Below are 136,454 nucleotides of genomic sequence, written 5' to 3' on the forward strand. Positions count from 1 at the left end.
AATTTAAGGGAACAGCTCCAGAGAGATGGGGAAATAGAAAGTCTGCTACATGATAGCTGCAGGCAGGGGGCAAAGAAGGGGTGAGTGAAGCAGAGAAGAGAAAGGGGTTCATGCTCCCTGAAACCACCAATGAACCCACCTCCTCTGTTCTGCATTTAAGAGGAAAGGTGGTGGCAAGAATGGAATCCCAGGTGGGTTGAGGGGACAGATGAAAGCAGAAGGGATGATGTCCAGTGTGGCCATTGCTGCCTTGTTCTGTTTCCACTCATCAGAGAAGTCCCAGATGCTCCCCCAGAAGGTACCCCAGGGATGAATAGAGAGACTGAGAAGGGCCGTAAGTAATGCAAGATAGAGCTCCCCCATCGAAATTCAAGGTCACTAATGTGCTGCCCCCTTTCTTCATGCTGCCTCAGGCTCAAGATTCCCATGATGAAGCCCTATGGTCCACACAACCCCACCCTGAGGCCCCCTCACCCTGACTCCATCTTTTCAGCACAGACGTGGAAGGAAGCATCTGTGACTCACAGACCCCAGGATCCCCACCGGAGCTGAGACAGCTTCAAGAGCCACCCACGGCCCACCTTAAGGTCTCAGTAGGGCCAACACTGAGGGCAGCTGCAGGTTAGTCCACAGCCCTGCCACATACCCCACCAGAGGGACCCCTCATCCCAGTCAGCAGACACAACTTCTCTGTCCCGCCATGCCTGTTCTTCATACTTGAGACGGGAGAAAAGACAGTTGAACACATGCTTTTCTTCCTCTAAATATGCTAATATTTACCCATTATTTATTTAAGTATCACTTCCTTGTCATCTAGTCCTCTCACACTCAAGCCCCATGACTGTACCTGACCCCATCTCCTTCTATATCTGGACATTTAACACGTTAATGATAAAAACTTACTATAAATATCAAAACCAAAATTTATACTCAGTTGCTGAAGTAAGACCAGGATCTGCTCAGTCACTTAGAATTGATGCTCTACTCTCTCTGGGCCCAGAGTCATCATTCCTTACCCAGTTGTGGAGTCCACACCATCACCAGAAACCACCAGCTAGACACCGAGAACACAGGACGTGCTTCCTGAGGTCCAGTCATCCCTCCCACAGGGTGACACAGGGATGCGTTTAGTGAACCAGGTGCACATGGTCTCAACTTGGGATGGAGATCTCACAGGTAAGATGCTGTTGGCAGCTCCAGACCCTTTATAGAAAGGGATGGGCTATAAGGAGCAGCAAACTCAGGGCTGGCAGCCTGTCCCCACAGCACCCTGTACCCCAGAGCTGGGGGTGCAGGGTCAACATGGACCAACTCACCCTCGGATGAAGCTACATCTTTCTGACACATAAAGAAATCTCAGTATCCAATCTCATCAAAGATTTGAAGGAGGAAAGTTTTAGGGAGGACACTAACCCAGCTGTCTCCACAATGAACATGAGAGAGTGCAGTACAGGGTCAGGAAAACAGGCTCGGGAGCCAGACTGCCTGGTTTTGACTCACAGTTTAGCCACATGCCAAGTGCAGGCCTTGAACAGGGGATTCTTACACTCTCTGATTAGTAAAAGGAGGGTGATGATCCCACCAAGACGACTGATTTTGGTGAGGATTAGGTGAGTTGGCATTAGCATGTGATATTACAACACTAGTTAACAGTAGTACATGTGCCGATGCTGATGTGCTCAGTCGTGGCCAATGCCTTGCGAACCCATGCCAGGTTCCTCTGTCCATGGAACTTTCCAGGCAACAGCAGTAGTGCATAGTAGTAGTAGTATGTACTACTGTTAACTTGCTTTCCTGATGGCTCAGATGATAAAGAATCTGCCTGCAATGCAGGAGATCTGAGTTCGATCCCTGGGTCAGGAAGATCTCTGGAGAAGGAAATGACAACCCACTTTGGTATTCTTTCCTGGGAAATCCCATGGACAGAGGAGCCTGGAGGGGCTACAGTCCATAGAGTCACAATGAGTTGGTCACAGCTGAGTAGCTAACACACATACTTACACATGTAGTAGTAGTAGAGAAGCAGTGTTAGGGCATCTCCCACCATCTCATCCCAGGAATCCCAGGGCTCTAGAACAGGAATTCAATTCTGTGACCTGGAGCCTTGACTGAGGCTGTCAGAACTCTCCCAGGAACCACATGCTGCGATGGTCATTGGTGCCAATCAGAGTTGTGAGTCTTCCACACATCACTCCTTCTCTCTGTGCCCCATGTAACTGCTCAAGAACCTCCACCTTACCATTGGTGAGCTTTTGTGAATTAAGTTGTTTACTTAATCATTTTACCTTATAAACTCGAATATACTTTTTGTAAAACATTTTGTTTTAAACATTTTGTGTCTAATTCACCTCCATATCCCCAGTGCTTGGCTAACTAAAAATCGTAATGATGTCTCTTGTATACCTGAATGAATGAATGTCAGCCTGGTATTTTACACAAATCATTTCAATCAAAAAGAAATCTTTTGAGAAATAATTTAATTTGTTGTGAGGATGTAACAGCACAATGCAAGCTGCATCATTTGTTTTAATGATATTTCAATACTGTTAAATGGTATGAGCTATATATGGTTCACTTCAACACCTTTCTGCAATGAATGCAGTAAATTTCAATAACTAGAAACAACCTAGCCCCAGCACAAGAGCAGTGCTGAGACAGCCAGTTCTAAACATGTATAAATGCTGCAAATTTCTTTGTATATCTGAAGATAAAGAAGACAAACCACAGAACACTGACAGGTGAAGACCATGAAGCCTCCTGTTCTGGTCTTAATCAGATATGGCCAAGTGGTCAGGATGTAAGTATTTATCATTTGGCATATTTTCAATTCAAACCACACACAACTGTAACAGGAAGAAATTTTGTTATAAAAAAATTTAAACATCTTCTATGTTGAATTAGAAGTACAGAAGTAAAGAGCAGAAAGAATCTTGTTCTTTGACTTAGGCTAACTATTTGTCCTTATGGATTGTGAAGCAATACAACATGTAGCATTATTATCCCCAAATCACCATGAGAAAATGGTGGTCAGAGGTTCAGTAATCTCTTTGCTAGGAAAGTTAATAATTAAACCTGCTTGCTTGAGGAAAATTTCCTCAGGACCAATCAGACAGACTAAAATACAAAATATTTTTAAATTAAAAAAGAGGTATACAACTCTAAAGGAAAAATTTAACTGAGTTGTTAAACCAAAGCATTGGAGACCCCTTCACCATCTGCGTTCCTTGCATGGATGGGACCAAGGTTAGTAAAGACTACTTTACCAAAGACCACTTCATCACAAGAGCATGAAGGAAAGAGCAAGGTCATGAGCTGGCTGAGGTCCAGCCCATCATCTCTGTTCAGCCCGTTACAGTCTATAACCAGAAACATCGAACAGAGCATGGCACTGAATTGGCCTCATTCACTCCTCCATAGTGCAACACCAGATACCCAGAGACAAGAGCAGATCAAAGCTAAGAAATCAAAGACAAGCAGATTCTAAGTGGAGAGCATGCAGACAAAGGGTATTCCCTGCTGCTGTGGGAAAGAAGCCCTCCCACCCCAGGCACCACCTGTGGGAGGAGAGACAAGAAGATGCCTCCTGAAAGAGAGGAAAACCAGTCTCAGCAGGGAGCTTGAACTAGAAATGACAAGACAGTTATTACCATGAACCCTAGCTAAGTTGAGGGATAAATTTTAAATGGAAATTTCAGTCCACACAAACATCCCTTGCTAGTGCACAAGATGAAATCGGTGATAAAAATAGAGAATATTACATTTATGTATATTTCAGTTTTAGAGGACACACTTTTAAGCCCATTACAGAAAGAAAATTCGTAAATCTTTTCTTGTTTTTAAAAGTACAGAGTTGTCACCTCTGTGAACTCTTTTTATTTCCTCCAGCTCAAAATTACTGCTGTGTTTATTTAATCTGTAAAACCTTGCTCACTGTCTCTAAAGTGGGGGCTTCTTGAGAGGAAGTATTGTGTCTTACTCTTCAATATCTCTTTAAAGTCAAGTAAAGACACATAGAGACAGCTTAACAAATAGTGGATAAAGAAAGAAATGAATGAATAAACAAATGCTGAAATCACCCTGCAGTTAGTGATACTGAGTGGGGAGGGTGGTGGGGACAGGGGAGACACGAATCTGACTACTCCCACTCAGCACAGACAGAAGTGGAGTAAGGAGCCAGGGACACACCAGACGAAGGAACCAGATACAGAAGGCCTTCTTCAAATCCCATTCTGGGGACGGTCTAATGACATTTAATTTCTGCACAAAATTGTACCTCAGAAACTTCACCAAGGCAAGAAAAAAAAAAAAAACTGACAGCATTGCTACCAAGGACGTGGCATCAATAGTAATATTCATCAAATAGCTGTTTTTCTGTCTCCCAGTGACTCATTCTGGCCAATGAAACGTGGGTGTTGTGACCTGTGTCACTTCTGAGTAGAGGCATGAAAACCCCATGCGACTCTCTGGTTTCTCTCTTTCCTGCCCCAGAAGCTGCGTGTTCCACTTGGTACATGTGTAAGCTAGTGGAGCCTCACTGACCACAGCACGTTTGCAGGTTGGTAATGAATGTGTGTATGCATGTGTGTGTTCCTTCTGAGATTTGGGAGTCAGTTGTTCCAGCATCAGAACAGAGCCTATTCTGAAGATGTGAAAGGAAGACAAAATCTGCCACATGAAGCAGGTACTTTTCTGGATCTCCTCTTCCTTCTGTGTCTTCATCCCAAGCTGCTCCCTCAGGTCTCAACTTGATTCCTCTTTGGGGCTTGGTTGATTCCTAGTCACCATCACTGATTGACCAACAACTGGATCCAAACTTCTGTTTAAGAGCATCCACACCTGGTGCAGCTCCTCCTTCCTTTACATCAGTTTGTGCTGACAGTTGTGCTTCCATTTCCCCATTTTTGTCTCTGAGCATCTTGACCTTCATCCTTAAACAGCTCTCCTTTGCTCTGAGTTAGTCAGTTCATCATCTTTGATCTTATTTTTACATTCTACCAATCCTGTACTAATGAAAAAGCAGCATGTACTTTCCAAACCTCTTCTGTTTCTTCTTGATTTCCAGAACAAATCTGATTCCTGGATTTAGTTCTCCATGTAGTTGATTAAATTCTTCACCTTTGGGTAAGAAATGATTTTGCTGAATTTTTTTTTCCCCTCAACTGAAGCAAATGGCACATTCAAAACCTATCTCCTTGTGACCATGTAACCGAAAGGTATGTGTGAGGGATCCGGCTGCTAACCGCTCAAAAGCCAGTATACAGGCCAGGTTGGTGGAAAGGAAAGTTTGTTTTATTTCAGATGCCAGCAACTGGTGAGGAGGGTGGTGGAAATCTGTACAAGGGCCGACTCCGCCCACCCCATGACAAGAAGAGGGTGAGAGCTTCTATAGACAGAGCCGGGGTGGGGGGAGGTTATATGCAGAAACAGCACAGTCATCTCTAACAGTCATCTTCAAATTGGTCATCAGTGGTCTGATTAGCATCATCTTGGTGGTTTTCAGTTCAGTTCAGTCGCTCAGTCGAGTCCAACTCTTTGCGACCCCATGGCCTGCAGCACACCAGGCTTCCCTGTCCATCACCAACTCCTGGAACTTGCTCAAACTCATGTCCATTGAGTCGGTGATGCCATCCAAAACATCCACTAAGTTGTTTTAGGTACAGTTGATCTTTAGTGCCTGGGTGTACTTGTTCCCATGTCTTTGTGGTCAGTTCTCAGAATTGTGGATGCTCAAGTCCTGGGTACAGTGTGGTCATCATGTAGTTCACTGCTCCACCTGGTGTTTTGTATCTATAAGACAGCTCACAGGACACGGCTCAGAATATCATCTATAACCCTTGAGAAAAAACTAAATATCCTTACTGTGCTTAATGACTACATTATTATTATTTAATCTCCTCTGACTGTTTTCCTTTGTATCCACGTTTCTCACTTCTCCAATTAAACGTATTCTTTGACTAAAGTTTTCCACAGGCAAAAGGCAGGCAGAAGACACGGTGAGGGGGCAAGGATCATAGTCCTCTCTGCTTCAACTGCAGCCCTAGGGCCTCCCTCAGGACTTGGAAGGGGCTGGTGCAAGGAGAAGCTCTGAAGAACACATTTCATTAACTTCATGATTAACCCACCTCTGCTCAGAGCTGATGTAATTACCAACTGCAGAGCTATTGAGTTCTTGTGGGTGGTGATTCTTAAACCACTGCAACCTAAGGTTAGCACCTCTGGGGTGGCATCAGAGCTCAAAGCCTGAGTGATTGCTCAGACTCAAAGTCTATGAACTGAGGCTCTATTGCACATGGAGCTTTGGTGCAGCTGAGTCCTGCCCGCAGACCAGCCTCAGAACACTGGAAATACAGCAAAATGTGTTCCTCCTTTAACATCAAAGACTCTGTGAACAGATCTCTTTTCCTTGTCATCAAATGCTTCCCAATCTGGGCATGCTAACCAAGGCTCCTGCAGTCTGCAGGCCTTGTCTGAGGCCTTGCCAAGGCCCAGGGTTGGAGTGAGGCCTGTGCCTGTGTATAAGCTCTATATTCCCCCTCTCTATAACTTCACAGATGCTCAGCTAATATTTATTGAATGGCTGAATGGCACTGTACTAAATATTGAAGATAAATTGTCTTAAATATAAATAAATGTTTCTGAGAACATCATTTAGCTAATATTTTTCTTTTAAAGGCAAATGTTTATGGCAATTAGCAAGGCAAAATTTCATTTTCAAAAACAAGCAGCTATCACCAACAAATATGTCACAACAAATACTGCAAATCTCTATCTCTAAGGATACACAAGACAAACCACAAAGTACCTACATGTGGCTTCTTAATAAGTCTTAATCAAACCCAACTGAGGAGACAGGATATTCATATGATTTATCATTGGCAGTTTTTTCATTAAAACCACACAGCAATATCACAGGAAGAAAATTTGCAATTAAAAAAGTACAGCTGCACCATCGATATGACATAAGGAAGGAGATGAGGTGCCAAAAGATTTCTTTGGCTTAAAATAACAGACAGCTTAATTAGTGTTTCACTTTTCAAAGGACAGTCCTCTTCGGCTGATCTTGAAAGATGATGTGGAGACCAGGACAACTCAACTGTTCTGCACAACAGTTAGAACTGTGAACTGATACATTTGGATAATGTTGCTCTTTGAGTCCCTTCTTGTTACTTTTTGTGAATCTACTGTAGGTTTTTACATTTTTGTTGCCACATGGCTCACATAAAACATGGCTCACATAAAACATCTTAGTGGGACAACAGTAAATACTACACTGATAACAAATTAATTCCAATGACATGCAAAAGCTCTACCTTTTTATCCCCTTCTATGCATTTTGTTTTGGATGTCACAATTTACCTCTCTCTATATTGTGTATCCACTAACAAAATATTTTTCTCTATAGCTATTTTAATACTTTCCTTAGACTAAAGCTAACTGACTAGCACACTACCATATTACAGTGTCAGAGGATGCTGAATTGGATTCAGTATTTACATTTACAAGTCTGTTGCATATTTTCACTTCTTTCATATAACAATTAGCATCCTTCATTTAGCTTGAGGAACTCCCCTCAGCAATCTTGTAAGACAAGCCTAATGAATTCCCTCAACTGTTGTTTGTTTGGGAAAGTCTTTATATCGTCTTCATTTATGAAAAACAACCTTCCTGAGAAAAGTATTCATGGTTGGTAGGCTTTTTTTTTCTCCTAAAGTTTGAATATATCATCCTTTCTCTCCTGGACAGTCAGGTTTCTACTTAAAAGTCCACTGATATTTTTAAGGGAATTTCTTTTTGGTGAGCATTTACTTTTATCTTGCTGCTTATAAAATTCTCTCTTCTTCTTGATTACAAGCAATGTGTCTTGGGGATGATCATTTTGAATGAACTCTGAGGAGTGACCTATTAGCTACATGAACTTGGATGTCTAAATCTCATCAGATTTGGGACTTATCTGGTATTATTTCTTTAAGTATAATCTGTGTCCCTTTCTCCCTCTCTTCTCCTTCTGGGACTCCAATAATGTGCAGGTTGTTTCTGTGAAAGTTACCCCATAGTTCACACAGGTTCTTTCACTCTTTTTCATTCCTCTTTTTCTTTGTCCCCTGGCTGGGTAATCTCAATGGTCCTGCATTCTAAGTTACAGAGTCTTCTGCTGTTGTTGATGCTCTAGGTAGCATCAACAATTTTTCATTTTGTTGCATTCCATTCATTGTAGTCTTAAGCAATTGATCTAACCAGTCCATCCTAAAGGAATTCAGTCCTGAATATTCATTGGAAGGACTTATGCTGAAGTTGAAACGCCAATATTTTGACAACCTGATGGGAAGAACTGACTCATTAGGAAAGACCCTAATGCTGGGAAAGATTTGGGGCAGGAGGAAAAAGGAATGACAGGAGATGAAACAATTGGATGATGGCATCACCGACTCAATGATCATGAGTTTGGGCAAGCTCTAGGAGTTGGTGATGGAGAGGGAAGCCTGGCGTGCTGCGGTCCATGGGGTCACAAAGAGTCAGACACGACTGAACCACTGAACTGAACTGAATCTTAAGCAACTGAATCTCTGTTTGGTTCATTTTTCTGTTTTGTTCCTTCTGTTATTCTCTTTGCCTCACTGCAAAGCTTGAGGGACCTCAGTTCCCCTACTGGGATTGAATCCAGACAACAGCATCAAATCCTAACCACTAAATCATCAGCAAACTCCCTGTTTATTTCCTTTTTTTATGATTTCCATCTCTGTTAAAAAAAAATCTGAATTTATTCTGTGAAGTAACACCCTAGCTCAACAATTACTGAGCCCTAGCTCAATAATTACTGAGCCTGAGCTCTAGGACCCGCAAATCACAAATAAGAGGCGATGCTGCAACCCCTGAAGCCTGGGTGCCTAGAACCTGTTCACAATAAGAGAAGCCCGCACATAGAGAAACCTGCTGCCCACAAAGAAGAGTAGTGCCTGCTTGCTGCATTTGGAGAAAGCCCATGTGCAGCAACAAAGACTCATGCAATCAAAAATTAAAATCAATAATAATGATGATGAGAAATTTTTTTTAATCTTATTTTCTTCTTATATTGTCTTCCTGAATTTAATTGTTTATCTGTGTTTTCTTGGAGTTCACTGAGCTTCTTCATGTGTGTGTGCCTTATTTCATCATATGTCATCTATTTCATCACTTCCCAAGTGAATATCCATGTGAGCTGCTCTGGAAGAAGCCCTGGGCATCTTCCCATCCCCAAGCACAGCCTAGAACTATGAAGACTGCAAGCATGAGTGTAGGTTGGAGCCCTAGAAACCATCCAGAGTCATCAACCAAGTAACTGGGTGGGTCCAGCTCACAATCAGGCCAGCACTCTCAGGTTTTATATTAGTTCAGCAGCTTCTCCACATGTCCACAATGGAATTGGCCAGGGGTGGGGGTGGGGGGCAGAGAGGGTTGCAGGGGTAGTGCTGTGTAAACATAATCTTTACTTTGTCACTTCTTCATGCCAGCTCTCTCTACACTGAGGAGTCACAGCAGGATCACAATTACATTTTCAATTCAGTTCAGTTCAGTCACTCAGTCGTGTCCCACTCTTTGTGACCCCATGAATCACAACACGCCAGGCCTCCCTGTCCATCACCAACTCCCGGAGTTCACCCAAACTCATGTCCATCAAGTCGGTGATGTCATCCAGCCATCTCATCCTCTGTCGTCCCCTTCTCCTCCTGCCCCCAATCATTCCCAGTATCAGGGTCTTTTCCAATGAGTCAACACTTCCCATGAGGTGGCCAAAATACTGGAGTTTCAGCTTCAGCATCAGTCCTTCCAATGAACACCCAGTACTGATCTCCTTTACAATGGACTGGTTGGATCTCCTTGCAGTCCAAGGGACTCTCAAGAGTCTTCTCCAACACCACAGTTAAAAACCACAGCCTTGACTAAATGGACCTTTGTTGCAAAGTAATGTCTCTGCTTTTGAATATGCTGTCTAGGTTTGTCATAACTTTTCTTCCAAGGAGTAAGCATCTTTTAATTTCATGGCTGCAATCACCATCAGTAGTGATTTTGGAGCCCCCAAAAAATAAAGTCTGACACTGTATAAGCAATATGGAAACAATCTTGAAACATCTGAAAAATAGATGTTTCCAAAGAAGCCCCTTGGTCTGAAATTCTTCCTCTAAGAGATCAGTCATGTCAGATGCTTCCATCCATATCTCTGAAACATAAATAGCCAAATGTTCTTGATCTTTCTATCTACATCTATTCTTCTGGATATCCTCTGCCTAGGTCTCCATTTTCTTGCCTTCTTGTCCAATCTGAATACAGGGTGTGGGTGAGCACCAATTTGCCTTCCATCAACTTGAAGACATATATGAACTGATATAATTCACTTAGAAGGAGAGATCCTTGGAGAGACAAGAAATAGCAGCATCCTAAAGAAATGGTAGGAAGAGATGGAAAAGAAAGAATGGATTTATAAGGATTGGATAATCAGATAGACATAGGAGATGAGCAAAGAGGTGTCTGTATCCACTAAAGGAATAAATGAGAGATGAAAAAGGAAGAGGTAGTTATGTTCAGTTAGAGTTTTAATTGGCCTGTGAATATTGAGGCAGGATAAGGAAAGCTATATCCATTCTCTCCCACCAGCCAACCTTCCACTTTGAAACTCATACACAGTCTGGTGTCCAAGAACAAGTTACAAACTGGTGATGTGACATCTCAGAGGTGTTTATAATTATTTGCTTTGTTTTGGTTTGTTTTGTTTTCCCATGAGTTCATCTTGTTAGGAAGGAGTGTGTGAATATAGACCAAGTTTACATCCTTAATAGTGACCTGGAGCACTTGAGAGCATGCCCTCATTAGCCTTTAAGACAAGTGAGAAAGCAGGTCAGCTCACTCATCTTTCATTTCCTTTGAGAAAGATGGCATTTGAGGGCCAATCCTCTAAAAGCGTTTGACATGGAGCTTGATAAATTAACAGCACAGCAAAAAGTTAATTTTTAAGAATATTTCATTTTGAGCAATTTTCATATGACACAATTCCAGGTCAGCACTACTCTATTGAAATACAGGCAATTAGAATATCTGAGGCTTCATCTCATATTTAATACAGCATCACAGAAAGTCACTGGGGATGTTCCCAGGGCACTGAGTTCAACATCATCGTACCCAGCATCCCCTTTCTTCCCCTGGAGCAGCCAGAAGCTCTCTTCTCCTTCCCCAGGATCAGCTACCTCTCTGGAGAAGTTCAGACAAGAGCCTGAAATAGAAAAGAGAAGTTTGATTAGAACTGAGACACGAGGATGGGACAGAACCCTCTGGTGGAAGGGAGTCAAGCAAGTGCTTATGACAAAGCATCCCTGGGACCCAGGTGTGGGGAGGGAGGCTCAGGCTATTTCACATGAGTTCCAGTGAGGATGGATCTCAGCTGTCCTCTCAGATCCAGTGCATGTGGTCTCCTGGGCCTCAGTGCATGGGGAAATCCTGCATAACAGGAGACCCATACTCAGGAGCTCTGGGAGACCTGCTTCCAGGCAATACAATACCAAGGAGATGCCCAGCAATGGTAAGAATCATAAAAGGGAATTTAAATGTTCTCCTTTCACAGGTGATAGATGCAAATTCACAATTAGAGGGAGACTGGAAACAGGAAAAATCTGAATTCCTCACTCACAACCCAAGTCTGCTCTTAGTTGACTTGACTCCTGTTCCCAAATGTCCACAAATAGTATCACAGGTGTACCCACAGATATCTCCTCCCCGGAAACTACACAGGCCCTCAGATGGAGAAACACTCTTTTCTAGAGAATGAGGGTCTTCTTGCAGCTACTGAAATATCAGTTTATTGTGATACACTCAGTCAAAGGCTTTGGCATAGTTAATAAAGCAGAAATAGATGTTTCTCTGGAACTCTCTCGCTTTTTCAATGATCCAGCGAATTTTGGCAATTTGATCTCTGGTTCCTTTGCCTTTTCTAAATCCAGCTTGAACATTGAGAATTTCATGGTTCATGCCTTGTTGAAGCCTGGCTTAGAGAATTTTGAGCATTACTTTGCTAGAGTGTGAGAAGAGTGCAACTGTGCGGTAGTTTGAACATTCTTTGGCATCGCCTTTCTTTGGGATTGGAATGAAAACTGACCTTTTCCAGTCCTATGGCTTGGAAAGATATTATTAAAACTGCTAAGTTTTCCAAATTTGCTGGCATATTGAGTGCAGCACTTTCACAGCATCATCTTTTAGGATTTGAAAGAACTCAACTAGTATTCCATCACCTCCACTAGCTTTGTTCATAGTGATGCTTCCTAAGGTCCACTTGACTTCACATCCCAAAATATCTGGCTCTAGGTGAGTGATCACACCATCTGATTATCTTGGTCATGAAGATTTTTTTCTATAGTTTTGTGTGTTCTTGCCACCTCTTCTTAATATCTTCTGCTTCTGTTAGGTCCATAATATTTCTGTCCTTTATTGTACCCATCTTTGCATGAAATATTCCCTTGGTATCTGTAATTTTCTTGACCAGATCTCTAGTCTTTCCCATTCCATTGTTTTCCTCTGTTTCTTTGCACTGATCAGTGAGGAAGGCTTTCTTATCTCTCCTTGCTAATCTTTGGAACTCTGTATTCAAATGGATATATCTTTCCTTTTCTCCTTTGGTTTCACTTTTTGTCTTTTCTCAGCTATTTGTAAGGCCTCCTCAGACAACCATTTTGCCTTTTTGCATTTCTTTTTCTTGAGGATGGTCTTGATCCCTGCCTCCTGTACAATGTCACAAACCTCCGACCATAATTCATCAGGCACTCTGCCTGTCAGACGTAATCCCCTGAATCTATTTGTCACTTCCACTGTATAATCATAAGGAATTTGATTTAGGTCATACCTGAATGGCCTAGTGGGTTTCTCTACCTTCTTCAATTTAAGTCTGAATTTGGCAATAAGGACTTCATGATCTGAGCCACAGTCAGCTCCCAGTCTTGTTTTTGCTGATAGTATAGAGCATCTCCATCTTTGGCTGCAAAGAATATAATTAATCTGATTTCAGTACTGACCATCTGATGATGTCCACGTGTAGAGTTTTCTCTTGTGTTGTTGGAAGAGGGTGTTTGTTATGACCAGTGTGTTCTCTTGGCAAAACTCTATTAGCTTTTGCCTTGCCTCATTTTGTACTCCAGGGCCAAATTTGGCTGTTACTCCAGGTATCTCTTGACTTCCTACTTTTGCATTCCAGTCCCTTATAATCAAAAGGACCTCTTTTTTAGATGATAGTTCTAAAAGGTCATGTAGGTCTTCATAGAATGGCAACTTCAGCTTCTTCAGCATTACTGATTCAGCATAGACCTGGATTACTGTGATACTGAATGGTTTGCCTTCATGTATGTGACCGTGCAAAGATATTATTAAAACACTTGTTCTACCTTTGAATTTGGTTTAGTTCAGTTCAGTCACTCAGTCATGCCTGACTCTCTGTGACCCCATGAACTGCAGCACACCAGGGTTCCCTGTCTATCACCAACTCCCAGAGCTTGCTCAGACTCATATCCATCGAGTTGGTGATACCATCCAACCACCTCATCCTCTGTCATCACCTTCTCCTCCTACCTTCAATCTTTCCCAGCATCAGGGTCTTTTCTAAGGAGTCAGTTCTTCACATCAGGTGGCCAAGGTATTGGAGCTTCTACTTCAGCTCCATCCTACCAATGAATATTCAAGATTGATTTCCTTTAATATGACTGGGTTGATCTCCTTGCCATCCAAGGGTCGCTAAAGAGTCTTCTCCAGCACTACAGTTCAAAAGCATCAATTCTTCATTCTTTTAAATATGTTCAATTAATCGATAAGTTTCTCTTTCGGCCATGACATAATGCTTGTGGGATCTTAGTTCCTTGACCAGGGTTGAACCTAGGCCCTAGCAGTGAAAGTGCAGAATCCTAACCTCTGGACCACCAGGAGATTCTGTAATCTATAAACCTTTATGCAATATATCACATACAAAGTGATAAGTTTATGTCACATTATGGAGACATAAATGCCAAAAGCAGAGTGATTCCTCACTCCTTGCAAGGAGTCTGACAGCATTAAATATGGCATATGGTCAAGATGATGGTATCAAATGTATAAGATTACCTATATTTTGAATCTCTAGGGAGGCTGGGCATTGAGGAGCACAAATTCACCCTTATCATATAGAAAGATTGCAGGAGATGAACTGACCCCACTCACCTGTCTGAGAGGACCTCACCCCATCCTCCTTCTCTGGGGGTACTTCCTCCTCATTTCCCTGAAAGGGAGAAGGAGTTCCAGGCACTGGTACTTCTTCAGCATCATCGTAATTTTCAGCAGGGACATCAGTCCTCTGATCTGGGGGTTCCAAGAGCAGACATGGGAGTGTATAAAACCACAAAGTGGGTTGGTCTGGGGAATACCTAAGATACCTTATGACCCAGAGTTTCTGAGTTTCTGAATAGAGGCACCAGTCACTCCTTGTTTCAAAAGACTTTTTTCTCTAAGATCCATGTTTCATTTTGATGTGTCCATAAGCCAAAACATGATTTTACATATCTTAATATTTTCTGGTGGAAACTACATATCTCAAAGCAACTCTTCCACCACTGAGCATTGCTAAAGTACTTTGAAAAATTGTGCTTTACAGATGTTAATTTTTAAAACATTGTGTGCCTGTGGTGATTCTGGACACAGAGAGACCAGTCCCGACGTGACACATCACAGAACAGCCAGAAAAGGAGAAGGACGAACCCCATCTGGACACAAGGGATGCCTCTGGTCCATCAAAGGAAAACCATTCCCCTTAAATCTCCTCTCTATAAGGGAAACTCTCCTCCCCAGAGCCTAGCCGAGGCAGGTCCACCTCTATTTCCTGGACTGGATCTGTAGTCACTGTTGTCCTCACCATCCCTGGTGTAATACGGCAGTTTAGTCAGTGAGAAATCTGACGGGAAGCCTCAAGTGGAGACAAACATCACACAACACACAGCATGACCCTCCCCACACCCACGGGACCTGTGTTAAGGCTGAGAAGGGACAGGCCTGGATTCTGCAGTGTAGACAGAGGCTGGGAGGTCACGGGGCTCTGAGAGGCCATCCTGCCTCTTTGGAGGAGCCGTCTCTGTGAGCCTGGGGCACACATGAGGTCTGCAGATGCTGAGAAGATGTGCACAGCTAGTGGGTGGTGACAACCAGAGATCCCAGGAGGACAGACAGAGACACTCACCTGGGCTGCCCAGACCTTCCTTCTGGGTCAGAAGGTAATCGAGCTCCTCATACACAGCTTCAGCAAGAGCATCTCCATAGCTAGATAAGGCTGAGAGACCCCCCAGCAGGTCAGAGAAGCTTCCCCAGATACCCCGATCCAGCCAGCCCACCTTCATCTCCCTGGTGCTCACATGGGGGCTGCCAGGACCTCAGCATCGTCTCCTACCCCATGCACCATGTTAGCACCTTCTCCCTCATCTGACCCTGATTACAGCTCAGGGCCAACTCTGTCTGGTCTCACAGGAGAGGCCATGACTTATGAGAGTTCACACCCCAGTCCTAAGAACCTCTGTCTATTCAGCCCTTAGAGCTCAGCACGGAGCACATGGAGTCTGCAACTCAGAACAGTACCTGGCCCAGGTTCCCCTCCTCACATCTGCTCCATCTCCTGCCTCCACACACTCTCCCTGGTCCCCAGTTCCCCCTGCAGCCCACCTCTGCGCTCTGCTCTCCATCTGAGCAGCTGAGTCACCAGGATGACGAGGACCAGGAAGAGAAGGGCCCCCAGGATAAGGCAGAGGATCCCAGGCAGGGAGAAGATGCCAGGGAGAGAATTTGAGGTTGTTCTGGTCCCTAAGGAGAACAGGGAAAAGGGCTGGAGATAGTCTTGGGCACAGAGAAATCTCCTGTGTCAGCATTTTCAGGAGCTCTGGACAATGGCGTCTCAGCCTCATACAATGTCAGGGCTCCCCTGGGTCTTGTCCTGAGACAAGTCAACTCCACTCTGGCCAGTGTGGCCCCGAGGCAGAGATTGGGATTGTCAGGAAGCTGCCCTGCCGAGACAGTCTCTGAGGACCCAGCTCATCCCTTCCCTTGGGCTTCAGGAGACAGAGCATCAAACAGTCCAGGGACCTGCACCTCTCTGATGAGGAGCAACACTCAAGGGCAGGTGGGAGATCCTTAGATTCTACAACATGGAAACCAGACTTTTTGGACCCCGGGCATGAGAACATTAGACCCTGGACATCAAGGCAGGGGATTTCCCCAGTGTAATGCCCTGGCTCCTCCCCAACAGCCATGGCTCCTCAGACTCTTTCCTCTTCTGAGTTGTCAGAGGGCCCACAGAATAGGTCCCCAGTATCTGAGTATTCTCTACTGCCCGTGGATGGATCACAGTACCTGCTGTAGTCATGGGCAATGTTGTCGTTACACCTAAAGAGAAAAACAGTAGTGTGGGGAAGAAGAATTGGCCAGAACGCAGGGCAAACCATTTTTCCCTCCTGAGCCTGAAATCACCCCTCTCAGTCTCCACAGCATCAGTGTCCAGTCCTCCCAGCTCCCTCATCCTAGATCAGAGCCCCAGCACCCGGGATGTCTGAACACACACTCCCCACCACGCCCGGCCCAGCCCACTGCCCCTGCACTGCCCCCAGCTCACCCAGGGTGGACCCCGAGCCCCTCACTCACCAGAGCACCTCATACCAGCATCCTCCTCGTGCTTGCAGTCGCTCTGCCCCCAGGGCTCCGCAGCACAGTCCCACAGGGAGGACTCCCGGCCCCCACACCGCACCTCATCCAGCCAGATGCTCCCATTTCCAGGGCCAAATGCTGCAGATCTCAGGGCTTCCAGGGCCTGGCCACAGCCCAGCTGCTGACACACCACCTCAGCCTCTGCCAGGCTCCAGGAGTCATCGCACACGGTGCCCCAGGAGCCACTGTGCCACACCTCCACCCGCCCTGAGCACTTGCTGTGTCCTCCTCTGAGCCGGAGCTTCTCTGTCTGAAAAGGCAGCAGCCCCTCCTGTGACTCCCCTGGTGAGAGGAAGGACCCCCTGGGAGCCACACGCAATGGGGCGGGGCCAGCGTACCTGTGCAGGGGGCAGCAGTTGGACAGCTCTTGGGTCTTCTTCCTGCAAACAAAAGGGAAATAGTGGATCAGAAATAGCTGAGGGTGTTCCTGTCTCCACATAAGATTATCTAAGACCCACGGCTCAGTGCAAATGACATGTGAAAACAGGCTCATTATCTCCTGGACTGAAACATTCACTGCATCTGATCACCAGCTGAAATATCTTTAAATATTTACTTGTTTATCAGTCTTCACACCCCACAGCAAATATAAACACAGACATCTACGAATGTACACACTCCCCTCTGAATGAAAGTTCCATTAGAAGAAGGACCTTATATATCTTATATGTGCCATGTTTCTGCTATTAGGACAGTACCTGCACATTGTATGCACTCATTCAACAAATATCTATGGAAAACCATTTTGAAATACCTAGAGAGGGGCTTGATAAATATTTATTATATGAATGAATAGACAAATAAAATTCAGTGAAATAAAATTTCTTTTTTAAAATTCATACTAATCAGTGAAATAGTAAACCAAATATAAATTAATGGTAACAGTCTATGATAATAGTTCATATTAAAAATAATCAGTCCAGAAGCACAGAGTCAATTTATATTCAAAATCTCATGTACATAATTTTAATGGAAAATTATTAGATAGATTATAAACTACTCTTACCTATTATTCAGTGTGACAAGTGGGCAAGTGAAGACTACTGTTGTAAAAGGAAACTCTCTTTTCTGAATTTATTTTTAATTGGAAGATAATTGCTCCACAATGTAGTGTTGGTTATGTGTGTGTGTGTGTGTGTGTTAGTCACTCAGTCATGTCCAACTCTTTGTGACCCTATGGACTGCAGCCCACCAGGCTCCTCTGTCCATAGGATTTTCCAGACAAACATACTGGAGTGGATTGCTATTTACTTCTCCACTGGATCCTCCCTACCCAGGGAATAAGCCAGGTCTCCCACACTGCAGGCAGTTTCTTTGGGCTCATAGTGTTGGTTAGGAATCTCTTAAAAAGGAAGTATACAGGAAAAACTTAGTAGAATTCTGAAAAGATAAATGGACACATATATGTACACACTGAGTAAGCCAGAAATTCTTGTCAGAGTTAAAAAAAAAGCCTACTGAGAACAATTTGTATTGAGAAGATGCAGAAACAATAAACAAAAGACTGAAAATATACATAAAAGAATTGAAGCTGAGAGAAATAAATATAAATTCAAAAACACAGAAGGGTAAATAGTACCTGTCATAAACTATCAATATTTATATATTCTTTCCAGATCATCCTATCAAAACTCCTACCCACTCTATGCAGAGAACCTCTGAGAAAATGATGGCAGGACCTCTATGAGCGGGTTGCTCATTTTCATGGTCAAAGACTTTACCACCTCTCAATTCACAAGGTTTAATTGTAGGGAAAATATCATCAATAAAAGGTCTCATAGTTTAATGCCTCTTTGGCCTTCAAGTGAAAAAGACAAAGAGATGAGCAAAAAGAGGCAAGGAAGGGAGTGAGCCTCTGCTTTTGAAGAATCTGATCTCACATTCTCTTAGCTATGGGTTTCAGGCAACATCCAGCATACCCTTCAAGGTGCACCTGAATGGGGTGTGTGTGTTTGTGTGTGTGGAGGGGGAGGGAAGGAGAGAGAGAAACAGAGAGAGAAATGTTGAAGGAATAAGGCGCTATGGTTTGACTATTTGTTGCCCTCACCAACATTTATTTATTTCATTCAAAATTTATTGCTGAAATCTCAATTTCCAATGTAACAGTATTTAGTGGTGGAACCTTCTCAAACTCTTCCATAAACAGAAGAAAAGAACACTTCCAAATTCATTTTATGAAGTCAACATTAGTCTGATACCAAAGCCACATAAGGACACCATGAGAAAAGAAAATTATGGGCTAATACTCTGATAAGTACAGGTGCAAAAATTGTCACAAAATATTAGAAAACTGAATTTGACGATACACTAAAAGAATCATATACCATGATGAAGTGATATTTGTTCCAAGGATACAGGATAGTTCAACATTCACAAATTAATCAATGTGATACACCAAATAAACAAAATGAAGGTAAAAATCATATCCTCAAAGGATTCAGAAAAAGTGTTTGACAAATTCAACATCCACTTACAGTAAACTCTTTTATAAAATAGGTATAGAAAAAGATTGCATCTCAACATAATTAAGGCCATATGAAAAGTACACAGCTAACATCATACTTGACTGTAAAAAAACAAAAGCTTTTCCTCTGAAATCAGACACAAGACAAAAATGTCTACTCTCACCACTTTTATTCAACTTAGTTTTGGTAGTCCTATCCAGATCCATCAGGAAATAAAAAGAAACTCAAGATATCCAAATCTGAAAGGAAGAGGCAAAACTGACACTATATGCAGATTGAAAAGTGAAAGTGTTAGACTCAGCCGTGTCTGACTCTTCACAACCCCAAGGACTGCAGCCTGACAGGCTCCTCTGTCCATTGGGATTCTCCAGGCAAGAATACTGGAGTGGGTTGCCATTCCTTCCTCCAGGGGATCTTCCCGACCCAGGGACTGAACCCGGGTCTCTTGCATTGCAGACAGATTCTTTACCATCAGAGTCATGAGAAAAGAAATCCCCTTACATGATATTACATGTAGAAAACACTAAAGACTTCAGCAAAAATATGAGAACTAATACACTCAATAAAGTTGTAGAAGAAAAATTTGTATACAAAAATCATATGCATTTTTTTACAGTAACAACAAACTGCTATAAGAGAAACTGAGAAAACAATTCTATTTACATTTGCATGAAAATAATAAAATATCTAGGAATAAATTTAACCAAGGAGGTGAAAGACATGTACACTGAAAACTATAAACACATTGATGAAAGATACTTAAAATGACTCAAATAAATGGAAAGATATTCTGTGCTCATGGATTGGAAGATATAATATTATTAATATACCCATACTACCCAAAGCAATCTACAGATTCACTGCAATCCTTATCAAAATGTCAATGGAAATTTTCACAGATACTGAAGAAACAATCCTAAAATTTGCATGGAACCACAAAAGACGTCCAATACCAAAGCAATCTTGAGAAAGAATAACAAAGCTGGAGGTGTCGTGCTTCTTGATTTCAAACTATATTACAAAGCTATATTAATCAAAACAGTATGTCGATGGTATAAAAATGAACACAGAGATCAATGGAATAGAATAGAAAGTCCATAAATAAACCCACATTTCTATGGTCAATTAATTTTTGACAAAGAAGCCAAAAATATACACTGGGAAAAGGACAGTTTTTTCAGTAAATGGCATTGGGAACCATGGACAGCCACATGCAAAAAATGAAACTGGACCATTATCTTACATCATTCACAAAAATTAACTCAAAATAGATTAAAGACTTGATCACAAGTCCTGAAGCCATAAAATTTCTACAAGAAAAAACAGAAAATAAAATCCTTTACACCAGTCTTTGTGATGACTTTTTGGATCTGACACCAAAAGCAAAGGGAACAAGAGTAAAAACAAGCAGTTGTGATGACATAAGGCTAAAAAGCTTCTGCCCAATTAAGGAAACCATCAACAAAGTGAAAAATCAACCTGTGTAATTGGGGAAAATATTTGCATATTATATTTATGGTAAGGATTATTATCCAAAATACACAAGGAACTCTTCCAACTCAGTAGCAAAAAACAGTCTGATTTTTTAAAAATGGGCAGAGAACCTGAATAGACATTTTTTTAAAGAATACACACAACTTGCCAATAGGTACATGAAAACATGCTCAACACTATTAATCATCAGAAAATACAAATCAAAACCACAATGAGATATGACCTCATATCCTCTAGAAAGGCTTTTATCAAAAAGAAGAAATAACAGGAGTTGAGGAGAATGTGAAGAGACAGGAAAGCTTTTGCACAGTTAGAGGGAATGTAAGTTGATGCAGCCCCTATAGAAACAGTATTGAGGTGCATCAAAAATTAAAAATAGAACTGCCATATGATTTAGGAATTTCACTTTGGGGTATTTATCTGAAGAAAACAAAAACACTAACTTGAAAACCCAATGTTCATTGCAGCAACATATGTTCAGTTGCTAGGTTGTGTCTGACTCTTTGCAACCCCATGGACTGCAGCATGCCAGGCTCCTCTGTCCTTCACTAACTCCCAAAGTTTGCTCAAATTCATGTCCACTGAACTGGTGATGCTATCTAACTATCTCATCCTCTGTGGCCCCCTTCTTCTTTTGCCTTCAATCTTTCCCAGCATCGGGGTCTTTTCCAATGAGTCAGCTCTTCTCATCACATGGCCAAAGTATTGGAGCTTCAGCTTCAGCATCAGTCCTTCCAATGACTATTCAGGGTTGATTTCCTTTAGGATGGATTGGTTTTATCCCCTTGCTGCCCAAAGGATTCTCAATTCAATTGTGGCATCCAAGCACCACAATTCAAAAAAATCAACTCTTTTTAGCTTCTTCTATAAGCCGGTTCTCACGTCTAGATTTGACTGCTGGAAAAAATATAGCTTTGACCATATGGACCTTTGCCAGCAAAGTGATGTCTCTGCTTTTTAATACTCTGTCTAGCTTTGTCACAGAGGAGCAAGCCTCTTTTAATCTCATGGCTACAGTCACCATCAGCAGTGATTTGGGAGTCCAAGGAAAGAAAATCTGTCACTGTTTCCACTTTCTCCCCTTTTATTTGCCATGAAGTGCTGATGATCTTAGTTTTTAGAAGGTTTTTAGAATGTTTTTAGCTGTAAGCCAGCATTTTCACTCTCCTCTTTCACCCTCAATGAGAGGCTCTTTAGTTCCTCTTCGCTTTCTGCCATTAGAGTGGTATCATCTGTGTATCTGAGGTTGCTGATATTTCTCACAGCAATCTTGATTCCAGCTTGTGATTCATCCAGCCTGGCATTTCCTATGATGTTCTCTGCATACAAGTTAAATAAACAGGCTGACAATATACAGCCTTGATGAACTCTTTTCTCAATTTGGAACCAGTCGGTTGTTTCATGTCCAGTTCCAACTGCTGCTTTTTGATCTGCATACAGGTTTCTCAGGAGGCAGGTAAGGTGCTCTGGTATTCTCATCTCTTTAAGAATTTCCCACAGTTCATTGTGATCCACATGGTCAAAGGCTTTATGTAGTCAATGAAGCAGATGTTTTTCTGGAATTCTCTGGCTTACTTTATGATCCAACAAATGTTGGCAATTTGATCTCTGGTTTCTCTGCCTTTTCTAAACCCAGCTTGTACATCTCGGAAGTTCTCAGTTCACTTACTGCTGAAGTCTAGCTTGAAAGACTTTGAATATAACCTTGCTAGCATGTGAAATGAGCACAATTGTGAGGTAGTTTGACCATTCATTGGCATTGCCCTTCTTTGAGATTGAAATGAAAACTGACCTTCTCCAGTCCTGTGGCCACTGATGAAACTTCCAAATTTGCTGACATATTGACTGCAGCACTTTAACAGTATTACCTTTTAGTATTTTATAGCAATATATATGAGTCAAACAATGTAAGTCTTCACTGATGAATGGATAAAGAAAATGTAGTATAAACTTATACTAAGTCGCTTGAGTCGTGTCCAACTCTGTGTAACCCCATAGATGGCAGCCCACCAGGCTCCTCCATCCCTGGGATTCTCCAGGCAAGAATACTGGAGTGGATTGCCATTTCCTTCTCCAATGCATGAAAGTGAAGAGTGAAAGGGAAGTCGCTCAGTCATGTCCGACTCTTTGCGACCCCATGGACTGCAGCCCACCAGGGTCCTCCATCCATGGGACTTTCCAGGCAAGAGTACTGGAGTGGGGTGCCATCACCTTCTCCAAATATAGACTTATATCCACCCATAAAAAAGAAGAACATCTTGCCAGTTTCAACAACATGGATGGACCTCGAGGGCATTATGCTAAGTGAAACAAATCAGAGAAAGAAAAATACCATATAATCTCATTTATATGTTCATATTAAAACAAAAAGCAAGTTCAGAGATGTTGAGTAGTTGGTGGCTGCCAGAGGTGGGGGATTTGGTGTGAGCAAAGGTAATCAAAAGGTATAAATTTGAATTATAAAATTAATAGGTGAAGAGATATAACATACAGCATGGTGACTATAGTGAATACTGTATTGTCTATTTGAAAGATGGCAAGAAAATACATCTTAAACATTCTCATCATGAAGGAAAATTTTTAACTATATATATGGATCTATATATATGGACCCATATATATAGATATAACTAGACTTACTGTAGTGATCATTTATCAATACACACAAACATATAAGCATTATGTTGAACACAGCAAAAAATATAATGTTGTATCAATTAAAAAATTTTAATAAAGCAAGTTTGGAACATGTAGATTAAATAAGCTCCATCCAAGCTTCATTTTAAACCCATTACTTAGATTTTAAAATATCAAATCTCACTAACAACATCCTAAAGAGTTGGGAAAGACACAGAAACAGACATAAGTCACCTGCACACGAGATGTAGGCTTCCTCCTTTGGAGAGCATGAACTGTATTTCCATGGGCCAGAAGGACACTGCCAGAGAGAGGTATCAGTTTTCCGACACTGAATTAAATCTACCCACCGTGGTCTAGAACCTTCCCTGAGACCAACAGAGGTGTTGAGACTTCCACTGTCCCCACAGCCAAGCTGACTGCAGATCATGGACACAGTGATGTCTTTCATGGGGCTGCAGCAGACACTGCCCCAGGTCCCGTTGTAGAAAACTTCCAGGCACCCAGCACACTGCTGGTCCTCGCTGACCATCCTGAGGGCCAGGAACTCTAAGGTTGAAAGAGAGGAGACAGGACACAGTGAGCACCCCACTCAGTGCTCTGGGTTTTCCTCTCTCCCCAAAAATGTGAACACTCATCTCTGACCCAGCTGAGGAAGCAAATCCATTAGATGACCAGAGTGAAACTTGTTTCCTTTTCACCTGACTTTGTCCATTTGTGTCTGTCTTTCTAAATATTTCTAACACCATGATGTAGCAGATATGAACTGAGAGAAAGACCAACCTGGACACCTGCAGGGAGAGGGAGCTGACTCCTGCTTCCTGACAAAACATCTAAAAGAGTATATGAAAGGGGTGTGATGTGGACAGTGTGGAGGCAGATAGAATAATGGATCTGTGACTGTTTCCTTATCTGGCAAAGGGAACTTTACAGATGTGATTAAGCTAAGGACCTTGAGATTACCCTGAAATATGATGGATTAACCACCTGCTGCTGCTAAGTCACTTCAGTCGTGTCTGACTCTGTGCAACCACATAGACAGCAGCCCACCAGGCTCCTCCATCCCTGGGATTCTCCAGGCAAGAATACTGGAATAGGTTGCCATTTCCTTCTCCAGTGCATGAAAGTGAAGTCACTCAGTCGTGTCTGACTCCTAGGGACCCCATGCACTGCAGCCTACCAGGCTCCTCCATCCATGGGATTTTCCAGGCAAGAGTACTGGAGTGGGTTGCCATTGCCTTCTCTCACCTGAGCACAGTCTAATCACAATCTTAGACTCACTATTCTTTAGAGTGGAATACTTTTCCTCGTTCTGGTTAGAGGGAGATGTGAATATGTATAACAGTTAGAGAGGTGGAGCGTTGCTGGTCTGATGATGAACAGAAGGGGGTAATGACCGAAGGCAGGCAGGCAGTTTTTAGAAGCTTGAAAAGACAAGAAACAGATTCTTCCCCAGAGGCTCAGAGGTGATGTGACCCTACTGAAACCTTGATCCCCCTCCTGTGAGATTCCTGCTGGACATCTAAGCTACAGAAGTGTAAGGAAGTACATGTGTTCTTTTAAACCATTAACTATGTGATAATTTGTTACAAAACAAAAAAACTAGACCTTGGCTTTAAGACTTCTCTACCATATGTACCAGAAGAGTGAGCCCTGATTTCAAGGAAAACAGAAAAGGCTCTGCCAGCAAACACTACTGAGGAGAAAGGACCAGAATCTCAGCTGCTGCAGGAGGCAGTGAAAGCACCTCCTCTTCACGTCTGCTGCAAAGACAGGCTCCATGGGAGGAAGCCTCCTTCTCTGGTCCTTTCAGCATCTCTCCCTCAGGGTTCAGACCCCCGTCCTCCTGGGCCCTCCCCTCCCCTAGCCTGTGGACAGTGTGGAGTGCTGACCTGAGCAGATGACCCCAGCATCCTCCTTGTGTCTGCAGTCGTGCCGCCCCCACCCCCGGGAAGGGCACCTCCACACATGGGACTCCTTTCCTGTGCAGTTCAGGTCGTCCAGCCAGATTGGCCCTGATCCTGCCCTGAAGTGAGCAGACCCCGTGGCATTGAGGGCTTCTCCACAGCCCAGCTGCCTGCACACCACGTGGGCATCGTCCAGGTCCCAGTAGTCATCACAGATGGTGCCCCAGGAGCCCTGGTCAAGGATCTCCACTCTCCCGGCACAGGGACCGCCCCCATCCACCAGGCGGAGCTGTCTACTGTCTGACGAGAGAGAAATGGAACAATGAGGCATTGACCTGGGGAATGAATAGGGTCTTCTGTCCTGTGGAACTCTCACCTGAGCAGTAGGGGGCGCTCTCCTCTGAGGCTGCAGACCCTGCTTGTTCAGACACAGAGTTATTGCACTGGGGCAGCATCTGGGTGTGGTTTCCTGAAAAAAGAGCGATGATTAGAGGGTTGGGAGGGTTGAAGAGCAGGAAACTCAGTTAAGCAAAATAATTTTTAGGAGGGGAGGGGAGTTTGGGGGGAAATGGATACATGTATATGTATGGCTGAGTCCCTGCCTGTTCACCTGAAACGGTAACAACATTGTTAATCGGCTAAACCCAATACAAAGTAAAAAATTCAAAATAAAATAATAATAATAATAATAATGACCTAGTGATGGAGCTGAGATGAAAGCTGTAACATACCAGTAAAGTTACCATAATCTTAGTGTTCCCTTTCTCTATGAACAGCCCTGGTCCTGACAATGCCACGATTCCTGTTTTAAGCCAAGCTTTGCCCTAAGAATGAGTTAAATAAGTTGCTCTATCCTTAATCTACCCCTAAATAGAGTAAGCAAAACAAAATCCTTTCTGAAGGATTTGTACAATTTTTTATCTACAATGTTTGTGATTTTAAAAACACTTATATAAAAGAGATCTCATGGAAAACAAGAGGAAAAAAAAAAAAAAAACATTAAAAAAATTTCCCAGGGTATTTGGCTCTTAGAGTTACCTGACGGAGAGTTTATTTTATTTATTTTTATTGATTTTTATTTGAGCATAATTGCTTTACAATATTGTGGTAGCTTCTGCTCTACAGCAAATTCAATACGTTATATATACATGTAAGGGTTTCCTAGGTGACTCAGTGGTAAAAAAAACCTGCCTGCCCAATAGGAGACTGGGGTTCCATCCCTGGTTGGGAAGATCCTCTGGGGAAAGAAATGGCAGCCCACTTCAGTATTCTTGCCTGGGAAATCCTATGGACAAAGGAGTGTCTCAGGCTACAGTCCATGGTCACAAAAGAGTCAGATGCAACTCAGCGACCAAACAACAATGACATATATATATATATCCCCTCTTTCTTGGATTTACTTCCTATTTACATCACCACAGAGCACTGAGTAGAATTCCCTGTGCTATACAATACATTATTATTTATCTATTTTATGTGTTCAGTTCAGTAGCTCAGTAGTGTCTGACTCTTTGTGACCGCATGCATCACAGCACACCAGGCCTCCCTGTCTATCACCAACTCCCAGAGTCCACCCAAACCCACGTCCATCGAGTCGATGATGCCATCCAACCATCTCATCCTCTGTCATCCCCTTCTCCTTCTGCCCTCAATCTTTCCCAGCATCAGTGTCTTTACCAATGAGTCAGCTCTTCGCATCAGGAGGCCAAAGTATTGGAGCTTCAGCTTCAACATCAGTCCTTCCAGTGAACACCCAAGACTGATTTCCTTTAGGATGGACTGGTTGGATCTCTTTGCAGTCCAAGGGACTCTCTAGCATCTTCTCCAACACCACAGTTCAAAAGCATCAATTCTTTGGTGCTCAGCTTTCTTTATAGTCCAATTCTCACATCCATACATGATCACTGGAAAAACCATAGCCTTGACTAGATAGATCTTTGTTGGCAAAATTTATGTGTGTGTGCATGCTAAGTCACTTCAGTCTGACTCTGTGACACTATGGATTGTAGCCCATCAGGCTCCATATCTACGGGATTCTCCAGGCAATATCTATTTTATACTTAGTATTAATAGTGTAGGTCTTCTGAGTCTGGTGGCTGAGGCAGTAAAGAATCCGCCTGCAATGCAAGAGATCCTTGGGTTGGGAAGATCCCCTGGAAGAGGGTATGGCAACCCACTCCACAGTTCTTTCCTGGAGAATCCCCATGGACAGAGGAGCCTGGAGGGCTACAGTCACGGGGTTGCAAAGAGTCGGATATGACTAAGTGCACAGCACAGCACATCAATAGTGTCTATATGTCATATACATCAATCTCAATGTCCCAATTCATCCCACTCTTCATTTCCCCTCTTAGTATCCATATGATGTTCTCTAGGTTAGTGTCTCTATTTCTGCTTTGCAGTAAGTTCATCTCTACCATTTTTCTAGATTTCACATGTAAGTGATGTTATACAGTATTTGTTTTTCTCTTTCTGATTTACTTCATTCTACTTAACAATCTTATTTCAAATCCTAAAAGATGATGCTGTGAAAGTGCTGCACTCAATATGCAAGCAAATTTGGAAAACTCAGCAGTGGCCACAGGACTGGAAAAGGTCACTTTTCATTCCAATCCCAAAGAAAGACAATGCCAAAGAATGCTCAACTACCACACAATTTCACTCATCTCACTAGCAAAGTAATGCTCAAAATTCTCCAAGCCATGCTTCAACACGCGAACCATGAACTTCCAGATGTTCAAGCTGGTTTTAGAAAAGGCAGAGGAACCAGAGATCAAATTGCCAACATCCGCTGGATCATTGAAAACGCAAGAGAGTTCCAGAAAAACATCTACTTCTGCTTTATTGGCTGTGCCAAAGCCTTTGACTGTGTGCATTACAATAAACTGTGGAAAATTCTAAAAGAGATGGGAATACCAGACCACCTGACCTGCCTCTTGAGAAATCTGTATGCAGGTCAGGAAGCAACAGTTAGAACTGGACATGGAACAACAGACTGGCTCCAAACAGGAAAAGGAGTATGTCAAGGCTGTATATTGTCACCCTGCTTATTTAACTTAGATGCAGAGTACGTTATGAGAAACGCTGGGCTGGATGAAGCACAAGCTGGAATCAAGATTGTTGGGAGAAATATCAGTAACCTCAGATATGGAGATGACACCACCCTTATGGCAGAAAGTGAAGAGGAACTAAAGAGCCTCTTTGTGAAAGTGAAAGAGGAGAGTTAAAAAAGTTGGCTTAAAGCTCAACATTCACACACACACAAAAAAGATCATGGCATCCAGTTCCATCACTTCATGGGAAATAGATGGGGAAACAGTGGAAACAGTGGCTGACTTTATTTTTTTGAGCTCCAAAATTGCTGTAGATGGTGACTGCAGTCATGAAATTAAAAGATGCTTACTCCTTGGAAGAAAAGTTATGACCAACCTAGACAGCATATTAAAAAGCAGAGACATTACTTTCACAACAAAGGTCTATCTAGTCAAGGCTATGGTTTTTCCAATAGTCATGTATGGATATGAGAGTTGGACTATAAAGAAAGCTGAGCACCAAAGAATCGATGCTTTTGAACTGTGGTGTTGGAGAAGACTCTTGAGAGTCCCTTGCACTGCAAGGATATCCAACCAGTCCATCCTAAAGGAAATTAGTCCTGAATGTTCATTGGAAGGACTGATGCTGAAGGTGAATCTCCATACTTTGGCCACCTGATGATGTGAAGCACTGACTTATTTGAAAAGACCCTTATGCTGGGAAAGATTGAAGGTGAGAGGAGAAGGGGATGACAGAGGATGAGATGGTTGGATGGCGTCACCAACTCAGTGAACATGAGTTTGAGTAATCTCTGGGAGTTGGTGATGGACAGGGAGCCCTCTTGTGCTACAGTCAATGGGGTCACAAAGAGTTGGACATGATGAGTGACTGAACTGAACTAAACCAAACATAACAATCTCTAGGTCTATCCATGTCTCTGAAAATTTCACAACTTTATTCTTTTATGGCTGAGTAATATTCCATTTTATATATGTACAACATCTTCTCTATCCATTCCTCCTGTGAGGGACATTTAGGTTCCTTCTGTGTCCTGGCTGTTGTAAATAGTGCTGCAGTGAACATTAGGATGAATGTGTCTTTTTGAATGATGATTCTCTCCAGGTATGTGCCCAGGAGTGGGATTGCTGAGTCATATGATAATTCTATTTTTAGTTTTTTGAGGAAGCTCCAGACTGTTCTCCATAGTAGTTGTGCCAATTTACATACCCATATGTAGGAGGATTCCCTTTTCTGCACATTCTCTCCAACATTTATTGTTTGTAGATTTTTTTAATGATAGACATTCTGACTGGTGTGAAGTAATACCTGACTGCAGTTTTGCATCTCTCTAGTAATTAGTGATATTGAACATCTTTTCATGTACTTGTTAGCCATCTGTATGTCTGGAGAAATGTCTGTTTAGGTCTTTTTCCCATTTTTCAATTGGGTTGTTTGGTTTGTTGATATTGAGTTGTTTGTGCATTTTGAAGATCGGTCACTTGTTAGTTGTTTCATTTTAGTTGCAAATATTTTCTCCCATTCTGACAGTTGTCTTTTTGTTCTGTTTATGGTTTCCTTTGCTATACAAAACCTTTTAAGTTTAATCGGGTCCTATTTGTTTATTTTTGTTTTTATTTTCTTCACTCTAGAAGGTTGGTCAAAAAAGATCTTGTTGCAATTTATGTCAAAGAATCTTCTGCCTATGTTTTCCTCTAAGAGTTTTATAGTCTGACAGAGAATTTAAATAGCCATGATTAAAGTCCTCAAAGAATTAATTAATAAGATGTGTGTCTTGGCAGAGAAATGATAACAAAAACAAATGAAAATTCTACAGCTGAAAAAGTTAACAGCTGAAATTAAGAACTAGAGAATGAGTCTATCAGCACATTAGATCAATATAAAGTAGAAATAGTAAAATGGAAGATGAGAGGATAAATATTCCTCTATATAGAAAAGCTAGTTACATGGTAAGTGCCTGGTTAACCATACTGTATAACAAAGTTTCCCTCCAAACTTAGTAGTTGAAGGAATTTTTTTTTTTTTAATTTTGATCATAATTTCCTGGTCAGTAATTTAGGAAAGACTCAACTTGGCAGTTCTATCTTTGGGGTCTCTCATGTGGTTGCACTTAGATGTTATCTGGGGCTGATATCTCTAAAGGTTTGATTGAACTGTGGTTATGTAAGGAAATTCCCTGAAGTTTTTTGTTGTTGTTGTTGGGGAGGGGGAGGGATAAAGGAGCATCCTGTCTGCAACTTAATCCAGAAAGATTTTACATACTCAGGTGGAAAATGGGGCAGGAGAGGGACAAAGGAGGAGAGATAGGGAAAGCTAAAACAAGACAGAGAAAGAGAGAGAAAACTAGAGTGAGAGAGAGAGGGAGAGAAAAGAAAGAAAAAAAGAAGGATTAAAGCAAAATACTAACCTAACATTTGGGGAATCCAGATAAAGTTCAGAGAGAATTCACTCCTAGAACCTTCACTAAAGGAAATACTAGTAACATCAAACCTATAAAATGCCTAGGAGAAAACCTAGGTAAAGATGTGCAAAACATCTGAGAGTAATTCAAGACCAAACTGAATGAAGGGATATATTTTGCCAATGATTTGGGAAACTCAATGTTGTCAAAATAAATCATTCTCAAATTTATATACAGATTAAAGCTAACCTCAATAAAATTCCCTGATGCTTTTGTGTGTGTGAAACATGACAAGATGATTCAAAATTTATGTTGTTGTTCAGTCACTCAGTCATGTCTGACTCTTTGCAACCCCATGGACTGCAGCACGCCAGGCTTCCCTATCCATCACCAACTCCCAGCATTTACCCAAACTCATGTCCATTGAGTCAGTGATGCCATCCAACTATCTCATCTTCTGTTGTCCCCTTCTTCTCCTGCCTTCAATCTTTCCAAGCATCAGGGTCTTTTCAAATGACTCAGCTCTTCACATAAGGTGGCAGAGTATCGGAGCTTCAGCTCAAAAATGTATACAAAATACAAAAACCAAGAATGACCAAGGCAGTTAGGAAGAACAGCAACAACATAACTTCTTTAAATTAAAGTTACCCAGACTTACTCTGTGTTTTTAGTCACTCAGTCATTTCCGATTCTTTGTGACCCAGTGGACTATAGCCCAACAAGCTCCTCTCTCCATGGGGACTCTCCAGGCAAGAATACTGGAGTGGGTTGCCATGCACTTCTCCAGGGGATCTTCCCAACCCAGGGATCAAACCCAGGTCTCCCACAGAATCTGCAGACAGATTCTTTACAATCTGAGCAACCAGGGAAGGTTCAAGATTTACTATAAAATTACAATAATTAAGAAAATGTGGTACAGCTGAAGGATAGACAAATGACACAGTGGAATAGAATAGAAAGTCTAAAAGAAGTGTTTAGACACATGTGCCCTTTTGTTTATCACAAAGGTGGCACTGCACTAGGGAATAGTCTTTCCAGGAGAAGATTTTCAGTCAACTGGATGCCCATATGAAAACATGACACTTGACCCTTATCCTACACAGTTATCAATCCTAGAAGCACTGTATGACTACATGCAAAAGAAAAGTAATTACACTTCTGTGAGATACTCTCAGAAAGCATTTCTGTGATTTTGGAGTAGACAAAGTTCTTTCTAGAAGGATATAAGGAGCTCTATGAACTGGAACAAGGGACTGGTTCAAAACTGAGACAGGAGTACGCCAAGCCTGTATATTGTCACCCTGATTATTTAACTTTTATGCAGAGCATGTCATGCGAAATGCCGGGATGGATGAAGCACAAGCTGGAGTCAAGATTGCTGGGAAACATATCAATAACCTCAGATATGCAGATGACACCACCCTTATGGCAGAAAGTGAAGAGGAACTAAAGAGCCTCTTGATGAAGGTGAAAGAGGTGAGTGAAAATGTTGGCTTAAAACTCAACGTTCAGAAAAGGAAGATCATGGCATCTGGTCCCATCACTTCATGGCAAATAGATGGGGAAACAATGAAAACAGTGACAGACTTTATTTTCTTGGACTCTAAAATCACTGCAAATGGTGACTGCAGCCATGAAATTAAAAGATGCTTGCTCCTTGGAAGAAAAGCTATGACAAACCTAGACAGCATATTAAACAACAGAGATGTTACTTTGCCAACAAAGGTCCAACAAAGCTATAGTTTTTCCAGTAGTCATGTATGGATGTGAGAGCTGGACCATAAAGAAAGCTGAGCACTGAAGAATTGATGCTTTTGAACTGTGGTGTTGGAGAAGACTTTTGAGAGTCCCTTGGACTTCAAGGATATTAAACCAGTCAATCCTAAAGGAAATCAGTGCTGAATATCCATTGGAAGGACTGATGCTGAGGTTGAAGCTCTAATACTTTGGCCACATGATGGGAAGAACTGACTCATTGGAAAAGACCCTGATGCTGAAAAATACTGAAGGCAGGAGAAGGAGATGACAGAGGATGACATGATTGGGTGGTATCACCAACTCAATTGATATGAGCTTGAGCAAGCTGCGGGAGATGATGAAGGACAGGGAAGTTTGAAGTGCTGCAGTCCATGGGATTGCAAAGAGTCGGATATGACTGAGTGACTGAACTGAACTGACTGACTGAAGGAGCACTAATGTACAGTAAAAAAGGTGAATGAACTAACTTAAGATTAGTAACTTGGCTCACTGAAGTACACCATACCATTAAGAAAATTAAAATATAAGACAGAATTAAACACACAAAAAAACATAATAAATATTTATTCCAAAAGTCATCATCATGGTAACTTGCATCACTGTATTTGTAATAGTCAAAACTTGGCAACAAACTCAAATTTCTGCCACTAGTTGAATGGATCAATGCATGGTCATGTGATCATTCAAAGGAATACTCTATAGTAATAAAATTGAATACAATGTTGCCATAAACAACATCATGAGTGAGAAATTAGACATGAAAGAAAACATTCTGTGTGGTTATACATAAAGTTTAAAAACTGACAAAATATTCTATGGCAGTACAAGTCTTAGGTAAGCAGTCTTCCCTGGAGAGGAGGAGGACACAGCCATTGGGAGGCAATAGTGATTCTGTGGTGCTGTGAATGTTCTCTTTGTAGATCTGGGTTGGAGAACATGATCTAGGTATACACTTATTGTTTGTACTTTGTTCTCTATTATTACTCTTAAATAATAATGTTTCAAAAAATATTCATCTAAGCATTTCTTTCCCGACATAGCACTTCTTAGCATTTCTTAGCACTTCTTTCCCCTGAAAAAATGAGTGAACAATGAGAAGGTTATGGAGCAGGACCTTATGGAGCCTTCTCAGGACAGACCACCCTCATGTCCTGCACCTGCTTCTGTCTGTAGAAAAGCCTTAGCCAAAGAATAAATTTAATCACATAAATGAAAATTTTTCAGAAACAAAGCAAAACAGTCAAATAGGATAAAATAATAATAGTTTAGCCCTAAACAAAGTCAAGGATATTTAGTTCCTCCTCATGGGCTATAGCTAACATTCTGAGCCATATCCTTTGAGCTGTTTTGCAGATGCTGAAATCCCTACCAGGTGGTAGAAGTAAATTACATGATGACCAGAATAGTGGGGTGCCATTTCCTTCTCCAGGGGATCTTCCCAACCCAGGGATCAAACCCGAGTCTCTTGCATTGTAAGCAGATTCTTTACCATCTGAGTCAACAGGGAAGCCCTTCTTCATCTTACACAATTGAAGAATTGGCCTCAAGGAAATGGGAACAAACCAACACTAGAACTGATGATTAACTGCAATTCAAACAATACAGGTGGCACTGATCAGACCTATTTCAAGATGACTGTTGGAGCTAGCTGTGCTATTCTGCAGGTAACTGTCCCCTACCTCCACCTGTGCAATCCTGAAATTCTCATTTAAAAACTCTTGTCCCTGATCATCAAGGAGGAGCTGGTTCTTTGGTACATTAGTCCTCTGTCTCCCCAGAACTGCTGGTTTTCTCAATAAAGCTGTCTTTAATTTTACCCCATGCTAATCTCTCAGGATTGGATTCTTGAGTAATGAGCAGTTGAAACCTGAGTTCAATAATTTCAATATAGAATATCTTCCTTTCTAAACCTGTTTTCCCTTACTTTCTGCTCTGGGGACATTTCACCCCAGGAGCATCCTAAGTATAGTAGCCCTTCCCTGTCTTACCTGAGCAGATCACAGAGGCTGTGTTGCCACGAGAACAGTCAGGAACACCCAGGGCAGTCACAGGGCATTTCCATAGGAAAGACTCAGCCCCTGAGCAGTGAAATCAGGCTTTCCAGAGTTGATCACTTCCTTCTGCTCCATTTGGGGTGGAGATGGCGACTCCACAGCCAAACTGACGACAGACAACGTTGGCATTGGCCAGACTCCAGTGGGAGGCACAGAGAGCTCTCCAATGTCCAGAAATATTCATCTCCACCTGCCCCTCACACTGAGAGGTGCCATTTTTCATGAGCCGGACTTCTGTGTACACTGATAGAAAAAGACAGGATTTCAGTAAAATCTGATTTCTTTTTTATCTTGAACTGAGTGTACACAGAGGTTAAGTCCTGATGTGCATCTCACCTGAACAGACAACCTGAGCAGCTCCACTGTGGTGACATGTGCCCCCTGGACAGGGCACTCTGGGGCAGGACCAGAGCTCAGGCTCCTCCCCCTCACACCTGAACTCTTCAGCCCAGACCCAGCGATCTGACTCTCTGAATGGCACATGTCCCAGGACAGACACAGCCTTGCCACATCCCAGCTCTGCACAGATGACCTGGGCAGTGGGGAGTGTGAAGTTTCCATCAGACACTGGGGTCCAGGCTTCTCCAGAATGCACTTCTACTCGCCCTGAGCAGGGTCCAACCCCTCCAGCCAGATGCACAAATCCTAAGAGAAATAAAGAACAACAAACGCAGTGAGTGTTCATGAACCTGGCTTGACAATTGGAAACAACATTCACAGGCATGAGATGGTGTGAAAGCTTTTCTTTCCAACAGTAGAATAAGAGGGGATAAGAAGAGATAATTTGACTGTCATTGTCAAACTGCATTTTCATGAGCAAGTTTCTGAAGAGATATCCAGAAGGATTGAAGAATCAGTTTGGAATGGCTGAATCCCGAGAATATATATTGGTTAGGAACGTTAATTCCTATCTGGGGCATGGAAACTACAGTGCCCAAAGAAACTGCACAGTGGTAGTCATTCAAACGTGGGTGCAGAGCTGAAGTGAGAGTGAAAAAGGTCCATGGGGTTCAAGAGCTTAGAGGCCTAAGAGCCAGAGAAGTTTAGAAGTTTAGAGGACCATCCTGAGATTTCTGGGGCTAAACTTCTGGCCAGTTTTCTCTCAGAGCCAATATTCAAGTCACTGAGGACAGGGAATATCACACAGGCTGGATCTGAGTTCAGGTATTATAATCTAATTGTGAAAGAAGTTGTCCACAGGCAAGTTTAGAAATGACAAAAGCTCAGAGAGTCATAGGAGAGGGAGGGAATGGTCCTAGCCATCTTTCTTAAAAACCTAGGATTTATCAAGACACCTGGGAGAAAGTGAGGTCTCAGTGGGATTATGCAAGACAATTGAGTTAGTTGATTACTTCATACTAGACATGAGATTCTCAGCAAATGTGAAAGAATAATGATATTTTAATGTATTCTAACCTTATCTATATGCTAACTGCATATGCCTTTCCTACTTGGATTTCTGAGATAAGAAGCCAGCAAGCTATAAAAAAGGAGAATGAGAGGAAGAGAGCAGACAGCAAACAACCCATGTATGTTTTCAGTTCAGTTCAGTCCAGTCCCTCAGTCGTGTCCAACTCTTTGTGACCCCATGAATCCCAGCACACCAGGCCTCCCTGTCCATCACCAACTCCCTGAGTTCACCCAAACTCGTGTGCATCGAGTCAGTGATGCCATCCAGCCATCTCATCCTCTGTCGTCCCCTTCTCCTCCTGCCCCCAATCCCTCCCAGCATCAGGGTCTTTTCCAATGTGTCAACTCTTTGCATGAGGTGGCCAACGTATTGGAGTTTCAGCCTCAGCACCAGTCCTTCCAATGAACACCCAGGACTGGTGTTTCCAAGGGACTCACAAGAGTCTTCTCCAGCACCACAGTTCAAACGCATCAATTTTTCAGCGCTCAGCTTTCTTCACAGTCCAACTCTTACATCCATACATGACCACTGGAAAAACCATAGCCTTGACTAGGCTGACCTTTGTTGACAAAGTAATATCTCTGCTTTTTAATATGCTATCTAGGTTGGTTATTAGGTTGCTGTCTAGGAAGGTTACTTTCCCTCCAAGGAGTAAGTGTCTTTTAATATATACTTTAGAGATTTCTAAACTGCAAAAGCCTCAATAGGAATGAAACATAGAAAGATTTGGGGGGGAAAAGACTCATTCAACGAGATTTTAACACTTTTTATCCCCTGTGCTCCTCCCATTTGCCACCTAACCCTGCTACGCTTTCCCATTTTTTCCCAATGCAGAAAAGAAAAAAAAAAAAAAACCAAGCTTAAGAGCTACAAATAAATGGAAAGGAGATTCCAAAAGGAAATAACTCCTGTAGGGAGTGAGGTGGAGTGAGTGGCAGGTTAAACAGGGAGTGGATGACATATGAGAGAGAGACCAAAGAAAAGACTGATGATAATGATGTCATCCTTCAGAGCCCATATTTTGGACAGAGAAAAGGTAATCCAATAGGGGAAAACCTGCACATCATAAAGAACAACTTTTAAAATAATTTTCCTGGTTTCTGAGTGTGCTCATAATTATTTATGTACATGGTGGAATTTGTTCTGGTGAAGGACTCTGATTGCATAAGTTTGTGAACTTTGAAGTCTCAAAAAGAATGATGTAACAGAATAAAAATCTACTATAGAGAGCAGGTGGAGAAGGCAATGGCAACCCACTCCAGTGTTCTTGCCTGGAGAATCCCAGGGACGGCGGAGCCTGGTGAGGTCGCACAGAGTCAGAGATGACTGAAGTGACTTAGCAGCAGCAGCAGCAGCATAGAGAGCAGGAGAGAACAGAAAAGGCACTGCAGAAATTAAAGAACTGAAGGATTAGCTTGACCACTCATACAAGATAGCATATTCAAAAGCAGAGACATAACTTTGCCAACAAAGGTCCATCTAGTCAAGGCTATGGTTTTCCAGTAGTCGTGTATGGATGTGAGAGAAGGACTATGAAGAAAGCTGAGCACTGAAGAATTGATGCTTTTGAACTGTGGTGTTGGAGAAGACACTTGAGAGTCCCTTGGACTGCAAGGAGAACCAACCAGTCCATTTTAAAGGAGATCAGCCCTGGATGTTCTTTGGAAGGAATGATGCTAAAGCTGAAACTCCAGTACTTTGGCCACCTCATGTGAAGAGTTGACTCATTGGAAAAGACTCTGATGCTGGGAGGGATTGGGGGCAGGAGGAGAAGGGGATGACAGAGGATGAGATGGCTGGATGGCATCACCGGCTCGATGGACGTGAGTTTGAGTGAATTCCGGGAGTTGGTGATGCACAGGGAGGCCTGGCGTGCTGCAATTCATGGGGTCGCAAAGAGTCGGACACGACTGAGCGACTGAACTGAACTGAACTGATGTGAATGAGTAAAGATATTAAATATAATTAAGATATATCCTTGTCTGGTCTCTTACTGTGTAGACATCTTGTGTCCTTAGGCACACATAGCATCTTCCACACCACACCTGGACTTTCAGTGCTGCTCAGAGAACCTCACAGTTGCCTTCATCAGCTCCCATTGCCATTCCCCTTACTTCCAGCTACTATAAAACCTGTTCCACCTTCTTCAAAAATTACATTTGTCCTCTTGCTCCTAATAAGCCCCCAAACACAAGTTTCTTATATCACTGAAATCATCAAATATAAACTATATAATCTCTTATCATAAAACACAGAAATTCATGTTTTATTACCTCCACCTTTGACTTGCCAGTGCATGGCTAAGTGTTCCTCCAAAGTTTGCATTTATACAGATATCTTAAAGGAAAAATTGGGGAAAGAGACTTTTCTAGTAACAATGAAAGAATATAAGACTCAGAGCATTTCATTCACAGTTCTCTAGTTCTACCATCAAATAAATATGAACATTTACATCTTAATTTGCAAAGGAAACTTGAAATCTGCCACAAACCCATAAGAATCTCTGATTTGTTAGTACTCCACTTCCAACAATCCACTACTGAGGCTGAAATTTCTCTTCCATACCTGACTCCTAAGATTAAGCAGAAGAAACTCCAAGAGTTCAATTTTGATTAAGATAATGAAAAGACAAGCTATTCTAATCTTATCTCTACTAAATCACCACCACTTAACTTCGCATCATTAAAACATGTCTGAAAATACAGAAAAGACAGACCAAGGGGAGGGAACTAGTGACAAAAAGAGAAACAGAAGGAACCTGGAACCATTCATAAAAATGTGAGAGCCTAAGTTAGAGCAATGGTAGTCAGAGAGTACAAACCACAAGCAGTGTTTAAATATCAGAGCATTCTCCAATTCTTTACTTTTAAGTGTATCTTAACTGGAATTAATATCACGACATCAATCTTCTTAGGATGATAACATTCAGAGTTCTAATTTCACAGAAAGTTCAAACATCACACACTCCATTTTCATTCAGATGCTGATTTATCAAAATATGGTAGAGACACCTGTAGTGTTTCCACAAATTTATCTGCAGTTAGAACCATGATTAGGACATTGTGACAATGACAAAGGTTACTTGAGATGCCAGAAAACAGGTTTGCTTAAAGCAAAAGTTTCTAACTAAAATTTAAAAGCACCTTGAAAATAATTTTTTTTAATAAGAATAATAAAGAGAATGGAAGAAAACATTTTGAAGAGATGAATAGATTTATGACATAGTGCTGTAAAGGTTTCACAAATGCATACTTATCAAGCAGTTTTGTACGTCAGTCATACCTTAATAAAGTACTTTTTAAAAAGGAAAAGAATTGTTTTCTTAAGGGCTTCAACTAGAATCATCAAAGATCTGCTGAAGGTGAGATTAGAAAAGATCACTTTTCCAATGATCTTCCTCAACATAAACACCCAAGAGCTGATTGGCTGTGGCTGCTAAGGACCTACTGCAGATGTCCTCAGAGCTCTCTTGTCCCATGATCACATCAGACAGAGTGATTCTTGCCTAAGACCAACTCCCTACTTCAGGGAACTCTTCCTCCAGTCCAGCTGCTCTGATGGGACTAATATCCTGGACATCCAATCCACAATTATGATAACAACTAGAAGCCTCTCTGTCAAATACTGTGACCACCCACCCACACCCTAGTTTCACTGCTGTCTTTACTGCATCCACCTTGGCACAGGTCAAACACATAGACAGCACTGAGCACTTCTTAGGAGTCACTTCAGGTCCTCTTAGCTTCACTGCCTCTTATACGTGATGCACTTTAGCTGCTGTGTTGTAAACTTCAAGCCTGCATTTTCCTGCTCCCTCAACATTCCTGCAAATGTGATGTGAGCTCTCCACTCGGTTGATCAGGTGCACCAGTGTGATGAGATTGTTTTCTGCCACAAGTTCCACTTTGGCTTCCTCTGACTGTGACCTAGAGATATTTAAATGCACCAGTGAAATCCCTTCACACCTTTTCCTTGTGTAACTGCACCCTGACCCCCGGTATGGTCACTTGTCCACAGGTCTTCACGTGCCCTTTTGGGTCACCATTGCTTGATTGAGCCTATTCTATTGTCACATCCTCCACATACCAACATGGAGGAGTGTGTGACTCTGACATTTAGACCCTGTGAGTATGATAAACCTTGTTGCCCACAACTCTTCTATGACCCTTCCACCCACCATGTAGCCACACCCTAGTGACCATTACATCAAAGAAAACAGAACAATTACCATGATGAGACTACGTCACAGAAGTCAAACCCAGAAGCTGTATCTGTATGAAACTTTTGACCTCACCTCTCTGCCTCCTGTGACACATCACAAAGATCCTTCACCCAAGTATGCTCTAAAGGCTGTATCCATCATCTCAAGTCATTCCGGTAATAAGACAGAGGCTTTTCCTGCTAGAGATCCCCACACAGACCAGACAGGACTTACCTGAGCAGACTACTCCAGCATCGTCGTCGTGGGAATAGCTATCATTACGGTAGTCTTTAATATTAGAATGTTCACAGTCACTGACAGTTGACTCTGTCCCTTCACATGAAGTATACAAAAGCCAAATGGGGCCAAGTCCTGGCCCAAAATAAGCCTTTCCAGGAAAACCAATGGCAGCTCCACACCCCAGCTGTCTGCACACTACAGATGCATCCTCCATGATCAAGTTGTAATCATTCACTGTGCCCCATTCTCCTTGGTGCTTCACTTCCACTCTGCCCTCACAACGGTGGGCTCCATCCTTCAACCTCAGCTCCAGAGCTGCAAGAGAGACACGGACACAGGACACAGGAGAGATTTTAGGAGACCATGTAGTGGTGTATATTTAAAATATAAGCTCTCTGAGGAGTAAAAGAGTGCATGGGATATAGTATTTCCTGACCTCTGTGGTATAAACATTCCCACCATGGCTAACTCTAAGCTCCCAATGTGCCATCACTGAACCTGGAGCTGGAAGGGACCCACCAGGTGTTTCTCATGAGCCTGTAGAACCAGCTCCAGGGACACCACCGAGGACAGGCCTTCAGGGACTCTGGATGCTGCCCCCCCTGTAGATGTGCCCAGGGCTACTAGGGCCCAGCTTCCCCATCAGTTACAGCTTGTGGCCCCAGATCCAGGGAGGAATTGTCCCTCTCCTTCCCTGTCCATAGGGAGCATCTCATCCAGCTCAGGAACTGAGGGCTGAGGTAACAGGCTCTGAAATGTCCTGGCTATTCCTGCCACCTGGTGTTCATGTCCTTGTGTAATCCACACTCGAATGTACCTAGTAACACACATCTAACAAGTGGAATTTGACAAAAGTGATCAAATCTCACTTTAGCGATTAAGTTTTAAGATGACTCTGGTTTCTGCATTAAAAAGTAGTTCATTTGTAGGAACATTATAGATGGAGACATTACTAGTGTTCAGCAACATTTAAAATTCTCTTTTTATGAGCATGTGGAAATAGTAATACTTCCTTGCCTACTTGAAGTTAAGCATAACCATGTGATCTGGCTCATTCAACAAAGTGGCAGAACGATTGATGTCACTTCCACGTAGAAACATCTAAGAGCCAGTATATTTTTCTACCACAGCGAATACTGCAGCCTTGTATCACAGTGGGAACATAATACAATGGTGGAGAATCCAACAACCTGAGTGCTTGAAGAATTATGATAGCAGAAGTCCTGCCAAAGTGAACAGAACATGTTATGTAAGGATACATTTTGTTTTTTTACTGCACCATACCTAGCTTACTTTTACTAAAATGGAAAATAACAGCAGGAAATTTACAGAAAGAAAAATACTAAGATAAAGACTAGGTATATAAAATTGAGAAACATCTATACTAACATCTAAAACCCCAAGAACAAAGAGATGTCAGGGTAGAGTACACTGAAGCCTTAGATTTACTGAAAGAAAAAAATAAAATTGCCAATCTAAAATTCTACACTCAAAACCATTCTCTCAAAGAATAAAGACCTCAAATGTGCCATTACCAAGATGCTGATGTAGGAGACAGCAGCCTCCATCCTATTAAAAAAGACCAAACTTAGACAGTGATCAGTAACAAAAACAGCTCCAGAAGATCTGAGTACCCTAAGAAGTTTGACCACGCCAAGATACTATCATTTTGGAGGCATCATTACATTCTCCTTAGATTGACTCAGTGTCAAGGGTGCCAGGAGAGTTCCTCTCACCAGGAGGGTAAGAGCAGGCTGAGTAACCAGTGTCCCTAGCCTTTGGGGGCACCATATGAAAGTCCTGCTTCAGGTTCACTTCATGCAGACCTGCAAAGCTGAGCCAGTCTTATAGAGATGGCTAGGCATAAGAAAGAAGAGCAAAGGATCAATAGCAACCACATGGCAGGAGAAATCACAGTTCACAGTAACCTGCTCTGCAGACAAATGCAGCAGATTTTGCCCCTGAAAGAATTAATAACAGCACAGATGATGGTTTCCAGTAGTCATGAATGGATGTGAGAGTTGGACAGTAAATAAGGCTGAGCCCTGAAGAATCCATGCTTCCAAACTGTGGTGCTTGAGAAGACTCTTGAGAGTTCTTTGGACAGCAAGGAGATCAAACCACTCAATCCTAAAGGAAATCAACCCTAAATATTTATTGAAAAGACTGATGCTGGAGCTGAAGCTCTAATACTTTGGCCACCTGATGCAAAGAGCTGACTCATTAGAAAAGACCCTGATGCTGGGAAAGACTGAAGGACAAGGAGAAGAGCAGCACAGGATCAGATGTTAGATAGCATCACCAACTCAATGGACATGAGTTTGAGCAATGAGCCATTGTTGGCCTTGGCTTTTGCTGCCTTCCTAGGCCTTCCCACAACCTGAGCACCTGCAACCATCAACTCTCCCACAAAGGCACCTGCAACAGGCCCCCAAAGCCAAATGTGTGCACACCATTGGCTCTGGCCACCACCACCGCTGGTCATGACCCTAGGCTCTGGAACGCGAGGCACTGCTGAGAACACTAACTATCATTCCAGTGACAGCAGATCCCCTGCAACACTTGCCAAACACCACACAGTTGTCAATGCTGTGGACATCAGCAGCCTGAGCCAAACAGCCTCATGCCCTCCCGGACCCAGTACCACCTTATGCCTCTGCACTTGGCACCCTGCAGTACATTCCAGTGTGCCACTATCCAGAAGTGAAAGGCTTCCTCTACTGAAATCAGGACATAGAGTCTGGCAGAGGTGACAGCTTTTTTAAATGTGCAGACATCTACAAGAAAATAAGACACCAAAGGAATACAGTAAACCTCTTGTAACCAGCTCAAATTAATGGAGATCCAAGAATTGCCTGACAAAGAATTCAAAATAATACTTCAAAAGATGCTCAGAGAGTTACAAAAGAATTCAAATATTTATTGATAACAGGAAAATAATACAAATAAAATAAGAGCAATAAAGACATATACTTTTTTTAAAAAAAGAACTAACCAGATATTTTGAAGCTGAATAATAAATGAATGGTCTTTCCAGGTGATGCTAGTGGTAAAGAACCCATCTGCCAATGCAGGAGATGTAAGAGACTCATGTTCGATCCCTGGGTCTGGAAGATCCCCTGAAGGAGTACATAGCAACCCACTCCAGTAATCTTGCCTGGTGAATCCCATGGACAGAGGACCCTTGTGGGCTACAGTCCATGGGGTCACAAAGAGTCACACATGACGGACGTGATTTAGCATGAACACAATACAATGAGTAAACTGAAGAATTCCAACAAACTTGACCAAGGAAAAGAAAAAGAAAAAAAAAAAAAGAACCAATAAGTTAGAAGAAAGATCAGTTGAAAGTATCCAAAGAGAGGAACAAAAAGAGAATGAAAAGAATATAGAAAGCAGTGGAAACTATGCACACCATAAAGAGAAACAATGCATTGAATGGAGTCACAGGAGAAGTGAAGGAGAAAAGAAATAATGGCTGAGGACTTCCCTGGTGGTGAAGTGGATAAGAATACGCCTGCCAATGCAGGGGACATGAGTTCAATCCCTGGTCCAGGAAGACTCCACATGCCGCAGAGCAGCTAAGCCAGCATGCCACAGCTGCCGAAACCTGTGCACCTATATCCTGTGCTCTGCACCAAGAGAAGCCACCACAATGAGAAGTCTGTGCACTGCAGCGAGGAGCAGCCCCTGCTTACCGCAGCTAGAGAAAGCCCGCATGCAGCCAGGAGACCTAGCAAAGAAAGAAAGAAAGAAAGACTGAGAATTTCCCAAACCTGGGGGAAAATCTGGAAAGATGATGCTGTGAAAGTGCTGCACTCAATATGCCAGCAAATTTGGAAAACTCAGCAGTGGCCACAGGACTGGAAAAGGTCAGTTTTCATTCCAATCCCAAAGAAAGGCAATGTCAAAGAATGCTCCAGAAGCTAATAAGTAACCGCAAAATTTCAATTCAAAACAACCTTCTCCAAGACACACAGAGTAAACTGTCCAAAAGCAAAGACAAAGAGAGAATTCTAAGTCTAAAGAGAAGAAAAAAATTCTGTCACCCAAGAGGACTCCCATAAGGAGATCAGCATATTTGTCCAAAGAAACCTTGCAGACCATGAAGAAGGATTGGTAACGTACTCCACTCTCACTCAGGGGAAAGCAGCTCCCAGGGGGAGACAGGAGAGGGCACGGGAGAAAGTGCTCCCTACAGAGTCACAGCAGATCCTGGGAGGGGAAAGGACCATCCCAGGTCTGCAGCACATCAGGAAATGAGTCACAGGGACCGGGGCAGGGACTTGGGAACTTAGACACCTGAGGCTATGCATCAACTGATCTCTACAGACAAGCGATCCCCTCTCCTGGATGCAGGCTTCTCTGCTCCCTAATGACACCTGGTGGGAACAGGCGAGGCCAGCAGACAGAGCCTCTCACAGAGCCCAGTGCTGGGCAGACACGTCAACAAGCAGAGGGGAGCCTGAGGGATGGGAGCCAGAGAGAGGCAGGCAGGTGCACGATTATCTCTGATCCAGTTACAAGGAGTGGCAGTGACACCCAGCCCTGTGGACACCCTGTGTGCTTCACAGGCCAATGGACTTAGTCCATGCTCAGCAGCCCTGTTCCTCTCATGCAGACAGGCTCCATCCCCCTTACACACACAGCCTCACACACTCCCACATACACACACATATTCTCACACAAATACACACAATATCCCACGCTACTCAAACACTCCTCACACACCCTCACATACTCCTCATACACCCTCATATACCACTCACACACTCCTCACATACTCCACACATACACATACACACTCTTCACACCCTCACACACAAAAATACATAAACTCCTCACACACACATACACCCTCACACATCCTCACACACTCCTCATACCCTCACACACTTCTCACCTGCACATATACACACACACACACACAAACACAAGCACAGAGCCTACAGGAGCACAGACACAGGAAACACGGGGACCCAGGGGCAGTGCTCACACACCAGGCACGTGGAGTGTGTGGGAACAGCCCAGAGTCCCAGCTGGGGTTAGTCACTGGAACTTGCACACACTGGGAGCCATTGGGACCCTCGAAGCTCCCTGAGGACAATGGAGACAGCGGAGGGGACTCAGGCTGACCCAGCTCTATCCAGACCAAAACTCACTACTCTGTAAAATCTGCCGCTATGACCAGTGGACCCCCCACAGGAAACGGGCCAGTATTCACAGCCGAGTGCTTCCTTTTTGGTGAAAAACACTAAAACTGCAGCTCCACAACTCCATACACCTTTCCCTTCATCAAGGTATCCCCTCCCTGCTGTGGACCCAAGACAGAGGGGCAGCTCTTACCTTGATCACCCACCACGGTGCTGAGGAGGAGGACACAGAGTCCCCGCAGGGAGAGGTGTCTGCCCAGAGCCATCCTGATCCTATGTCCTCAAGGTCACAGTCCCAACTGCAGGATCAGCCTGTGAGGAGGCATCAGGGTGCCGACCGGGGTTTATATAGACCACCCCTTACACCCTCCCTCCCGAGAGCCAATAGCGACACCTCTCACCATTTCAGGCACTGTCGGAGGCTGCATCTGCCACTTTCTGAAGCTCAGACACCAATGAGCTTCTGCATCTTCAACATCTCCTTATATGAGCAACACGGTCCTTTGACCTCCTGCTTCCGTGGTCCTGAGAGCCGGGCCCCATAATCAGGGCTGGTGTAGAAAACTATGAGTACCTTTCCTTCCTCTGATCACCCTGGCTGATCCCCAAGGACTGTGAGATTTTTCAGAGTCAAGTTGTGGAATTGATTGGCCCGCAGGCAATAACTCTAGTGGAATCAAGCACTGATCTTCCAAGTACTGAGCTCAGGGTGGAAGCCAAGTACTAGAAGAAGGTTTGAAATACAAGAATATTTGTCAGGCCAGAAGAAAATTAGGACAAGGATGCAGAAATTCACAGGTGACCATGGAGAGGGTGAGGTGGAAACCATTAAGTTGAGGGGATGAGTCTTCAGGTCTTTCTTCTCTTCTCAGACTGATCTGGAGACTGGATCCTGGAGGTGTATTTATGCTCAGTTATGTCCTACTCTTTGTGATCCCTGGGATGTAACCCACCAGGCTCCTCTGTCCATAGGCTTTCCCAAGCAAGAATACTAGAGTGGGTTGCCATTTCCTTCTTGAGGGGTTCCTCTAGACCCAAGGATCAAATCCATGTCTCCTGTGTCTCCTGCATTGACAGGGGGGTTCTTTATTGCTGAACCACCTGGGAAGCCCTATAAGGGATTTTCACACATGCTAAATCCCTTTCCCTTTATTGCATTTCATTTTATATGAAATACCCCTTTCACCTAGTCAACAAATGATGCTTCAGGAGAGAAAGAGATTGCTGTTACAGGAAACAAAGAGAAAGTAGTAGTCATCATTCAACCCTAGCCCTCCAAAATAGGAGTGGGGCTCTCTAGAAGAAAATATGTAGCTTAGAAAGAGTAACATTTTCTAAACTTCACGATTTCCCCCTTTGGAAAGGGAGAGTTTGGTTTGATAGGATTCAGAACCCACCTGTATTATTAGCCATAACTAAAGAAGATGCAAAATATTATTTAAGGGAACTGCCCGCAGACAGAAGGATAAATAGAAAGTATTCTGTTGCACAGTGCCTGCAGGCAAGGGGCAAAGAAGAGGCGAATGAAGCAGAAAAGAGAAGAGGGTTCATTCATTCTGAGTTCAAGAGGAAAGTTGGTGGCAAGAATGGAATTCCAGGTGGATTGAGGGCACAGAGCCAAGCAGGAGGGACTGATGTCCAATGTGGCCATTGCTGCCTTGTTGTGTCCCACTGATCAGAGAAGCCCCCAGATGCTCTCCAGAAAGTAGCCCAGGGATGCATATAGAGACAGAGAAGGGCAGTAAGGATGCAAGACAGAGCTCCCCCATCGAAAGTCAAGGTCACTAACAAACTGCCCTCATTCCTCATACTCCCTCAGGCTCAAGATTCCCATGATACACCTTCTGGTCCACACAAACCCACCTTGAGGCCCCCTCACCCTGACTCTCATCATTTCAGCACAAACTTGGGAAGGACCCATCTATGACACAAATGCCCCAGCGTGCCCCCCAGAACTCAGAGATGGTATCACACCCTTCCCCACCCACACCTGAAGGTCTTAATGAAGCCAACATGGAGGGAAGCTGTGGACCAGTCCACAGGCCTGTCACATCCCCCACTGGAAGGACCCCTCATCCCGGTCAGCAGACACAGCTTCTCTGTCCTGCCATACCCATCCTTCCTACTTGAGACTCAGGTAAATGAAAAGGGAGAAAAGTCAATTGAATACATGCTTTTCTCCCTCTAAATATGTTCATATTAACCTGTTATTTTATAACACTTACTTGTCCTGTGTTCCTCTGACTTCCAAGCCCCCATCTGTACATGAACCCCATCTCCTTCTGGACGCTTAACACAGTAGTAATAATAACCGATTATAAATGTCAGAACCAGAATATAAACTCAGGTGCTAGGGTAGGAACAGGATCTGCTCAGTCACTACAGTCGATGTTCTACTTCCCCTGGGTCCCAGAGTCACCATTCCTTACCCAGTTATGGACTCCACTGCACTGCATCACCAGAAACCACCAGACAAACACCTAGAACACAGAATGGGCTTCCTGGAGTCCAGTCATTCCTCCCACAGGATGACACAGGGATGCGTTTAGTGAATCAGGTACACATGATCTCACCTCAGGATTGAGACCTCGTAGGTAACATACTATTAGGGACTCCATACCCCGTTATAGGGATGGAGTGGGCTGGAAGGAGGGGCTAAGCCAAGGATGGCAGGCTGTGCCCAGGCAGCACCCTCTACCCCAGAGCTGAGGATACAGTGTCAGCATGGACCAACTCACCCTCTGATGAAGGTTCATCTTCTCTGACACATAAGGAAATCTCAGTGTCCCATCTCATCCAAGATTTGAAGGAGGAAAGCTTTAGGGAGGACACTAACCCAGCTGTGCACTAACCCAGCTGTGTCCATGTGAACTTCAGGGGTCAGGAGAACAGGCTCAGCAACCAGTCTGCCTGGCCTGACTCAGAGCTCAGCCACATACCATGTATGTGACCATGAACAGGGTCCTTACACTCTCTGTATAGTGGCTTTGTCTGTAAAAGAAGAGTTATACTTGTGTATAGATGACAGAGTTTTGGTTAGAATTAAATGAGTTGGCATTAGTAAGAGATATAACTAGTCAACAGTAGTACATCATCTTGGCGGAGAAGCAATATTAGGGCCCCTCTCTCCATCCCATCCCAGGAATCCCAGGACTCTAGAACAGGAATTCAATTCTGTTACCTGGAGCCTTGACTGGAGCTGTCAGAACTCTCCCAGGAACCACATACTGTGACAGTGATTGGGGCCAGAGTTGTGAGTCTTCCACACATCGCCCCTTCTCTCTGTGCCCCAGAGAGAGGTTCTACTGCTCATGAACCTCGACCTTATCAACTGTGAACCTCATGAATTAAGTTGTTTACTTGCTAATTTTACTTTATAAATGGACTTGGTAAAGTTCTGTGTCTAATTCACCTCCTTATCCCCAATGCCTGCTAATTAAAAATTCTAAATGATGTCTCTTTTATACCTGAATGAATGAATGTCAGCCAGGTATTTTACACAAATCATTTCAATCAAAAGAAATCTTTTGAGATATAATTTAACTTGATATGAAGACTTAACAGCACAATGCAAGTTGTGTTATTTGTTGTAATATTTCAATATGATTAAATGGTATAAGCTATGTATGGTTCACTTCTAACTTTTCTGCAATGAATGCAGTCAATTGCAATACCAGAAACAAGGCTAGCCCCATTCCAAGAGCAGTGCTGAGAGCCAGTTCTAAACAAAAATGCTGCATCTTTGTATATCCAAAGATAAAGAAGACAGACCTCAGCACACTGACAGGTGAACACCATGAAGCCTCCTGGTCTGGTCTTAATCAGATATGGCCATGTGGTCCAGATGTTTATATACTTATCTTTTGGCATATTTTCAACTTAAACCACACATAACTGTAACAGGAAGAAATCCTGTTATAAAAAATTTTAGTTTAACAGCTTCTATATTGAATTAGAAGTGCAGAAGCAAAGAGCAGGAAGAATCCTGTTCTTTAACTTAGACTGTTTATTTCATCTTATGGATTGTAAAGCACTACAATATGTACCATTATTATGCCCAAATCACCATGAAAATACGGAGGTTTCAGAGGTTAAGTAATCTCTTTGCTGGGAAAACTAATAATTAAATATCCTTGGTAGAGGGACATTTTCAGGACCAATCAGAGTGACTAATATATAAAATATTTTTGGATTAAAAAATAACTATACAACTTTAAAAGGAAACAATTGATTGATTTGTTACACCAAAGTTTTGGAGACCCACCTCACCATCTGTGTTCCTTGTATGGATGAGACCAATGTTGGTAAAGGCGTCTTTACTAAAGACCACTTCATCACAAGGGCATGTGATGAGCTTGGTCATGAGCTGGCTGAGGTCCAGCCCATCATCTCTCTTCAGCCCTTTACAGTCTATAACCAGCAACATCTAACAGAGAGCGTGGCACTGAATTGGCCTCATTCATTCCTCCATAGTGCAGCTTCAGATACCCAGAGCCCAGAGCAATCAAAACTACTAAATCAAAGACAAGCAGATTCTAAATGGAGAGCATGCAGACCAAGGACCCTTCCCCACTGCTGTTGGGAAGTAAGAAACCCTCCCACCCCAGACACCATCTCGGGGAGGAGAGACAAGAAGATGTCTCCTTAAATACAGGAAAATCAGTCTCAGCAGGGAGCTTCAACTAGAGTTGACAAGATAATTATTACCATAAACCCAAGCTAACTTGGGGGACAAATTTTAAATGGGAGAGTCTGCAATTTTAAATGGGAGAGTCTGTGTTAACTTTGTGGAACTTTCAATCCATGCAAACACCACTTGCTACTGCACAAGATGAAATCAGTTATAAAAATAGTGAATATTACATTTATGCATATTTAAATTCTAGAGGACACATTTTCAAGCCCACTACAGAAAGAAAATACGTATATCTTTCCCTGTTTTTAGATGCACAGAGTTGTCACCTCCGTGAACTCTTTCTAATTCCTCCAGCTCAAAATTACTGCTGTGTCTCTTCAATCTGTAAAAACTTTCTTATTGTCTCTAAAGTGGGGACTTCTTGAGAGCAAGTATTGTGTCTTGTTCTTCAATGTCTCTATAAGGTCAAGTAAAGACACATAGAAGGAGTATAACAAACATTGGATAAGAAATCAACGCTTGAACAAATGCTGAAAATCACTATGCAGTTAGTGATACTGAGTGGGGAAGGGAAGTGGGGGCAAAATCTGACTAATCCCCCTCGGCACAGACTGAGGTGGAGTAAAGAGTCAGAGACACACCAGCCAAAGGATCCAAATAGAAAATGCCTTCAAGCCCACTCCGGAGGGTCAGATCATGTTCAATCTCTGCACAAAGCTGTACCTCAGAAGCTTCTCCAAGGTGAGAAAAAACTGACAGCACTGCTCTCAAGAGTTCTACTGAAGGATGTGGATAGACAGTAGTACTCATCAAATAGCTGTATTTCTACTCCCCGGTGACTCATTCTGGCCAATGAAACATGGGTGGTGTCACCTGTGTCACTTCTGAGTGGAGGCATGAAATGCCCAAATGTGACTCTCTAGTCTCTCTCTTTTTCCTGCCCCAGAGGCTGCATGTTCCAGATGCTGCATGTGCAAGAGCCTCACTGACCACAAACATCTGTAGGTTGTGATGAGTGTGCGTGTGTCTGTATATGAGTGTGTGTGTATGTGTGCATCTGTGTGTGTGTGTGTGTGTGTGTATATGCGTGTATGTGTGAGATTTGGGGGTCACTTTATCCAGCAGCAGAGCAGAGTCTCTTCTGATGGATACAAAGGAGAAAGAAGACTTGAAAAGAAGACAGAATCTGTCACATGAAGCAGGTACTTTCCTGGATCTCCCCATCCTTCTGTGTCTTCATCCCAAGATGCTCCCTCAGGTCTCACCTTGTTTCCTCTGTTCGATGTGGTTGTTTCTGTCACCATTTCTGATTGATCAACAATTAGATGCAAGTCCTATCTAACTGCACCCGCCCTTGGTACATCTCCTGTTCCCTTTACATCACTCTGTGCTGACAGTCAGGCTCAGTTTCCCGAATTTGTCTCTTAGCATCTTGACCTTCATCCTTAAACAGCTCTTCTTTCCTCTGAGTTAGTCAGTTCATCATCTTTGATCCTGTTTTTACCTTCCACCAATCCTGTACTAATGAAAAAGCAGCATGTACTTTCTAAGCCCCCTAATTTTTTCTTGATTTCTTGAACAAATTTGATTCCTGGATTTAGTGCTTCATGCACTTGATAAACTACTTCACATCTGGCTAAGAAATGATTTTGCTGAATATTTTTTTCTTCAACTCAAGAAAATGGCTGTTTCAAAACCTATATCCTTGTGAGCACAGCCCTAGGGCTTCCCTCATGGGACTTGAAAGGGGCTGGTGTAAGGAGAGGCTGTGAAAGTGAAGTTTCATTAGCTTCATGATTAATCCACCTCTGCTCAGAGTTGATGTAATGACCAACTCCAGAGCTATTGAGCTCCTGTGGGTGGTCATTCCTAAGCCTCTTAAACCCAAGATTAGTGCCACTGGGATGGCCCTCATAGTTCAAAGGCTGAGTGGTTGCTCAGACTTGAACTCTATGAACTGATGCTCTATTACACATGGAGCTTCCATGCAGCTGAGACCAGCTTAAGAACACTGGAAACACAGCAAAATGTGTTCCTCCTTTAACATCTAAAAGTCTGTGAACAGATTCTCTTTTCTTTATCATTGAATCTGTCCTCATCTGGGCATGCTACCAAGGCTCCTATAGGCTGCAGGCATCTGCTGAGGCCCTGCCAAGACCCAGAATTGGAGTGAGGCCTGTTCCTGTGTATAAGCTCTGTATTTCAACTCTCTATAAGTTAATGGATGCTCAGTTCAGTTCAGTTCAGCCGCTCAGTCGTGTCCAACTCTTTGCAGCCCCATGAATCACAGCACGCCAGGTCTCTCTGCCCATCACCAACTCCCGGAGTTCACTTAAACTCATGTGCATCAAGTCAGTGATGGCATCCAGCCATCTCATCCTCTGTCGTCCCCTTCTCCTCCTGCACCCAATCCCTCCCAGCATCAGTCTTTTCCAATGAGTCAACTCTTCGCATGAGGTGGCCAAAGCTGAAACTGGAGTTTCAGTTTTAGCGTCAGTCCTTCCAATGAACACCCAGGACTGATCTCCTTTAGAATGGACTGGTTAGATCTCCTTGCAGTCCAAGGGACTTTCAAGAGTCTTCTCCAACACCACAGTTCAAAATCATCAATTCTTCGGTGCTCAGCCTGCTTCACAGTCCAACTCTCACATACATACATGACCACTGGAAAAACCATAGCCTTGACTAATAGATGCTCAGCTAATGTTTATTGAATGACTGAATGGTACTATGCTAGACTTTTAAAAGAAAGTATCTTAAGTATAAAGAACTAGTTTTGAGGACATCATTTAGCTAATTGATACCTTTGTTTTAAAGGCAAATGCTTTCAGCAATTAACACGGCAAAATCTGATTTTCAAAAAGAAGGTGCATATCACCACCAGATATGTCACAATGAACTCTGCAAATCTCTATCTCTAAGGATACACAAGACAAACCACAACATACTCATATATGGCTTCTTATTAAGTCTTAATCAGAACCAACAGAGGAGACAGGGTATTGGGATGATTTATCATTTGGAAGTTTTTCAATTAAAACCACACAGGAATATCACAGGATGAAAATTTGCAATTAGAAAAATACAGCTGCACCACCTATATGATATAAGGAAGGAGATGAGGTGCAGAAAGAGTTCTTTGGCTTATAATAACAGACAGACTAATTAGTTTTTCACTTTGTGAAAGGAGAGTCCTCTGGGGCTGATCTTGAAGGATGCTGTAGAGACCAGGACAACTTGACTGTTCTGTACAACAGTTAGAACTGTGAACTGATGATTTTGGATAATGGTGTGCTTTGATTTTTTTCTCTTTACTTTTTGTAAATCTACTGTAGGTTTTTACATTTTTATTGCCACATGGTTCACATAAAATATCTTATAGACACAATAGTCTCTATTACACTGATAACAAATTAATTTCAATCACATACAATCCTCTCCCTACACTTTCTGTTTTTGATGTCAGAATTTACCTCTCTTTATATTGTATATCACTAACAAAATATTTTTCTCTATTCTTATTTTAATACTTCCCCCTAGACTAGAGCTAACTGGTTAACACACTACTATATTCAGTGTTAGAGTATTCTGTATGGGATTACACATTTACATTTGCAAGTCTGTTGTAAAATTTCACTTCTTTCATGTAATAATTAACATCCTTCATTTAGCTTGAAGAACTCCCTTCAGCAATCTTGTAAGACAAACCTGTGTTGGTGAGCTCCCTCAACTGTTGTTTGTTTGGGAAAGTCTATATCTCGTCTTCATTTCTGAAAGACAACCTTCCTGAGAAAAGTATTCTTGACTGGCAGGTTTACTTTCATCAGTTTGAATATATCATCCCTTTCTCTCCTGGCTTGACAGGTTTCTTCTCAGAAGTCCACTGATAATTCTTAAGGGAATTCCTTTTTTGGGAGCATTTGCTTTTCTCTCGATGCTTCTAAAATTCTCTCTTTGTCTTGATTATAAACAATGTGTCTTGGAGACAATCATTTTGAGTGAACTCTGAGGGGTGACCTATTAACTACATGAACTTGGAGGCCTAAGTCTCATCAGATGTGTAACTTATCAGTATTATTTCTTTAAGTACAATCTCTGTCCCTTTCTCCCTGTCTCCTCCTTCTGGGACTCCAATAATGTGCAGGTTGTTACTGTGAATGTTATCCCAAAGTTCGCACAGGTTCTTTCACACCTTTTCATTCTTTTTGCTTCTTTGTCCTCTGGCTGACTAATTTCAATTTTCTTGTCTTGTGCCTCAAAGATTTTTCTGCTGTTGCTGATGCTCTCTGTAGCATTTTTTATTTTCTTGCATTTCATTCATTGTAATCTTAAGCAACAGAATTTCTATTTGGTTCCTTCTCTTTTTGTGCCTCATTGCACAGCTTGAGGGATCTCTGTTTTTGCCTCATTGCACAGTTGCCTGACCAGGATAGAATACAGGCACAGCAGTGAAAGCATCGAATCCTAACCACTAAAACATCAGCAAACTCCCTGTTTGCTTCCATTTTTATGATTTCAGTCTCTGTACAGAAAAAAAAAAAAAAAAAAACTGAGTTTATTCTGCAGAGCAACTCAGAGCCTCGGCACAACTACTCTGTGCTCTAGGACCTGCAAACTGCTCATTGGAGCCGGCATGCTACAAGTACTGAAGCCTGTGCACCTAGAGTCTGTGCTCCACAACAGGAGAAGCCCCCACACAGTGAGGCCTGCTGTCCACAAAGAAGAGTAGTGCCTGTTTGCCACAACTAGAGAAAGCCCATGTGTGTCAACAAAGACCCAGTGAAACCAAAAATTGAAAACGATAATAATAATAATAATAAATAATAATTTTTTAATCTTACTTTCTTCACATACTCTTTCCCTGGATCTGATTGTTTATCTGCATTTTTTGGAGCTCCCTGAGCTTCTTGGTGGGTATACTTTATTTCGTTCATCATATGTCACTTATTTCATCACTTCCCAGTGATGAATAGCCATGTGAGCTGCCCTGGGAGAAGTCCTGGGCATCTTCCCATCCCCAAGCACAGCCTAGAACTATGAAGACTGCAAGCGTGACTGTAGGTCAGAGCCCTGGACACCATGCAGAGCCATCAGCCAGGAACTGGGTGGGTTCAACTCACAACCAGGCCATCATTCTCAGGTCTTATATTGGTTCAGCAGCCTCTCCACATGTCCACAATGGAATTGGGGGGAGGGGGCTGTTGTGAAATATAATCTTTACTTGGCCACTCCTACATGACAGCTCTCTCTACCCTGAAGAATCACAGCAAGATCACATTTACATTTTCAGTAGTAACCAGATTAAAGCAATCTTGAAACAGTATGTCTTCAGAGGAGCCCATTAGTCTCAAATACTTCCTTTAAGAATTCAGTCATATCAGACCCCTCCATCCACATCTTTGAAATGTAAATAGACAAATGTACCTGATTTCCCCATCTATCCCTTCTTCTGGATCCCCTCTGTCTAGGTCTCACTTTCTTGCCCTCTTGTCCCACGTGGATGCAGGGTGTGGGTGAGCACCAATTTGCCATCCATCAACTAGAGAGAGATAGGAGCTGATATAATTTGCTCAGAAGGATAGATAATTGGACAGACAAGAAATGGCAATGTTCTGAAGAAATAGTAGGCAGGGATGGGAAGAATGGATTCATAAGGATTTGATAACCAACTAGACATGGGAGAAGAGCAAGAAGGAATCTTTATCTGCTTGAGGAATAAACAGATAAAGTAACCTAGGGAATGAGAGATGAAAAGGCAAAGGTAGTTACCCAGAGTTAGAGTTTTAATTGACCCATGAACACTTAAGCAGGATAAGAAAAACTGTATCCATTCTTTCCCACCAGCAGATTCCCGCTTTGAAACCCACACCCAAGTCTGGTGCCCAAGAATAGGTTAAAAACAGGTGATGTGACATCTCAGGGAAGAACATACAGGAATGTTCAGGACTGAGTTTTTTTCATGAGTTTGTGAAATGAAAATATCTCCTGCCATATCAATAAATGAGAAATGTCACAGCCATCAACGATTTCTGGTCTCCAGTTGTGAATGAGGGCTCCCAAAACTGGTCCAGGGGATGCTGCCACCCCCATGGTGATGGCTGAGGATCTGGGGGATGCAAGAAGCAGCCATTTGCTTCTCCTTAAGGTGAACCGGGAAACAAGGCTGGCCCCAGATAGCTGAACTGCATATGGAAGGAATGAATCCAGTGAGACCAGAGGCTTGCATCTTCCCATATATCAGATCAGATCAGTTGCTCAGTCGTGTCTGACTCTTTGTGACCCCATGAATCACAGCATGCCAGGCCTCCCTGTCCATCACCAACTCCCGGAGTTCACTCAGACTCACGTCCATCGAGTCAGTGATGCCATCCAGCCATCTCATCCTCTCTCGTCCCCTTCTCCTCCTGCCTCCAATCCCTCCCAGCATCAGAGTCTTTTCCAATGAGTCAACTCTTCGAATGAGGTGGCCAAAGTACTGGAGTTTCAGCTTTAGCATCATTCCTTCCAAAGAACACCCAGGGCTGATCTCCTTCAGAATGGACTGGTTGGATCTCCTTGCGGTCCAAGGGACTCTCGAGAGTCTTCTCCAACACCACAGTTCAAAAGCATCAATTCTTCGGCGCTCAGCCTTCTTCACAGTCCAACTCTCACATCCATACATGACCACAGGAAAAACCATAGCCTTGACTAGACGAACTTTTGTTGGCAAAGTAATGTCTCTGCTTTTGAATATGCTATCTAGGTTGGTCATAACTTTTCTTCCAAGGAGTAAGCGTCTTTTAATTTCATGATTGCAGTCACCATCTGTAGTGATTTTGGAGCCCAATAAAATAAAGTCTGACACTGTTTCCACTCTTTCCCCATCTATTTCCCATGAAGTGGTGGGACCGGATGCCATGATCTTCGTTTTCTGAATGTTGAGCTTTAAGCCAACTTTTTCACTCTCCACTTTCACTTTCATCAAGAGGCTTTTGAGTTCCTCTTCACTTTCTGCCATAAGGGTGGTGTCATCTGCATATCTGAGGTGATTGATATTTCTCCCAGCAATCTTGATTCCAGCTTGTGTTTCTTCCAGTCCAGCATTATAGAACGCTACATTCCTTAACTTGGTACTTGATCTTTGATGTTCAGATTCCCTGCTCCCTTTGTTGCAAACTTGTATACAGCCTGACTTCCCCTGCTGCCTCTTTGGAGCAGTTTTCTCAAAGCTACTGAGATGCTATATCTTCAGGGCTTCAAGTCTTAAGCATTCCCACCAAATAAAATAACTCTACCAGGTTCTGACTATACCTTTTGGTCAACAAAATCATCTTGCTAGGAAGGAGGGTGTGAATGTGGACCAAGTTTAGATACTTTTTCTAAGCAAGAGTGACCTGGAGCACCTGTGATCCCAGACAAATTCATGCCCTCATTAGCCTTTGAAGAAGGTGAGAAAACAGGGCAGTGCACTCATCGTGTATTTCCTTTGAGGAAAATGGTGTTTGAGGACCAATCCTCTAAAAGCATTTGACATGGAACGTGGTGAAAGTGAAAGTGAAGTCGCTCAGTCGTGTCCGACTCTTTGCGACCCCATGGACTGTAGCCTACCACTCTCCTCTGCCCATGGGATTTTCCAGGCAATAGTCCTGGAGTGGATTGCCATTTCCTTCTCCAGGGGATCTTCCCAATCCAGGGAGAGAACCTGGGTCTCCCGCATTGTAGACAGACGCTTCACTGTCTGAGCCAATGGAACATGGTAATTACTAACAAAGCAAAAAAAAAAAAAATTTACTTTATTTAGAATATTTCACTTTGAGCAATTTCCATATAACACAATCAGAGGTCAGCACTATTCTATTGAGATACAGGCAATTAGAATATCTGTGTCATGATCTTGTATTTAATATATCATGGAAAAGTCACTGTGGATGTTCCCAGGGCACTTAGTTCAACATCATCATACCCAGGGTCCCCTTTCTCCCCCTGGAGAAGCCAGGGGCTCTCTCCTCCTTCCCCAGGATCAGCTTCCTCTGTAAAGACGTTTAGATAAGAGCCTGAAAGAGGAAAGAGAGGTATGATTTAGAACAGAGACAAGGGGGCCAGACAGTGAGGAGGAAGCAAGTTAAGCAAGTGGTGATGAAAAAGCATCCCTGGAACCCAGGGGTGGTCAGGGAGGCTCAGACTATTTCATATCAGCTACAGTGAGGATGGATCCCAGCTGTCCTCTCAGGTCCAGTCCATTTACTCTCTGGGGCCTCAGCTCATGTGGAAACCCTGCATCACAGGAGACCTGTGCTCACACAGGAGCTCTGAGACCTGCCTCCAGCCAGTGAAGTGCTAGTAATTCAGTTGTGTCTGACTCTTTGCAACCCTATGAACTGTAGCCTGCCAGGCTCCTCTATCCATGGGATTCTCCAGGCAAGAATACTGGAGTGGGTAGCCATTCATTTCTCCAGGGGATCTTCCTGCTCGAGGGATCAAACCCTGGTCTACTGAATTGCAGGCAGATTCTTTACCATCTGAGCCACCAGGGAAGCCCATCAAATGCATGAGATTACCCATGTTTTGAAACTGTAGAGAGGTTTGGCATTGAGGAGCTCAAATTCACCCTTTCCTGGACAGAGACCAGAGATTACAGGGGATCAGCTAATCCCCACTCACCTGTCTGAGACCTCATCCCATCTTCTTTCTTTGGGAGCACTTCCTCCTTGGTCCCCTGAGAGGCAGGAGGAGCCCCAGGCACTAGTACCTCTTCAGCATCATTGTAATCCTTACCAGGGGCATCAGTCCTTTGATCTGGCACTTCTGACGGCAGAGCAGGGATCAGATGAAACCACAGTAAGGGGGTTGATCTGGGACATACCTAAGATCCCTTCTGACCCAGGGTTTCTGAGATGCTAAATAGAGGCACCAGTCACTCCTTGTTTCAAAAGATTTTTCTCTCTGAGACCATGTTTCATTTTGATGTGTCCATAAACCAAAACATGACTTTAAATATCTTAATATTTCCTGATTGAAAATATATATCTCAAAGAAACTCTCCTACCATTGAGCATTATTAAAGAATTTTGACAAACTGTGCTTCACAGATGTTATTTTTAAAACCAGTGTGTGTCACTTGTGATTCTTAACACAGAGAGCCCGGCCCCAAATGTGTGACATCACAGAACAGCCAGAGAGGAGAAGGACAGACCAGATCCGGACACAAGTGATCCCTCTGGTCCATCAAAAGAAGACTGTAAAGAAAGACTTCCCTTACATCTCCTCTCTATGAGGAGGGAAACTCTCCTCTGCAACACTCAGCTGAAGCAGGTCCACCTCTTATTACCTGGAGCAGATCTGGAGTCAATTTTGTCCTCACCATCTGACAGGAAGCCTAAAGTGGAAACAAACATCACACAACACACAGAATGACCCTCCCACACCCACGGGACCAGTGTTAAGGCTTAGAAGGGATGGGTCTGGCTCTTGCAGTGTAGACAGAGGCTGGGGCTCACGGGGCTGTGAGAGGCCATCCTGTCACTTTGGAGAGCTGCCTCTGTGAGCCTGGGGAAGGTGTGGGGTCTGCAGATGCTGAGAAAATGCACACACCCAGTGGGTGTGACAACCAGAGGTCCCAGGAGGGCAGGCAGAGACACCCACCTGGGCTGCCCAGAAGACCCTCCTTCTGAGTCACAAGGTGATCGAGCTCCTCGTACACGGCTTCAGCAAGAGCATCTTCATAGCTGGATAAGGCTGAGAGATGCCCCAGCAGGTCAGAGATGCTGCTCCAGACACCCTGATATAGCAGGCTGAGAGATCCCCTAGCAGGTCAGAGGTGCCGCCCCAGACATCCCAGTCCAGCAGGCCCACGCTTTATCTCCCCGATGTTCACACAGAGGCTGCCTGGACCTCAGGATCATCTCCCACCCCGTGCACCATGTCAGCACCTTCTCTCCTGGTCTGACCTGAATTCACAGCTCAGCCCCGACTCTCTGGTCTTGTAGGAGAGGCTATGACTTATAAAAGTTCACGCCCCAGTCCTAAGAACCTCTGTCTTCTCACCCCTTAGAGCTCAGCACGGAGCACATGGAGTTCTTCAGACTCACAACACAGACCTGGCCTAGGTTCCCCTCCTCACACCTGCCCCATCTCCTGCCTCCACACACTCTCCCTGGTCACTGGTTCCCCCGGCAGCCCACCTCTGCACTCTGCTCTCCATCTGAACACCTGAGTCACCAGGATGATGAGGACCAGGAAGAGAAGGGACACCAGGATGAGGCAGAGGACCCCAGGCAAGGAGAAGATGTCAGGGAGAGGACTTGAAACTCGTCTGGACCCTAAAGAGAACAAGGCAACAGGGGTGGGAGAAGGTCCTGGGCACAGAGAAACCCCTTGTGCCAGCGTTTCCAAGGGCTCCAGACAATGGCATCCCAGCCTCAGACACAAGTGCACTGACAGTGACCTGGCTCCCCCAGGTCTCATCCTGAGATGGGTCAACTCCACTCCGGCCAGTGTGGCCTTGAGGCAGAGCTGGGGATTGTCAGGGAGTTGCCCTGCTGAGACAGCCTCTGAGGACCTGGCTCATCCCCTCTCCTTGGGCTTCAGGAGACAGAGGATCAAACAATCTTGGGACCCGCACCTCACTGAAGAGGAGCAACACTCAGAGGCAGGTGGGAGAACCTTAGATTCTGCAACACAGGAACCAGTCTCCCTTGGGCCCCAGTCATGAGAAAAATGCAGCCCCAGGAACCAAGGCAGAGGAGTTCCCCAACATAACGCCCCAGGCTCCTCCCCAACAGCCAGGGCTCCTCAGGCTCTTTCCTCTCCTGAGCTGTCAGAGGGCCCACAGAACAAGTCCCCAGACTTGAGTATTCTCTCCTGCCCATGGGTATTCACAGTACCTACGGCAGTTGGGGGCAATGTTTTCCTTACACCTAAAGAGAAAAACAGCAGTGTGAGGAAAAGAAATTGGCCAGAAAGCAGGGCAAACCCATTTTTCCCTCCTGAGCCTGAAATCAGACCTCAGTCTCCACAACACCAGTGTCTCGTCCTCGCAGCTCCCCCGTCCTAGATCAGAGCCCCAGGACCTGGACACTGTCTAAATACAAACTCCCCACCACGCCTGGCCCAGCCCAGTGCCCCTGCAGTGCCCCAGCTCACCCAGGGTGGACCCCGAACCCCTCACTCACCAGAGCACCTCACACCAGCATCCTCCTCGTGCTTGCAGTCGCTCTGCCCCCAGGGCTCCGCAGCACAGTCCCACAGGGAGGACTCCCGGCCCCTGCACCGCACCTCGTCCAGCCAGATGCTCCCATTTCCAGGGCCAAACGCCGCAGCCCGCACAGCTTCCAGGGCCTGGCCACAGCCCAGCTGCTGACACACCACCTCAGCCTCTGCCAGGCTCCAGGAGTCATTGCACGCAGTGCCCCAGGAGCCACTATGCCAGACCTCCACCCATCCTGCGCACTTGCTGCCTCCTCCCCTGAGCCGGAGCTTCTCTCTGTCTGAAAAGGCAGCAGCCCCTCCTGTGACTGCCCTGGTGGGAGGAAGGAGCCCCTGGGAGCCACAGGGGAGGGGGCGGGGCTGACATACCTGTGCAGGGGGCAGCAGTTGGACAGCTCTTGGGTCTTCTTCCTGCAAACAAGAAGGAAACACTGGATCAGGAACAGCTGGGGGTGATCCCCAGATAGGATTATCTAAGGTCCTTGGGTCAGTGCAAATGACACATGAAAACACAGGCTCATTCATTAACTCCAGGGCTGAAACTTTCACTGCATCTGATCACAGCTGAAATTACTTTAAATATTTACTTGTTTATCAGTCTTCACACCCCACAGCAAATATAAACACAGACATCTACAAATGTACACATCAGTTCAGTTCAGTTCAGTCACTCAGTCGTGTCCGACTCTTTGTGACCCCATGAATCGCAGCATGCCAGGCCTCCCTGTCCATCACCAACTCCCAGAGTTCACTCAGACTCACGTCCATCGAGTCAGTGATGCCATCCAGCCATCTCATCCTCTGTCGTCCCCTTCTTCTCCTGCCCCCAATCCCTCCCAGCATCAGAGTCTTTTCCAATGAGTCAACTCTTCACATGAGGTGGCCAAACTCTTAATGAAAGTTCCATTAGAAGAAGGACCTTGTATATCTTATATGTGCCATGTTTCTGCTATTAGGACAGTGCCTGCACATTGTATGCACTCATTCAACAAATATGTATGGAAAACCTTTTCTAAATACCTAGATAAGGGCTTCATAAATAGTTATTGAATGAATGAATAGATGAATAAAATTCAGTAAAATAAAACTTTAAATTCACACTAATCAGTGAAATAGTAAACCAAATATAAGTGAATGGTAATAGTCTATGATAATAGCTCATATTAAAAATAATCAGTCCAGAAAAACAGAGTTAATTTATACTCAAAATCTCATATATGTAATTTTAATGGAAAATTATTAGATAGATTATAAGCTACTCTTACCTACTATTCAGTGTGACAAATGGGCAAGTGAAGACTACTGTTGTAAAAGGAAACTTTCTTTTCTAAATTTATTTTTAATTGGACAATATTGATCTACAATGCAGTGTTGGTTATGTGTGTGTGTGTGTTAGTTGCTCAGTCGTGTCTGACTGTTTGTGACCTATGGAATGCAGCCCGCCAGGCTACGCTGTCCATAGGATTTTCCAGGCAAGAATACTGGACTAGATTGCTATTCCTTTCTCCACTGGATCTTCCCTATTCAGGAATCGAACCCAGGTCTCCTGCACTGCAGGCAGTTTCTTTGCTGTCTGAGCCACCCGAAAAGTCCATAGTGTTGGTTAGGAATCTCTTAAAAAGGAAATATACAGGAAAGAGTTAGTATAATTCTAAGAAGATATATGGACACATATATGTACACACTGAGTAAGGCAGAAATTTTTGCAATAGAGTGAAAAAAAAAAAAAACCTACAGAGAAAAATTTGTATTGAGAAGATGTGGAAATAACAAACAAAAGACTGAAAAGTATATATAAAAGAATTGAAGCTGAGAGAAATAAATACAAATTCAAAGCAACACAAAAAACCAGAAGGGTAAATAGTACCTGTCATAAAGTATCAAAATTTGTATATTCTTTCCAGATCATCCTATCAAACCTCCTACCCACTCTATGCAAAGAACCTCTGAGAAAATGATGGCAGGACGTTTGTGAGCAAGTTGCTCATTTTCATGGTCAAAGACTTTACCACCTCTCAACTCCCAGTGTTTAATTGTAGGAAAAATATCATCAATAAAAGGTCTAATAGTTTAATGCCTCTTTGGCCTCAAATGGAAAAGACAAAGAGATGAAAAAAGAGAGGCAAGGAAGGGAGTGAGCCTCTGCTTTTGAAATATCTCTCTCCACATTCTTAGCTGTGGGTTTCAGGCAACATTCAGCATACCATTCAAGGTGTACCTGAATGGGGTGTGTGTGTTTGTGTATATGCAGGGGGAGGGAAGGAGAGAGAGAAACAGACAGAGAAATGTTGAAGTAAGTAAGGTGCTATGGTTTAACTATTTGTTGCCTTCCCCAACATTTATTTATTTCATTCAACATTTATTTTCAAAATCCCAATTCCCAATGTAACAATTTTTAGTGGTGGAGCCTTCTCAAACTCTTCCAAAAACAGAAGAAAGAAACACTTCCAAACTTATTTTATGAGGCCAACATTATTCTGATACCAAAACCAGATAAGGACACCACAAGAAAAGAAAATTATAGGCTAATACTCTGATAAATATAGGTGCAAGAATCCTCAACAAAATATTAGAAAACTTAATTTGACAATGCACCAAAAGAATCATACACCATGATCAAGTGATGTTTGTTCCAGGGATGCAAGGATAATTCAACATTCACAAACTAATTGATGTAATACACCAAATAAAGAAAACGAAGGTAAAAATCATATCTCAAAGGATGCAGAAAAAAATGTTTGACAAATTCAAAATCCATTTATGATAAAAACTCTTTTACAAAGTAGTTATAGAAGGATTGCATCTCAATATAATTAAGGCCATATGAGAAGTTCACAGCTAACATCATATTTGACTGTAAAAAAACAAAAGCTTCTCCTCTGAAGTCAGACACAAGACAAAATTATCTACTCTCACCACTTTTATTCAACTTAGTTTTGGTAGTCCTGTCCAGATCCATCAGGCAATAAAAAGAAAATCAGACATGCAAATCTGAAAGGAAGAGGCAAAACTGACACTATTTGCACATTGAAAAGTGAAAGTGTTAGTCACTCAGTCATGTCTGACTCTTTACAACTCCAAGGACTGTAACCTGCCAGGCTCCTCTGCCCACTGGGATTCTCCAGGCAAGAATACTGGAGTGGGTTGCCATCCCCTCCTCCAGGGGATCTTCCCAACCCAGGGATCAAACCCGAGTCTCTTGCATTGCAGATGGATTCTCTACCATCAGAGTCATGAAGAAGGAGACTCCCTTACATGATATTATATATAGAAAACCCTAAAGATTTCACCAAAAATATGAGAACTAATACACTCAGTAAAGTTGTAGAATGAAAAATCTATATACAAAAATCAGTTGCATTTCTATGCACTAACAATAAACTGCCATGAGGAGAAACTGAGAAAACAATTTGATTTACATTTGCATGAAGATGAATAAAATATCTAGGAATAAACTTAACCAAGGAGGTGAAAGACCTGTATGCCGAGGTCCAACCCCGGCTGATCCAGGGAGTTCAAAGCGGGGACGGCGTCAGCGAGGATCAGGATACAATAGCTTCAATTAGATATTAATTAGAGATGTAAAGGGTAATAGAATGAAGATAGCTCAGCAGGAAAATTCAGTGGAGAAAAGAGGCTGAGTAGCTTGGTTTACGCGGGAGACCAATAAAACTTCAAGACAAGAAGTTTGCACCACTTACGTAGGCCGCAGGCGTCCTTCCATTCTCCCGAAGGAGAGGAGACACTGAGGCCTCCCCAGTTGGATCTTAGAAGCCCAGGCAAAATTAGTAAGCTTGGTGGGTTCCGCACTCCAGACGGAGATTCAGCCAGAGTTTGAGAGAGAGCGACATGGGGAGACCAGTATTTCGAGAAACTGATCCCAATTCTTTATTTTCCATGGTCTACTTTTATACACTGAGATGTTATGCAAAAGTCACGCGGGGTCAGCAGTCCTGACTTTTATCAAAGTCAGGTGCTTCATACAAATGTATACAGAGGTCTTAGGGGTGTTACATCATCTTCTGGCCATGGGGCCTGCTGACAATTTATGACCCTCTCCTTATGACAGCAGTCAGTCAACCAGGACACTTATTTCTCCAGGGGTGATTATTCTTAAAAAAGATTCCACCTTCCGAAGGTACCAGATAAAGTTACATTCCTACAGGGTGAGAGTGTAGTGGGTTTTAATTAAGGAAAGAATTTACTTAGCCTAAGGTCTAACGTGATTAATATCAAAGGTTAATACTTATTTCTTCTATATATTCATTAATGTGTGTAAGGGCAGCGGATGTGGAGACTTAGCAACAAACATTGGCTCAACAAATGAAAAACCCTTCATCAATACAATTTCTAATCAGCCCACTATACTTATACTAATGGTTTTCTAACTTTTCTAAAGAATCTGTTTTTAGAATGTTTAAAGCATCTCGTGCCTCTCATGGTTGGGAGGCTGTGAGCAATCACATGTGGCCAGACAAGCCTGTCAGGCAGGCTAGAGAACCTTCGGAGGAGTTTGTAGGTTAAAACACTCTCGTCATGCCCAGAAATTATTATTAACTGGAGCTCTAAGTTAACTCCTTCTCCCAAAGAGGTGGTGGGGGACAGCCCCCCATAAAGTCAGAGGTGTAGGTGAGAGCACAAAGTAGTAAAGTAGGCAGGCTCTGGTTATGGGGGTAGATGTTCGAGAATTTCCAGGGGGACTCCTGAGGCTCGATTCCACTTTTGCGTATGTCGAGCCTCCTTCCTCATGACCTTTGCCACGGGTGGAGGTCCTCCCGGCGGCTCCCTGCACCTGTACACTGAAAACTATAAAATATTGATGAAAGACACTGAAGATGACTCAAATAAATGGAAAGATATTCTGTGCTCATGGATTGGAAGATCTAATATTATTAACATGCCCATACTACCCAAAGCAATCTACAAATTCACTGCAATCCTTACCAAAATTTCCATGGAAACTTTCACAGATACAGACAAACAATCCTAAAATTTGCACGGAACCACAAAAGACACTGAATACCAAAGCAATCTTGAGAAAGAGTAATAAAGCTGGAAGTGTCATACTTCTTGTTTTCAAACTATGTTACAAAGCTATATTAATCAAAACAGTACATTGTTGGTATAAAAATGGACACAGAGATCAATGGAACAGAATAGAGAGCCCAGAAATAAACCCACATTTGTACGTCAATTAATTTTTTACAAAGAAGCCAAGAGCATACAATGAGGAAAGGACAGTTTTTTCAGTAAATGGCATTGGGAAACCGGACAGCCGCATGCAAAAGAATGAAACTGAACCACTATCTTACACCACACAAAAATTAACTCAAAGTAGATTAAAGACTTGATCACAAGTCCTAAAGCCATAACATTTCTACAGGAAAAAACAGAAAATAAAATCTTTGACATCAGTCTTCATGAGGATTTTTTGGATTTGACACCAAATCAAAGGGAACAAGAGTAAAAACAAGCAGTTGGGACCACATAAGGCTACAAAGCTTCTGCCCAATTAAGGAAACCATCATCAAAGTGAAAAAGCAACCTATGGAACTGGAGAAAATATTTACATATTATATTTCTGATAACGATTATTATCCTAAATACACAAGGAACTCACACAACTCAGTAGCAAAAATCAAACAATATGGCTTTAAAACAATGGGCAGAGAAACTGATAAATATTTTTTTTAAAGAATACGTACAACTTGACAATAGGTACATGAAAATGTGCTCAACACTATTAATCATCAGAACATACAAATCAAAACCACAATAAGATATCACCTCATATCCTCTAGAAAGGCTTTTATCAAAAAGAAGAAATAACAGGAGTTGAGGAGAATGTGAAGAGACAGGAAAGCTTTTGCACAGTTAGAGGGAATGTAAGTTGATGCAGCCCCTATGGAAACAGTATTGAGGTGCATCAAAAATTAAAAATAGAATTGCCATACGATTTAGCAATTTCACTTTGGGGCATTTATCTGAAGGAAACACTAACTTGAAACAACAATGTTCAGTGCAGCAATATTAGTTCAGTTGTTAGGTTGTGTCTGACTCTCTGCAACCTCATGGACTGCAGCATGCCAGGTTCTTCTGTGCTTTACTATCTCCTAAAGTTTGCTCAAATTCATGTCCACTGAATTGGTGATGCTATCTAACTATCTCATCCTCTGTGGCCCACTTCTCCTTTTGCCTTCAGTCTTTCTCAGCATCAGGGTATTTTCCAATGAGTCAGCTCTTCTCATCAGGTGGCAGAAGTACTGGAGCTTCAGCTTCAGCATCAGTCCTTCCGATGAATATTCAGAGTTGATTCCCTGAATGGACTGGTTGGATCTCCTTGCTGTCCAAGGGACTCACAATTCATTTGTCGCATCCAAGCACCACAATTCAAAAGCATCAACTCTTTGGCACTCAGCTTCTTTATAATCCAACTCTCACATCCATACATGACTACTGAAATAAACATAACTTTGACTATATGGACCTTTGTCAGCAAAGTGATGTCTCTGCTTTTTAATACTCTGTCTAGGTGTGTCATAGCTTTCCTTCCAGGGAGCAAGCCTCTTTTAATCTCATGGCTACCATCACCACCAGCAGTGATTTTGGAGCCCAAGAAAAGAAAATCTGTCTGTATCCACTTTCTCCCTTTTTATTTGCCATGAAGTGATGGGGCCAGATGCCATGATCTTAATTTTTAGAATGTTGAATGTTGAGCTTTATGCCAACTTTTTCACTCTCCTCTTTCACCCTCAACAAGAAGCTCTTTAGTTCCTCTTCTCTTTCTTCCAATAGAGTAGTATCATCTGCATATCTGAGGTTGTTGATATCTCTCACGGCAATCTTGATTCCAGCTTGTGATTCATTCAGCCTGGCATTTCCCATGATGTATTCTACATATAATTTAAATAAACAGGGTGACAATATACAGCCTTGATGAATTCCTTTCCCAATTTTGAACAAGTCAGTTGTTTATATCCAGTTTCAACTGTTGCTTCTTGACCTGCATACAGGTTTCTCAGGAGGTAGATAAGGTGGTCTGGTATTCTCATCTCTTTAAGAATTTTCCACAATTCGTTGTGATCCACATAGTCAAAGGCTTTAGTCTAGTCAATGAAGCAGATATTTTTCTGGAATTCTCTGGCTTACTCTATGATCCAACAAATGTTGGCAATTTGATCTCTTGTTCCTCTGCCTTTTCTAAACCCAGTTTGTACATCTTGGAAGTTCTCAGTTCACTTATTGCTGAAATCTAGCTTGAAAAACTTTGAGCACAACCTTTCTAGCATGTGAAATGAGCACAATTGTGCAGTAGTTTGAACATTCTTTGGCACTGCCCTTCTTCAGGATTGGAATGAAAATTGACCTTCTCTGGTCCTGTGGCCACTGATGAATTTTCCAAATTTGCTGATATATTGACTGAAGCACTTTAACAGCATTACTTTTTAGTATTTTATAGCAATATATACAAGAGCCAAACAAGGTAAGTCTTCACTGATGGATGAATGGATAAAAAAAATGTAATATAGACATATATCCACCCATAAAAAAGAAGAAATTTTTGCCAGTTTCAACAAGGATGGACCTTGAAGGCATTATGCTAGGCGAAATAAATCAGACAGAGAAAGGAAAATACCATAAAATCTCATTTATATGTGTAATCTTAAAACAAAACACAAGTTCAGAGATGCTGAGTAGTTGGTGGCTGCCAGAGGTGGGGAATTTGGTGTGGCAAATGTAGTCAAAAGGTATAAATTTGAGTTGTAAAATTAATAGGTGAAGAGATATAACATACAGCATGGTGACTATAGTGAATACCATACTGTCTATTTGAAAAATGATAAGAAAATACATCTTAAACATCCTCATCATATAAGAAAAATATTTAACTATATATATGGTCATGGATATAACTAGACTTGCTGTAGTGATCATTTATCAATACACACAAATATATAAGCATTATGTTGCACACAGCAAACAATATAATGTTATGTCAATTATATCAATTAAAAACTTTTAATAAAGCAAGTTTGGAACATGTGGATTAAATTAGCTCCATCCAACTTCACTTTATAAACTCAACTTAAACGTAGCACTTAGATTTTAAAATATCAAATCTGAATACTATCCTACAGGGTTGGGACAGACACAGAAACAGACAGTAAGTCACCTGCACATGAGATGTAGGCTTCCTCCTTTGGAAAGCAGGAACTGTATACCCAAGGGTCAGAAGGACACTGCCAGACAGAGGTATCAGTTTTCCAACATTGGATTAAATCTACCCACTGGGGTCTAGAACCTTCCCTGAGACAAATAGAAGCATTGAGACTTCCACTGTCCCCACAGCCAAGCTGTCTGCAGATCATGGACACAGTGATGTCCTCCATGGGGCTGCGGTAGACACTGCCCCAGGTCCCGTTGTAGAAAACTCCCAGCCACCCAGCACACTGCTGGTCCTCACTCACCATCCTGAGGGCCAGGAACTCTGAGGTTGAAGGTAAGGAGATGGGACACAGTGAGCACCCCACTCAGTGCTCTGGGTTTTCCTCTCTCCCCAGAATTGTGAACACTCATCTCTGACTCAGCTGAGGAAGCAAATCCACTAGATGACCAGAGTGAAACCTGTCTCATTTTTATCTGACTTTGTCCATCTGTGTCTGTCTTTCTAAATATTTCTATCACCATGATGTAGTGGATATGTACTGAGAGGAAGACCAACCTGGACACCTGAAAGGGAGTGGAAGCTGATACCTGCTTCCTGACAAAACATCAAAAAGAGTGTATGAAAGGGATGTGATGTGGACAGTGTGGAGGCAAATAGACTAATGGACCTGTGACTGTTTCCTTATCTGGCAAAGGAGACTTTACAGATGTGATTAAGGTAAGGACCTTGAGAGTACCCTGATGGATTAACCACCTGAGCACAGTCTAATCACAATCTTAGACTCACTATCCTTTAGAGTGGAATACTTTTCCTCGTTCTGGTTAGAAGGAGATGTGAATATAACAGAGACGTGGAGCGATGCTGGTCTGATGATGAACAGAAGGGGGTTATGAACAAAAGCAGGCAGGCAGTTTTTAGAAGCTTGAAAAGACAAGAAACAGATTCTTTCCCAGAGGCTGAGAGGTGATGTGACTCTACTGAAACCTTGATCCCCATCCTGTGAGATTCCTGCTGGACATCTAAGCTACAGAAGTGTAAGGAAGTAAATGTGTTGTTTTAAACCATTAACTATGTGGTAAATTTTTACAAAGCAAAAAAACTAGCACCTTGGCTTTAAGACTTCTCTACCATATGTACCAGAAGAGTGAGCCCTGATTTCAAGGAAAACTGAGAAAAGGCTATGCCAGCAAACACTACTGAGGAGAAAGGACCAGAATCTCAACTGCTGCACGAGGCAGTGAAAGCACCTCGTCTTCACGTCTGCTGGAAAGACAGGCTTCATGGGAGGAAGCCTCCTTCTCTGGTCCTTTCAGCATTTCTCCCTCAGGGTTCAGACTCCCGTCCTCCTGGGCCCTCCGCTCCCCTAGCCTGTGGACAGTGTGGAGTGCTGACCTGAGCAGATGACCCCGGCGTTTCTCCTTGTGTCTGCAGTCGTGCCGCCCCCACCCCCGGGAAGGGCACCTCCACACATGGGACTCCTTTCCTGTGCAGTTCAGGTCGTCCAGCCAGATTGGCCCTGATCCTGCCCCGAAGTGAGCAGACCCCGTGGCATTGAGGGCTTCTCCACAGCCCAGCTGCCTGCACACCACGTGGGCATCGTCCAGGTCCCAGTCGTCATCACAGATGGTGCCCCAGGAGCCCTGTCAAGGATTTCCACTCTCCCGGCGCAGGGACCGCCCCCATCCACCAGGCGGAGCTGTCTACTGTGAGGAGAGAGAAATGGGACAATGAGGCGTTGACCTGGGGAATGAATAGGGTCTTCTGTCCTGTGGGACCTTCACCCGAGCAGTAGGGAGCTCTCTCCTCTGAGGCTGCAGACCCTGCTTGTTTCAGACACGGAGTCATTGCACTGGGGCAGCACCCGGGTGAGGTTTCCTGAAAAAAGAGCGATGATTAGAGGGTTGGGAGGGTTGAAGAGCAGGAAACTCAGTTAAGCAAAATAATTTTTAGGAGGGGAGGGGAGTTTGGGGGGAAATGGATACATGTATATGTATGGCTGAGTCCCTGCCTGTTCACCTGAAACTGTAATAACATTTTTAATCGGCTAAACCCAATACAAAGTAAAAAGTTCAAAATTAAAAAAATAATAATAATAATGACCTAGTGATGGAGCTGAGATGAAAGCTGTAACATACCAGTAAAGTTACCATAATCTTAGTGTTCCCTTTCTCTATGAACAGCCCTGGTCCTGACATGCCACGATTCCTGTTTTAAGCCAAGCTTTGCCCTAAGAATGAGTTAAATAAGTTGCTCTATCCTTAATCTACCCCTAAATAGAGTAAGCAAAACAAAATCCTTTCTGAAGGATTTGTACAATTTTTTATCTACAATGTTTGTGATTTTAAAAACACTTATATAAAAGAGATCTCAAAAAAATAAAAATAAAAGAGATCTCATGGAAAACAAGAGGAAAAATAAACATTTAGGGGGACAGAGTGGGGCCTGGTTCTGCTGAGGAGGCGTGGCGGGGGACCGGCTTGGAAAATGCCAGTGGCGGTGATGGCGGAAAGTTCCTTTAGTTTCAAAAAGTTGCTGGATCAGTGCGAGAACCAGGAGCTCGAGGCTCCAGGAGGAATTGCTACACCCCCAGTGTATGGTCAGCTTCTAGCTTTGTATCTACTCCATAATGACATGAACAATGCAAGATATCTTTGGAAAAGAATACCACCTGCTATAAAATCTGCAAACTCGGAACTTGGGGGGATCTGGTCAGTTGGCCAGCAGATCTGGCAGAGGGACTTCCCCGGGGTCTACAGCACCATCAATGCCCATCAGTGGTCTGAGGCCGTCCAACCAATCATGGAAGCTCTCAGAGATGCAACCCGGAGACGAGCCTTCGCCCTGGTCTCCCAAGCCTATACCTCCATCATTGCCGACGATTTCGCAGCCTTTGTTGGACTCCCTGTAGAGGAGGCTGTGAAAGGTATCCTTGAACAAGGCTGGCAAGCTGACTCCACCATAAGGATAGTCATGCCCAAGAAGCCAGTTGCAGGGACCCTGGATGTTTCCTTTAACAGGTTTATTTCCTTATCAGAGCCCACCCCTGTTCCACCCATCCCCAAAGAGCAGCAGTTAGCCAGACTCACCGATTATGTGGCTTTCCTCAAAAACTGACCATTCTGAGTTCAAGGTCCACCTTCAGAAGCCTGAATACTGACAAGTAGAGAAATGTAAAATTTTTATTTTCAATTTTATTGGATGGATGAATCACCTTGGCATACTTTACTGAGTATGTGGTAAAATACATATATAATATCAAGTATATTATATATATTTTGTCCTTAAAACATGCTGAATGGTTGTTGAAACATTTCTCGTTTTGTAATGTTTGACAATTTGGAGTCCAGCAGTATTATGCAGTTTATGTTTCCTAGTGACTCGTAAATACAGCCCTCCTGCTTCTTGTAGAACAGTGGTCGTCAAGTGTTGTTCCTGCCGCAGCGCAGAGCGCATCCTCCCACCTGCACCGTAGGTTGGTAGTCGCCGTGGTGCACTGCAGTGTGAGGAGGACACCCCAGAGGCAGTGTCTGCATTGCTGGGGATAGTAATTCACACCCTCTTTGGAGACCATGCTCTTTTCCTCTGCCCACCTGAGAATCACAAATACAAAATGCTGAGACCGAGCTGAGGAACAAGACCATTTCCCTGGTAAACCAGTTTGCTTTAGATTTTTTTCTGAGAGCGTGAGTACATCCATTGCTGGCTGTGGAGGGCTTGCCATGAAAGTGCGACATTTAAGACATTTGTGAGAAGTATGAAGCTGTAATACTTCCTTTCAGAAGAAGGGAGATGTCAGTGTGGAATGCATTGTTGGGGAAAGAAGCTATTACGTGATACACTTTGTGCAACTGGTCTGCAGCCTATAGGTTGCTTATGTTTATGCCTTGGGTCAGATTCTGCCCATGGGAGAAATACTGAACACGTCTTTCCTTTTTTTGTGTGACAGCCCTCTGAACATTTGAAGTTGTGTATTGTATTTTCAGGTTAAATCCACCCCCTAGTTCATTTATTCTGCCTTTGTTCAATACATATTTAATTGAATTCTTCAACTGTTTTATTGAAAGTAGTTTCTAGAGGTTTCACTATCCTGTCTTCCTGCGGATGTGTTCTAGTTTGTCATTGTCTCTATTAAAGTACAAATTTCTTAATTAAAAAAAAAAAAGAAACATTTAAAAAATTTCCCAGAGTATTTGGCTCTTAGAGTTACCTGACAGAGAGTTTATTTTATTTATTTGTATTAATTTTTATTTGAGCATAATGGCTTTACGACATTGTGGTAGCTTCTGCTGTACAGCAAATTCAATACGTTATATATACATGTAAGGGTTTCCTAGGTGACTCAGTGGTAAAAAAAAAATCTGCCTGCCAAATAGGAGACTGGGGTTCCATCCCTAGTTGGGAAGATCCTCTGGGGAAAGAAATGGCAACCCACTCCAGTATTCTTGCCTGGGAAATCCTATGGACAAAGGAATGTCGCAGGCTACAGTCCATGAGGTCACAAAAGAGTCAGACACAACTCAGCGACCAAAGAGCAATGACACACATATATATTTCCCCTCTTTCTTGGATTTACTTTCTATTTAGGTCACCAGAGAGCACTGAGTAGAGTTCCCTGTGCTATACAATAGGTTATTATTTATCTATTTTATGTGTTCAGTTCAGTTGCTCAGTAGTGTCCGACTCTTTGTGACCCCATGAACCGCAGCACACCAGGCCTCCCTGTCCATCACCAACTCCCGGAGTTCACTCAAACTCATATCCATCGAGTCGGTGATGCCATCCAGTCAACTCAGCCTCTGTCATCCCCTTCTCCTCCTGTTCCCAATCCCTCCCAGCATCAGAGTCTTTTCCAGTGAGTCAACTCTTCACATGAGGTGGCCAAAGTATTGGAGTTTCAGCTTTAGCATCAGTCCTTCCAATGGACACCCAGGACTGATCTCCTTTAGAATGGACTGGTTGGATCTCCTTGCAGTCCAAGGGACTCTCAAGAGTCTTCTCCAACACCACAGTTCAAAAGCATCAATTCTTCGGTGCTCAGCCTTCTTCACAGTCCAACTCTCACATCCATACATGACCACTGGAAAACCATAGCCTTAACTAGACAGACCTTTGTTAAATATCAGAGCACTTCCAATTCTCTACTTCTAAGTATAAATTAACTGGAATTAATAACAAGACATCAGTTTTCTTAAGATAACATTGGGAGTTCTAATTTCACACACAGTTTCAACATCACACACTCCATTTTCATTCAGATGCTGATTTATCAAAATATGGTAGAGACACCTGTAGTATTTCCACAAATTTATCTTCAGTTGGAACCATGATTATGACATTGTGACAATGAGGAAGGTAACTTGAGATGCCAGAAAACAGGTTTGTTTAAAACAGAAGTTTCTAACTAAAATTCAAATTCACCTTGAAAATAATTATTTTTAATAAGAATGATAAAGAGAATGGAAGAAAACATTTTGAAGAGATGAATAGACTTATGACATAAGTGCTGTAGTGGTTTCACAAATGCATACTTATCAAGCAGTTTTGTATGTCAGACATACCTCAATAAAGTTCTTTTTAAAAAAGAAAAGAATTGTTTCTTTAAGGGCATCAACTAGAATCATCAAAGATCTGCTGAAGGTGAGATTACAAAAGATCACTTTTCCAATGATATTCCTGGTCATAAACACCCAACAGCTGATTGGCTGTGGCTGTTAAGGACCTACTGAAGATGTCTTCAGGGCTCCCCTGTCCCACCATCCCATTAGATGGGGTGGTACTATCCTAAGACCAGCCTTCTACCTTAGGGAATTCACTGTGATAACTGACAATATCTTCCTCCAGTCCAGTTGTTCTGATGTGATTAATAACCTGGACATCCAATCTGCAATTGTGATAACAACTAGAAACATCTCTGCCAAATACTGTGAGCGCCTATTCACACCCTAGTTTCACTGCTGTCTTTCCTGCATCCACCTTGGCATAGGTCAAACACACTTAGGTAGCACTGAGTACTTCTTAAGAGTCACATCAGGTCCTCTTAGCTTCAATTCAGTTCAGTTCAGTTCCTCAGTCATGTCTGACTCTGCAACACCATGGACTGCAGCATGCCAGGCCTCCCTGTCCATCACCAACTCCCGGGGTTTACTCTATCTCATGCCCATTCAGTCGGTGATGCCATCCATCCACCTCATTCTGCTATCCCTTTCTCCTCCCACCTTCAATCTTTCCCAGCATCAGGGTCTTTTCCAATGAGTCAGTTATTCACATGAGGTGGCCAAAGTACTGGAGTTTCAGCTTCAGCATCAGTCCTTCCAATGAACACCCAGAAATGATTTCCTTTAGGAGGGACTGGTCGTATCTCTTTGCAGTCCAAGGGACTTTCGAGAGTCTTCTACAATTCTTCATCAATTCTTCAGTCTTCATCAATTCTTCTGTGCTCAGCTTTCTTTATAGTCCAACTCTCACATCCATACAGGACTACTGGAGAAACCATAGCTTTGATTAGACCAGTCTTTGCTGGCAAAGAAATGTCTCTGCTTTTTAATATGCTGTCTAGGTTGGTCATAGCTTTTCTTCCAAGGAGCAAGCATCTTTTAATTTCATGGCTGCAGTCACCATCTGCAGTGATTTTGGAGCCAAAAAGAAAAAGAAAAAAAGTCTGTCACTATTTCCACTGTTTCCCCATCTATTTGCCAGAAAGTGATGGGACCAGATGCTATGATCCTAGTTTCTGAATGTTGAGTTTTAAGCCAACTTTTTCACTCTCCTCTTTCACTATCATCAAGAGGCTCTTTAGTTCTTTGCTTTCGGCCATAAGTGATATAATCTGCATCTAAGGTTATTGATATTTCTCCCGACAATCTTGACTCCAACTTGTGCTTCATCCAGTCCAACATTTCTCATGATGTACTCTGCATATAAGTTAAATAAGCAGGGTGACAATATACAGCCTTGACATACTCCTTTCCCGATTTGGAACCAGTCTTTTGTTCCATGTCCAGTTCTAACTGTTTGCTTCTTGACCTACATACATATTTCTCAGGATGCAGGTCAGATGGTCTGGTATTCCCATCTCTTGAAGAATTTTCCAATTTGTTGTGATCCACACAGTTAAAGGCTATGGCATAGTCAATAAAGTAGAAGTAGATGTTTTTCCGGAACTCTCTTGCATTTTCAGTGATCGAATGAATGGATGTTGGCAATTTGACCTCTGGTTCCTCTGTTTTTTCTAAATCCAGCTTGAACATCTGCAACTTCACAGTTCATGGACCACAGCCTTGTCTAACTCGATGAAACTATGAGCCATGCCATGTAGGGCCACCCAAGACAGACGGGTCTTAGTGGAGAGTTCTGACAAGACATGGTCCACTGGAGATGGAAAGGCAGACCACTTCAGTATTCCTGCCTTGAGAACCCCATGAACTCTTAGATTCACTGCCTCTTAAATGTGATGTGCTTCAGCTACTGTGTTGTAAACTTCAAGACTTCATTTTCCTACTCCCTCAACATCCCTGCAAATGTGGTGTGAACTCCCCACTCGATTCATCAGGTACACCAGTGTGGTGAGATTTTCCCTGCCACAAGTCCCACTTCTGGCCTCCTCTGACTGTGACCTAGGGACATTTAAATGCACCACTGAATTTCTCTCACACCTTTTCCTTGTGTAACTGCACCATGACTTCGGGTATTGTCACTTGTCCATGGGTCTTCACATGCCCTTTTGGGTCACCATTGTTTGGTTGAGCCTGTTCTATTGGCATATCACCCACATACCAACCTGACAGAGTGTGGTGACTCTGACTTTTAGGACCAAAGAGGATAATAAACCTTGTTGCCTACAACTCTCCTATGACACCCCCCCACCATCAATGTAGCCACACCCTACTGACCATTATGTCAAAGAATACAGAACAATTACCATGCTGAGACTGTGTCACAGAAGTCAAATCCAGAAGCTGAATCTGTATGAAACTTTTGACCTCACCTCTGCCTCCTGTGACACATCACAAAGACCCTTCACCCAAGTATGTTCTAAAGGCTGTATCCGTAATCTCGAGTCATTCTGGTAATAAGACAGGCTTTTCCTGCTAGAAATCCCCATACAGACCAGACAGGACTTACCTGAGCAGACTACTCCAGCATCCTCATCTTGGGAATGGCTATCATTACGATAGTCTTTAATATTAGAATGCCTACAGTCACTGACAGTTGACTCCACCCCTTTACATGAAGTATACAAAAGCCAAATGGGGCCAAGTCCTGGCCCAAAATAAGCCCCTCCAGGAAAACCAATGGCAGCTCCACACCCCAGCTGTCTGCACACTACAGATGCATCCTTCAAGGTCAAGTCCAGATCATCCACTGTGCCCCATTCTCCTTGGTGCTTCACTTCCACTCCCCTCACAGCGGTGGGCTCCATCCTTCAGCCTCAGCTCCAGAGCTGCAAGAGAGACATATGACAGGAAAGATTTTAGGAGACTTAGAGTGGCATAATATTTAAAACATTAGCTCTCTGAGGAGCAAAACAGTGCATGGGATATAGTATTTCCTGACCTCTGTGGTATAAGCATTCCCAGCGTGGCTAACTCTAAGCCCCCAGTGTGTCATCACTGAACAGGGAACAGGAAGGGAGGCACCAAGTATTTCTCGGGAGCCTGTAGAACCAGCTCCAGGGACACCACTGAGGACAGGCCTTCAGAGACTCTGGATGTTGCCCTCCCTGTAGATGTGCCCAAGGATACTAGGGCCCAGCTTCTCCATCTCAGTTGCAGCTCATGGCGTGGGATCCAGGGAGGAATGCTCCCTCTCCTTCCCTGTCCATAGGAAGCATCTCATCCAGCTCAGGAACAGAGGGCTGGGGTAACGGGCTCTAAAATGTCCTGGTTATTCCTGCTATCTGGTGTTCATATCTTTGTGTAATTCCACACTCCAATGTACCTGTAACACACATCTAACAAATGGAATTTGACAAAAGTCATGAGATGTCACTTTAGCGATTAAATCATAAGATGACTCTGGTTTCTGCACATAAAAAGGAGTTCATTAGTAGGAACATCATAGATGGAGACATTCCCAGTGTTCAGTTCAGTTTAGTTCAGTCACTCAGTCATGTCTGATTCTTTGAGACCCCATGGACTACAGTACTCCAGGCCTCCCTGTCCATCACCAACTCACGGAGTTTACTCAGACTCATATCCATTCAGTCAGTGATGCCATTCAAGCATCTCATCCTCTGTTGTCCCCTTTTCCCCCCACCTTCAGTCTTTCCCAGCATCAGAAGACTCTACTTAAAAAAAAAGAACCAACCAGATATTTTGTGATTCTCTGATAGCTCAGTTGCTAAAGAATCCACCTGCAATGCAGTAGACCCCGGTTCAAATCCTGCATCAGGAATATATGCTGGAGAAGGAATAGGCTACCCACTGCAGTCTTCTCTTGTGGCTCAGCTGGTAAAGAATCAGTCTGAAATGCTGGAGACTTGGGTTTGATACTTGGGTTGGGAAGACCCCCTGGAGAAGGGAAAGACTACCCACTCCAGTAAGGCCTGGAGAATTCCATGGACTGTGTACCCATGGGGTCACAAAGAGTCAAACATGACTGAGTGACTTTCACTTCTTCAATTCTTCAACCAGATATTTTGAAGCTGAATAATAAATGAATGGGCTTCCCAGGTAGCACTAGTGGTAAAGAACCTGTCTGCAAGTGCAGGAAATGTAAGGGACTTGGGTTTGATCCCTGGGTCCAGAAGATCCCCTGGAGGAGTGCATGACAACCCACTTCAGTATTCTTGCCTGGAGAATCCTATGGACAGAAGAGCCTGGTGGGCTACAGTCCATAGGGTCACAAAGAGTCAGACATGACTGAGGTGACTTAACATGCACAATACAATGAGTAAACTGAAGAATTCAGCACAGAGATTCAACAACAGACTTGACCAAGGGAAAGAAAAAGAAAAAAAAATAAATGTGTTAGAATAAAGATTAGTTGAAAGCATCCAAATAGAGGAGCGAAAAGAGAGTGAAAGGAATATAGAAAGCCAGTGGACACCATAAAGAGAAAGTGTATGGACTGGAGTCATAGCAGAAGAAGTGAAGGAGAAAAGAATTAAGGGCTGAGGACTTCCCTGGTGGTGTAGTGGTTAAGAATCCACCTGCCAAAGTAGGGAACATGGGTTCAACCCCTGGCCCAGAAAGATTCCACATGCCGCAGAACAACTAAGCCAGTGTGCCACAGCTGCTGAAACCTGTGCACCTAGAGCCTGTGGTCTCCAGCAAGAGAAGCCACTGCAGTGAGAAGCCTGTGCACTGCAGTAAGGAGTAGCCCCTGCTTCCCACAGTGAGAGAAAGCCCGCATGCAGCAAGGAGACCTAGCACAACCAAAAAGAAATAATTATAAAAAAGAAAGAAAGACAGGCTGCGAATTTCCAAACCTGGGAAAAATCTGTGCATCTAAGTTTAAGAAGCTAATAAGTCACCCCAAAATTTCAATCCAAAACAACCTTCTCCAAGACTCACAGAGTAAACTGTTCAAATGCAAAGAGAAAGAGAGAATTCTGAAAGTCTAAAGAGAAGAAAAAAATCTGTCACCCAAGAGAACTCCCATAAGGAGATCAGCGGATTTGTCCAAAGAAACCTTGCAGACCACGACAGAAGGATTGGTAACATACTCCACCCTCACTCAGGGGAAAACAGCTCCCAGGGAGGGAGGGACAGGAGAGGTCACGAGAGAAAGTGCTCCCTACAGAGTCATAGCAGATCCTGGGAGGGGAAAGGACCATCCCAGGACCCCGGCATATCAGGAAATGAGTCATGGGGACCAAAGCAGGGGCTTGGGAACTTATACACATGGGGCTGCACATCAACTGATCTTTACAAACAGAGGGACAAGTCGTTCATTGGAAGGACTGATGTGGAAGCTGAAACTCCAATACTTTGGACACCTGATGTGAAGAGCTAACACATCTGTAAAGACCCTGAAGCTGAGAAAGAGAGAAGGTGGGAGGAGAAGGGGACGAAAGAGGATGAGATGGTTGGATGGCATCACCGACTCAATGGACATGAGTTTGGGTAGACTCCAGGAGTTGGTGATGGACAGGAAGGCCTGGAATACTGCGGTCCCTGGGATCGCAAAGAGTCAGACATCAGTGAGCGACTGAACTGAACTGAACTGAACAGACAAGAGGTCCCCTCTCCTGGATGCGGGCTTCTCTGCTCCCTAATGGACACGTGGTGGGAACACGTAAGGCCAGCAGGCAGAGCCTCTCACAGAGCCCAGTGCTGGGCAGACATGGCAACAAGCAGAGGGGAGCCCGAGAGATGGGGGACAGAGCCAGAGAGAGGCATGCAAGTGCACGATTATCTCTGATCCAGTTACATGCAGCGGCCATGACACCCAGCTCTATGGACACCCTGTGTGCTTCACAGACCAGCGGACTCACTCCCTGCTCAGCAGCTCTGTTCCTTTCACACAGACAGGCTCCACCTCCCCTCATACAGACACACACACAGCCTCACACAGCCTCACACACCCTCACACACTCCTCACACACTCCTCACTCACCCACACTTACCCACACATACTCCTCACACACATTAATACATCATTTGAACACTCCTCACACACTCCACAAACACATACACTCTTCACACCCACATACACCCTCACACATACACACCCTCACATACTCACACACACACACTCTTCATACCCTCACACACACACACCCTCAACACACTTCTCATCTGCACACATACACACACACATACACACACACAATCACAGAGCCTACAGGAGCGAAGACACAGGATACACAGGGACCCAGGGTCAGTGCTCACACACCAGGCACGTGGAGCATGTGGGAACAGCCCAGAGTCCCAGCTGAGCTCAGTCACTGGACCTTCCACATACTGGGAGCCACTGGGACTCCTAGAAGCTCCCTGAAAACAAGGGAGACCATAGAGGTGACTTAGGCTGACCCAGCTTGGTCCAGACCAAACCTCACTGCTCTGTAAAATCTGCTGCTATGACCAATGGACCCCCCATAGGAGATGGACCAGTATTCACATCAGCATGGTTCTTTTTTGGTCAAAAACACTGAGGCCAAGCTGTGGTACATATACACAATGGAGTATTACTCAGCCATTAAAAAGAATACATTTGAATCAGTTCTAATGAGGTGGATGAAACTGGAGCCTATTATACAGAGTGAAGTAAGCCAGAAGGAAAAACATAAATACAGTATACTAACGCATATATATGGAATTTAGAAAGATGGTAACAATAACCCGGTGTACGAGACAGCAAAAGGGACACTGACGTATAGAACAGTATTATGGACTCTGTGGGAGAGGGAGAGGGTGGGAAGATTTGGGAGAATGGCATTGAAACATGTAAAATATCATGTAAGAAACGAGTTGCCAGTCCAGGTTTGATGCACGATACTCGATGCTTGGGGCTAGTGCACTGGGACGACCCAGAGGGATGGTATGGGGAGGGAGGAGGGAAGAGGGTTCAGGATGGGGAACACATGTATACCTGTGGCGGATTCATTCTGATATTTGGCAAAACTAATACAATTATGTAAAGTTTAAAAATAAAATAAAATTAGAAAAAAAAAAAAACACTGAGGCCAGGTTGCATAACTCCAGACACCTTTCCCTTCACCAAGGAATCCACTCCCTGCTGTGGACCCAGGACAGAGGGGCAGCTCTTACCTTGACCACCCACCACGGTGCTGAGGAGGAGGACACAGAGTCCGTGCAGGGAGAGGTGTCTGCTGAGAGCCATCCTGACCCCACGTCCTCAAGGTCACAGTCCCAGCTGCAGGATCAGCCTGTGAGGAGGTGTCAGGGTGCTGACCGGAGTCTATATAGACCACCCCTTACACCCTCCCTCCAGAGAACCAATAGCGATACCTTTTACCATTTCAGGCACTATCAGAGGCTGCATCAGCCACTTTCTGAAGCTCTGACACCAATGAGCTTCTGAATCCTCAACATCTCCTTATATGAGCAACACGGTCCTTTGACCTCCTGCTTCCATAGTCCTGACAGCTGGGTCCCACCACTGGGACTGGGGTAGAAATGGTTCATCAAAAACCATGAGTGCCTTTCTCTCCCCTGATCACCCTGGTCAATATCTTCAGACTGTGAGATCTCACAGGGTCTGGGTGTGGAATCTGTTGACCTGTGGAGAATAACTTTTGTAGAATCGAGTATTGATCTTCCCCGGCACTGAGCTCAGGGTGGAAGCAGAGAACTACAAGAAGTCTTGAAATACAAAAGTATTTATCAGGTCAGCAAAAACTAGGACCAGGAGTACAGGAATTCACAGGTGACTGTGGAGGCATGAAGTGAGACCCATCAAGTTGGGGGGATGAGATTGCAGGGTTTTCCCCCTTCTCAGAATGATCTGGAGACTTGGTCCTGGAGCAAGTGCCTGCGTGCTCAGTCGTGTCTGACTCTTTGCAACCCATGGACTATAGCTCGCCAGCCTCCTCTGTCCAATGTATTTCCCAGGCAAGAATACTGGAGGGGGGTGCCATTTCCTTCTAAAGGGATCTTTCTGACTCAAGGATCAAAACCATGTCACCTGTGTCTCCTGCATTGGCAGGCGGGTTCCCTATAGGGACATTCAGACGAGTTAAATCCCTTTCCCTTTATTGCATTCCATTTTATGTGAAGTATCTCTTTCAGCTACTCACTAAATGATGCTGACAGAAAGAAAGAGATTGCTATTAAAGGAAACAAAGAGAAAGTAGAAGTCGTCATTGAACTCTAGCCCACCAAAATAGGAGCAGGGATCTCTAGAAGAAAACATGGGGCTTCACTGATGGTTCAGCAGTAAAGAATCTGCCCACAAAGCAAGAGACATGGATTTGATCCCTGGGTCAGGAAGATCCCCTGGAGAAGGAAATGGCAACCCACTCCAATATTCTTGCCTGGAGAATTCCGCAGACAGAATGGCCTGGCCAGCTACAGTCCATCGTGTCGAAATGACTTGGGCACGACTAAGTGACTAAACAATGAAAACAAGAAGAAAATTATACTTTAGAAAGACTAAAGTTTTCTAAACTTCACATGTACCCCCTTTATATGCTGCGAGTATGGTTTGATAAGATTTAGAATACATTTGTATTATAAAACCATAACTAAAGAAGACGCAAAATATAATTTAAGGGAACAGTTCCAGAGAGATGGAGAAATAGTCTGCTACATGATAGCTGCAGGCAGGGGGCAAAGAAGGGGTGAGTGAAGCAGAGAAGAGAAAGGGGTTCATGCTGCCTGAAACCACCAGTGAACCCACCTCCTCTGTTCTGCATTTAAGAGGAAAGGTGGCGGAAAGAATGGAATCCTAGGTGGGTTGAGGGGACAGATCCAAGCAGAAGGGATGATGTCCAGTGTAGCCATTGCTGCCTTGTTCTGTTTCCACTCATCAGAGAAGCTCCCAGATGCTCCCCCAGAAGGTACCCCAGGGATGAATAGAGAGACTGAGAAGGGCCATAAGTGATGCAAGATAGAGCTCCCCCATCAAAATCCAAGGTCACTAATGTGCTGCCCCCTTTCCTCATGCCCCCTCAGGCTCAAGATTCCCATGATGCAGCCCTGTGGTCCACACAAGCCCATCCTGAGGTCCCCTCACCATGACTCCGTTTTTTCAGCACAGATGTAGAAGGAAGCATCTGTGACACAAAGACCCCAGGGTCCCCACCGGAGCTCAGAGACAGCTTCAAGAGCCACCCACGGCCCACCTTAAGGTCTCAGTAGGGCCAACACTGAGGGCAGCTGCAGATTAGTCCACAGCCCTGCCACATCCCCCACCAGAGGGACCACTCATCCCATTCAGCAGACACAATTTTTCTGTCCCACCATGCCTGTCCTTCATACTTGAGATGGGAGAAAAGACAGTTGAACACATGCTTTTCTTCCTCTAAATATGCAAATATTTACCCATTATTTATTTAAGTATCACTTCCTTGTCATCTGGTCCTCTCATTCTCAAGCCCCATGACTGTACCTGACCCCATCTCCTTCTATATCTGGAGCCTTACCACATTAATGATAAAAACTTATTAGAAATATGAAAACCAAAATTTACACTCAGTTGCTGAAGTAAGACCAGGATCTGCTCAGTCACTTAGAATTGATGCTCTACTCCCTCTGGGCCCAGAGTCATCATTCCTCACCCAGTTGTGGAGTCCACACCATCACCAGAAACCACGAGCCAGACACCAAAAACACAGGACGTGCTTCCTGAAGTCCAGTCATCCCTCCCACAGGGTGACACAGGGATGCGTTTACTGCACCAGGTACATATACACATGGTCTCAACTTTGGATGGGGATCTCACAGGTAAGATGCTGTTAGCAGCTCCAGACCCTTTATAGAAAGGGACGGGCTATAGGGAGCGGCAAACTCAGGGCTGGCAGCCTGTCCCCACAGCACCCTCTACCCCAGAGCTGGGGGTGCAGAGTCAACATGAACCAACTCCCCTTGGATGAAGCTACATCTTTCTGACACATAAAGAAATCTCAGTATCCAATCTCATCAAAGATTTGAAGGAAGAAAGTTTTAGGGAGGACACTAACCCAGCTGTGTCCACAATGAACATGAGAGAGTGCAGTACAGGGTCAGGAAAACAGGCTCAGGAGCCAGACTGCCTGGTCTTGACCCACAGTTTAACCACACGCCAAGTGTGGGCCTTGAACAGGGTTCTTACACTGTCTGATTAGTAAAAAGAGGGTATGATCCCACCAAGATGACTGATTTTGGTGAGGATTAAGTGAGTTGGCATTAGCATGTGATATTACAACACCAGTTAACAGTATTACATGTGCTGATGCTGATGTGCTCAATCGTGGCCAGCACCTTGCGAACCCATGCCAGGTTCCTCTGTCCATGGAACTTTCCAGGCAACAGCAGTAGTACATAGTAGTAGTATTATGTACTACTGTTACCTTGCTTTCCTGATGGCTCAGATGATAAAGAATCTGCCTGCAATGCAGGAGATTTGAGTTCGACCCCTGGGTCAGGAAGATTCTCTGGAGAAGAAAATGACAACCCACTTCGGTATTCTTTCCTAGGAAATCCCATGGACAGAGGAGCCTGGAGGGGCTACAGTCCATGGAGTCACAATGAGTTGGTCACAGCTGAGTGGCTAACACGCACACATACTTACACACGTGGTAGTAGTAATAGAGAAGCAGTGTTAGGGCATCTCCCACCATCTCATCCCAGGAATCCCAGGACTCTAGAGCAGGAATTCAATTCTGTGACCTGGAGCCTTGACTGAGGCTGTCAGAACTCTCCCAGGAACCACATGCTGTGATGGTCGTTGGTGCCAATCAGAGTTGTGAGTCTTCCACACATCACTCCTTCTCTCTGTGCCCCATGTAACTGCTCAAGAACCTCAACCTTACCACTGGTGAGCTTTTGTGAATTAAGTTGTTTACTTAATCATTTTACTTTATAAACTTGGATATACTTGGTAAAACATTTGTGTCTAATTCACCTCCATATCCCCAGTGCTTGGCTAACTAAAAATCGTAATGATGTCTCTTGTATACCTGAATGAATGAATGTCAGCCTGGTATTTTACACAAATCATTTCAATCAAAAAGAAATCTTTTGAGAAATAATTTAACTTGTTGTGAGGATGTAACAGCACAATGCAAGCTGCATCATTTGTTTTAATGATATTTCAATACTGTTAAATGGTATGAGCTATATATGGTTCACTTCAACACCTTTCTGCAATGAATGCAGTAAATTTCAATAACTAGAAACAACCTAGCCCCAGTACAAAAGCAGTGCTGAGACAGCCAGTTCTAAACATGTATAAACGCTGCAAATTTCTTTGTATATCTGAAGATAAAGAAGACAAACCACAGAACACTGACAGGTGAAGACCATGAAGCCTCCTGTTCTGGTCTTAATCAGATATGGCCAAGTGGTCAGGATGTTCATATATCTATCATTTGGCATATTTTCAATTCAAACCACACACAACTTTAACAGGAAGAAATTTAGTTATAAAAAAATTTAAACATCTTCCACGTTGAATTAGAAGTACAGAAGTAAAGAGCAGAGTCTTGTTCTTTGACTTAGGCTAACTATTTGTCCTTATGGATTCTAAAGCAATACAACATGTAGCATTATTATCCCCAAATCACCATGAGAAAATGGTGGTCAGAGATTCAGTAATCTTTTTGCTAGGAAAGTTAATAATTAAACCTGCTTGCTTGAGGAAAATTTTCTCAGGACCAATCAGACAGACTAAAATACAAAATATTTTTAAATTAAAAAAGAGGTGTACAACTCTAAAGGAAAATGATTAACTGAGTTGTTACAGCAAAGCGTTGGAGACCCCCTTCACCATCTGCGTTCCTTGCATGGATGGGACCAAGGTTAGTAAAGACTCCTTTACCAAAGACCACTTCATCACAAGAGCATGAAGGAAAGAGCAAGGTCATGAGCTGGCTGAGGTCCCGCCCATCATCTTTGTTCAGCCCATTACAGTCTATAACCAGAAACATCGAACAGAGTGTGGCCCTCATTCACTCCTCCATAGTGCAACACCAGATACCCAGAGACAAGAGCAGATCAAAGCTAAGAAATCAAAGACAAGCAGATTCTAAGTGGAGAGCATGCAGACAAAGGGTCCTTCCCTACTGCTGTTGGAAAGAAGCCCTCCCACCCCAGGAACCACCTGTGGGAGGAGAGACGAGAAGATGCCTCCTGAAAGAGAGGAAAACTAGTCTCAGCAGGGAGCTTGAACTAGAAATGACAAGACAGTTATTACCATGAACCCGAGCTAAGTTGAGGGATAAATTTTAAATGGGAGAGTCTGTGTTAACTTTATGGAACTTTCAATCCACACAAACATCCCTTGCTAGTGCACAAGATGAAATCCGTGATAAAAATAGAGAATATTACATTTATGTATATTTCAATTCTAGGCTAGGCTAAGGCTAAATCACTTCAGTCGTGTCCGACTCTGTGTGACCCCATAGACGACAGCCCACCAGGCTCCCCCATCCCTGGGATTCTCCAGGCATGAACACTGGAGTGGGTTGCTATTTCCTTCTCCAATGCATCAAAGTAAAAACTGAAAGTGAAGTCGTTCAGTCGTGTCCGACTCTTAGCGACCCCATGGACTGCAGCCCACCAGGCTCCTCCGTCCATGGGTTTTCCAGGCAAGAGTACTGGAGTGGGGTGCCATTGCCTAGGGACACATTTTTAAGCCCATTACAGAAAGAAAATTCATAAGTCTTCTCTTGTTTTTAAGAGCACAGAGTTGTCACATCTATGAACTCTTTCTAATTCCTCCAGCTCAAAATTACTGCTGTGTTTATTTAATCTGTAAAACCTTGCTCACTGTCTCTAAAGTGGGGGCTTCTTGAGAGGCAGTATTGTGTCTTACTCTTCAGTATCTCTTTAAAGTCAAGTAAAGACACATAGAGAGAGCTTAACAAATAGTGGATAAATAAAGAAATGAATGCATAAACAAATGCTGAAATCACCCTGCAGTTAGTGATACTAGTGGGGAGGGTGGTGGGGGCAGGGGAGACACGAATCTGACTACTCCCACTCAGCACAGACAGAAGTCGAGTAAGGAGCCAGAGACACACCAGACGAAGGAACCAGATACAGAAGGCCTTCTTCAAATCCCATTCTGGGGACGGTCTAATGACATTTAATTTCTGCACAAAATTGTACCTCAGAAACTTCACCAAGGCAAGGAAAAAAAAAAAAAACTGACAGCATTGCTACCAAGGACATGGCATCAATAGTAATATTCATCAAATAGCTGTTTCTCTGTCTCCCAGTGACTCATTCTGGCCAATGAAACGTGGGTGTTGTGACCTGTGTCACTTCTGAGTAGAGGCATGAAAACCCCATGCGACTCTCTGGTTTCTCTCTTTCCTGCCCCAGAAGCTGCGTGTTCCACTTGGTACACGTGTAAGCTAGTGGAGCCTCACTGACCACAGTACTTTTGCAGGTTGGTAATGAATGTGTGTATGCATGTGTGTGTTCCTTCTGAGATTTGGGAGTCAGTTGTTCCAGCATCAGAACAGAGCCTATTCTGAAGACGTGAAAGGAAGACAAAATCTGCCACATGAAGCAGGTACTTTTCTGGATCTCCTCTTCCTTCTGTGTCTTCATCCCAAGCTGCTCCCTCAGGTCTCAACTTGATTCCTCTTTGGGGCTTGGTTGATTCCTAGTCACCATCACTGATTGACCAACAACTGGATCCAAACTTCTGCTTAAGAGCATCCACACCTGGTGCAGCTCCTCCTCCCTTTACATCAGTCTGTGCTGACAGTTGTGCTTCCATTTCCCCATTTTTGTCTCTGAGCATCTTGACCTTCATCCTTAAACAACTCTGAGTTAGTCAGTTCATCATCTTTGATCTTATTTTTACATTCTACCAATCCTGTACTAATGAAAAGCAGCATGTACTTTCCAAACCTCTTCTGTTTCTTCTTGATTTCCAGAACAAATCTGATTCCTGGATTTAGTTCTCCATGTAGTTCATTAAATTCTTCACCTTTGGGTAAGAAATAATTTTGCTGAATTTTTTTCCCCTCAACTGAAGCAAATGGCACATTCAAAACCTATCTCCTTGTGACCATGCAACCGAAAGGTATGTGTGAGGGGTCCAGCTGCTAACCGCTCAAAAGCCAGTATACAGGCCAGGTTGGTGGAAAGAAAAGTTTGTTTTATTTCAGATGCCAGCAACTGGCGGGGACGGTGGTGGACATCTGTACAAGGGCCGACTCCGCCCACCCCATGACAAGAAGAGGGTGAGAGCTTATATAGCAGAGCTGGGGTTGGGGGAGGTTATATGCAGAAACAGCACAGTCATCTCTAACAGTCATCTTCAAATTGGTCATCAGTGGTCTGATTAGCATCATCTTGGTTGTCTTCAGTTCATTTCAGTCACTCAGTCGAGTCCAACTCTTTGTGACCCCATGGGCTGCCGCACACCAGGCTTTCCTGTCCATCACCAACTCCCAGAGCTCGCTCATACTCATGTCCATCAAGTTGGTGATGCCATCCAAAACATCCACTGGTTGTTTTAGGTACAGTTAATCTTTAGTACCTGTGTGTACTTGTTCCCATGTCTTTGTGGTCAGTTCTCAGAATTGTGGATGCTCAAGTCCAGGGTACAGTGTGGTCATCATGTAGTTCACTGCTCCACCTGGTGTTTTGTGTCTATAAGACAGCTCACAGCACATGGCTCAGAATATCATCTATAACCCTTGAGAAACAACTAAACGTCCTTGACTGTGCTTAATGAGTACATTATTATTAGTTAGTCTCCTCTGACTGTTTTCCTTTGTTTCCACATTTCTCGCTTCTCCAATTAAACATATTCTTTGACTAAAGTTTTCCACAGGCAAAAGGCACGCAGAAGACACGGTGAAGGGGCAAGGATCATAGAGTCCTCTCTGCTTCAACCACAGCCCTAGGGCCCCCTCGGGACTTGGAAGGGGCTGGTGCAAGGAGAGGCTCTGAAGAACAGGCTTCATTAACTTCATGATTAACCCACCTATGCTCAGAGCTGATGTAATTACCAACTGCAGAGCTATTGAGTTCTTGTGGGTGGTGATTCTTAAACCACTGCAACCTAAGGTTAGTGCCTCTGGGGTGGCACTCAGAGTTCAAAGCCTGAGTGATTGCTCAGACTCAAAGTCTATGAACTGAGGCTCTATTGCACATGGAGCTTTGGTGCAGCTGAGTCCTGCCTGCAGACCAGCCTCAGAACACTGGAAAATACAGCAATGTGTTCCTCCTTTAACATCAAAGACTCTGTGAACAGATCTCTTTTCCTTGTCATCGAATGTTTCCCAATCTGGGCATGCTAACCAAGGCTCCTGCAGTCTGCAGGCATTGTCTGAGGCCTTGCTAGGGCCCAGGATTGGAGTGAGGACTGTGCCTGTGTATAAGCTCTATATTTCCCCTCTTTATAACTTCACAGATGCTCAGCTAATATTTATTGAATGGCTGAATGGCACTGTACTAAATATTGAAGATAAATTATCTTAAATATAAAGAAATCTTTCTGAAAACATCATTTAGCTAATATTTTTGTTTTAAAGACAAATGTTTCCGGCAATTAGCAAGGCAAAATTTGATTTTCAAAAACAAGCAGCTATCACCTACAAATATGTCACAACGAACACTGCAAATCTCTCTTTCTAAGGATACACAAGACAAACCACAAAGTACCTACATGTGGCTTCTTAATAAGTCTTAATCAAACCCAACTGAGGAGACAGGATATTCACATGATTTATCATTGGCAGTTTTTTCATTAAAACCACACAGCAATATCACAGGAAGAAGATTTGCAATTAAAAAAGTACAGCTGCACTATTGTTATGACGTAAGGAAGCAGATGAGGTGCCCAAAGACTTCTTTGGATTAAAATAACACACAGCTTAATTAGTCTTTCACTTTTCGAAGGAGAGTCCTCTTCAGCTGATCTTGAAAGATGATGTGGAGACCAGGACAACTCAATTGTTCTGCACAACAGTTAGAACTGTGAACTGATAATTTTGGATACTGTTGCTCTTTGAGTCCCTTCTTGTTACTTTTTGTGAATCTACTGTAGATTTTTACATTTCTGTTGCCACATGGCTCACATAAAACATGTTAGTGGGACAACAGTAAATACTGTACTGATAACAAATTAATTCCAATGATATGCAAAAGCTCTACCTTTTTATCCCCTTCTACGCATTTTGTTTTGGATGTCACAATTTACCGCTCTCTATATTGTATATCCACTAACAAAATATTTTTCTCTATAGCTATTTTAATACTTTCTTTAGACTAAAGCTAACTGATTAGCACACTACCATATTACAGTGTCAGAGGATGCTGAATTGGATGCAGTATTTACACTTACAAGTCTGTTGCATATTTTCACTTCTTTCATATAACAATTAGCATCCTTCATTTAGTTTGAGGAACTCCCCTCAGCAATCTTGTAAGACAAGCCTAGTGTGGTGAATCCCCTCAACTGTTGTTTGCTTGGGAAAGTCTTCATATCATCTTCATTTATGAAAAACAACCTTCCTGAGAAAAATATTCTTGGGTGGTAGGCTTTTTTTCCCCATAAGTTTGAATATATCATCCTTTCTCTCCTGGACAGTCAGATTTCTACTAAAAAGTCCACTGATATTTTTAAGGGAATTTCTTTTTTTGAGCACTTACTTTTCTCTTGGAGAAGGAAATGGCAACCCACTCCAGTGTTCTTGCCTGGAGGATCCCAGGGACGGGGGAGCTTGGTGGGCTGCCGTCTATGGGGTCGCACAGAGTCGGACACGACTGACGTGACTTAGCAGCAGCAGCAGCACTTTTCTCTTGCTGCTTGTAAAATTCTTTTTCTTGATTACAAGCAATGTGTCTTGGGGATGATCATTTTGAATGAATTCTGAAGAGTGACCTATTAGCTACATGTACTTGGATGTCTAAATCTCATCAGATTTGGGACTTATCTGGTATTATTTCTTTAAGTACAATCTATGTCCCTTTCTCCCTCTCTTGTCCTTCTGGGACTCCAATAATGTCCAAGTTGTTTCTGTGAATGTTACCCCAGAGCTCACACAGGTTCTTTCACTCTTTTTCATTCCTCTTTTTCTTTGTCCCCTGGCTGGGTAATCTCAATGGTCCTGCCTTCTAAGTTACAGAGTCTTTTGCTGTTGTTGATGCTCTAGGTAGCATTTTTCATTTTGTTGCATTTCATTCATTGTAGTCTTAAGCAACTGATCTAACCAGTCCATCCTAAAGGAATTCAGTCCTGAATATTCATTGGATGGACTTATGCTGAAGTTGAAACTCCAATATTTTGACAACCTGATGCGAAGAACTAACTCATTAGGAAAGACCCTAATGCTGCGAAAGATTGACAGCAGGAGGAGAAGGGAACGACAGGGGATGAAACGGTTGGATGATGGCATCACCGACTCAATGGACATGAATTTGGGCAAGCTCTAAGAGTCCGTGATGGACAGGGAAGCCTGGTGTGCTGCAGTCCATGGGGTCTCAAAGAGTCGGACACGACTGAACCACTGAACTGAACTGAATCTTAAGCAACTGAATCTCTGTTTGGTTCATTTTTCTGTTTTGTTTCTTCTGTTATTCTCTTTGCCTCACTGCAAAGCTTAAGGAATCTCAGTTCCCCTACTGGGACTGAATCCAGACAACAGCAGCAAATGCATTGAATCCTAACCACTAAACCATCAGCAAACTCCCTGTTTACTTCTTTTTTATGCTTTCTTTCTCTGTTTTAAAAAAAACTCTGAATTTATTCTGTGAAGTAACACCCTAGCTCAACAATTACTGAGCCCTAGCTCAATAATTACTGAGCCTGAGCTCTAGGACCTGCAAATTACAAATAGGAAGTGATGCTGCAACCCCTGAAGCCTGGGTGCCTAGAACCTGTTCACAATAAGAGAAGGCCACGCATAGAGAAACCTGCTGCCCACAAAGAAGAGTAGTGCCTGCTTGCTGCATGTGGAGAAAGCCCATGAGCAGCAACAAAGACTCATGCAACCAAAAATTGAAAACAATAATGATGATGAGAATTTTTTTTTAATCTTATTTTCTTCATATATTGTCTTCCTGAATTTCATTGTTTATCTGTGTTTTCTTGAAGTTCACTGAGCTTCTTTGTGTGTGTGCCTTATTTCATCATATGTCATCTATTTCATCACTTCCCAAGTGAATAGACATGTGAGATGCCCTGGAAGAAGCCCTGGGCATCTTACCATCCCCAAGCACAGCCTAGAACTATGAAGACTGCAAGCGTGAGTGTAGGTTGGAGCCCTAGAAACCATCCACAGTCATCAACCAAGTAACTGGGTGGGTCCAGCTCACAACCAGGCCAGCACTCTCAGGTTTTATATTAGTGCAGCAGCTTGTCCACATGTCCACAATGGAATTGACCGGGGGTGGGGATAGGGGTGGGGGGCAGGACGGGTTGTGGGGGTAGTGCTGTGTAAATGCAATCTTTACTTTCTCACTTCTTCATGACAGCTCTCTCTGCACTGAGAAGTCACAGCATGATCACAATTACTTTTTCAGTTCAGTTCAGTCACTGAGTCCTGTGCCACTCTTTATGACCCCATTAATCACAGCATGCCAGGCCTCCATGTCCATCACCAAGTCCCGGAGTTCACCCAAACTCATGTCCATCGAGTCAGTGATGTGATCCAGCCATCTCATCCTCTGTCGTCCCCTTCTCCTCCTGCCCCCAATCCCTCCCAGCATCAGGGTCTTTTCCAATGAGTCAACTCTTCGCATGAGGTGGCCAAAATATTGCAGTTTCAGCTTCAGCATCAGTCCCTCCAATGAACACCCAGGACTGATCTCCTTTAGGATGGACTGGTTGGATCTCCCTGAAGTCCAAGGGACTCTCAAGAGTCTTCTCCAACACCACAGTTCAAAAGCATCAATTATTCAGCACTCTGCTTTCTTCACATTCCAACTCTCACATCCATACATGACCACTGTAAAAACCATAGCCTTGACTAGATGGACCCTTGTTGGCAAAGTAATATCTCTGCTTTTGAATATGCTATCTAGGTTGGTCATAACTTTCCTTCCAAGGAGTAAGCATCTTTTAATTTCATGGCTCAATCACCATCTGCACTGATTTTGGAGCCAAAAAAAAAAAATAAAGTCTGACACTGTTTAAGCAATCTTGAAACAATCTTGAAACATCTGAAAAATAGGTGTTTTCAAAGAAGCCCCTTGGTCTGAAATTCTTCCTCTAAGAGATCAGTCATGTCAGATGCCTCCATCCATATCTCTGAAACATAAATAGCCAAATGTTCCTGATCTTTCTATCTACATTCATTCTTTTGGATCCCCTCTGCCTAAGTCTCCACTTTCTTGCCTTCTTGTCCCATCTGAATATAGGGTGTGGGTGAGCACCAATTTGCCTTCCATCAACTTGAAGATATATATGAACTGATATAATTCACTTAGAAGGAGAGATCCTTGGAGAGACAAGAAATAGCACCATCCTAAAGAAATAGTAGGAAGATATAGAGAAGAAAGAATGGATTTATAAAATTTGGATAATCAAATAGATATGGGAGATGAGCAAAGAGGTGTCTGTATCCACTAAAGAAATAAAAGAGAGATGAAAAAGGAAGAGGTAGTTATGTACAGTTAGATTATTAATTGCCCTGTGAATATTGAGGCAGGATAAGGAAAGCTGTATCCATTCTCTTCCACCAGCCAACCTTCCGCTTTGAAACTCATACCAGGCTGGTGTCCAAGAACAAGTTACAAACTGGTGATGTGACATCTCAGAGGTGTTTAGAACTGTTTTGTTTTGTTTTGTTTTTCCACGAGTTCATCTTGTTAGGAAGGAGTGTGAGAATGTAGACCAAGTTTACATCCTTTTCTAAATAAGAGTGACCTGGAGCACTTGTGAGCATGCCCTCATTAGCCTCTAAGACAAGTGAGAAAGCAGGTCAGCCAGTTAACCTTGCATTTCCTTTGAGAAAGATGGCATTTGAGGACCAATCCTCTAAAAGTATTTGACATGGAGCTTGCTAAATTAACAGCACAGCAAAAAGTTAATTTATTCAGAATATTTCATTTTGGGCAATTTTCATATGACACAATTCCAGGTCAGCACTACTCTATTGAAATACAGGCAATTAGAATATCTGAGGCTTCATCTCCTAGTTAATACAGCATCATGAGAAAGTCACTGGGGATGTTCCCAGGGCACTGAGTTCAACATCATCGTACCCAGCATCCCCTTTCTTCCCCTGGAGCAGCCAGAAGCTCTCTTCTCCTTCCCCAGGATCAGCTGCCTCTCTGGAGAAGTTCAGACAAGAGCCTGAAATAGAAAAGAGAAGTTTGATTAGAACTGAGACACGAGGATGGGACAGAACCCTCTGGTGGAAGGGAGTCAAGCAAGTGCTTATGACAAAGCATCCCTGGGACCCAGGTGTGGGGAGGGAGGCTCAGGCTATTTCACATGAGTTCCAGTGAGGATGGATCCCAGCTGTCCTCTCAGATCCAGTGCATGTGGTCTCCTGGGCCTCAGTGTTGGGGAAATCCTGCATCACAGGAGATCTGTGCTCAGGAGCTCTGGGAGACCTGCTTCCAGGCAACACAATACCAAGGAGATGCCCAACAACGGTAAGAATCATAAAAGGGAATTTAAATGTGCTCCTTTCACAGGTGATAGATGCAAATTCACAATTAGAGGGAGACTGGAGACAGGAAAAATCTGAATTCCTCACTCACAACCCAAGTCTGCTCTTAGTTGACTTGACTCCTGTCCCCAAATGTCCACAAATAGTATCACAGGTGCACCCACAGATATCTCCTCCCCAGAAACTACACAGGCCCTCAGATGGAGAAACACTCTTTTCTAGAGAATGAGGGTCTTCTTGCAGCTACTGAAATATCAGTTTATTGTGACACACAGTCAAAGGCTTTGCCATAGTTAATAAATCAGAAATAGATGTTTCTCTGGAACTCTCTTGCTTTTTCCATGATCCAGCGAATTTTGGCAATTTGATCTCTGATTCCTTTGCCTTTTCTAAGTCCAGTTTGAACATCTAGAAGTTCACAGTTCATGCCTGCTGAAGCCTGGCTTGGAGAATTTTGAGCATTACTTTGCTAGCGTGTGATATGAGTGCAATTGTGTGGTGGTTTGAACACTCTTTGGCGTTGCCTTTCTTTGGGATTGGAATGAAAACTGACCTTTTCCAGTCTTGTGGCTACTGCTAAGTTTTCCAAATTTGCTGGCATATTGAGTGCAGCACTTTCACAGCATCATCTTTTAGGATTTGAAAGAACTCAACTGGTATTCCATCACCTCCAGTAGCTTTGTTCAGAGTGATGCTTCCTAAGGCCCACTTGACTTCACATTCCAGGATATCTGGCTGTAGGTGAGTGATCACACCATCATGATTATCTGGGTCATGAAGATTTTTTTGTATAGTTCTTCTGTGTGTTCTTGCCACCTCTTCTTAATATCTTCTGCTTCTGTTAGGTCCGTAACATTTCTGTCCTTAATTGTACCCATCTTTGCATGAAATATTCCCTTGGTATCTTGGTATATTGTCTTGACCAGATCTCTAGTCTTTCCCATTCCATTGTTTTCCTCTGTTTCTTTGCACTGATCAGTGAGGAAGGCTTTCTTATCTCTCCTTGCTATTCTTTGGAACTCTGTATTCAAATGGATATATCTTTCCTTTTCTCCTTTGCTTGCACTTTTCGTCTTTTCTCAGCTATTTGTAAGGCCTCCTCAGACAGCCATTTTGCCTTTTTACATTTCTTTTTCTTGGGGATGGTCTTGATCCCTGCCTCCTGTATAATGTCACGAACCTCTGTCCATAATTCATCAGGCATTCTGCCTATCAGACGTAATCCCCTGAATCTATTTGTCACTTCCACTGTATAATCATAAGGAATTTGATTTAGGTCATACCTGAATGGTCTAGTGGGTTTCTCTACTTTCTTCAATTTAAGTCTGAATTTGGCAATAAGGAGTTCATGATCTGAGCCACAGTCAGCTCCCAATCTTGTATTTGCTGTCAGTATAGAGTGTCTCCATCTTTGGTTGCAAAAAATATAATTAATCTGATTGCGGTACTGACCATCTGATGGTGTCCACGTGTAGAGTCCTCTCTTGTGTTGTTGGAAAAGGGTGTTTGTTATGACCAGTGCGTTCTCTTGGCAGAACTCTATTAGCCTTTGCCTTGCCTCATTTTGTACTCCGAGGCCAAATTTGGCTGTTACTCCAGGTATCTCTTGACTTCCTACTTTTGCATTCCAGTCCCTTATAATCAAAAGGACATCTTTTTTAGGTGATTGTTCTAAAAGGTCATGTAGGTTATCACAGAACAGCAACTTCAGCTTCTTTAGCATTACTGATTCAGCATAGACCTGGATTACTGTGATATTGAATGGTTTGCCTTCATGTATGTGACCGTGCAAAGATATTATTAAAACACTTGTTCCACCTTTGAATTTGATTCAGTTCACTCAATCAGTCATGCCTGATTCTCTGTGACCCCATGGACTGCAGCATACCAGGCTTCCCTGTCTATTACCAACTCCCAGAGCTTGCTCAAACTCATATCCATCGAGTCGGTGATGCCATCCAACCATTTCATCCTCTGACATCTCCTTCTCCTCCTGCCTTCAATCTTTCCCAGCATCAGGGTCTTTTCTAAGGAGTCAGTTCTTCGCATAAGGTGGCCAAGGTATTGGAGCTTCTACTTCAGCTCCGTCCTACCAATGAATATTCAAGGTTGATTTCCTTTAAATTGACTGGGCTGATCTCCTTGCCATCCAAGAGTCTCGGAAGTGTCTTCTCCAACACTACAGTTCAAAAGCATCAATTCTTCAGCGCTTAGCTTTCTTTTAAACATGTTGAATTAATTGATAAGTTTCTCTTTCAGCCATGACACAATGTTTGTCGGATCTTAGTTCCTTGACCACGGTTGAACCTAGGCCCTAGCAGTGAAAGTGCAGAATCCTAACCTCTGGACCACCAGGAAATTCTGTAATCTATAAATCTTCATGCAAGTATATCACATACAAAGTGATGTTTATGTCACATTATGGAGACATAAATGCCAAAAGCAGAGTGATTCCTCACTCCTTGCAAGGAGTCTGACAGCATTAAATATGGCATATGTTCAAGATGATGCTACCAAATATATGAGATTACCTATATTTTGAATCTCTAGGGAGGCTGGGCATTGAGGAGCAAAAATTCACTCTTTTCAGATAGAAAGATTTCAGGGGATGAACTGACCCCACTCACCTGTCTGAGAGGACCTCACCCCATCCTCCTTCTCTGGGGACACTTCCTCCTCACTCCCCTGAGAGGGAGAAGGAGTTCCAGGCACTGGTACTTCTTCAGCATCATCGTAATTTTCAGCAGGGACATCAGTCCTCTGATCTGGGGGTTCCAAGAGCAGACAAGGGAGTGGATGAAACCACAGTGGGTGGGTTGGTCTGGGGAATAACTAAGATACCTTCTGACCCAGAGTTTCTGGGTTTCTGAATAGAGGCACCAATCACTCCTTGTTTCAAAAGACTTTTTTCTCTAAGACCATGTTTCATTTTGATGTGTCCATAAGCCAAAACATGATTTTACATATCTTAATATTTTCTGGGGGAAACTACATATCTCAAAGCAACTCTTTCACCACTGAGCATTGCTAAAATATTTTGACAAATTGTGCTTTACAGATGTTATTTTTTTAAAACATTGTGTGCCTGTTGTGATTCTGGACACAGAGAGACCAGCCCCGACATGAGACATCACAGAACAGCCAGAGAAGAAGGATGAACCCCATCTGGACACAAGGGATGCCTCTGGTCCATCAAAGGAAAACCATTCCCCTTAAATCTCCTCTCTATGAGGAACTTCTCCCTCCCAGAGGGCATATGCGAGGCAGGTCCCACCTCTATTTCCTGGAACTGGATCTTTACCTCCACTGTTTTGTCCTCACCATCTCTGGTGTATACTGCAGGTTTAGGTCAGTGAGAAAAATCTGATGGGATAAGCTCATGTAGTGAAGACAAAACCATCACACAAACACAACAGCATGACCCCTTCCCCACAACCCACGGGGACCTGTTGTTTAAGCGCTTGAGAAGGGTACAAGCCTGGGCTTTTTGCAGTGTAGAACAGGAGGGGCTGGGAGGTCCACCGAGGCTCTTTGAGATAGGGGCCATCCCTTGGCCTCTTTGAGGAAAAGCCGTCTCTGGAGCCTGGGCACACATGTGGGTCGCAAGGATTTTGCCTGAGAAGATGTGCACAGGCTTAAGGGGTAAAGTGGTTTGAAACAACCAGACGCTCACTAAGAGGCCGCAGAACAAAGAGGGAACACTTCACCATGGGGCTTCCCGGATCCTTCTTTCTGGGTCAGTAAGAAATCATAATCCGACAAGCTCCTCATTACACACAGGGGGCTTCAGCAACGGAGGTCCATCTATCATAAGAAACTGGATAAAACGGCTGTGCAGTAAGATCGCCCCAAGCAAAGTCAAGAGAAAGCTTCCCCAAGAATTTCCCAAATCCAGCCAGCCCACCTGATCATCATGCCCGTGGCTCACATGGAGGAGGCTGGCCATGACCTCAAGCATCGTCTCTCCTACCCCCCCGTGCATACCATTGTTCCGCACCTTTCCTCTCCTCGTCTGGACCCGATACAACCGGACTTCAGCGCCAAACTTCTGTTCTGGTCTCATCAGGACAGGCCATGGGACTTTATTGGAGCGGCAGGTTCATCCAACCCCAGTCCTACAACGCATACTGTCTACACTCAGCCCTTAAAGACTTCAGACACGGCTTAAAGCACAATCAGGATCTTGCAAGAATCTCAGATAATAGTAACGTGGCAGCGGCTCCCTTGCTCACACCTGCCCCATTCTCACCGCAGCTCCCAGCCACCACCTTCTCTGTCCCCAGTTCCCCCTCGCAAGGCCCCACCTCTCTTCTTGCCTACGTGCTCTCCCAATCTGAGTACGCATGACCGTCACAAAACAGGATGACCTTGAGGGACTCACAGGACAACGAGGGATAGGGCCCCACAGGATGTAGGCAACGTCAGGATTCCCGCAGGTGAGAAGAAGAATTGCCAGGAGAGGGGAATTTGAAGGTTGTTTCTGTTTCCTAAAGGGAGGAACACGGAAAAGGGCCTGGTACGATACTTTACTCTGGATCAGGGAGGAGATACTGATCGGTAACAACGATTTGTCAAGGAGCTCCGGGGACTAAATCAATTAAGAAGCTGTTTTCTTCAGCTTCAGAGAGAATTAACGGGGTTCCCCCAGGGTTTCGTTCCTGAGGACCAATTCGGACTCCACTCTGGCCCGTGTTAATAGGCGGCCCCCGAGGCAGAAGTGATGGGGGGATTTGTTCAGGGAGGCGGCCCCTGTGAGGACAGCCTCTAAGAGGGGACACCAAGCTACATCCCTTCTCCTTGGCTTTCAGGCGAGACAGCAAGCATCAAACAGTCCAGGGACCTGCGACCTTCCTATCTGATGAGGAGCCAACAGCTTATAAGCGTTACGGTGGCGAAAGAATATCCTAAGATCGTAATACTATAAACCATGTTACGAAAAAATATAACACAGCACTTCACTATAGACCCACCTGGACTTTAGAGAATATTTGACCCTGGTACACATCAAGGGGCAAGAGGGACTTACCCCAGTGTTAATGTGTCCCTGGGCTTCCCCAACATAGGCCACGGGCTCCTCGACTCTCTTATTTCGGAGCTGTCAGAGGGTCCAACAAGACACAACACGTCAAACGCCACAGTATCTGAGATTATTCTCCAACTTAAGCCCACTAGACGCGACAGTCTAACTAAATCATCGCAGTATCTCGCGCCAGTATAAAGAATACATGCAAGCGCACACATGTGGTCCTATGAACTACACTAAATCCGAGTGCTAACAACACACAGTCCAGTTGTTGAGATAATGGTAGAAACATCATCCTGGCCAGGAACACTAGAGGCAAACAGCCTCCTGTTCCCACTGGAGCCTTGAAAAAAAATTCAACAACCCCCAGTCTCTCACAGTTCAATGCCAAGAGATAGTCACACGTCAATAACCCCCAGCTCTTCTGATATGTCAGATACGAATCCAGCACGGGCCTGGACCTGGACCACTTGTCTGAACTACAAAACTACCACCACCCGGGCCACCCCACTTGCCCCTGCGGCTGCCCCAGCTTCACCTCAGGGGTGGACCCCTTGAAGCCCCTCACTCACTCAAGTATAGACACTCCAACAAACCAGGCCATTCCTCTTGTTGGCTTGCGTCAAACTAATGCCCCAGGGCCTCGCAAGCCACCAATAGTCCACAAGGGGAAGGGGACTTCCCGCAAACCCCACACCGGCACGACCGCTCGGTTCCATGCACTGGTATGGGCATCATTTTCCCAGGGTAACCGGATCTAACTGTCGCAGAACCTGCACTCTTCACAGCGGAGACCTTGGCACACAGCCCACGCTGCTGACACACACAAACCCTACAAGCTCTGCCAGCGCTCAGTAGTACATCGCCACACGTTCCCCCAGGAAGCCACAATATGCTCGAGAACCCTCCAACCCTCCCTGAGTCAACTCGCTGTCTACGCTCCCCTTGAGCCGGAGCTTCTCTCTGTCTGGAAAAAGGCAGAGCAAAGCCCCTCCCTGTGGGACTAGCCTGTGAAGCCGAAGGACCCCTGGAAGCACTATGGGGGCTGAGCCAAATACCTTGTGCAGGGAAACGGCAAGCCCAGGATTGGACATGAACTACTTTCCGAGGTCAATTATTCTTACATGCAGGAACAAGCAGGACCGATCAATAAAAGTCGGATCTATCAGACATAGCGGCTGGATATGAGAATTCGTCCTCCCAAACAATGAGATTATCTTTAAAGGTCTTCCTGCGCTACACGGTCACAGTCATAAAAATGACATAAGGGACCACAGAAGCTTTCCATCATCTACATTTTGGGCTGGGAGAGGTATTCACTGGTCATGAATTAACATCAGCTCAGCTTGACAGAACATACTCTTATCATTAATTAGTTTGTTTTAACAGGTCTAACAACACCAACTCAGCCAAAGTACCAAATAACAATGAGTGAGACACAATGAGACAACAAATCACAAAGTAATAGACACCTACATTTTGTAGGACTTCAACCAAAACCCATCATAGGTTCTGAAAATATATTTAGAAAAATCTCACTAACTCAAATTGACATGACTTCATGGATTGGCAGTGGGACAAACAGAACAGGAGGAAGGTTAAGTCACCTCTCACACCGAGCTGCTAGGCTTCCTTTCCTTTTGGAAAAAGGCATAGTTTAAGTGAATTCCTCAGAACGTGGTGCAGAAAATGGCGAACCCACTGCCCAGCAAAGAAAGAGTGTCAATCTCTCTAGGCAACTGGATTCATTCCAGTTGAGATTCTTATAGGACTAACTCTGCGGGACCAACAAGAGGCGTCGCTTGAGAACTGATACCACTGTTCCCACAAAGCACAACAAGGCTGGGACCTGTCATATGTATGGACCACATGCCAATGCGACATCATCCATGAGCGGGCCAATGCAGGCAGCATAATACACTATCTCCTAAACAACAAGGTCCCGTTGTAGAGCGAAACCTTCCAGGCCACACCAGCATCCCCTGGCGTTCCTACCCGCCGGCTGTACCATTCTTGGAGCGGGCCTGGTAATAAACTCTCAAGAATACCGAAAAGAGTGAGGAAGACACCGGCACGTCCGATGGCCAACCAAACCAACATTAGGAGCTTTCTGGGTTCTCCCAATACAAATAAGCCCTACTGTAAAATACTAGCTGCCATTACACCAACACTGGACACCTAAGGTCGGTAGGGAAGAAACTTTGAGGCCCAAGTGACGACGGGTACAAAGGTGAACTGACTGTTACCTCCCTTCATTCACATCGAACTATATTGCCTCCATTAATGTCATTACACCCCATCGAACACTCTCATAACCTATTATCACACACTACCAACAATGTAAATAAATAATGAAACAGAGAGGCAGGAGACCCAACTGACAGCTAAGCGATGTGGATCCGGAGACTCATCGGACCATTCTGATCTCCTGCGACACAAAACTCATACAATCGGAACCACAGCAACCTGATGTGGACCAGCTACCAGCGGTAGTTCGATCCATGGATACAATAACCTGGGGCTGACCCACAGAGAATTGGTCCCAAGCCTATCCCCGAACGTGACATAGCCTCGCCAGTCCCATGCAGTGCAGCTCACTCCATTATCTGGGACAGTCCCACCTTACATTTTCAAAAGAGGATTTTAACAGACGTGATTAATTAAGGAACCTTTCGGGATGAAGGAACATAAAAACTCAAATATTGTTGGATTTAACCATTGTGCAAAGGCCCAAGCCTTACAACATTCTTTTTTAAACCTGCTTATTTTCTGAGAAATGGCATCAATCTTTCCCCAGCTCCACGTCAGCAGGAAATGTGACGTGGAGCGGGAGAAACAGTTTGGAAAATGGGAGCCACATTGTTGAAGAAAGAAGAAAGGAAGGCCCTGAGCCAAAGGAATGAGGGGCCCACAAAGGAAAACCACAAAAAGGGGCGGGGAAAAGGGAGGTTCTTCCCCGAGGATCCGGATGAATGCAAGCCCTGTGGACACTTTGGATTGTTAGGCCCACAGAGACCCTAGTTTAGGGACTTCCTAGCAAACCATAACTGTTAAAGGAAAAAAAATTCTAGTTTTCACTTATGTCGTCTCCTCTGTCCCAAATGGGACTTCTCAGCAAGATACTGGAATGGGTGCCATTGGCCCTCCTCCAAGGGATCTTCCTAACCAGAGGGAAAACTTGAAACCCACATCTTTTTACATCTTCCTCATGCGGGCAGGTTTTCTTTTTACACTAGCCAACAACTTGGGAAACTGGGATTTCCAGGTGTTTCTTCCACGGAATAACCGCAGAGTTGAAGCCCTGCTCAGTGTAACTGTAAGGGAAACAGCTTTCCTGTCAGGTAAACAACTACTGAAAGAACATAAAGGATTTTCAGAATCTCAGGCTGCCTCAGGAGGAAGAAGAACCCAGTTCTTCATTCTGTTGGAAAGACAGAGCTCCATGGGACGGAAGCCTCCTTCTTTCTGGTTCCTTTTTAAGCATCTCTCCATCAGGGTCAGGGGGACCCCTGTCCTCCAGGGGGCCCCACTCCTACCCCCTGTGCTGTGGAACATTGGCAGGCACAGACCGGAGCAAGATGACCCCAGCGCTTCCCTCACTTTGTGTCTGGCAAGTCGTGCCGCCCCCAGCCCGCGGAAGGGGCACTTCCAACGTGGGGACTCCTTTTTCCTGTTGCAGTTTCAGGGTCGGTCCCAGGCCAAGATGGGCCCGCCCTCCCCAGTTGAGCTGACCATCGTGGGCATTGGAGGGCTTCTCCAACCAGCCCAAGGGGCTTTATGGACCTCCTGCTAGGGCCTAGGTTCAACCCTGGTCAAGGAACTAAGATCCGACAAGCATTATGTCATGGCCAAAAGAGAAACTTATCGATTAATTGAGCATATTTAAAGAAAGCTAAGCGCTGAAGAATTGATGTTTTTGAACTGTAGTGTTGGAGAAGACTCTTTAGAGAGCCTTGGATGGCAAGGAGATCAACCCAGTCATATTAAAGGAAATCAATCTTGAATATTCATTGGTAGGACTGAGCTGAAGTAGAAGCTCCAATACCTTGGCCACCTGATGTGAAGAACTGACTCCTTAGAAAAGACCCTGATGCTGGGAAAGATTGAAGGCAGGAGGAGAAGATGACAGAGGATGAGGTGGTTGGATGGTATCACCAACTTGATGGATATGAGTTTGAGCAAGCTCTGGGTGTTGGTGATGGACAGGGAAGCCTGGTGTGCCGCAGTCCATGGGATCACAGAGAGTCAGGCATGACTGAGTGACTGAACTGAACTAAACCAAATTCAAAGGTGGAACAAGTGTTTTAATAATATCTTTGCACGGTCACATACATGAAGGCAAACCATTCAGTATCACAGTAATCCAGGTCTATGCCGAATCAGTAATGTTGAAGAAGCTGAAGTTGCCGTTCTATGAAGACCTACATGACCTTTTAGATCTATCACCTAAAAAAGAGGTCCTTTTGATTATAAGGGACTGGAATGCAAAAGTAGGAAGTCAAGAGATACCTGGAGTAACAGCCAAATTTGGCCATGGAGTACAAAATGAGGCAAGGCAAAGGCTAATAGAGTTTTGCCAAGAGAACGCACTGGTCATAAAAAACACCCTCTTCCAACAACACAAGAGAGCACTCTACACGTGGACATCATCAGATGGTCAGTACTGAAATCAGGTTAATTATATTCTTTGCAGCCAAAGATGGAGATGCTCTATACTGTCAGCAAAAACAAGACTGGGAGCTGACTATGGCTCAGATCATGAACTCCTTATGTCAAATTCAGACTTAAATTGAAGAAGGTAGAGAAACCCACTAGACCATTCAGGTATGACCTAAATCAATTCCTTATGATTATACAGTGGAAGTGAGAAATAGATTCAGGGGATTACGTCTGATAGGCAGAGTGCCTGATGAATTATGGTCGGAGGTTCATGACATTGTACAGGAGGCAGGGATCAAGACCATCCCCAAGAAAAAGAAATGCAAAAAGACAAAATGGTTGTCTGAGGAGGCCTTACAAATAGCTGAGAAAAGACGAGAAGTGAAACCAAAGGAGAAAAGGAAAGATATCTCCATTTGAATACAGAGTTCCAAAGAATAGCAAGGAGATATAAGAAAGCCTTCCTCACTGATCAATGCAAAGAAGCAGAGGAAAACAATGGAATGGGAAAGACTAGAGATCTGGTCAAGAAAATTACAGATACCAAGGGAATATTTCATGCAAAGATGGGTACAATAAAGGACAGAAATGATATGGACCTAACAGAAGCAGAAGATATTAAGAAGAGGTGGCAAGAACACACAGAACAACTATACAAAAAAAGTCTTCATGACCCAGATAATCAGATGGTGTGATCACTCACCTAGAGCCAGATATCTTGGAATGTGAAGTCAAGTGGGCCTTAGGAAGCATCACTCTGAACAAAGCTAGTGGAGGTGATGGAATACCAGTTGAGTTCTTTCAAATACTAAAAGACGATGCTGTGAAAGTGCTGCACGCAATATGCCAGCAAATTTGGAAAACTTAGCAGTTTTAATAATATCTTTCCAGGCCATAGGACTGGAAAAGGTCAGTTTTCATTCCAATCCCAAAGAAAGGTGATGCCAAAGAATGTTCAAACTACTGCACAGTTGCACTCTTCTCACACTCTAGCAAAGTAATGCTCAAAATTCTCTAAGCCAGGCTTCAACAAGGCATGAACCATAAAATTCTCAATGTTCAAGCTGGACTTAGAAAAGGCAAAGGAACCAGAGATCAAATTGCCAAAATTCGCTGGATCATGGAAAAAACAAGAGAGTTCCAGAGAAGCATCTATTTCTGCTTTATTAACTATGCCAAAGCCTTTGACTGAGTGTATCACAATAAACTAATATTTCAGTAGCTGCAAGAAGACCCTCATTCTCTAGAAAAGAGTATTTCTCCATCTGAGGGCCTGTGTAGTTTCTGGGGAGGAGATATCTCTAGGTACACCTGTGATACTATTTGTGGACATTTGGGGACAGGAGTCAAGTCAACTAAGAGCAGACTTGGGTTGTGAGTGAGGAATTCAGATTTTTCCTGTCTCCAGTCTCCCTCTAATTGTGAATTTGCATCTATCACCTGTGAAAGGAGAACATTTAAATTCCTTTTTATGATTCTTACCGTTGCTGGGCATCTCCTTGGTATTGTGTTGCCTGGAAGCAGGTCTCCCAGAACTCCTGAGCAGAGGTCTCCTGTGATGCAGGATTTCCCCAACACTGAGGCCCAGGAGACCACATGCACTGGATCTGAGAGGACAGCTGGGATCCATCCTCACTGGAACTCATGTGAAATAGCCTGAGCCTCCCTCCCCAACCTGGGCCCCAGGGATGCTTTGTTATAACCACGTGCTTGTCTCCCTTACACCAGAGGGTTCTGTCTCATCTTCATCTCAGTTCTAATCAAACTTCTCTTTTGTACTTCAGGCTCTTTCCTGAACTTCTCCAGAGAGGCAGCTAATCCTGGGGAAGGAGAAGAGAGCTTCTGGCTGCTCCAGGGGAAGAAAGGGGATGCTGGGTATGATGATGTTGAACTCAGTGCCCTGGGAACATCCCCAGTGACTTTCTCGTGATGCTGTATTAAATATGAGATGAAGCCTCAGATATTCTAACTGCCTGTATTTCAGTAGAGTAGTGCTGACCTGTAATTGTGTCATATGAAAATTGCTCAAAATGAAATATTCTTAATAAATTAACTTTTTGCTGTGCTGTTAATTTAGCAAGCTCCATGTCAAACGCTTTTAGAGGATAGTCCTCAAATGCCATCTTTCTCAAAGGAAATGAAAGATGAGTGAGCTGACCTGCTTTCTCACTTGTCCTAGAGGCTAATGAGGGCATGCACACAAGTGCTCCAGGTCACTCTTAAGGATGTAAACTTGGTCTATATTCACATACTCCTTCCTAACAAGATGAACTCATGGAAAAAGAAAACAAAACAAAATAGTTCTAAACACCTCTGAGATGTCACATCACCAGTTTGTAACTTGTTCTTGGACACCAGACTGGGTATGAGTTTCAAAGTGGAAGGTTGGCTGGTGGGAGAGAATGGATAGAGCTTTCCTTATCCTGCCTCAATATTCAGAGGCCAATTAAAACTCTAACTTTACATAACTACCTCTTCCTTTTTCATCTCTCATTTATTCCTTTAGTGGATACAGACACCTCTTTGCTCATCTCCCATGTCTGTTTGATTATCCAATCCTTATAAATCCATTCTTTCTTTTCCATCTCTTCCTACCATTTCTTTAGGATGCTGCTATTTCTTGTCTCTCCAAGGATCTCTCCTTATAAGTGAATTATATCAGTTCATATATATCTTCAAGTTGATGGAAGGCAAATTGGTGCTCACCCACACCCTGTATTCAGATGGGACAAGAAGGCAAGAAAGTGGAGACCTAGGCAGAGGGGACCCAGAAGAATAGATGTAGATAGAAAGATAAGAACATTTGGCTATTTATGTTTCAGAGATATGGATGGAAGCATCTGACATGACTGATCTCTTAGAGGAAGAATTTCAGACCAGGGGCTTCTTTGAAAACATCTATTTTTCAGATGTTTCAAGATTGCTTAAACAGTGTCAGACTTTATTTTTTTGGGCTCCAAAATCACTGAAGATGGTGACTGCAGCCATGAAATTAAAAGACGCTTACTCCTTGGAAGGAAAGTTATGACCAACCTAGACAGCATATTCAAAAGCAGAGACATTACTTTGCCAACAAAGGTCCATCTAGTCAAGGCTATGGTTTTGAACTGTGGTGTTGGAGAAGACTCTTGAGAGTCCCTTGGACTGCAAGGAGATCCAACCAGTCCCTCTTAAAGGAGATCAGTCCTGGGTGTTCATTGGAAGGACTGATGCTAAAGCTGAAACTCCAATATTTTGGCCACCTCATGGGAAGAGTTGACTCATTGGAAAAGACCCTGATGCTGGGAATGATTGGGGGCAGGAGGAGAAGGGGACGACAGAGGATGAGATGGCTGGATGAAATCACCGACTTGATGGACATGAGTTTGGGTGAACTCTGGGAGTTGGTGATGGACAGGGAGGCCTGGCGTGCTGTGATTCATGGGGTCACAAAGAGTGGCACACGACTGAGCGACTGAACTGAACTGAAAATGTAATTGTGATCCTGCTGTGACTCCTCAGTGTAGACAGAGCTGGCATGAAGAAGTGACAAAGTAAAGATTACGTTTACACAGCAATACCCCTGCAACCCTCTCTGCCCCCCCACCCCCACCCCCAGCCAATTCCATTGTGGACATGTGGAAAAGCTGCTGAACTAATAAAAAACCTGAGAGTGCTGGCCTGGTTGTGAGCTGGACCCACCCAGTTACTTGGTTGATGACTCGGGATGGTTTCTAGGACTCCAACCTACACTCATGCTTGCAGCCTTCATAGTTCGAGGCTGTGCTTGGGGATGGGAAGATGCCCAGGGCTTCTTCCAGGGCAGCTCACATGGCTATTCACTTGGGAAGTGATGAAATAGAAGACATATGATGAAATAAGGCAGACACACAAAGAAGCTCAGTGAACTCCAAAAAACACAGATAAACAATTAAATTCAGGAAGACAATATAAGAAGAAAATAAGATTTAAAAAAATTTCTCATCATTATTATTATTTTTAATTTTCGGTTGCATGAGTCTTTGTTGCTGCACATGGGCTTTCTCCAAATGCAGCAAGCAGGCACTACTCTTTTTTGTGGGCAGCAGGTTTCTCTATGCATGGGCTTCTCTTATTGTGAACAGGTTCTAGGCACCCAGGCTTCCGGGGTTGCAGCATCACCTCCTATTTGTGATTTGTGGGTCCTAGAGCTCAGGCCCAGTAATTATTGAGCTAGGGCTCAGTAATTGTTGAGCTAGGGTGTTACTTCACAGAATAAATTCAGATTTTTTTTTTAACAGAGATAGAAATCATAAAAAAGGAAGTAAACAGGGAGTTTTGCTGATGGTTTAGTGGTTAGGATTTGATGCATTTGCTGCTGTTGTCTGGATTCAATCCCAGTAGGGGAACTGAGGTCCCTCAAGCTTTGCAGTGAGGCAAAGAGAATAACACAAGGAAGAAAACAGAAAAATGAACCAAACAGAGATTCAGTTGCTTAAGATTCAGTTCAGTTCAGTGGTTCAGTTGTGTCCGACTCTTTGCGACCCCAGGGACTGCAGCACGCCAGGCTTCCCTGTCCATCACCAACTCCTAGAGCTTGCCCAAACTCATGTCCATTGAGTCAGTGATGCCATCATCAAACAGTTTCATCTCCTGTCGTTCCCCTTTCCTCCTGCCCCGAATCTTTTGCAACCTTAGGGTCTTTACTAATGAGTTCTTCACATCAGTTCTTCACATCAGGTTGTCAAAATATTGGAGTTTCAGCTTCAGCATCAGTCATTCCAATGAATACTCAGGACTGATTTCCTTTAGGATGGACTGGTTGGATCAGTTGCTTAAGACTACAATGAGAGGAGGAGCTAAGATGGCGGAAGAGTAGGACGGGGAGAACACTTTCTCCCCCACAAATTCATCAAAAGAACATTTAAACGCCGAGTTAATTCCAGAAAACAACTTCTGAATGCCGGCAGAGGACATCAGGCACCCAGAAAAGCAACCCAAGTCTTCGAAAGGAGGTAGGAAAAAATATAAAAGACAAAAAAAGAGACAAAAGAGGTAGGGACAGAGTTCCATCCTGGGAAGGGAGTCTTAAAAAGAGAGAAGTTTCCAAACACCAGGAAACCTTCTCACTGCCGAATCTGTGCCGAGCCTTGGAAGCACAGAGTGCAACATAACAGGGAGGAAAAATAAATAAACAATTAAAACCCGCACGTTGTGAGCCCTACAGTAACTCCCCCAGCGAAGAAGCAGCACAGATGCCTGCATCCGCCATTAGCAAGCGGGGGCTGGGCAGGGAGGCGTGGCGCGGGCTGCATCGCAAGGATCTGGCCTGAATACCCCGAGCGCTATCTGAGCGAAATAATTTGGGCTAGCAAACCAGACTGCGGGATATCTACCATGCGAAAAGCCAGCCCTAACCTAAGACACCGCCAGGCCGCCGGCGGCAGACCATCCCCCTCCGGTGATAGGCAGCCAGAGCCAGAAGGGGACAATCGCAGCCCCAGAGAGACATTATCTATAAAACTGTAAGCAGGCTTCTTTGCTAACTAAAACTTCTTGGGGGTCTGGACGGTTAACATCTGCCTGAGAAGGTGCGCCAGTGCACACCTAGATAACCGAGCGGCCGGGAGGCGATAAGTCGCAACAATCGCGCGCGCCAAACACCTCATCACCTGAGCTGCTCGGATCTGGGAAGGGCACAAAACGCAGGCCCAACCGAGAGTCTGCACCTCTGAGGACTACCCGAGTGCCTGAACCTGAGTGGCTTGGACCTGGCAAGTACAGGCAGCCCAGGGCCAGCCACGGATGGTTCCTGATGGAGCAACCTAGAGCCTGAGCAGTGTGGGCAGGGAGGCTACACGCACCGTGAACGGGGGGCAGACCCAGTGTGGCTGAGGCACTGCGAGCACATGCCAGTGTTATTTGTTTGCAGCATCCCTCCCTACCTCCCCTCAGCGCGACTGAACAAGTGAGCCTAAAATTAAAAAAAAAAAGTGTCCTCCACCGTCCCCTTTGTGTCAGGGTGGAAACCAGACACTGAAGAGAACAGCAAACAGAAGAAGCTATAAGAGAGGGAACCAACTTGGAAGCTACAGGCAATAGATTAAAACCCTGTGGTTAGTGCCAACTACATAGGAAGGGGCCTATAGATCTTGAGAAATATGTCAGACCAAGGAACTAGCCAAAAGTGAACTGAACCTGCAATACTCACAACAAAACCGGAGAAAGTCCTAGATATATTTTTACTATTTTTACGATCATTCTTTCTGTCTTTTTATTTTATTTTTTTAATTAAAAAAATTTTAAGTCCTCTATTATTCCTTTAATTTTCACTTTTATAACCGATTACTTTGCAAGAAAAAAGTCCCTTTTTTTTTTAAAGCAAACTTCATATATATATATTTTATAATTTTTTTGACCTTGTTTTTTTTTTTTTTTTTTTCCTTCTTTTCTTTCACATTGTACTTTTGAAATTCCAAACTCTACTCTGGATTTTCAATTTTAGCTTTTTGGTATTTGTTATAAATTTTGTACCTATAGTTTTTTTTTATAATTTCTGTGACCCTTTTTTCTTTTTTCTTTTTCGTTTTCTCTGTTTATTTCTCTTCTTCTTTTAAATAACATTGTTTATCTGAAATTCCAAACTCTACTCTAGATTTTTAATTTGTGCTTTTTGGTATTTGTTATCAGTTTTGTACCTGTATTTTCTTTATAATTTATGTGACTTTGTTCTTGTATTTTTTTTTTCTCTCTCTCTCTTTCTTTTTCTTCTTCTTTTTTTAACATTGTATTTTTGAAATTCCAAAGTCTACTCTAGATTTTTAACTTTGCTTTTTAGGTATTAGCTGTCAATTTTGTACCTATATTTTCTTTATAATTTTCACGACCTTGTTTGTTTTTGTTTGTTCGTTTTTTCTCTCTTTCTTTTCCTTCTTCTTTTCTTTAACATTGTATTTTTGAAATTACAAACTCTACTCTAGATTTTTAATTTTTGCTTTTATGTATTTGTTACCAATTTGGTACCTTTAAGAACCCAATCTTCAGTACCCATTTTTCACTAGGGAGCGAGATTACTGGCTTAACTGCTCTCTCTCCCTTTGGACTCTCCTTTTTCTCCACCAGGTCGCCTGTGTCTCCTCCCTAACCCCTCTCTACTCTACCCAACTCTGTGAATTTCTGTGTGTTCCAGACGGTGGAGAACACGAAGGAAACTGATTACTGGCTGGATCTGTCTCCCTCCTTTTCATTCCCCCCTTATATCCTCCTGGCCACCTCTGTCACCTTCCTCCTTCTTCTCTTCTCTGTATAACTCCATGAACAACTCTGAGTGGTCCAGTTGTGGAGTGCACATAAGGAAGAGATTACTGGATAGCCCACTCTCTCCTCTATTGATTCCACCTCATCTCACTCAGGTCACCTCTAACTCCCCCCTCCCTCTTCTCTTCTCCATATAACCCTGCAAACCTCTCTGGGTGACACTCACGGTAGAGAAACTTTTCATCTTTAACGTAGATGTTTTATCAATGGTGCTGTATAGAAGGAGAAGCTCTGAAACTACTGTAAAAATAAGACCGATAACTGGAAGCAGGAGGCTTAAGTCCAAATCCTGACTCCAGGGAGCTCCTGACTCCAAGGAACATTAATTGACAGGAGCTCATCAAATGCCTCCATACCTGCACTGAAACCAAGCATCACACAAGGGCCAACAAGTTTCAGGGCAAGACATACCAAACAAGTTCTCCAGCAACAAGGAACACAACCCTGAGCTCCAAGATACAGGTAGCCCAAAGTCACCCCAAAACCATAGACATCCCTTAACTCATTACTGGACATTTCATTGCACTCCAGAGAGAAGAAATACAGCTCCGCCCACCAGAACACCGACACAAGCTTCCCTAAACAAGAAACCTTGACAAGCCACCTGTACAAACCCACACAGAGCGAGGAAACACCACAATAAAGAGAACTCCACAAACTGCCAGAATACAGAAAGGACACCCCAAACTCAGCAATTTAAACAAGATACAGAGACAGAGGAATACCCAGCAGATAAAGGAACAGGATAAATGCCCACCAAACCAAACAAAAGAGGAAGAGATAGGGAATCTACCTGATAAATAATTCCAAATAATGATAGTGAAATTGATCCAAAATCTTGAAATCAAAATGGAATCACAGATAAATAGCCTGGAGACAAAGACTGAGAAGATGCAAGAAAGGTTTAACAAGGGCCTAGAAGAAATAAAAGAGAGTCAATATATAATGAATAATGCAATAAATGAAATCAAAAACACTCTGGAGGCAACAAATAGTAGAATAACAGAGGCAGAAGATAGGTTAAGTGAGATAAAAGATAGAATGGTAGAAATAAATGAATCAGAGAGGATAAAAGAAAAACGAATTAAAAGAAATGAAGACAATCTCAGAGACCTCCAGGACAATATTAAACACTACAACATTCGAATTATAGGGGTCCCAGAAGAAGAAGACAAAAAGAAAGACCATGAAAAAATATTTGAAGAGATAATAGTTGAAAACTTCCCTAAAATGGGGAAGGAAATAATCACCCAAGTCCAAGAAACCCAGAGAGTCCCGAACAGGATAAACCCAAGGCGAAACACCCCAAGACACATATTAATCAAATTAACAAAGATCAAACACAAAGAACAAGTATTAAAAGCAGCAAGGGAAAAACAACAAATAACACACAAGGGAATTCCCATAAGGAGAACAGCTGATCTTTCAATAGAAACTCAAGCCAGGAGGGAATGGCAAGACATACTTAAAGTGATGAAAGAAAATAACCTACAGCCTAGATTATTGTACCCAGCAAGGATCTCATTCAAATATGAAGGAGAAATCAAAAGCTTTTCAGACAAGCAAAAGCTGAGAGAATTCAGCACCACCAAATCAGCTCTCCAACAAATACTAAAGAATATTCTCTAGACAGGAAACACAAAAATGGTGTATAAAATCGAACCCAAAACAATAAAATAAATGGCAACAGGATCAGACTTATCAGTAATTACCTTAAACATAAATGGGTTGAATGCCCCAACCAAAAGACAAAGACTGGCTGAATGGATAAAAAACAAGACCCCTACATATGTTGTCTACAAGAGACCCACCTCAAAACAGGGGACACATACAGACTGAAAGTGAAGGGCTGGAAAAAGATTTTCCATGCACATAGGGACCAAAAGAAAGCAGGAGTAGCAATACTTATATCAGATAAAATAGACTTAAAAACAAAGGCTGTGAAAAGAGACAAAGATGGTCACTACATAATGATCAAAGGATCAATCCAAGAAGAAGATATAACAATTAAAATATATATGCACCCAACACGGGAGCGCCACAATATGTAAGACAAATGCTAACAAGTATGAAAGGAGAAATTAACAATAACACAATAATAGTGGGAGACTTTAATACCCCACTCACACCTATGGATAGATCAACTAAACAGAAAATTAACAAGGAAACACAAACTTTAAACGATACAATAGACCAGTTAGACCTAATTGATATCTATAGGACATTTCATCCCAAAACAATGAATTTCACCTTTTTCTCAAGCACACATGGAACCTTCTCCAGGATAGATCACATCCTGGGCCATAAATCTAGCCTTGGTAAATTCAAAAAAATTGAAATCATTCCAAGCATCTTTTCTGACCACAATGCAGTAAAATTAGATCTCAATTACAGGAGAAAAACTATTAAAAATTCCAACATATGGAGGCTGAACAACACGCTGCTGAATAACCAACAAATCACAGAAGAAATCAAAAAAGAAATCAAAATTTGCGTAGAAATGAGTGAAAATCAAAACACGACAACCCAAAACCTATGGGACACTTTAAAAGCAGTCCTAAGGGGAAAGTTCATAGCAATACAGGCATACCTCAAGAAACAAGATAAAACTCAAATAAATAACCTAACCCTACACCTAAAGCAACTAGAAAAGGAAGAAATGGAGAACCACAGGGTCAGTATAAGGAAAGAAATCTTAAAAATTAGGGCAGAAATAAATGCAAAAGAAACAAAAGAGACCATAGCAAAACTCAACAAAGCCAAAAGCTGGTTCTTTGAAAGGATAAATAAAATTGACAAACCATTAGCCAGACTCATCAAGGAACAAAGGGAGAAAAATCAAATCAATAAAATTAGAAATGAAAATGGAGAGATCACAACAGAAAACACAGAAATACAAAGGATCATAAGAGACTACTATCAACAATTATATGCCAATAAAATGGACAGCGTGGAAGAAATGGACAAATTCTTAGAAAAGTACAACTTTCCAAAACTCGACCAGGAAGAAATAGAAAATCTTAACAGACCCATCACAAGCACGGAAATTGAAACTGTGATCAAAAATCTTCCAGCAAACAAAAGCCCAGGTCCAAGCAGCTTCACAGCTGAATTCTACCAAAAATTTAGAGAAGAGTGAACACCTATCCTTCTCAAACTCTTCCAGAAAATTGCAGAGGAAGGTAACCTTCCAAACTCATTCTATGACGCCACTATCACTCTAATACCAAAACCTGACACAGATCCCACAAAAAAAGAAAACTACAGACCAATATCACTGATGAACATAGATGCAAAAATCATTAACAAAATTCTAGCAATCAGAATCCAACAACACATTAAAAAGATCATACACCATGACCAAGTGGGCTTTATCCCAGGGATGCAAGGATTCTTCAATATCTGCAAATCAATCAATGTAATACACCACATTAACAAATTGACAAATAAAAACCATATGATTATCTCAATAGATGCAGAGAAAGCCTTTGACAAAATTCAACATCCATTTATGATAAAAACTCTCCAGAAAGCAGGAATAGAAGGAACATACCTCAACATAGTAAAAGCTATATATGAGAAACACACAGCAAACATTATCCTCAATGGTGAAAAACTGAAAGCATTTCCTCTAAAGTCAGGAACAAGACAAGGGTGCCCACTTTCACCATTACTATTCAACATAGTTTTGGAAGTTTTGGCCACAGCAATCAGAGCAGAAAAAGAAATAAAAGGAACCCAAATTGGAAAAGAAGAAGTAAATCTCTCACTATTTGCAGATGACATGATCCTCTACATAGAAAACCCTAAAGACTCCACCAGAAAACTACTAGAACTAATCAATGATTATAGTAAAGTTGCAGGATATAAAATCAACACACAGAAATCCCTGGCATCCCTATACACTAATAATGAGAAAACAGAAAGAGAAATTAAGGAAACAATTCCATTCACCATTGCAGTGGAAAGAATAAAATACTTAGGAATATACCTACCTAAAGAAACTAAAAACCTATATATAGAAAACTATAAAACACTGGTGAAAGAAATCAAAGAGGACACTAATAGAAGGAGAAATATACCATGTTCATGGATTGGAGGAATCAATATAGTGAAAATGAATATACTACCCAAAACAATTTATAGATTCAATGCAATCCCTATCAAGCTTCCAACAGTATTCTTCACAGAGCTAGAACAAATAATTTCACAATTTGTATGGAAATACAAAAAAGCTCGAATAGCCAAAGCTATCTTGAGAAAGAAGAATGGAACTGGAGGAATCAACCTACCTGACTTCAGGCTCTATTACAAAGCCACAGTTATCAAGACAGTATGGTACTGGCACAAAGACAGAAATATTGATCAATGGAACAAAATAGAAAGCCCAGAGATAAATCCACGCACCTATTGTCACCTGATCTTTGACAAAGGAGGCAAGAATATACAATGGATTAAAGACAATCTCTTTAACAAGTGGTGCTGGGAAAACTGGTCAACCACTTATAAAAGAATGAAACTAGAACACTTTCTAACACCATACACAAAAATAAACTCAAAATGGATTAAAGATCTCAATGTAAGACCAGAAACTATAAAATTCCTAGAGGAGAACATAGGCAAAACAGTCTCTGACATACATCACAGCAGGATCCTCTATGACCCACCTCCCAGAATATTGGAAATAAAAGCAAAAATAAACAAATGGGACCTAATTAAACTTAAAAGCTTCTGCACAACAAAGGAAACTATTAGCAAGGTGAAAAGACAGCCTTCAGAATGGGAGAAAATAATAGCAAATGAAGCAACTGACAAACAACTAATCTCAAAAATATACAAGCAACTCCTACAGCTCAACTCCAGAAAAATAAATGACCCAATCAAAAAATGGGCCAAAGAACTAAATAGACATTTCTCCAAAGAAGACATACAGATGGCTAGCAAACACATGAAAAGATGCTCAACATCACTCATTATCAGAGAAATGCAAATCAAAACCACTCTGAGGTACCATTTCACGCCAGTCAGAATGGCTGCGATCCAAAAGTCTACAAGCAATAAATGGTGGAGAGGGTATGGAGAAAAGGGAACCCTCTTACACTGTTGGTGGGAATGCAAACTAGTACAGCCACTATGGAGAACAGTGTGGAGATTCCTTAAAAAACTGGAACTAGAACTGCCTTATGATCCAGCAATCCCACTGCTGGGCATACACACTGAGGAAACCAGAAGGGAAAGAGACACATGTACCCCAATGTTCATCGCAGCACTGTTTTTAATAGCCAGGACATGGAAGCAACCTAGATGCCCATCAGCAGATGAATGGATAAGAAAGCAGTGGTACATATACACAATGGAGTATTACTCAGCCATTAAAAAGAATACATTTGAATCAGTTCTAATGAGGTGGATGAAACTGGAGCCTATTATACAGAGTGAAGTAAGCCAGAAAGAAAAACACCAATACAGTATACTAACGCATATATATGGAATTTAGAAAGATGGTAACAATAACTCTGTGTATGAGACAGCAAAAGAGACACTGATGTATAGGTCAGTCTTATGGACTCTGTGTGAGAGGGAGAGGGTGGGGAGATTTGGGAGAATGGCATTGAAACATGGGTAATATCATGTATGAGATGAGTCGCCAGTCCAGGTTCGATGCACGATGCTGGATGCTTGGGGCTGATGCACTGGGACGGCCCAGGGGGAGGGTATGGGGAGGGAGGAGGGGGGAGGGAGGAGGGAGGAGTGAGGAGGGTTCAGGATGGGGAGCACGGGTATACCTGTGGCGGATTCATTTTGATATTTGCCAAAACTAATACAATTTGTAAAGTTTAAGAATAAAATTAAACTAAAAAAAATAAAATTAAATTAAATTAAAGAAAGAAAAGAAAAGAAAGAAAGAAAAAAAAAGACTACAATGAATGGAATGCAACAAAATGAAAAATTGTTGATGCTACCTAAAGCATCAACAACAGCAGAAGACTCTGTAACTTAGAAGACAGGGCCATTGAGATTACCCAGCCAGGGAACAAAGAAAAAGAGGAATGAAAAAGAGTGAAAGAACCTGTGTGAACTATGGGGTAACATTCACAGAAACAACCTGCACATTATTGGAGTCCAGGAAGGACAAGAGAGGGAGAAAGGGACACAGATTGTACTTAAAGAAATAATACCAGATAAGTCCCAAATCTGATGAGATTTAGACATCCAAGTTCATGTAGCTAATAGGTCACTCCTCAGAGTTCATTCAAAATGATCATCCCCAAGACACATTTCTTGTAATCAAGAAGAAGAGAGAATTTTATAGGCAACAAGAGAAAAGTAAATGCTCACAAAAAAGAAATTTCCTTAAAAATATCAGTGGACTTTTTAGTAGAAAACTGACTGTCCAGGAGAGAAAGGATGATATATTCAAACTTTAGAAAAAAAAAAAGCCTACCACCACAAATACTTTTCTCAGGAAGGTTGTTTTTCATAAATGAAGACGATATAAAGACTTTCCCAAACAAACAACAGTTGAGGGATTTACCAACATTAGGCTTGTCTTACAAGATTGCTGAGAGGAGTTCCTCAAACTAAATGAAGGATGCTAATTTTTATATGAAAGAAGTGAAAATATGCATTTCACTTATGCATGCAACAGACTTGTAAATGTAAATACTGAATCCAATTCAGCATCCTCTGACACTGTAATATGGTAGTGTGCTAATCAATTAGCTTTAGTCTAAAGAAAGTATTAAAATAGCTATAGAGAAAAATATTTTGTTAGTGGATATACAATATCAGATCAGATCAGATCAGATCAGTCGCTCAGTCGTGTCCGACTCTTTGCGACCCCATGAATCGCAGCACGCCAGGCCTCCCTGTCCATCACCAACTCCCGGAGTTCACTGAGATTCACATCCATCGAGTCAGTGATGCCATCCAGCCATCTCATCCTCTGTCGTCCCCTTCTCCTCCTGCCCCCAGTCCCTCCCAGCATCAGAGTCTTTTCCAATGAGTCAACTCTTCGCATGAGGTGGCCAAAGTACTGGAGTTTCAGCTTTAGCATCATTCCTTCCAAAGAAATCCCAGGGCTGAGCTGCTTCGGAATGGACTGGTTGGATCTCCTTGCAGTCCAAGGGACTCTCAAGAGTCTTCTCCAACACCACAGTTCAAAAGTATCAATTCTTTGGCGCTCAGCCTTCTTCACAGTCCAACTCTCACATCCATACATGACCACAGGAAAAACCATAGCCTTGACTAGACGAACCTTTGTTGGTAAAGTAATGTCTCTGCTTTTGAATATGCTATCTAGATTGGTCATAACTTTCCTTCCAAGGAGTAAACGTCTTTTAATTTCATGGCTGCAGTCACCATCTGCAGTGATTTTGAAGCCCCCCAAAATAAACTCTGACACTGTTTCCACTGTTTACCCATCTGTTTCCCATGAAGTGGTGGGACCGGATGCCGTGGTCTTCATTTTCTGAATATTAAGCTTTAAGCCAACTTTTTCACTCTCCACTTTCACTTTCATCAAGAGGCTTTTGAGTTCCTCTTCACTTTTTGCCATAAGGGTGGTGTCATCTGCATATCTGAGGTTATTGATATTTCTCCTGGCAATCTTGATTCCAGTTTGTGTTTCTTCCAGTCCAGGGTTTCTCATGATGTACTCTGTATATAAGTTAAATAAACAGGGTGACAATATACAGCCTTGAGGTACTCCTTTTCCTATTTGGAACCAGTCTGTTGTTCCATGTCCATTTCTAACTGTTGCTTCCTGACCTGCATGCAAATTTCTCAAGAGGCAGATCGGCAGATCAAGTGGTCTGGTATTCCCATCTCTTTCAGAATTTTCCACAGTTTATTGTGATCCACACAGTCAAAGGCTTTGGCATAGTCAATAAAGCAGAAATTGATGTTTTTCTGGAACTCTCTTGCTTTTTCTATGATCCAGCGGATGTTGGCAATTTGATCTCTGGTTCCTCTGCCTTTTCTAAAACCAGCTTGAACATCAGGAAGTTCACGGTTCACGTATTGCTGAAGCCTGGCTTGGAGAATTTTGAGCATTACTTTACTAGCGTGTGAGATGAGTGCAATTGTGCAGTAGTTTGAGCATTCTTTGGCATTGCCTTTCTTTGGGATTGGAATGAAAACTGACCTTTTCCAGTCCTGTGGTAGAGAGAGGTAAATTGTGACATCCAAAACAAAATGCGTAGAAGGGGATAAAAAGGTAGAGCTTTTGCATGTCATTGGAATTAATTTGTTATCAGTGTAGTATTTACTGTTGTCCCTCTAAGATGTTTTATGTGAGCCATGTGGCAACAGAAATGTAAAAATCTACAGTAGATTCACAAAAAGTAACAAGAAGGGACTCAAAGAGCAACAGTATCCAAAATTATCAGTTCACAGTTCTAACTGTTGTGCACAACAGTTGAGTTGTCCTGGTCTCCACATCATCTTTCAAGATCAGCTGAAGAGGACTCTCCTTCGAAAAGTGAAACACTAATTAAGCTGTCTGTTATTTTAAGCCAAAGAAGTCTTTTGGCACCTTATCTCCTTCCTTATGTCATATTGATGGTGCAGCTGTACTTTTTTAATTGCAGATTTTCTTCCTGTGATATTGCTATGTGGTTTTAATGAAAAAACTGTCAATGATAAACCATATGAATATCCTGTCTCCTCAGTTGTGTTTGATTAAGACTTATTAAGAAGCCACATGTAGGTACTTTGTGGTTTGCCTTGTGTATCCTTAGAGATAGAGATTTGCAGTGTTCGTTGTGACATATTTGTTGGTGATAGCTGCTTGTTTTTGAAAATCAAATTCTGCCTTGCTAATTGCCATAAAGATTTGCCTTTAAAACAAAAATATTCACTAAATGATGTTCTCAGAAACGTTTCTTTATATTTAAGACAACTTATCTTCAATATTTAGTACAGTGCCATTCAGCCATTCAATAAATATTAGCTGAGCATCTGTGAAGTTATAGAGAGGGGAAATATAGAGCTTATACACAGGCATAGGCCTCACTCCAATCCTGGGCCCTGGCAAGGCCTCAGACAATGCCTGAAGACTGCAGGAGCCTTGGTTAGCATGCCCAGATTGGGAAGCATTCGATGACAAGAAAAAGAGATCTGTTCACAGAGTCTTTCATGTTAAAGGAGGAACATATTTTGCTGTATTTCCAGTGTTCTGAGGCTGGTCTGCGGGCAGAACTCATCTGCACCAAAGCTCCACATGGAATAGAGCCTCAGTTCATAGACTTTGAGTCTGAGCAATCACTCAGGCTTTGAACTCTGAGTGCCACCCCAGAGGCACTAACCTTAGGTTGCAGTGGTTTAAGAATCACCACCCACAAGAACTCAATAGCTCTGCAGTTGGTAATTACATCAGCTCTGAGCAGAGGTGGGTTAATCGTGAAGTTGATGAAACATGTTCTTCAGAGCCTCTCCTTGCACCAGCCCCTTCCAAATCCTGAGGGGAGCCCCAGGGCTGTGGTTGAAGCAGAGAGGACTCTATGATCCTTGCCCCCTCACCGTGTCTTCTGCCTGCCTTTTGCCTGTGGAAAACTTTAGTCAAAGAATACGTTTAATTGGAGAAGTGAGAAACGTGGAAACAAAGGAAAACAGTCAGAGGAGACTAAGTATTAATAATGTAGTCATTAAGCACAGTCAAGGACCTTTAGTTCTTTCTCAAGGGTTATAGATGATATTCTGAGCCATGTCCTGTGAGCTGTCTTATAGACACAAAACACCAGGCGGAGCAGTGAACTACATGATGACCACACTGTATCCAGGACTTGAGCATCCACAATTCTGAGAACTGACCACAAAGACATGGGAACAAGTACACCCAGGCACTAAAGAACAACTGTACCTAAAACAACCAGTGGATGTTTTGGATGGCATCACTGACTCAATGGACATGAGTTTGAGCAAGTTCCAGGAGTTAGTGATGGACAGGGAAGCCTGGTGTGCTGCAGCCCATGGGGTTGCAAAGAGTCGGACTCGACTGAGCGACTGAACTGAACTGAAAACCACCAAGATGATGCTAATCAGACCACTGATGACCAATTTGAAGATGATTGTTAGAGATGAGTGTGCTGTTTCTGCATATAACCTCCCCCCACCGCGGCTCTGTCTATAGAAGCTCTCACCCTCTTGTCATGGGGTGGGCGGAGTCAGCCCTTGTACACATGTCCACCACCATCCCCGCCAGTTGCTGGCATCTGGAATAAAACAAACTTTCCTTTCCACCAACCTGGCCTGTATGCTGGCTTTTTAGCGGTTAGCAGCCGGACCCCTCACACATACCTTTCGGTTACATGGTCACAAGGAGATAGGTTTTGAATGTGCTATTTTCTTCAGTTGAGGGAAAAAATAATTCAGCAAAATTATTTCTTACCCAAAGGTGAAGAATTTAATTAACTACATGAAGAACTAAATCCAGGAATCAGATTTGTTCTGGAAATCAAGAAGAAACAGAAGAGGTTTGGAAAGTACATGCTGCTTTTTCATTAGTACAGGATTGGTGGAATGTAAAAATAAGATGAAAGATGATGAACTGACTAACTCAGAGCAAAGGAGAGCTGTTTAAGGATGAAGGTCAAGATGCTCAGAGACAAAAATGGGGAAATGGAAGCACCACTGTCAGCACAGACTGATGTAAAGGGAGGAGGAGCTGCACCAGGTGTGGATGCTCTTAAGCAGAAGTTTAGGTCTAGTTGTTGGTCAATCAGTGATGGTGATTAGGAATCAACCAAGCCCCAAAGAGGAATCAAGTTGAGACCTGAGGGAGCAGCTTGGGATGAAGACACAGAAGGAAGAGGAGATCCAGAAAAGTACCTGCTTTATGTGACAGATTTTGTCTTCCTTTCAAGTCTTCAGAATAGGCTCTGTTCTGATGCTGGAACAACTGACTCCCAAATCTCAGAAGGAACACACACATGCATACACACATTCATTACCAACCTGCCAACGTGCTGTGGTCAGTGAGGCTCCACTAGCTTACACATGTACCATGTGGAACACGCAGCTTCTGGGGCAGGAAAGAGAGAAACCGGAGAGTCGCATGGGGTTTTCATGCCTCTACTCAGAAGTGACACAGGTGACAACACCCACGTTTCATTGGCCAGAATGAGTCACTGGGAGATAGAAAAACAGCTATTTGATGAATATTACTATTGATGCCACATCCTTGGTAGCAATGCTGTCAGTTGTTTTCTTGCCTTGGTGAAGTTTCTGAGGTACAATTTTGTGCAGAAATTAAATGTCATTAGACCGTCCACAGAATGGGATTTGAAGAAGGCCTTCTGTATCTGGTTCCTTTGTCTGATGTGTCTCTGGCTCCTTACTCCACTTCTGTCTGTGCTGAGTGGGAGTAGTCAGATTCGTGTCTCCCATGTCCCCACCACCCTCCCCACTCAGTATCACTAACTGCAGGGTGATTTTCAGCATTTGTTTATTCATTCATTTCTTTCTTTACCCACTATTTGTTAAGCTCTCTCTATGTGTCTTTACTTGACTTTAAAGAGATATTGAAGAGTAAGACACAATACTTCCTCTCAAGAAGCCCCCACTTTAGAGACAGTGAGCAAGGTTTTACAGATTAAATAAACACAGCAGTAATTTTGAGCTGGAGGAAATAAAAAGAGTTCACAGAGGTGACAACTCTGTGCTTTTAAAAACAAGAGAAGATTTATGAATTTTCTTTCTGTAATGGGCTTAAAAGTGTGTCCTCTAGAACTGAAATATACATAAATGTAGTATTCTCTATATTTATCACCGATTTCATCTTGTGCACTAGCAAGGGATGTTTGTGTGGACTGAAATTTCCATGAAGTTCACACAGACTCTCCCATTTAAAATTTATCCCTCAACTTAGCTCGGGTTCATGGTAATAACTGTCTTGTCATTTCTAGTTCAAGCTCCCTGCTGAGACTGGTTTTCCTCTCTTTCAGGAGGCATCTTCTTGTCTCTCCTCCCACAGGTGGTGCCTGGGGTGGGAGGGCTTCTTTCCGACAGCAGCAAGGAATACCCTTTGTCTGCATGCTCTCCACTTAGAATCTGCTTGTCTTTGATTTCTTAGCTTTGATCTGCTCTTGTCTCTGGGTATCTGGTGTTGCACTATGGAGGAGTGAATGAGGCCAATTCAGTGCCACGCTCTGTTCGATGTTTCTGGTTATAGACTGTAACGGGCTGAACAGAGATGATGGGCTGGACCTCAGCCTGCTCATGACCTTGCTCTTTCCTTCATGCTCTTGTGATGAAGTGGTCTTTGGTAAAGGAGTCTTTACTAACCTTGGTCCCATCCATGCAAGGAACACAGATGGTGAAGGGGTCTCCAATGCTTTGGTTTAACAACTCAGTTAAATTTTTCCTTTAGAGTTGTATACTTCTTTTTTAATTTAAAAATATTTTGTATTTTAGTCTGTCTGATTGGTCCTGAGGAAATTTTCCTCAAGCAAGCAGGTTTAATTATTAACTTTCCTAGCAAAGAGATTACTGAACCTCTAACCACCATTTTCTCATGGTGATTTGGGGATAATAATGCTACATGTTGTATTGCTTCACAATCCATAAGGACAAACAGTTAGCCTAAGTAAAAGAACAAGATTCTTTCTGCTCTTTACTTCTGTATTTCTAATTCAACATAGAAGATGTTTAAATTTTTTTGTAACAAAATTTCTTCCTGTTACAGTTGTGTGTGGTTTGAATTGAAAATATGCCAAATGATAAATACTTAAACATCCTGACCACTTGGCCGTATCTGATTAAGACCAGAACAGGAGGCTTCATGGTCTTCACCTGTCAGTGTTCTGTGGTTTGTCTTCTTTATCTTCAGATATACAAAGAAATTTGCAGCGTTTATACATGTTTAGAACTGGCTGTCTCAGCACTGCTCTTGTACTGGGGCTAGGTTGTTTCTAGTTATTGAAATTTACTGCATTCATTGCAGAAAGGTGTTGAAGTGAACCATATATAGCTCATACCATTTAACAGTATTGAAATATCATTAAAACAAATGATGCAGCTTGCATTGTGCTGTTACATCCTCACAACAAATTAAATTATTTCTCAAAAGATTTCTTTTTGATTGAAATGATTTGTGTAAAATACCAGGCTGACATTCATTCATTCAGGTATACAAGAGACATCATTACGATTTTTAGTTAGCCAAACACTGGGGATATGGAGGTGAATTAGACACAAAATGTTTTACAAAAAGTATATTCGAGTTTATAAGGTAAAATGATTAAGTAAACAACTTAATTCACAAAAGCTCACCAATGGTAAGGTCGAGGTTCTTGAGCAGTTACATGGGGCACAGAGAGAAGGAGTGATGTGTGGAAGACTCACAACTCTGATTGGCACCAATGACCATCACAGCATGTGGTTCCTGGGAGAGTTCTGACAGCCTCAGTCAAGGCTCCAGGTCACAGAATTGAATTCCTGTTCTAGAGTCCTGGGATTCCTGGGATGAGATGGTGGGAGATGCCCTAACACTGCTTCTCTACTACTACTACATGTGTAAGTATGTGTGTTAGCCACTCAGCTGTGACCAACTCATTGCAACTCTATGGACTGTAGCCCCTCCAGGCTCCTCTGTCCATGGGATTTCCCAGGAAAGAATACCAAAGTGGGTTGTCGTTTCCTTCTCCAGAGAATCTTCCTGACCCAGGGATCGAACTCAGATCTCCTGCATTGCAGGCAGATTCTTTATCATCTGAGCCATCAGAAAAGCAAGTTAACAGTAGTACATACTACTACTACTATGCACTACTGCTGTTGCCTGGAGAGTTCCATGGACAGAGGAACCTGGCATGGGTTCGCAAGGCGTTGGCCACGACTGAGCACATCAGCATCAGCACATGTACTACTGTTAACTAGTGTTGTAATATCACATGCTAATGCCAACTCACCTAATCCTCACCAAAATCAGTCGTCTTGGTGGGATCATCACCCTCCTTTTACTAATCAGAGAGTGTAAGAACCCTGTTCAAGGCCTGCACTTGGCATGTGGCTAAACTGTGAGTCAAGACCAGGCAGTCTGGCTCCCGAGCCTGTTTTCCTGACCCTGTACTGCACTCTCTCATGTTCATTGTGGACACAGCTGGGTTAGTGTCCTCCCTAAAACTTTCCTCCTTCAAATCTTTGATGAGATTGGATACTGAGATTTCTTTATGTGTCAGAAAGATGTAGCTTCATCCGAGGGTGAGTTGGTCCATGTTGACCCTGCACCCCCAGCTCTGGGGTAGAGGGTGCTGTGGGGACAGGCTGCCAGCCCTGAGTTTGCCACTCCTTATAGCCCATCCCTTTCTATAAAGGGTCTGGAGCTGCCAACAGCATCTTACCTGTGAGATCTCCATCCCAAGTTGAGACCATATGTACCTGGTTCACTAAATGCATCTCTGTGTCATCCTGTGGGAGGGATGACTGGATCTCAGGAAGCACGTCCTATGTTCTCCCTGTCTGGCTGGTGGTTTCTGGTGATGGTGTGGACTCCACAACTGGGTAAGGAATGATGACTCTGGGCCCAGAGGGAGTAGAGCATCAATTCTAAGTGACTGAGCAGATCCTGGTCTTACTTCAGCAACTGAGTGTAAATTTTGGTTTTGATATTTATAGTAAGTTTTTATCATTAACATGTTAAAGGTCCAGATATAGAAGGAGATGGGGTCAGGTACAGTCATGGGGCTTGAGTGTGAGAGGACCAGATGACAAGGAAGTGATACTTAAATCAATAATGGGTAAATATTAGCATATTTAGAGGAAGAAAAGCATGTGTTCAACTGTCTTTTTTCCCATCTCAAGTATGAAGAACAGGCATGGTGGGACAGAGAAGCTGTGTCTGCTGACTGGGATGAGGGGTCCCTCTTGTGGGGGATGTGGCAGGGCTGTGGACTAATCTGCAGCTGTCCTCAGTGTTGGCCCTACTGAGACCTTAAGGTGGGCCATGAGTGGCTCTTGAAGCTGTCTCTGAGCTCCGGTGGGGACCCTGGGGTCTGTGTGTCACAGATGCTTCCTTCCACGTCTGTGCTGAAAAGATGGAGTCAGGGTGAGGGGGCCTCAGGGTGGGGTTGTGTGGACCATAGGGCTTCATCATGGGAATCTTGAGCCTGAGGCAGCATGAGGAAAGGGGGCAGCACATTAGTGACCTTGAATTTCGATGGGGAAGCTCTATCTTGCATTACTTACGGCCCTTCTCAGTCTCTCTATTCATCCCTGGGGTACCTTCTGGGGGAGCATCTGGGACTTCTCTGATGAGTGGAAACAGAACAAAGCAGCAATGGCTACACTGGACATCATCCCTTCTGCTTGGATCTGTCCCCTCAACCCGCCTGGGATTCCATTCTTGCCGCCACCTTTCCTCTTAAATGCAGAACAGAGGAGGTGGGTTCATTGGTGGTTTCAGGCAGCATGAACCCCTTTCTCTTCTCTGCTTCACTCACCCCTTCTTTGCCCCCTGCCTGCAGCTATCATGTAGGAGACTTTCTATTTCCCCATCTCTCTGGAGGTGTTCCCCTTAAATTATATTCTGTGTCTTCTTTAGTTATGGTTTTATAATACAAAAGTATTCTGAATCTTATCAAACCATACTCTCAGCATATAAAGGGGGTACATGTGAAGTTTAGAAAACTTTAGTCTTTCTAAAGTATAATTTTCTTCTTGTTTTTGTTGTTTAGTCACTTAGTCGTGCCCAACTCATTTCGACACGATGGACTGTAGCTGCCCAGGCCATTCTGTCCGTGGAATTGTCCTGGCAAGAATACTGGAGTGGGTTGCCATTTCCTTCTCCAGGGGATCTTCCCGACCCAGGGATTGAATCCATGTCTCTTGCTTTGTAGGCGGATTCTTTACTGCTGAGCCATCAGTGAAGCCCCATGTTTTCTTCTAGAGATCCCTGCTCCTATTTTGGTGGGCTAGAGTTGAATGATGACTCCTACTTTCTTTTTGTTTCCTTTAATAGCAATCTCTTCCTCTCTGTCAGCATTATTTAGTGACTAGCTGAAAGAGATACTTCACATAAAATGAAATGCATTAAAGGGAAAGGGATTTAACACGTCTGAATGTCCCTATAGGGAACCCGCCTGCCAATGCAGGAGAAGCAGATTTGATCCTTGAGTCAGAAAGATCCCTTTAGAAGGAAATGGTAACCCCCTCCAGTATTCAAGCCTGGGAAATCCATTGGACAGAGGAGGCTGGCAAGCTACAGTGCAGGGGTTTCAAAGAGTCAGACAGGACTGAGCATGCAGGCACATGCTCCAGGACCAAGTGTCCAGATCATTCTGAGAAGGGGAAAAACCCTGCAATCTCATCTGCCCAACTTGATGGGTCTCACTTCATGGCTTCACAGTCACCTGTGAATTCCAGTACTCCTGGTCCTCATTTTCTGCTGACCTGATAAATACTCTTGTGTTTCAAGACTTCTTGTAGTTCTCTGCTTCCACCCTGAGCTCAGTGCCGGGGAAGATCAATGCTCGATTCTACAAAAGTTATTCTCCACCGGTCAACAGATCCCACACCCAGACCCTGTGAGATCTCAAGTCTGCAGATATTGACCAGGGTGATCAGGGGAGAGAAAGGCACTCATGATTTTTGATGAACTGTTTCTACCCCAGTCCCAGTGGTGGGACCCAGCTCTCAGGACTACGGAAGCAGGAAGTCAAAGGACCGTGTTGCTCATATAAGGAGATGTTGAAGATTCAGAAGCTCATTGGTGTCTGAGCTTCAGAAAGGGGCAGATGCAGCCTCTGATAGTGCCTGAAATGGTAAAAGGTGTCGCTATTGGCTCTCAGGAGGGAGGGTATAATGGGAGGTCTATATAGACCCTGGTTGGCACCCTGACGCCTCCTCACAGGCTGATCCTGCATCTGGGACTGTGACCCTGAGGACGTGGGGTCAGGATGGCTCTGGGCAGACACCTCTCCCTGCAGGGACTCTGTGTCCTCCTCCTTGGCACCATGGTGGGTGGTCAAGGTAAGAGCTGCCCCTCTGTCCTGGTTCACAGCAGGGGAGAGGACACCTTGATGAAGGGAAAGGTGTCTGGAGTTGTGGAACCTGGCCTCAGTGTTTCTGACCAAAAAAGAACCATGCTGATGTGAATACTGGTTCCTCTCCTATGGTGGGGTGGGGGGAGGTGTCCATTGGTCATAACGGCAGATTTTACAGAGCCGTGAGGTTTTGTCTGGATCGAGCTGGGTCAGCCTAAGTGTCCTCCATGGTCTCTCTTGTTTTCAGGGAGCTTCTAGGAGTCCCAGTGGCTCTCAGTGTGTGGAAGGTCCAGTGACTGAGCTCAGCTGGGACTCTGGGCTGTTCCCACACGCTCCACATGCCTGGTGTGTGAGCACCGCCCCTGAGTCGCTGTGTTTCCTGTGTCTTCGCTCCTGTAGGCTCTGTGATTGTGTGTGTGTATGTGTGTGTATGTGTGCAGGTGAGGAGTGTGTGAGGGTGTGTGTGTGTGAGGGTATGAAGAGTGTGTGTGTGAGTGTGTGTATATGTGAGGGTGTATGTGGGTGTGAAGAGTGTATGTGTTTGTGGAGTGTGTGAGGAGTGTGCAAGTGATGTATTAAGGTGTGTGAGGAGTATGTGTGGGTGAGTGTGGGTGAGTGAGGGTGAGTGAGGAGTGTGTGAGTAGTGTGTGAGGCTGTGTGTGTGTGTGTGTGTGTGTGAGGGGAGGTGGAGCCTGTTTGTGTGAGAGGAACAGAGCTGCTGAGCAGGGAGTGAGTCCGTTGGTCTGTGAAGCACATGGGGTGTCCACAGGGCTGGGTGTCATGGCTGCTGCATGTAACTGGATCAGAGATAATCATACACCTGCCTGCCTCTCTCTGGCTCCTCTCCCCCATCTCTCCGGCTCCCCTCTGCTTGTTGCCATGTCTGCCTAGCACTGGGCTCTGTGAGAGGCTCTGCCTGCTGGCCTCACCTGTTCCCACCAGGTGTCCATTAGGGAGCAGAGAAGACTGCATCCAGGAGAGGGGACCTCTTGTCTGTTCAGTTCAGTTCAGTTCAGTCGCTCACTGATGTCTGACTCTGCGATCCCATGGACCGCAGCACTCCAGGCCTTCCTGTCCATCACCAACTCCCGGAGTCTACCCAAACTCATGTCCATTGAGTCGGTGATGCCATCCAACCATCTCATCCTCTGTCGTCCCCTTCTCCTCCCACCTTCTCTCTTTCCCAGCTTCAGGGTCTTTACAGATGTGTCAGCTCTTCACATCAGGTGGCTAAAATATTGGAGTTTCAGCTTCCACATCAGTCCTTCCAATGAACGACTTGTCCCTCTGTTTGTAAAGATCAGTTGATGTGCAGCCCCACATGTATAAGTTCCCAAGTCCCTGCCCCGGTCCCCGTGACTCATTTCCTGATGTGCTGGGGGCCTGGGATGGTCCTTTCCCCTCCCAGGATCTGCTGTGACTCTGTAGGGAGCACTTTCTCTCATGCCCTCTCTTGTCCCTCCCTCCCTGGGAGCTGCTTTCCACTGAGTGAGAGTGGAGTATGTTATCAATCCTTCTTCATGGTCTGCAAGGTTTCTTTGGACAAATCCGCTGATATCCTTATGGGAGTTCTCTTGGGTGACAGATTTTTTTCTTCTCTTTAGACTTTCAGAATTCTCTCTTTCTCTTTGCATTTGAACAGTTTACTCTGTGAGTCTTGGATAAGGTTGTTTTGGATTGAAATTTTGGGGTGACTTATTAACTTCTTGAACTTAGATGTCCAGATCTTTCCCCATGTTTGGAAATTTGCAGCCTGTCTTTCTTTCTTTCTTTTTTTTTTTTTTAAGTATATAGACTTTTATTGAGTATCTATAATGTGTTAGTCACTATATTTGGCTCTTTATTTTTTATTTTATTTTTTTAAATTTTATTTTACTTTTAAACTTTACATAATTGTATTAGTTTTGCCAAATATCAAAATGAATCTGCCACAGGTATACATGTGTTCCCCATCCTGAACCCTCCTCCCTCTTCCCTCCCCATACCATCCCTCTGGGTCATCCCAGTGCACTAGCCCCAAGCATCCAGTATCTTGCATCGAACCTGGTTATAATTATTTATTTTTGGCTGGCTAGGTCTCCTTGTTGCATGCGGGCTTTCTCTAGCTGTGGTAAGCAGGGGCTACTCTTTGCTGCAGTGCACAGAATTCTCACTGCAGTGGCTTCTCTTGCTGGAGACCACAGGCTCTAGGTGCACACGTTTCAGCAGCTGTGGCACACTGGCTTAGTTGCTCTGCGGCATGTGGAATCTTCCTGGACCAGGGATTGAACCCATGTCCCCTACATTGGCAGGTGGATTCTTAACCACTACACCTCTAGGGAAGTCCTCAGACCTTAATTCTTTTCTCCTTCACTTCTTCTGCTATGACTCCGGTCCATACACTGTTTCTCTTTATAGGGTCTTTATATATAGGCTTTCTATATTCCTTTCATTCTCTTTTGGCTCCTCTATTTGGATGCTTTCAACTAGTCTTTCTTCTAACACATTGATTCTTTTTTCTTTTTCTTTCCCTTGGTCAAGTCTGTTGTTGAATCTCTGTGCTGAATTCTTCAGTTTCCTCATTGTATTGTGCCTGTTAAGTCGCCTCAGTCGTGTCTGACTCTTTGTGACCCTATGGACTGTAGCCCACCAGGCTGCTCTGTCCATAGGATTCTCCAGGCAAGAATACTGAAGTGGGTTGCCATGCACTCCTCCAGGGGATCTTCCGGACCCAGTCATCAAACCCGAGTCTCTTACATTTCCTGCACTTGCAGACAGGTTCTTTACCACTAGTGCCACCTGGGAAGCCCATTCATTTATTATTCAGCTTCAAAATATCTGGTTGAAGAATTGAAGAATTGAAAGTCACTCAGTCATGTTTGACTCTTTGTACACAGTCCATGGAATTCTCCAGGCCTTACTGGAGTGGGTAGTCTTTCCCTTCTCCAGGGGGTCTTCCCAACCCAAGGATCAAACCCAGGTCTCCAGCATTGCAGACTGATTCTTTACCAGGTGAGCCACAAGAGAAGACTGGAGTGGGTAGCCTATTCCTTCTCCAGCAGATATTCCTGATGCAGGATTTGAACCGGGGTCTCCTGCATTGCAGGTGGATTCTTTACCAACTGAGCTATCAAAGAATCACAAAATATCTGGTTAGTTCTTTTTTTTTTTTTTTTTAATAGAGTCTTCTGATGCTGGGAAAGATTGAAGGTGGGAGGAGAAGGGGATGACAGAGCATGAGATGCTTGCATGGCATCACTGACTGAATGGATATGAGTCTGAGTAAACTCCATGAGTTGGTGATGGACAGGGAGGCCTGGCATACTGTAGTCCATGGGGTCTCAAAGAATCAGACATGACTGAGCGACTGAACGGAACTGAACTGAACACTGGTAATGTCTCCATCTATGATGTTCCTACTAATGAACTCTTTTCTATATGCAGAAACCAGAGTCATCTTATGACTTAATCACTAAAGTGACATCTGATCACTTTCCTCAAATTCCATTTGTTAGATGCATGTTACTAGGTACATTGGAGTGTGGAATTACACAAAGACATGAACACAAGATGGCAGGAATAAGCAGGACATTTTAGAGCCCATTACCCCAGCTCTCTGTTCCTGAGCTGGATGAGATGCTTCCTATGGACAGGAAAGGAGAAGGAGGATTCCTCCCTGGATCCCAGGCCATGAGCTGCAACTGAGATGGAGAAGCTGGGCCCTAGTAGCCTTGGGAGCATCTACAGGGAGGGCAGCATCCAGAGTCTCTGGAGGCCTGTCCTCGATGGTGTCCCTGGAGCTGGTTCTACAGGCTCCTGAGAAATACTTGGTGCCTCCCTTCCTGCTCGGTGTTCAGTGATGGCACATTGGGGGCTTAGAGTTGGCCACGCTGGGAATGTTTATACCACAGAAGTCAGGACATACTATATCCCATGCACTGTTTTGCTTTTCAAAGGGCTAATGTTTTAAATATTATACCACTCTAAGTCTCCTAAAATCTTTCCTGTCGTGTGTCTCTTTTGCAGCTCTGGAGCTGAGGCTGAAGGATGGAGCCCACCACTGTGAGGGGAGAGTGGAAGTGAAGCACCAAGGAGAATGGGGCACAGTGAATGATGTGAAATGGAGCTTGAAGGATGCATCTATAGTGTGCAGACAGCTGGGGTGTGGAGCTGCCATTGGTTTTCCTGGAGGGGCTTATTTTGGGCCAGGACTTGGCCCCATTTGGCTTTTGTATACTTCATGTGATGGGACAGAGTCAACTGTCAGTGACTGTAGGCATTCTAATATTATAGACTATCGTAATGATAGCTATTCCCACGACTGGGATGCTGGAGTAGTCTGCTCAGGTAAGTCCTGTCTGGTTTGTGTGGGGATCTCTAGCAGGAAAAGCCTCTGTCTTATTACCAGAATGATTTGAGATTACGGATACAGCCTTTAGAACATACTTGGGTTAAGGGTCTTTGTGATGTGTCACAGGAGGCAGAGGTGAGGTCAAAAGTTTCATACAGATTAGCTTCTGGATTCGACCTCTGTGACACAGTCTTAGCATGGTAATTGTTCTGTATTCTTTGACATAATGGTCAGTAGGGTGTGGCTACATTGATGGGAGAGTGGTGTCATAGGAGAGTTGTAGGCAACAAGGTTTATTATCCTCATTGGTCCTAAAAGTCAGAGTCACCACACTCCATCAGGTTGATATGTGGGTGATGTGCCAATAGAACAGGCTCAGCTAAGCAATGGTGACCCCACAAGGGCATGTGAAGACCCATGGACAAGTGACCATACCCGAAGTCATGGTGCAGTTACACAAGGAAAAGCTGTGAGAGAAATTCAGTGGTGCATTTAAATGTCCCTAGGTCACAGTCAGAGGAGGCCAGAAGTGGCACTTGTAGCAGGGAAAATCTCATCACAATGGTGTACCTGATGAATCGAGTGGGGAGCTCACACCACATTTGCAGGGATGTTGAGGGAGCAGGAAAATGAAGTCTTGAAGTTTACAACACAGTAGCTGAAGTGCATCATGTATAGGAGGCAGTGAAGCTGAGAGTTCATAGGGTTCTCAAGGCAAGAATACTGAAGTGGTCTGCCTTTCCTTCTCCAGTGGACCACGTCTTGTCAGAACTCTCCACTAAGACCCGTCTCTCTTGGGTGGCCCTACATGGCATGGCTCATAGTTTCATTGAGTTAGACAAGGCTGTGGTCCATGAACTATGAACTTCCAGATATTCAAGCTGGATTTAGTAAAGACAGAGGAACCAGAGGTCAAATTGCCAACATCTGTTTGATCACTGAAAATGCAAGAGAGTTCCAGAAAAACATTTACTTGTACTTTATTGACTATGCCAAAGCCTTAAACTGTGTGGATCACAACAAACTGGAACATTCTTCAAGAAATGGGAATACAAGACCATCTGACCTGCATCCTGAGAAATCTGTATGTAGGTTAAGAAGCAACAGTTAGAACTGGACATGGAACAAAAGACTGGTTCCAAATCGGGGAAGGAGTACGTCAAGGCTGTATATTGTCACCCTGCTTATTTAACTTACATGCAGAGTACATCATGAGAAATGTTGGACTGGATGAAGCACAAGTTGGAATCAAGATTGTCAGGAGAAATATCAGTAACCTTAGATGCAGATTCCATCACACTTAGGGCCGAAAGCAAAGAACTAAAGAGCCTCTTGATGATAGTGAAAGAGGAGAGTGAAAAATTTGGCTTAAAACTCAACATTCAGAAACTAAGATCATAGCATCTGGTCCCATCATTTCCTTGCAAATAGATGGGGAAACAGTGGAAATAGTGACAGACTTTTTTTTTTTTTGGCTCCAAAATTACTGCAGGTGGTGACTGCAGCCATGAAATTAAAAGACACTTGCTCCTTGGAAGAAAAGCTATGACCAACCTAGACAGCATATTAAAAAGCAGAGACATTTCTTTGCCAAAAAAGATGGGTCTAGTCAAAGCTATGGTTTTTCCAGTAGTCCTGTATGAATGTGAGAGTTGGACTATAAAGAAAGCTGAGGGCCAAAGAATTGATGCTTTTGAACTGTGGTGCTGGAGAAGACTCTTGAGAGTCCCTTGGACTGCAAGGAGATCCAACCAGTCCCTCCTAAAGGAAATCAGTCCTGGGTGTTCATTGGAAGGACTGATGCTGAAGCTGAAACTCCAGGACTTTGGCCACCTCATGTGAAGAACCAACTCATTGGAAAAGACCCTGATGCTGGGAAAGATTGAAGGTGGGAGGAGAAAGGGATGACAGAGGATGAGGTGGTTGAATGGCACCACCGACTGAATGGACATGAATTAGAGTAAACCCCGGGAGTTGGTGATGGGCAGGGAGACCTGGCATGGTGCAGTCCATGGTGTTGCAAAGAGTCAGACATGACTGAGGAACTGAACTGAACTGAATTGAAGCTAAGAGGACCTGATGTGACTCCTAAGAAGTACTCAGTTCTACCTAAGTGTGTTTGACCTATGCCAAGGTGGATGCAGGAAAGACAGCAGTGAAACTAGGGTGTGAATGGGTGCTCACAGTGTTTGGCAGAGATGCTTCTAGTTGTTATCACAATTGCAGATTGGATGTCCAGGTTATTAATCACATCAGAACAACTGGACTGGAGGAAGATATTGTCAGTTATCACAGTGAATTCCCTAAGGTAGAAGGCTGGTCTTAGGATAGTACCACCCCATCTAATGGGATGGTGGGACAGGGGAGCCCTGAAGACATCTGCAGTAGGTCCTTATCAGCCACAGCCAATCAGCTCTTGTGTGTTTATGTACAGGAAGATCATTGGAAAAGTAATCATTTCTAATCTCACCTTCAGCAGATCTTTGATGATTCTAGTTGATGCCCTTAAGGAACAA

At 43.4% G+C, this 136,454-nt stretch overlaps 2 protein-coding genes, 3 long non-coding RNA genes and 1 pseudogene across 5 annotated transcripts; 2 read left to right on the top strand and 4 right to left on the bottom strand.

The window, feature by feature from the left end:
- Positions 1-10,921: 10,921 nt before the first annotated feature.
- WC1-8 (protein) lies at positions 10,922-45,913 on the bottom strand. Its single transcript, NM_001319904.2, is given in 16 exon segments — positions 10,922-11,101; positions 11,104-11,242; positions 14,203-14,340; positions 15,212-15,301; positions 15,688-15,825; positions 16,372-16,404; positions 16,660-16,965; positions 16,967-16,972; positions 17,061-17,102; positions 23,553-23,867; positions 25,211-25,525; positions 25,602-25,694; positions 34,424-34,732; positions 34,826-35,134; positions 40,336-40,656; positions 45,688-45,913. Coding segments are annotated over 16 exon segments (2,631 nt in total). The 5' UTR covers positions 45,761-45,913; the 3' UTR covers positions 10,922-11,097.
- Positions 45,914-57,886: 11,973 nt separating this feature from the next.
- On the bottom strand, positions 57,887-60,368 carry LOC112446750 (uncharacterized). Its single transcript, XR_009494738.1, has 3 exons — positions 59,752-60,368; positions 58,771-59,485; positions 57,887-58,163 (listed from the first exon to the last, which is right to left on the bottom strand). It is a non-coding gene; the product is annotated as an uncharacterized lncRNA (long non-coding RNA).
- A 47-nt stretch (positions 60,369-60,415) lies between these two features.
- LOC112446749 (antigen WC1.1-like) lies at positions 60,416-70,251 on the bottom strand. The gene is made up of 3 exons (XM_059887258.1): positions 69,488-70,251; positions 61,684-61,725; positions 60,416-61,595 (listed from the first exon to the last, which is right to left on the bottom strand). Exons 1-3 carry the CDS (start codon positions 69,783-69,785, stop codon positions 61,273-61,275), a joined length of 663 nt encoding a protein of 220 aa, XP_059743241.1. The 5' UTR covers positions 69,786-70,251; the 3' UTR covers positions 60,416-61,272.
- Positions 70,252-71,908: 1,657 nt separating this feature from the next.
- Positions 71,909-72,688, top strand: LOC100299671 (COP9 signalosome complex subunit 8 pseudogene; annotated as a pseudogene).
- A 22,374-nt stretch (positions 72,689-95,062) lies between these two features.
- Positions 95,063-98,583, bottom strand: LOC132345382 (uncharacterized). Its single transcript, XR_009494733.1, has 2 exons — positions 98,300-98,583; positions 95,063-95,350 (listed from the first exon to the last, which is right to left on the bottom strand). It is a non-coding gene; the product is annotated as an uncharacterized lncRNA (long non-coding RNA).
- A 6,007-nt stretch (positions 98,584-104,590) lies between these two features.
- On the top strand, positions 104,591-107,313 carry LOC132345381 (uncharacterized). The gene is made up of 2 exons (XR_009494732.1): positions 104,591-107,000; positions 107,139-107,313. It is a non-coding gene; the product is annotated as an uncharacterized lncRNA (long non-coding RNA).
- The last annotated feature ends 29,141 nt before the right edge of the window (positions 107,314-136,454 follow it).

Source organism: Bos taurus, chromosome 5 (genome assembly GCF_002263795.3).
Source record: "Bos taurus isolate L1 Dominette 01449 registration number 42190680 breed Hereford chromosome 5, ARS-UCD2.0, whole genome shotgun sequence".
NCBI classification, from domain to species: Eukaryota; Metazoa; Chordata; class Mammalia; order Artiodactyla; family Bovidae; genus Bos; species Bos taurus.

Excerpts from the sequence above, each read along its gene's own strand:
- LOC112446749 (XM_059887258.1), bottom strand. The coding sequence starts at position 69,785 with ATGGTGAGTGAGGACCAGCAGTGTGCTGGGTGGCTGGGAGTTTTCTAC. Across the intron at positions 61,726-69,487 it reads AGCCTACATCTCATGTGCAG|GAAGAAGACCCAAGAGCTGT; the intron begins GTGACTTACTGT and ends TCTTGTTTGCAG. Across the intron at positions 61,596-61,683 it reads AACTGCTGCCCCCTGCACAG|ACAGAGAGAAGCTCCGGCTC; the intron begins GTATGTCAGCCC and ends CTGCCTTTTCAG.